Raw genomic sequence first — 134,252 nt, 5'->3', positions numbered from 1 at the left:
TTAAACACTGTTATAGTCCTGGCCTTCACAACCTCCTCAGGCAAGGAGTTCCACAAGTTGACTGTGCGCTGCGTGAAGAAGAACGTCCTTTTATTTGTTTTAAACCTGCTGCCTATTAATTTCATTTGATGACCCCTAGTTCTTGTTTTATGGGAATAAGTAAATAACTTTTCCTTATCCACTTTCTCCACATCACTCATGATTTTATATACCTCTATCATATCCCCCCTTAGTCTTCTCTTTTCCAAGCTGAAGAGTCCTAGCCTCTTTAATCTTTCCTCGTATGGGACCCTCTCCAAACCCCTAATCATTTTAGTTGCCCTTTTCTGAACCTTTTCTAGTGCCAGTATATCTTTTTTGAGGTGAGGAGACCACATCTGTACACAGGTTGCATAAGAACATAACATAAGAACTTAAAAACGGCCCTATTGGGTCAGACCAAAGGTCCATCCAGCCCAGTATCCTGTCTTCCGACAGTGGCCAATGCCAGGTGCCCCAGAGGGAATGAACAGAACAGGGAATGTCCCCATTCCCAGCTTCAAGGTCCAAGGTGAAGTGCTCGTTAACACCTCTGTAGTCATAGGACACAAAAGGGAGGTTAGTGGGTTGCAGATTGTTGCAATAAGCCACAAGTCCAGTGTTTTTATTAACTCCATGAATTTTAGTGTCTAGCAAAGTTATGAATTTAAGCTCCCTGGCTGAAATTCTTCTTTAGCATGTAGAGGCCTTTTAAGAATCTAACATAACAAAAAGAACACTCCCCCATGAGCAGACGCCATCTCCTATTGTTTTCTATTGTCTTTTCACCCCCTCCCCCCTCCCCATCTGTTTTCATTGTTTATCATGTTTTTTGCCTGACATCAATACAGATTTTTGGCAAGGATCTTGACTTCTATGTCTTTGAACCACTCTGCACTCCTACTGTTATATCGAAATAACAAAGACGGTGTCTTTTGCGCAAGCCACCTCTCCTTGTTAGATACCTCCTATCTTAAGGGGCCAGTCCAAAGCATTGCCAGGTGTATCAGATACAAGTTTATTCCACCTCCTCCAAGGAACGGATCTTTGTCAGTATCTTGGGTGATCCCTTAAGTAGGTTTCACAAAAATAAACTTTACAAATACCTTTCCTCCCTGGCAAGCTTTTTATTGGTCAGGTGGATTTGAATGAAACAATCTCCTGTATGATTTGGTCCTAGTGATCTAGCAACGATCACAAAATTGCACAATACACATGTGCCACCCAGTGGTGATTGGATTTAATGACAGAGGACAAGCTGTGAAATGACCATAGTGGTTAACATGGAAAAGGTCGGAACATGAACTTATATTGCCCTTCATGCCATCAGAACAAAATAAAAACAAAATTAGCCTGCGGTTCAGACACCCATCATTCTTTGCCAGGGTTGTTGCATGTGAAAATGCAGAAAAGTTGTAAATAAACCCTGAGTCGGACAGAAAAATATTCTGGGTTTTCTATGCTGTGAGCAAAGAATGTAAGTAGAAGTCAGCGGAGTAAGAATGCCCTGTATACAGCTGAATTAGCCTCTTCCCTCATCTTTACTAATGACAGCCCTTACTCCTAATAATGACGTCTTAGCCATCCAAAGTGTTACATGTGGGTCATATTTTTAAAATGAGAACATTATAGTGCAACCTGCATGACACAGCTGCAGTGATACAGCTAACATAAAATCATGTGAGCCTGGACGGAGCGGAAAGAGAAACGCCCAATGAAGGGCCTGGATTTCTCCTGATTTAGCACACTGTGAAATAACCTGCCTTTTTATTGTGCCCTATAATGAATAACAAACGATCCTTCGTCTCTGGTGTCCCTGATCCCATCCAGCTGTTTCGACAGTGTCCTAAATCCTTGCAAAACAAATGTAAGTGTTCCACGGCAGCTTGTACAACTGGACCCACACGGAGGGGCGGGGTGCTCCTCCCCAGAAGCAGTCACCGGAGGAATGCTGACTGACTCAGCTGTAGAGGCACCAGCAGCCATGATGGGCTGCACGGCAGAGAGGCAGATGTGATACCCTTTGAAGTGCAGTAGTGTGTATTCACCCAACTGGCCCTGGTTCACTGACCTGTGCAGAATTCGGGGGCGGGGGGTGGAGGGCGCTGCTATCCAGTCTGGGATATCCAGAGCTGTTGTCAGAGCTAGATAGCCCTGCTCCTTGCAGACTAGAAGCAAAAGAGTCAAGATCGTATCTGGCCTTTGGCAGCTCTGCAACCTACCCGAGGGATTCTTTGGTCCTTTGCACCGGGGCAAAACCAGAAACAATCTCACCCTTAAATATCAACAGTCCATCTGATGAAAATTCTCCCTCTTCTTTTCTGTAGCTCCTGTCAGATCCCCAATACCAGATCCCTCAAAAGAGGCAGAAGCATCTCTAGATAAAGGCAGGTGGCCATTCCAGCACAGCAAGGGGTAACATTTCCAAAGGCACTGACATGACTTAGAAGTATTCTGAAGCACCAAAATACCTTTGAGAATCTGGGCTTTAGGTCCCGAGAGGTATTTTCAAAGGTGTGTGATTTCAGTGGGGATTAGGTGCCTAACCAGCTTAGGCACTTCTGAAAATACTCTTCAGTGCCTATCTGCATCTTCAGGCACCCAAATAGCTTTGAAAATCTGTCCCTAAGTCACTTTTGAAAATGGGATGCAGGCTCCTTAGTCATTTTGCTGCTTTTAAAAATTTCACCCAAGGTGCTTTCAGCTCCTGAGAGATCTTGCTGTGAGCGACCTGCTGAGCGTGAAGAGCACAGAAGGGTTCATCTTTTAAATCTGTTGACTATTTGCTAATCCAGTGAGTTCTTCCAGAGCTCATCAGAGTTGACAGCAACAGGCCGCTGTGCTGTAACAGAGAAGCAATGTAGCCTATTTATCCAGGAGGTTCTGAGCTCTAACCTCGACTAAACTAAACACTGACTCTCAGAGGCAAGACACTTGCAACCAGACTTCCAAATGTCGCCTCTAATTTTGGATGTCTCACTGTTGGGTGCCCAGTTTGAGTCAGATTTTCACCCATGGTAGTGTGCTCTCCTGAAAATCTAGTCTCTTGCATCTCGAGTCGAGCACTCCAAAACTGAGGCCAGCCAAAATCGGTGGCCGCTTCTGAAAACGTCCACCAGAACTGCTCCATCCCTTAATTCCCCATCTGCAAATGATGGATAACAATGCTGCTGTTCAAAAGGCGTTTGTGAGGGCTAATTAGCTAAATTATGTAGCACAGTCTTGAAAAGGTAACGTTCTGTACACTGTAACTACACAGCGTAAACCATGGTGACTGCCCTGAAATTTGTAAGAAAGGAAGATTATTTCACTGTGCATTAAACACATCACATCTTTCAGTGGGTTGCAATGCAAGGGGGGACAGGTCACCCTAACAGGACTTGGTTGTCTGTATTCTTGAGCCCTCCCATAGGTGGGATTTCAAACTTTGTTATGCAAGACTGAATCTACCTGCTCTGACTCCTCTATCATATTCTCATTTTAACAGAACCACCAATCTACCATAAAATTACTGTTCTTCAGGGGTATCATTACCCCACGGGCGGGGTATAATTTGCACCTGTATAATTTTATCTTAAAAGACAGGTTAAAAATGAAGAATCATAAGTAATAACCCTTCCAAGGGCTTTACAAACACTAATTTCTTAAGCCTCAGAACACCCAGTTAACTCCGTATTATCTCAGACGGGAGCCAACTCCAGGACTCGCCCAGGTCACAAATCAAATTAATGACAGAGCTAGAAATGGAACTGCGGAGTCCTGGCTCCTAGACCCTACACTTCCTCTCAAAGCAAAGATCCTCGTTAAGACAATATTAAAGACAGCATGGCTAGCGAATGCCGAATTCTCACTGACTTCCAAAGGAGTTCAGGGGTGAGCAAAGACACAGATTTGGGCCCTATTCTAGTCTGGTCTAGTCTTGTTGTTCTAATGTAAAAAATTCAAAAGACTCAAAAAAAAAAATCACAGAAAAATCTGCCTTAAACTAGCAGCTGAAGATCAAGCAGAAATCACTCACCTTGCTGAGGTGTACTTTTTGTTAAATTAAAGATCAAACAAAATTAAACTGAAAGGAGCATATGGATGAAAGTTAAATTTGAAAAAATGATACTAAATGGACATTTTCTTACAAAATTTTATTTTTGTCAACATTTTTCAAGTTTTTTTTTTAAACAAAACAAAATGGGGGGGGAGGGGAATTGGTTTTCAACAACCAAAACAATTTTATTTTTGCGGTTCTTGTTTGGGTATTTTTTCTTTTTTCAACAAAAGCCTGAAAAGTTGTATGAAAAATACCAATACTTTCATTTCATTTGAACTTTTTGCCCAAAATACTAGCTCTAATAAGGACACATTAAAGTGGTTACTTAATACAAATGGTAGGTTGCTGGAGGTGGAATCTTTAGTGAAGATTTCCCTCTATTTTATTGCTTCCATAATAAGTTTTTAAAACTCTTCTCATGGATTTTGAAGTTCTTCTTAGCCCTAGATTCAATCATCCGTTCCCCAATATTAGAAAGGTATTTTCTGATGCTATTAATTTAATTCTACTTTTTTCCTCTCTACTAATGAAAATCTAACACAGGTAATGGTACCTGTTAATTGATATGTGGAACTGATTGATTTTATTTCTTCCCATTTTTAAATCTGTCACTTCTTATATAAGACAGACAAGGTAGGTGACAAGTTGGTCTTTTATAGGACCAACTTCTGCTGGTGAAAGAGACAAGCTTTTGAGCTACACAGGCTCATGCCCTTTGATCACTAGAACTGTATATAGAATCATAGAATATCAGGGTTGGAAGGGACCTCAGGAGGTCATCTAGTCCAACCCCCTGCTCAAAGCAGGACCAATCCCCAACTAAGGGTTTGATACCTTTAAAAGTACTTTGCACATGTTAAATTACAACCCCAAGCATTTACCAATTATGAATCTGGCCCGCGCAAAATCATAACATTGGCTTAAAAAATATCACAAGGTTGTTGTTTTTTTAATTTAAAAAAAATGTATTTTGGGTCTTTTTCTGTCTTCTGGCACTGGAGCCTTAAGAATTCATGCTTTCAAGCTTTTTCTCTGCAACCATCGGGGCTAGAAATTACCTTTTATTTTTCAGTGAAAGCTGAGATTCTCACATAATCACATGACTCCAGAAACTGGAGATTTAAGAAAAACATCATGTATCATGCAAATTGGCAACATTGCTAAACCTTCAGAACCCTTTGCTGCCACATCCTACTCCACAGAAGGTGGTTATATACCAAGGTGATGGGCATGCTATATATAGCTAGATATTGCAGATAGAGGAAGAGACATTAGGATCAAAATTGTTTGTTATGGTTACTAAAGCACCAGTCTTCAAACTCTGGGCCCAAAGAAATTAACGCAATCATACATCTGATCCCATTGTTGTAAACGTCAGCCAGAGTTTTAGAATCATTACTGGTTTTCCAAATACTTCAGTGATCCCCATACACCCAAATGCCTTGCACTATGTTACAGACTCAGAAGCAAAAGCAAAAGACAATCATCTTAAATTGATTGCAGCCAGACAACTTCTAAGAAGAGGGTGCTGCCACTAGTAAACAATTGAGAAAATATGGTGCTTGACTAGAAACAGGAATAAAGAAGGATGACACACAGGCCCTAAAGCCAGGCAAAAATTTTTGTCCAAAACTTTTTTTTGGCAAAAAATGTAGAATTGGCAACACTGAAATATTTTGCAAATTCTTGGCACTTTCAACATAGTGTTCTGGTAGGAAAAAAACAGCAGAACAAATCTGAATGTTTCAGGGATTTTATTCAAAACAACTTTTCCTTTCCAAATTTCTTTCAGGCTTTTGTTATTTAAACATTTCATTTCATTCAAACATTTAAACATTCATTTTGAACTGTTTTGTGCGACCCAGAACTATGGGTTGTTGTTTTTTTTTACTTTTCGGTTCACTAAAAATTTTCAAAAAAAAAAATTGTTTTTGGTTCAACCCCAAAAATTTTTTTTTCCAGAATGGCCAGTGAACTGAGAAATCTGCTATTCACCCAGTCTGAACTGGCCCTGTTTCTGATCTCATGTCTCCTGGATTCAGCCTGCTGTAACGTCGGTGACTTTGGTAGAGTTGCTCCTAGTTTGCACTAGGGTAAGGGAGAGAAGCCTCATTACATTACATGGGTTCGACACTTCTAAAAAATAAACTCAGGGCTGAAATTTCTCAGTTACACCCTTTGGGTTTCAATAGGACTGTTCAGGTGAGAGCTAGAGCAGGAAATGACCTTCTGAGTTCAAGTACTTGGGCCAACATCTCTACCGGCGTAAACTCGCACAGATCCATTGAGCCGTGTCAGTTTATACCGGCAGAGAATTTAGCCCAGAATGGCTAATGAATTAGGACCTCATTCTGCAAACACTTACTACCAGGAGTGGTACTTGCTGGTTTGTGTGCTCATCCCTTAGTATCGGAAGGCCAAATCCAACGTCCATTGACTCCAGCACCTCGTGCTAGGGGACTACACTTGGATATGTCTACACTGCAGTTGGAGGTTTGATTGCAGCACCTGCAGACCAACATGCGAGCGAGGGCACCAACAGCACTCAAGCCATGCCAGCACGAGTGTCAGCACGGGTGAGCTGCCAGAGTAAGTCCCCCGGGTCCTGAGCCCACGCTGAAACCCAAGCGACAGTGCTTCCCTGCTACCACACTAGCTAGATTAAAGCTAGCGTGGGGCCGTCACACCTCTGACTGCAGTGGCGCCAGCCCCATGTGAGTAAGCACCAATCTCTGCCGTTTTTGCAATATTGGGCCCACGCCGTAGACAAACAATTCTATTACAGTCCCAGTTCTGATCTCAATTAACTCCATCAACGTCAATCCTTATTTCAAACCCCCCCACCCTTGCAGAATTTCATCCTGTGTTAGGAACGGCTGCCTTTTCTGCCTCGGTAACATTATACAGAAAATCCCTTTGTTCCACCGATCCTCGCCTACCAAGTCTGGCTGCTTGAAATGCATTCTTCATTATTAAAAAATGTAAAATACAGCCCTCTTGTACAATGACCTTGCAATTCAGATTAGGTGGGACCCACCAGCACTAGAATTGTCACACAGCAGCTGCTATTTCTGGGCTAAAATGATAGGTGAAGGGGATTATGAGTCAAATAACCTATCTGAGGACATACAGGTGTAGCAGGGCTTGGCTAAAGATGAATCAATGCTCTCTACAGAGAAGGCACCTCCTTTCTCTAGCACAATTAGGAACCCTATAAAAGAACTCAGCTCCTCAGTGTTCTCCCAACGGCTTCACTGAACCTCAAGTGTTCCCGTTAGCGAGTTGGGTAAGTTGGGATTTACAATCTTCTCATTACTTGCACAGAGAACGAATGTTATGGGGATGGGATTATGTCTGGGGGATACTGTCGGTCTTGCGGGATAATTTGCAGCGTGTTGTCTGGGAGCCTTTAGCGGTAAGCTCTAGTGAAAGGCTGGTTGATTTGTTTGGCAGAGATTTGCAGATTTTTCGGGCACTGCAGAAAAGGCCCTGGGGTTTCTAATAGATCACAAATTGAACATGAGTCAACAACACAACGCTGTTGCAAAAAAGGTGAATGTCACAGACTCATAGAATCATAGGACTGAAAGGGACCTCAAGAGGTCATCTAGTCCAGTCTTGTGCACTCAGGTCTAAAGTATTATCTAGACCATCCATCAATTCTGGGATGTGTTAGCAGGAGTGTTGTAGGTAGACACAGGACACCATTGTCCCTCTCTACTCGGCACTGGTTGAGGTCTCAGCTGGAGTCTTGTGTCCATTATGGGCACCACTCTTTAAGAAAAATGTGGACAGATTGGAGAGACACCAGAGGAGAGCAGCAACGATGGTAAGAAGTTAAGAAAACATGACCTGCAAGGAGAGGTTGAAAGAACTGGGCATGTTTAATCCAGAGAAGAGAAGACTGAGGGGGAGACCTGATAAGAGTTTTCAAATACGTAAAATGTTAGTTCTAAAGAGGACGGGGATCATTTGTTCTCCATGTCCACTGAAGACAGGGCAAGAAGTAATGGGCTTAATCTGCAAGAGAGATCTATGTGAGATGTTAGGGGAAAGCTTTTGAACTATAAGGATAATTAAGCACTGGAACAAGTTCCTTGGGAGGTTGTGGAAGTTTTTAAGAACAAGTTAGACAAACTCCTGTCAGGGACGGTCTAGGTTTATTTGGCCCTGCCTCGGTGCAGGGAGCTGGACTAGTTGATCTCTTGAAGTCCTTTCTGATCTTACATTTCTGTGATTGCTAATCAACATGCAAGCTGCGATAACAGCAACATTTCGAAAATACTATCCTCTGAGGGAGGTGTACAGATTTCTGTGCATCTTTTCGGGGTAGCTTCTGCTCTCATTCACAACTAAGTGACTCCAGATTTATGCAGGTGTCACATAGAGCAGAATTTGGATGAGAGAGAGAGAGAGTGTGTCTCTAAGGTGACATTTCTAGTGATCAGCACGGAGCAGAGTATGAACCAGTGGTTGGACTTGGGACTCCTGCATTCTAGCTCCAGCTCTGCTATGGGCTCACTTCCCTTCTCTGTGCCTTTCCTTTCCCATCTGTAAAACGGGGATAATTGTATTGCTCCACCTCTGTAACATGCTTGCAGGTTCTCTGATGCAAAGGGCTGTCTAAGCACAGAATATCATTGTTCTTACTGGTTTCAGAGTGGGAGCCGTGTTAGTCTGTATCCGCAAAAAGAACAGGAGTCCTTGTGGCACCTTAGAGACTAACAAATTTGTTGTAGCATAAGCTTTCGTGGGCTACAGCCAATGAAGTGAGCATACAATAAATGTGTTAGTCTCTAAGGTGCCACAAGGGCTCCTGTTCTTATTGTTGTCACTGTGCAGTAAGGTCTGAACGGTGCGGTGGGAAAAGACCTTTCTGCCCCATAGAACCATCCAGACCCAGTCTGGCAGAGTAACCAAATCTCTGCCTCAACACGTATCAAAATGAGTTTGCCCAGAGACATGGTGTGTCGGCTCTTCCTGGGAAGAGCTGGATTTCTTGCCTTAGCTGAAGCTACTTCTGTCTTCACTCTGTTCCCCCCCATCCCCGTGGCTCTCACCTACGCAGTCAGGGTGCCCTTTAGCTGCGGTGCCAGGACGTATGTTTCTCTTTTTATTTTAAAAGTTGCATTCCCAGGGCCTGACCCAACACCCACTGAAGTCAGAGGAAGTCTGTTGATTTCAATGGGCTTTGGATCAGGCCCAAAGAATCAACAAAAAAAATTCTACAGTCTTGCTAGTTCAATAGCAACCTTGGCATTCTCCTCTCCAGACGTCCCTTTCCCATGCCCTCCTCCCATCCCCCCTCCAGCGTTCTCTGTCTCTCTCTCCACGTCAGAAAATTTAAAATAAACAGAGCAGCCAGTCAATTCCATGCAAAGAGCTCCAAGCAAAAGAGATGAAGATTTCAGTTAGATACCGAGGCCGACTAGGCACACGCTTCCCAGAAAGCTAGGCTTTGCCGCGAGGAAGTCCAAGCAGGCAGTTATATCCAGGAGCTGTACGCCAGGGCTCTTTGGTTCTATTCCCAGCTGTGCTATTGACTTGGTGTGAGTCCTTGGGCAAGTCTTCCCTGCTCGGTCCCTCAGTTTCCCCATCCTGACAATGGGGATACTCTTCAGAGCTGTGTTCGGCTTTAGCAGTGAATGGTTTGGAGCCAGGTTTTCTTACAAATCCAAGCCCGAGCCAAATTTGGGGGAAAACTAACCCGGCACAGTCATTTTGGGTGGCGTTTTCTGGACGGCTCAGAGCTGCAGCAGCAGCAGCAGAAACCCCACCAGGGTGGAGAAGTCTTCTGCCCCCAGCAGCCCTGCAAATGGAAAGCGCTGAGTCTCCCACCACCCTGATAATACTTTGCTTCCTCCTGGCGAAGTGCAGCGTGTTGGGATCCTCGGAGGAAGGGTGCTAGCAAAGCACAGTTCTCAAGCTCCTTGCTGTTCCTGTTCAGTAACTACAGGCATGTCTACACTGCAACGGAACACCTGCGGCTGGTCTGGGTCAGCTGTCCGGAGCTTACGGGACTGAAAAATTGCAGACTTTCAGGTTTGGGCTGGAGCCCCAGCTCTGGGATTCTTCCCCCTCATGAGGTCCCAGGGCTCGGCCCCAACCCAAGCCTGAATGCTATGGGGCTACCGCCCCACAGCCAGGCAGCTGCAGGTGTTTAATTGCAGTGACGACGTACCCTCAGGATCCTGTCCCATTTCACAGGAACCAACCCCCCGATAGGTTCATTTGCACTAGAAACATGCTCGTCACACATTACGGGAAGGGTCCATGTGCAGATAGAGTTTACAAAGGGATGAAACACAAGTGATTGGGTTCAACGCAGGAGCAACTGGATGAAAATCAGACCAGATGAGCTAATGGTTCCTTCTGGCCTTAAAATCTACGAATCGGTGACTACAGGATGACTAGATGTTTCCATAAATGGTCAATTGATTGCTGTAGACTATTATAAACTCCAACAGGTTAGTAGATTGACTACAACCATGGCTTATAAGCATTTCTAACACCCTGTAACGCCTACTGCTCAAGTCTTGTAATACTTAATCATTTATTAATGCTCTGTAAACTCTCCACAAATGCACCCTTACTGGGTTAAATTGTGACCAATATGTCAGCGATCAGAAGAGACTGACGCTTTCAGATGTCTCCTCCTGTCCCTGCTAGCAACTGTTGGTGTTTAAATGCCTGCGTTTTGTATTACAAACCAGGTGCCACTGAAGTCAAGGGGATCTGGTCATATCCCACAGGTTACGCTGGGAGAATAGTGCCCCTTAACTGCACTGATCTTTCCTTTCAGGCTTGCTTGAATCTACAGGAAGATGCCTCAGCTCCTGGACAGCATCTCCACCATCATCAGCGTCTTCTACAAACATGGGAAGAAAGACGAGGACTGCTCCACCATCAGCAAGAGAGAGGTGAAAAGGTTCATCCAGAGAGAGTTTGCTGCCATCACAGTGGTGAGTAGGGCCAGAAAGGGGAGCCTGGATGTGGGTTGAGTATAGAACTTGTTGCTTCAGAAACAGGGGTCGGCAGCTGCAGATGGTTCTTTCTGCTTCGGTACCGATCGTGGCAAGCGGCATGGCAGCAGAATGGGACGGCTCTTGTCCGGGGGGTAGTACGGGGGTTATGATGGAGGCTCAGCAATGCCAAGTACAATTAAATTCTCTGGGTCATCTTTTCAAAGGGGGGCAGCTCCCTTTTGCAGGGAAAAATGTCCATGTAAAAATATGCATCTGCATTTGTTTGCTCCTGCAACTGATTTGAGGGGGCAAATCTAGCAACTTGCACCCGTAATTACATAAAGGCAGGTACAAACAAGGGCCAAGAGGGGGAACAAGCACCGAGAGACCATTCGGCAGGTGCAAGTTGAACCCACAAAAGCTGTTTTGAAGATTGACCTTTTTCACTTCCCGCCTGCATCACACTTCGATCCTTGTGTGACCGGAAAACAAAATGTCAGTTTCTTGAAAAATGCTGATGTTTCAACATCTGTTTCCATTCCCGCGTGGAACAAAACCAAGACCTGTCCAAAAAGAAGGTGAAAGAATAAGTGAGAGAAACCATCTGCCATAACAGCCGTAGGACACTCAGGTTCCAATCCCTATTCTGCCAGACTCAGAACAGGGACTTGGCTCTTCGTGGTCCCAGGAATGAGCCCTAATGTTGGACTCCTTGGCTATTCCAGGGTGGGTCACTCTTTCAGGTTTTGAACAGAAATTCCACCCTGGGCCCAAGAAACCATCCAGTAAAAAAGTCACCAAAACTGGCGCGTTTCTGTGAACTGTTTCGGTTTTGACATATATACATTTGTCCAACCCCCCAAAAAATTGTTGAAAATTTACCCACCAGCTTTACTGCTAAGCTAAGTGGCATGACTGGCCTTGAACATAGACCATGCAGACCTTCCCCACGCAGCTTTGTAAGACAGGTAGTCATAGCAATTGGATTATCAATTCCAATCTCAAACGGCATATATGTCTGTGACCCTTCTGCCAGTCAGAGTTGGCAGCTACAAGAGCCGGGTTCAGAATCTAGGGGTTCCTTTTCAACAATACAACACAAAGCCGGCTCAAGCCCCCAGCCAGTGAAAAATGTATCCTGCAACTCTTAGTCCATGAGAGATTCAGCCTGGAAGGGAGAAATGAATCCACATGCTGCGGATTCATACAAAGGCTGAATAGGGGCTATCCAGGGCTGGATGAATACTGAACACAAATACTGAAGGAGGTCGGAGGCACAGGTGCCAACTCTCCAAAGTGCCTCCACCCTGCCCTGCCTCTTCCTACCCCCACTCCACCCCCGCCCCGCCTCCAGGGCCGGCTTTAGGATGTGCGGGGCCCCATTCGAAAGAGCTGCCGCCGAAATGCTGCCCAAGACAGCAGTCGCGTTGAGCTGCCGCCGAAGATAGCGGCAGCAATTCGGCGGCAGCTCAATCAGTTGCCGCTATTTCCGACGGCACTTCAGCGGAGGGTGCGGGGCCCCTCTTCCGGACGCTGCGGGGCCCTCTTAGGTGTGGGGTCCGATTCCTGGGAATCGGGGGAATCGCCCTAAAGCCAGTCCTGCCCGCCTCTTCCTGCCCCCTTCTGCCCCCTCCCCCGAGCACGCTGCACCCTCACTCCTCTCCCTCCCTGCACATCACGAAACAGCTGACTGCGGCGGGTGGGAGTCACTGCAGGGAGAGAGGTTCTGATGGGGGGCTGCTGGTGGGTGCTCAGCACCCATCATTTTTTCCCTGTGGGTGCTCCAGCCCCGGAGCACCCACAGAGTCAGTGTCTATGGCTGGGGGTTGGACTATGGGAAGGAGTGTTCCAGGGATGGGAAGGAGTGAAGGACACAAGCAGAGGAAAGAAGTGGGGTTGAGGTGGGATTCTTCACCAGGGACACGTGGAGGACAATATGCTCCAGGAGAGGATGTGGTGCCTCTCAAAGGGAAGGGAACCAGCCAGCTGATGAGCTGCCCTCCAGAGAACGACCAGCAGGATGGAGCACAGAGGACTGGCATAAGGGAGCTGCTGAACAGAAGGGAAAAGCCGCAGGGAGGTGGACACAAGGGAGACTGAACCACATCTGCCTTTGCACGTGTAACTGGGAAGGGCCAGTAAGATTAATACAGTTTCCCCTGGGTTTGGTTTTCCTACAGAACCCCTACGACGCGCACACCATAGAGGCAGTACTGCAACTTCTGGATCATGATGGCGATGGGTTTATAGATTTCAATGAATTCCTGCTTCTGATATTTAGAGTGGTGAAGGTTTGTTACTGGCACCTGCAACCAAAACGATGTCTCCCGCAAAGAACAGAGACGGGACTGAGTGGGGAGCGGCGCCAGGAGCCTGAAGCAGGAAGGGCTGAGGGGAGTCGCGATCAGCCTAAACCCCCAGGGACGGAGAAAGGATATTACGAAACACGGGAGCCTGAAACTAGAGAGACTGAACAAAGTCGCCGTCAGCCACGTGAGCCTGAACCACGTGCGGATCAGGGGGGTCGCTACGAAATACATGAGCCTAAACCTAGAGAGAGTGACAGACGCCACCATCAACTAGGCGAACCTGAACCACGAGGGGATGAAAGCAGGCGCTATGAAACACGTGAGCCTGAACCTCAGGAGGAAGAGAGACGCCGCCCTCAGCCACGTGAGCCTGAACCACGAGAGTATGAGAGGAGTCGCCGTGAGCCATTTGAGTATGGCCCTGAGCCATTTGAGCAGTCACGGGAAACTGAGCCACGAGGGGATGAGAGGGCCCACTATGAAACATATGAGCCTGAAAACAGAGAGGAAGAGAGACGACGCCGTCAGCCACATGGGCCTGAACCACGACGGGATGAGAGGAGTTGCTACGGAACACAAAGATCTGAACATAGAGAGAATGAGAGAAGCTGCCATCGGTTACATGAACCTGAACCACAAGGGGATGAGAGGAACCGCTATGAGAGACGTGACCTTGAAACAAGGGAAATAGACAGGAGCCAACATCTCCCGCATGAGCGTGAACAACGAGAGGATGAGAGGAGTTCCCATCAGCCATATGAGCCTGAGCCACAAAGTCGTGAGGGGAGATGCCTTGACCATGAATCACTACAGGATGAGAAAAGTCGCTATTGGCCCAGAAAATCTGAGAGGAGTCACTATGAAACATGTAAGCCAGAAGCCAGGGAGGAAGAGAGGAGCCATCGTCAGCCACGTGAGCCTGAACCACGAAGGGATGAGAGGAGCTGCTATCACCCACATGAATCTCAGACCGAAGGGGATGAGAGGAGCCACTATGAAATACATGACCCTGATTCAAGAGAGGAAGAGACGAGCCGACATCACTCACATGAGCCTGAACACGAGGAGGAAGAGAGGAGCCACCGGCAGCCATGTGAACCTGAACAACAAGAGGATGGGTGGAGTCGCCATCAGTCACGTCAGTCTGAACCTCGAGAGAATGCAAGGAGCTGCCGTCAGCCACATGAGCCTCAAGCTAGAGAAGAAGAGAGGAGCCGCCATGAGCCATATGAGCCTGAACTAAGAGAGGAAAAGAGAAGTCGCAAGCAGCCACGTGAGCCTCAACGTAGAGAGGAACAGAGGAGCCGCCATCAGCCACGTGAGCCTGAACCAAGAGAGGAAAAGAGGAGCCACCATCCACCACGTGAGCCTGAACCAAGAGAGGATGAGAGGAGCTGGCATCATGCACATGAGCCTGAACCTAGAGAGGATGGGTGGAGTCGCCATCAGTCACGTGAGACTGAACCTAGAGAGGCTGAAAGGAGCCGCCGTCAGCCACGTGAGCCTGAACCAAGAGACGGTGAGAGGAGCCACCATCAGCCACGTGAACCTGAACCTAGAGAGGATGAGAGGAGCCGCCATCAGACACGTAAGCCTGAACTAAGAGAGGATGGATGGAGTCGCCGACAGCCACGTGAGACTGAACCTGGAGAAGAAGAGAGGAGCCACCGGGAGCCATGTGAACCTGAACCAAGAGAGGAGCAGAGAAACCGCCATCAGTCACGTGAGCCTGAACCTAGAGAGGATGAGAGGAGCCGCCGACAGCCACGGGAGCCTGAACCTAGAGAGGATGAGAGGAGCCGCCGACAGACACGGGAGCCTGAACCTAGAGAGGATGAGAGGAGCCGCCGACAGCCACAGGAGCCTGAACCTAAAGAGGATGAGAGGAGCCTCCGACAGCCACTGGAGCCTGAACCTAGAGAGGATGAGAGGAGCCACCGACAGCCACGTGAGCCTGACAGAAGAAAGGAAGAGAGGAGCCGCCATCAGCCACTTGAGCCTGAACCTCGAGAGGAAGAGAGGAGTCGCCGTCAGCCACGTGAGCATGGACAAAGAGAGGATGGGTGGAGTCGCCGACAACCACGTGAGACTGAACCTGTAGAAGAGAGGAGCCGCCATGACCCATGTGAACCTGAACCAAGAGAGGAGCAGAGAAACCACCATCAGCCACGTGAGCCTGAACATAGAGAGGATGAGAGGAGCCGCCGTCAGACACGTAAGCCTGAACTAAGAGAGGATGATAGCAGCCACCATCAGTCACATGAGCCTGAAAGAAGAGAGGAAGAGAGGAGTCAACGTCAGCCACGTGAGCGTGGACCAAGAGAGGATGAGAGGAGTCGCCGTCAGCCACGTGAGCATGGACAAAGAGAGGATGGGTGGAGTCGCCGACAGCCACGTGAGACTGAACCTGGAGAAGAAGAGAGGAGCCGCCATGACCCATGTGAACCTGAACCAAGAGAGGAGCAGAGAAACCGCCATCAGTCACGTGAGCCTGAACATAGAGAGGATGAGAGGAGCCACCGACAGCCACGGGAGCCTGAACCTAGAGAGGATGAAAGGAGCCACCGACAGCCACAGGAGCCTGAACCTAGCGAGGATGAGAGGAGCCTCCGACAGCCACTGGAGCCTGAACCTAGAGAGGATGAGAGGAGCCACCGACAGCCACGTGAGCCTGACAGAAGAAAGGAAGAGAGGAGCTGCCATCAGCCACGTGAGCCTGAACCTCGAGAGGAAGAGAGGAGTCGCCGTCAGCCACGTGAGCGTGGACAAAGAGAGGATGGGTGGAGTCGCCGACAGCCACGTGAGACTGAACCTGGAGAAGAAGAGAGGAGCCGCCATGACCCATGTGAACCTGAACCAAGAGAGGAGCAGAGAAACCGCCATCAGTCACGTGAGCCTGAACATAGAGAGGATGAGAGGAGCCGCCGACAGCCACGGGAGCCTGAACCTAGAGAGGATGAAAGGAGCCGCCGACAGCCACAGGAGCCTGAACCTAGAGAGGATGAGAGGAGCCTCCGACAGCCACTGGAGCCTGAACCTAGAGAGGATGAGAGGAGCCACCGACAGCCACGTGAGCCTGACAGAAGAAAGGAAGAGAGGAGCCGCCATCAGCCACGTGAGCCTGAACCTCGAGAGGAAGAGAGGAGTCGCCGTCAGCCACGTGAGCGTGGACAAAGAGAGGATGGGTGGAGTCGCCGACAGCCACGTGAGACTGAACCTGTAGAAGAAGAGAGGAGCCGCCGTGAGCCATGTGAACCTGAACCAAGAGAGGAGCAGAGAAGCCGCCATCAGCCACGTGAGCCTGAACCTAGAGAGCATGAGAGGAGCCTCCGACAGCCGCAGGAGCCTGAACCTAGAGAGGATGAGAGGAGCCACCGACAGCCACGGGGGCCTGAACCTAGAGAGGATGAGAGGAGCCTCCGACAGCCACGGGAGCCTGAACCTAGAGAGGATGAGAGGAGCCTCCGACAGCCACGGGAGCCTGAACCTAGAGAGGATGAGAGGAGCCGCCGACAGCCACGGGAGACTGAACCTCGAGAGGATAACAGCAGGCAACATCAGTCACATGAGACTGAAAGAAGAGAGGAAAAGGGGAGTCAACATCAGCCACATGAGCGTGGACCAAGAGAGGAAGAGAGGAGTTACCGTCAGTCACGTGAGCCTGAAGTAAGTGAAGATGGGTGGAGTCGCCGACAGCCACGTAAGACTGAACCAAGAGAGGATGAGAGGAGTCGCCATCAGCCACGTGAGCCTGAACCTAGACAGGCTGAGAGGAGCCACCAACAGCCACATGAGCCTGAACCAAGAGATGATGAGAGGAGTCACCATCAGCCACGTAAGTCTGAACCTAGACAGGATGAGGGGAGCCGCCGACAGCCACATGAGCCTAAACCTCGAGAGGAAGAGAGAAGCCACCATCAGCCACGTGAGCGTGAACAAAGAGAGGATGAGAGGAGCCACCAACAGCCACGTGAGACTGAAAGAAGAAAGGAAGAGAGGAACTACCATCAGCCACGTGAGCCTGAACGAAGAGAGGAGCAGAGTAGCCGCCATCAGCCACGTGAGCCTGAACCTAGAGAAGATGAGAGGAGCCGCCGACAGCCACTTGAGCCTGAACCTCGAGAGGATGAGAGGAGGCGCCGACAGCCACATGAGCCTGAACTAAGAGAGGATGGGTGGAATCGCCGACAGCCACGTGAGACTGATTCTGGAGAAGAAAAGAGGAGCCGCCGTGAGCCATGTGCCTCTGAACCAAGAGAGAAGCAGAGAAGCCGCCATCAGCCACGTGAGCCTGAACATAGACAGGATGAGAGGAGCCACCAAAAGCCACGTGAGCATGGACAAAGAGAGGATGAGAGGAGCCACCGACAGCCACGTGAGCATGGACAAAGAGAGGAAGAGGGGAGCCACCGACAGCCACGTGAGCCTGAAAGAAGAGAGGAAGAGAGGAGTCGCCATCAGCCGTGTGAGCCTGAACCTAGAGAGGATGAGGGGAGCCGCCGTCAGCCACGTGAGCCTGAACTAAGAGAGGATGGGTGGAGTCGCCGACAGCCACGTGAGCCTGAAGCAAGAGAGGAGCAGAGAAGCCAGCCACGGGACTCTGAACCAAGAAAGGGTGAGAGGATCCGCCATCAGCCACATGAGCCTGAACCTAGAGAGGATGAGAGGAACCGCCGACATCCACGTGAGCCTGAACCAAGAGAGGATGAGAGGAGCCGCCGACAGCCACATGAGCCTGAACTACGAGAGGATGGGTGGAGTCGCCGACAGCCACGTGAGCCTGAACCAAGAGAGGGTGAGAGGAGCCACCATCAGCAACATGAGCCTGAACCTAGAGAGGATGATGGGAGCCGCCGTCAGCCACGTGAGCCTGAACCAAGAGAGGAGCAGAGAAGTCACCGTCAGCCACGTGAGCCTGAACCAAGAGAGGGTGAGAGGTTCCGCCATCAGCCACATGAGCCTGAACCTAGAGAGTATGAGGGGAGCCGCCACCAGCCACGTGAACCTGAATCAAGAGAGGATAGGATGAGCCGCCGACAGCCACGTGAGCCTGAACCAAGAGAGGAGCAGAGAAGCCACCGTCAGCCACGGGAGTCTGAACCAAGAGAGGGTGAGAGGTTCCGCCATCAGCCACATGAGCCTGAACCTAGAGAATATGAGGGGAGCCGCCACCAGCCACGTGAACCTGAATCAAGAGAGGATGAGATGAGCCGCCGACAGCCACGTGAGCCTGAACCAAGAGAGGATGGGTGGAGTCGCCAACAGCCACGTGAGACTGAATCTAGAGAAGAAGAGAGGAGCCGCCGTGAGCCATGTGACCCTGAAACAAGAGAGGAGCAGAGAAGCCACCGTCAAACAGGTGAGCCTGAACCTAGAGAGGATGAGAGGAGCCACCGACAGCCACGGGAGCCTGAACCAAGAAAGGATGAGAGGAGCCACCGTCAGCCACATGAGCCTGAACCACGAGAGGAAGAGAGAAGCTGCCGTCAGCCACATGAGTGTGGACAAAGAGAGGATGGGTGGAGTCGCCGACAGTCACATGAGACTGAACCTGGAGAAGAAAAGAGGAGCCGCCGTGAGCCACGTGAGCCTGAAGCTAGAGAGGATGGGGGGAGCTGCCGACAGCCACGGGAGCCTGAACCAAGAGAGAATGAGAGGAGCCGCCGACAGCCACGTGAGCCTGAACCAAGAGAGGATGATGGGAGCCGCCGACAGCCACATGAACCTGAAGCTAGAGAGGAAGAGAGGAACCACCGCCAGCCACATGAGCCTGAACTAAGAGAGGATGGGTGGAATCGCCAACAGCCACGTGAGACTGAATCTAGAGAAGAAGAGAGGAGCCGCTGTGGACCATGTGACCCTGAACCAAGAGAGGAGCAGAGAAGCCACCGTCAAACAGGTGAGCCTGAACCTAGAGAGGATGAGAGGAGCCACCGACAGCCACGGGAGCCTGAACCAAGAAAGGATGAGAGGAGCCACCGTCAGCCACATGAGCCTGAACCACGAGAGGAAGAGAGAAGCTGCCGTCAGCCACATGAGTGTGGACAAAGAGAGGATGGGTGGAGTCGCCGACAGTCACGTGAGACTGAACCTGGAGAAGAAAAGAGGAGCCGCCGTGAGCCACGTGAGCCTGAAGCTAGAGAGAATGAGAGGAGCCGCCGACAGCCACGTGAGCCTGAACCAAGAGAGGATGAGGGGAGCCGCCGACAGCCACATGAACCTGAAGCTAGAGAGGATGAGAGGAGCCACCGACAGCCATGTGAGCCTGAAAGAAGAGAGGAAGAGAGGAGTCGCCATCAGCCATGTGAGCCTGAACCTAGAGAGGATGAGGGGAGCCACCGACAGCCACGTGAGCCTGAACCAAGAGAGGGTGAGAGGAGCCACGATCAGCAACATGAGCCTGAACCTAGGGAGGATGAGGGGGGCCGCCGTGAGCCATGTGACCCTGAAACAAGAGAGAAGCAGAGGAGCCACCATCAGCCACGTGACCCTGAACCTAGAGAGGAGCAGAGAAGCCACCGTCAGCCACGTGAGCCTGAACCTAGAGAGGATGAGGGGAGCCGCCGTGAGCCATGTGACCCTGAAAGAAGAGAGGAGCAGAGGAGCCACCGACAGCCACGTGAGCCTGAACCTAGAGAGGATGAGAGGAGCCGCCGACAGCCACGGGAGCCTGAACCAAGAAAGGATGAGAGGAGCCACCGTCAGCCACATGAGCCTGAACCACGAGAGGAAGAGAGAAGCTGCCGTCAGCCACATGAGCGTGGACAAAGAGGGGATGGGTGGAGTCGCCGACAGCCACGTGAGACTGAACCTGGAGAAGAAAAGAGGAGCCGCCGTGAGCCACGTGAGCCTGAAGCTAGAGAGGATGGGGGGAGCTGCCGACAGCCACGGGAGCCTGGACCAAGAGAGAATGAGAGGAGCCGCCGACAGCCACGTGAGCCTGAAGCTAGAGAGGAAGAGAGGAGCCACCGCCAGCCACATGAGCCTGAACTAAGAGAGGATGGGTGGAATCGCCGACAGCCACGTGAGACTGAATCTAGAGAAGAAGAGAGGAGCCGCTGTGGGCCATGTGACCCTGAACCAAGAGAGGAGCAGAGAAGCTGCCGTCAGCCATGTGAGCCTGAAAGAAGAGAGGAAGAGAGGAACAGCTGTCAGCCACGTGAGCCTGAACCTAGAGAGGAAGAGAGGAGCCGCCATCAGCCACCTGATCCTGAACCTAGAGAAGGTGAGGAAAGTCACCATCAGTCACATGAGCCTGAACCTAGAAAGGAAGAGAGGAGCCACCGTCAGCCACCTGAGCCTGAACCTAGAGAAGGTGAGAGGTGCAACATCCAGCCACAGACACCTGAACCACCACATGAGGAGGGGAATTTGCCTCCGTCTACTGAGCCTGAAGGATGGGAGAATGTGGGGACCCTGTGTGAGCCGCATGACCCTGAATCAACAGATGATTATAGGAGATGCCCTGCAACACACGAGCCGCCACCCACCGGAGATGAGGGAAGCCAGCTTCAGCCCAGGGAGAGTGCAGCACCAGGGGATGAGGGCATCCCCCAGAAGACAAGTGAGCCTGAACCTAGGGAGGATGACGGTAGCCAGCCTCAGCTCTGTGAACCAGAACACAAGGAGGGCGATGGGGTCCTCAGGCAGACACCAGAACAGCCACGGGGCCCGGAACCACGAACAGAAGGGAGCCGCCATCAGCTGCCACAAGGGGGAGAAGCGAGCCCCCTCCAATCAGGCATTGAACCTCAACAGGGTGACGGGAGCCACCATCGGCCAAGGGAGCATCAAGAAGAGCATAAGAGGAGCAGCCATCAGGCCAGGGAGCCTCTGCCGTGGCTGGGAGAGGAACCCGAAGAAGGTGAATGGAGCCAGAGCCATCCTGAGCCTGCAAACGCAGAGGAGGAGCCGGGTGAGACAGATCCGGATGAAGTCAAGGCCTCGCTGCCTTGCTATCCACTCTATGTCTATCTGCTGGAGCAGACGGTGGAGAAGCAGCTTTACCTAGCACCACCGCACCAGGAACAGCCATAGTGTGGAAAATGAGGCAGTGCCCACTTTCTCCGGTGGAACGTGTGGGCTTCTCTCCATCAGCCTTTCCTGCGAAGCTTCCAACACCTCATCCCTACATCTTTCTTCTAGTCTTTCTGGGATTCCTTCTAGACTCAGGTGCATGTGAGCATGTTAGCAAGTACTGGCACAAATGTGTCCAACACACGGGTGTAGCGGGTGCTTTGCCCTTGGGTGAAATCCCCGCTTGGTTTCGCATAGGTTTTGGGCTTCACAGGCTGAGGAACAAAAGTGAGTGAGCTTGACGCCTCAATGGCTAGAATAAAGAGTAGTCCAGGTTCTGTCTTACTATTGTATCTAGCCACCTTTCTACTGTATCTACTCTAGCATATCTACCTAACTAGGTGTCCACCATATGTATCTCTCTCTACAAACACACCCACCATCTGTCTATCTATCCATACATTCGTCAATTGTGTCCATGTCATATCTACCTCCCTCTGTGGTCTAAGTATTTATTGGATCTATTGGGTCTTCATGTCTATCTGTCAGTGTGCTTATGCTGCACTCATCGCTGTGATCGTGTGTTTGACTAGCCTGTTTGTTAACTGCTGCCAAAAACCTGTATGTATCTTTCCATCTAACTTGCTGGGTCCTGTAGGAGATTGGAGACCATTTCAGTTGGGAAAATGCAAGTTGAAATGCAGGTCTTGGAAGATCACCATTCTGGGAGCATTTAGTGACAGCCCTGCCCAACCACTGGCTGAGCGAGACCTCAGCTTCACTCTCCCGCAAGCCTTGAGGCAGATGAGTAGCACTGGGGTATCTAGAGGGGTCTCTTTTTCACATGGTTGTATTGCATGAAAAGTCACAATAAATGACAACTCAGTTCACTGGTTTTGTCTTTGGACCTTGTTTCTTGTTGCCCCAAAGGACAGTGCACGGCGGAAGGTTTTGTCACCACATCGAAGCTCACACGTATCATTTAAGACCAGCCCCCCTTTAATTTTAAATGAGCTCTCCCAAAGAACAACCAATAATATAAGCCAGTGGACACCCACACACACACACACACGCATACCTCCCAATGAAGTCTACTCTTTTACTGAGACTTGGGGTAAAACTTTCAAAGGCACCTAAGGGCTAGATTTTCTAAGATGTGCAGGTACCGGAAGATGAAAGATACAGACAGGTGCCTAGGGTAAGTTTCAAAAGCTCCTAACTCCCGTTGAAACCAATGGGAGTTAGGCACCCAGATGCTTTTGAAAATCCCACTTGGTGCCCATCTGTCTCTTCAGGCAGCTACGTTCCTTTGAAAACCTGCCCCTAAGTGACTTAGGAACCTACGACCAATGAGAGAAACTGGGCCACGTTTGTCAGCACAATGACACTGCAGCAAGAGCGGAAAGAGGGCGTTGCAATTAGTGCATGGGGAGGAAGTTTGTAGGGGGAAGCAGGCAGCTCCTCCCCCCCAGGGTTTTGAGAGTGGGAGAACAAAGCAGCAGAGTGATGGGCCAGCCAGATACCCCATGGCGGGGTTCTCAAGCCCTTTACCATCATGCCCCCAGCCCTGCCCCTCCTCCCCTGTGCTTGAGCTGACATTCATAGGGATCAGCGGTTCGAGATCCATTCGAGTGTGAAATGGTGTATGGCTATATCAGCCGCACCTTGCAGTCAGACGGGGAAGCCGACTCCAGAGAACAAAGCTGAGCCAAATGGAGAGTGGGACTGACCTGTGAGTCCCGCTGGAGCCCCTTCGCCCCTGAGAACAGGGGCTCAAGGGAGAAAGGAAGCTCCAGGAGGGAAAGAGTTGGGGTGATGGGAGCTCAAGGGGAGGGGGAGACAGGCTGGGAGAACAAGACTCAAGGGGAAACAAGATGAGGGGCCGTCTGGGGGGCGGGGCTCAAGGAAGGACTGGCTGGGAGGACAAAGGATCAAAGAGAAGAAGGGTTGAGCAGTTCAGGGCATCAAGGGGGTGACCCCATTCCCCATCCTGCCCCTCCTTGAGCCCCTTCTCTTCCCACCCTGACACCTCCTTGAGCCCACACATCGCTGGTGTTGACGCCTTCGGGTTATAAACGAAGAGCAGGAGGCCACCTCGCACGTAGAGCTACGGGACTAGAACTACAGTCTCGGACGATGGCGATGGAAATGGCTAGGACTGTGCAGCCCCCAGCGTTGGCTGGAATCCAAATCCCTCTGGCTAACATCATTTAGGGCACAAACCAGGCGTTGTCTCTCCTGGGCTGCTCTTGGGGTGGCTCTCAGTTGTTAAGTCCCGTGAGTTTTCCCTCTCTAAGTACTGCTCCCCGGAGAGACGCCAGCTACCTTGTGTATCTGTAGCTTAACTTTCGTATGAGGATAGGTTACTGGCCTGTCACTCAATCCCCAACCTGGAGAGCCACTGGCCTGCTTGTCCTTTGGTCCCTGCCCTTTGACCTGTCCACCTTGGGTGGTCCTATGAGGAGTTAAAGCTCCCACCGGGATAGGTCTCAGGGTCCTCATTGGAACACACCAACCTCCCCACCCAAGCAAGGGTGCAGTCCCTAGGTGCCACCACAATAGTGTGTGTGCGTGTGTGTGTGTGTGTGTGTGTGTGTGAGAACTTACGATGGAAATGATCCGTTCAGCCAGCAGATGGGGCTGTGACTTAACAACGTGACGGAAGAGGCAAGGACGGATCACCATACCTTGCCTTTGTGAGTTTGTCTGAAACTTGATCTCGGTTTTCAAGTCAGAACCTGCTTTCCCCCTCCCGCCCCACCTCCGTGCATTCAGGAAAAATCACAGTAGGAACAATGGATCTGGAATGATCAAATCTCACACTTCAGGGTGTGACTTGGCTACCACACCTGGCATGCAGGACTCCTAGCTCGCCCATCCATGTATCGTATGGGCAACCAACCCATCAAGGGTGGGAGGGGGTGCAAGTGCTTTGGAGGATAGGATTAAGATTCAAAATGATCTGGACAAACTGGAGAAATGGTCTGAAGTAAATAGGATGAAATTCAATAGGGACAAGTGCAAAGTGCTCCTCTTAGGAATGAACAATCAGTTGCACACATACAAACTGGGCAATGACTGCCTAGGAAGGAGCACTGCGGAAAGGGATCTGGGGGTCAGAGTGGATCACAAGCTAAATATGAGTTGATGCTATTGCAAAAAAAGCAAACATCATTCTGGGCTGTATTAGCAGGAGTGTTGTAAGCAAGACACGAGAAGTGATTCTTCCACTCTATTCTGCATTGAATGGGCCCCAGCTGGAGTATTGTGTCCAGTTCTGGGCACCACATTTCAGGAAAGATGTGGACAAATTGGAGCAGGTCCAGAAAAGAGCAATAAAAATGATGAAAGGTCTAGAAAACATGACCTGTGAGGGAAGATTGAAAAAATTGGGTTTGTTTAGTTTGGAGAAGAGAAGACTGAGAGGGGCCATGATAACAGTTTTCAAGTACATAAAAGGTTGTTACAAGGAAGAGGGAGAAAAATTGTTCTTCTTAACCTCTGAGGATAGGACAAGAAGCAATGGGCTTAAATTGCAGCAAGGGAGGTTTGGGTTGGACATTAGGAAAAACTCCCTAACTGCCAGGGTGGTTAAACACCGGAATAAACTGCCCAGGGAGGTTGTGGAATCTCCATCATCAGGGATTTTTAAGAGCAGGTTAGACACACCCCTGTCAGGGATGGTCTAGATCATACTTAGTCCTGCCTTGAGCACAGGGGACTGGACTAGATACCTCGCGAGGTCCCTTCCAGTTCTATGATTCTATGATTCCTCTAAAGTAGCAGGGACTGGTCCTGCCAGAGGCAGGCTACGGGATGTGGTGGAGCAGTGTTCCGATGCAGCAGGACAAACCTGGGGTTATCAGGTTCTTGCCTGATACTGACATGCTGTGGGATGCACTAAGTGATGATGTTGTTACATATGACATGACAGTTGTGTATCTTGATGATAAACATATGTCCACACAGATGGCCTGTCCGGAAACGTCCTCATACACAGTACACTGACCAAACACAGAACCCTTTGTAAAGCATCCCCTTCAAAATCTGGTATTTCAGATAAGACTTGACCTAAATCTCTCCTGCCTTGGGATTTGGTCTTGTAGCAAAGAAAAAAGAAATGTCCAAACCAGCTAGCTTTGGTTTTGCCTTTAGGTGGGACACAAAAAGTGGAATTTTCAAAACTGTCTAAGTGAGTTGGGAGCCCAAGGGCGAGTGGTTTTGAAAACCTCCCCCGGAGAACATGGCTTTCCACTCAGTTTTCATACACACTGACATTTTTCAGATAATTTTTCAGGTTCCAGTTTTTTGGCAAAATTTGATGGGAAAAAAGAGATTCTGGGAGAGAAATTTCCCCCCAGACACTTTGGGAAAGGGAAAAATTCCCCAATATTTGATTAAAACAAATTCCCCCCTCCCCGCTAGGGTGACCAAATGTCCCGATTTTATAGGGACAGTCCCGATATTTGGGGCTTTTTTTCATATGGGCTCCTATTACCTCCCACCCCCATCCCGATTTTTCACACTTGATATCTGGTCACCCTACTCCCTGCCCATGGAAATTTCCATTTAGTTAAAAAGCTATTTTGCAGCACAAAAAAATTTCATGCAAAATTTTCATCCAGCTCTGCTTTGGGCCTAGTTTTAGGGCCAGATTTTCCAGAGAAATATGCAGCTAACAGCTCTCATTGAGAACAACGGCAGACTCCTCCCTTCCACCCACACACCCACCTTGTTCTCAGTGAGTGCCAAATACTTTTCAAAAGCTGGCTCCTTTGTTCTGCTGCCTAACTGGGAGCTGAGAAATCTGGAAAACCTGGCTCTGATTATCTAGACGCTGCGTTTAAAGAAATCAAAACCTCCACGTTGATTTCTGTGGTGGAGGAATGCAGACGTACAAGCTGCCGCACTGTGCAGAAGCTACCTGGATGCAAATAAAATGTGTTTCTTATAAAGATTCTTGCTCTGACATTTACCGATCACAGGCCGGGAAATTAGATTTAGCATCGCGGCATTTTAACCAGTGACTTGGATAACAGCGCTTACCATTTTCGGACAGACTTCCGCTCGGGCTAGAATTGCTTAGCTGTCCGCAGTGATCTGAGTTTCTCTTGTGGTTTGCTCAGTGAACCAGAAAACTAAACCCACACAGGCTGGGGTAGTTTTCACTGCAGCCAAGTCAACGGGCCAGATTCTCCTCTCATTTACACGAATGGAAACTCCACTGGGACAGATCCGCTGCTGATGTAACCCGGCATGGTTCCATTGAGCCAATTTACAGCAGCAGAGAAGTGTGTGGCCCCACTGACTTCAGGGGAATTACAGCTGATTGACGCTGGGATACAAGAGTGGAGAATCAGGCCCACTGTGTGTATCACGAGCAGAAATTCCCTGATCTGCCTGCTCTCAGCTTGGTTTGATACCAGCTGAGAAACATCCGGTGGGGCAGATTGTCTGATTGCTAGGAAGCTACAGAGACAGACTCAGCCGCGGGTGGCAGTAGTTTGGGCAATCCCTGAAAAGCGGTGGCACGGCCGGGGTACATTCTTGCAAGAACCCTTGAGCAAGTGATACAGGAAACCTGTTTAAAGCTTCTGCAGGGCTAGGAGAAGTGGATCTCGTTCGGGCAGCAATTCACCCTTGTGCAGAGAGACCAGATCTCTCCTACGCCCTGCTGTGAGGGCGATAAATGGTGTATGGGCCTCGTGCTGGGTCCCCTGCACAGGGGTGAATTAATTTTCCCCTGAGTGAGATAAACAGGGGAAAGAGAAGTTGGCAGGTGAGACGCTGCCATGTGGAGTCAGCGAGATGAGCCAGCAGCTCCGTGCCAAGGACAGGGAGCGGCTGGAGAGCTGGCACGGGCACAGGCAGTTTGCAGAGCAGGTATAAATCCCATAATCCAAGTCAGGGCAGCGAGGCCATTTCTGGAAGCCAGCGAGAGAGAAGACTGAGTGCCACAGCACCAGCACTGGTGACAACTCTGCCCACGCAGATTTAAAATAAACAACAGGAAATGCTTCTTCACACAACACGCAGTCGACCTGTGGAACTCATTGCAGGAGGATGTTGTGAAGGCTAAAAGTATAACTGGGTTCAAAAAAAAGAACTAGATAAGTTCCTGGTGGATAGATCCATCAATGGCTATTAGCCAAGATGGTCAGGGATGCAACCCCATGTCCCTAAGCCTCTGACTGCCAGGGGATGGATCACTTGATAATTGCCTGTTCTGTTCATTCCCTTTGAATCACCTGGCATTGGCCACTGTCACTACCTGAATCAGGGCTATATAGACCATTGGACTGACCCAGTATGGTTCTCATGCTCTTATGTTCAGCTCTGCACCCCACCCTGGCTAGAAATGGGGTCAGCAGGGCTCATACCATGGTGTAGCAGCTCAGGTAGTGGATTAGAATTCAGGAGAGCTGGGCTGTAATCCCCATTCTGCCACTGACCTGCTGTGTGACTTGGGGCCAAGTCGCTTCCAGCTGTGTGCCTCAGTTTCCCCTCCCACCCTATGTCTCTTTAGGCTGGAAGCTCTTTGTGGCCTGGGCTGTCTGTGCAGTGCCCAGCCCAACGGGGGGCTGTTTTCAGCCGTGGCTTGTGGGTGCTACAGTTATAATAAATCCTACAGGTCAGACCACGTCCTGACAGCAGTTACACCCAGGCCACCCCCCACTGAAGTTACAGGCGATGCATTTGTTTCTGCCGCGGTCCCAGGGTGTCTTCAGTCAGATACAGCTCTACTACAGGGAACAGCTCTGGCTGCACTAGAGAACTTCCTTCCCGTTCCCCTTGCAGAAGGCCAGGTAGGCTTCAGCAAAGATTATATTGCACTGAGTCATTATCTCTTCTGAGACTCAGGTAAGTAGTGTAATGAACTGGCCATTTGCAATCACTGCCTTCTGCTGCTCAAAGCAGCACTATTGCTTGTCTGTGTGTCAGAAGCCTTACACTGCCGACAGCTGAGGGGGAGTCCCTGGCAGCTAACATAGCAAAGGCCTGAGCTTTTGGAGCTGGAGGGTCTGGATTCTAGCCTGGCGGATGCCCTGAATGTCCAAGTGCCCTCGCCGTGCAGCACGGAGACTAACGCCCAGATCCACAGAGGTATTTAGGCTCCCAACTCCCATTGCAATTCATGGGAGTTAGGAGCCTAAATGCCATTGAGGATTCAAGTTCATGGGAGTTAGGAGCCTATATATCTTTGTGGATTGAAATTCATGGGAGTTAGGAGCCTAAATACCATTGAGGATTTAAGTTCATGGGAGTTAGGAGCCTACATAATTTTGTGGATTGAAATTCATGGGAGTTAGGAGCCCAAACACCTTTGAGGCTCTGGGCCCCAGGGGCTCTGGGCTTGTTAACAGTTGCCACAGGCGTGTGGGGAAAACAGAGGCTCCCACCCGTTCAGCAGCTTAGCAAAGGGTCGTCCCCCGCCGCGTCTCTGCAGCGGAGAAGGGAAAACTCGGAGGGAAAGAACTAAAGGAAAGGCGGCGGGCGGGGGTGGGGGGCAGAAGAAAGGTTCAGCCCGAGGCGCAGGCCGAGGCGGGGTGTTGGCTCTGCCGCACCAAGCAAACCCGGCAAGTCCGGATCCGCCGTTCGCCGGGCGGAGCCTTCGCCCACCCCGGCGGGAGGGGCCGGGCCGGGCTGCCAAGGGCGGTGGCCGGGGCCGGGCCAGGCTCAGAGCGCGCCCCAGAGTCTGATCCTCGCAGCGCTCCGCGGTCCGCGCCTCTGCTGCAGCCATGGTGAGTGGGGGGCTCCCCCCGGGGTGGGGGGCTCGGCTCGCCCCCCCCCCAGCACGGGGACTTGCTGGGGAAAACAACGGCGGAGTTTTCCGCCCAGGCGGGGCGGGGGGGAGCGAGCAGCCCCCGCCCGGCCGAGTTATAAACTCTGCCTGGGAAGAGGGGGGGGGGGCAGGGCCCGGCCCGGGGGAGCCCGGGGCAGAAGCGCCCCTGGAGTTTTTAGCATGTCAGATGCACACAGGACTGGCAATGGGGGGGCTGAGCTCAGACCCCCCCCAAAGGCCTGAAAGGGGAGAGGGGGGCAGGGTGCTGAGCTCAGATCCCCCAAGGCCTGGAAGGGGGGAGAGGGGGGTGGAGTGCTGAGCTGAGACCCCCCAAAGGCCTGGAAGGGGTGAAAGTGGAGAGGGGGGTGGGGTGCTGAGCTCACCCCCCCCCCAAAGGCCTGGAAGGGGTGAAACGGGAGGGGGGGCAGGGGGCTGGGACAATGTGTGTGTGTGTGGGGGGGGGGGGTGCTGGGAGCCATGGAACCAAACGGTAAAGCCTGTATGTGATGGAAACCACGTCAAGCCAGAGGGTGCAGCACCCCTCGTCCAGCACCTCTGGGTGGGGCCCCAGCTAACATGATGGATCAGGGCTCCAGCCTGCTCTGGGCAGGCCCGTTGGGAGGAGGAGCAGATCCGTGGCTATGATCTCACTCTCTTCCCCTGCTGCCTGCCTCTCTCCCAGTCTCCTCCGCTCCCCAGTCCACGCACAGGGTGTTTCAGCTGCTCCCGTCCCCACAGCACGTGGACCAGCCCCTGCCCTCCAGACCCAGCTCCCCGGGGCCTCTGGGCAGAGCTGGCTCCACACTGGAGGATATTGCGCAGCCGGGTTTGGGGTTAAGGAAGCGGAGGCGGGACTTGTTTCCTATCCCACACCACCAAAAAAGGCTAAATTCAGCAGCAGGGAGGATAGGGCGAGTGATTTCCCCAGGGGAAACGGGCAGGGGGGGCAGACACCCCCCTCCCCTTGGATCCTCCCACATAGCTCAGGCCCTGCTCAGCGCTTTCCTGGCCCTGAGTCACCCAGCTGCCTTTTCCTCTTCCCAGCCTCCCTGGCTCCCCCCTTCCCTCCCTCGCCTTAGCTCCCTGGTGGCGGCTTGCCGGGGGCTCCTGCTCACCAGCAGAGAGGGGCTGGCAGTGGGCAAGGCCGGAAGGGGGCAGGCAGCGCGGCTCCCCCCCTTTGCCCCAGTACAGGATCAGTGCTGGTGCAGCGCTGCCCCTTCCCGCGGATGCAGCCTCCTTCGAGGGGGGCCGGCCCTGCTCTGGAGGGCCCCCAGCCAGGCTCACGGCCCGGTCATTCCCTAGAGGCAAGAGCATCCTCTCCTCGGAGCCCCGGTCCCGTGTCCCACCACCGTCACCAAAGTCTGCCTGGAACTGGTGCCTTAGTGGAAAGAGGCCCCAGCTGCTGTTCTCTGATGCGCATGAGCCAGCCTGGCCCCCCCTGGCCTGGGGCTGGGGTGGTTGTGAGGCCCCCAGAGATGAACCCCCATATCCCATTCCCTAGCCCAGGCCCTGCTCTGGGGCCAGGCTGGAGCAGCATCTCTTACGGAGGAAGGGCTGCACGTGCCTTTCGCGGATCCCCTGCCTCAGCCGTCCTGCCCGCTGCCCTGGGACGAGGTAGGAAGCTTGAGGGGAGAGGCCCCATCACCCACTCACCCCCTTTCCCCCTCGAGCCAGCCAGTCCTGCCTTTCAGCCTCTCACGGTCCTGTCTCACAGGTACCCCCTGGCCGCACTGTGCGGAGCAAGGAGGAGATCACTGCAGGATCCTGCCCTAGCTCCATTTCTCTCTTCCCTCAGAATTTCTCCCATGACAAACAAGGGTTGGGGGGGCGGGGGAATGCATTTTTGTCTCCCTCACCTTCCCCTGTGATTGGTAGCCAAAGCCAGTTAGTATTAACGAGGGCAGTGAAAAAACCAGACACTGTCTATTCCAAAGAATCTCTCTTGCACAACCTCAGCGCAGACACACCCAGCTCTGCAAGGCAACACAGCAGCTCCCAGGGGGCAGCCGTACTGTAGCTTGCAGGGGGCTGGCTCGCTGGGCCTGTACCCAGAACCCACCCACAATTAGGGTGACCAGACAGCAAATGTGAAAAAACAGGACAGGGGGTGGGGGGTAATAGGAGCCTGTATAAGAAAAAGACCCAAAAATCGGGACTGTCCCTATAAAATCGGGACATCTGGTCACCCTACCCACGATTCACCCCCTTCCCTGCACTGGGCTCTTTCTGCCACTGCCGGGAGGGTCCTGCCCCCGGCAGGGAGACACTTGCAGCAGTTCGCTCGTGTCCAATGGGCAGTTAGTTGCCAGACTGGGCTGGCGGCTGCATCTCCTCTGTGGTCTCTCTTGCACCATCCGTGTCCGAGGGAGCAGGAAGTGCCTAGGAACCGACCGCCAGGGAAGGGATTGCACCAGACTGCCTGGGGAAATAACAATGCTGTAGCCAATAGAGCCTGAGCAGCAGCACTTAGTGCTAACCTCAGACCCCGCAATCCCTCGGGGCCCAGGGAATAGAAGCCAGGAGTCCAGATTGCCACTCCCCTGTTCTAACCCCTCGACCATAGTCCCCGCCCAGAGCGCGGGAAAGAAGCCAGGAGTCCTGACTCCCGGACTCCTGCTTTAACCACTAGACCACACTACCGGAAGTGGGATGAGAACTTGGGCATCCTGGCTCTGTCCTTGACTAACCGCTGGACTCCCCTCCCATTTCCGTGCTCTCTTTAAAGGCGGCATTCAAAGCAAGCGCCAGAGCCAGGAGGGGTTATGCAGGGTAGGGTGACTTGCCAGTAGCACCAGGCATTTGCCGCCGGGAGTGTGTGTGTGGGGGGGTCTCATCAGTGATGCGTTTTCGTCGCTGCAGTCGAAGAGCCCCGTGTCCCCGACAGAAACGGAGCGCTGCATTGAGTCTCTGCTCGCCGTCTTCCAGCGCTACGCCGGGCGTGAAGGCGACAACTGCACGCTCTCCAAGAGAGAGTTCCTCAGTTTCATGAACGCCGAGCTGGCTTCCTTCACAAAGGTGAGCTGCCCCCTCTCGTGGGACACCCAGCCTGGGGGGAGGGTTTCCAGCTACGGCCAGCTACAACCCAGCAGCTCTGCTGAGTCGCTGGCAGGGACACGGGTGGGCGGGAAAAGGAGTTCTTGCCTGCGGACGTGGCTTGGAAACCAGCTGTCCTTTGGTGCCTTCCCCAAGTGCAGCTTCCTTTCCCCATTACAGCACGTCTCCAGCTGTCACTCGCCCATGCACAGCCCGGGGGGGCGAGGGAGGGGGGAGCAGAGGAAAGAGCCATGGCCTTTAGAATTCACTGCCACCGGATCAAGATACAAAATGCATCTCTGTCTAGGCTCGGACTCCCTCTGGCAATTAACCTCCCTGGTACTGACCTGTGCAGGGGACCAGCATCACTGGCTGTAGGGGGCTGGGGAGTCCACCCCCTCTATTTTGTTGTAGGCTCTCAATCCACAATTCCACGAATGGTGCCCAGATATGACAATATGGGTCTCCTTGTAACTGCAAGCAGGGATACTGGTAAAAAACCTTCCTTGGCCTTCCACAGAACCAGAAGGACCCAGGAGTCCTGGACCGGATGATGAAGAAGCTCGACTTGAATTGCGACGGGCAGCTGGACTTCCAGGAGTTCCTGAACCTCATTGGGGGCATCGCGCAGGCTTGCCACGTTGCACTGTGCATGGAGGCCCACCCCGGTCACCCCCAGACCAAGAAACTGTGACCCCTCCCAACCCAGCCCTACAGCCCAGCAAACATTCCCGATGCACCCTGTGCAAGACCAACGGTCAGCTGCAGACCTGCCCCCAGCGTGTGCGTGTGGATGGGGGGGCTCCCATTGCTTTTGTATCAGTAAAAGAATGGTATAAAAATTCCTACTCAGTAGTTTTCTTTTATCTCAAAAAGTTGGAGGGATGTGGGGAAAGGGGGCAAGGGACCAGCATAGCTCCAGTAGTTTGAGCACCAAACTGGGAGCCAGGACTCCTGGGTCTCATCCCTGCTCTGCCACTGCTCTTTGGGATGTGATGTTGCCCCTCTCTGCCTCAGTTTCCCCACCTGTAAAGCAGGGGGATAATGCTAATTATCCACCTTTTGTCCAGTGCTGCGAGCTCTATAGATGAACGAGCACCATAAAAATCCAAATTCTGAGACTTCTTTTAGGGATTTTATGATCATTGCGTCGGACTTCTTTAAACAAAGGAATGGGGGGGGGCAAATGTGTAATGTTAAAGGGTAAGATAGATCAGTGCACAACGCAGGAGCTACAGGGTCAGGAAACTAACATTGAGGGTTGCAAAGGAGTTGGGGACATAACTCGCCTACTCATAAGGGATAGTTGCTAAACTCTTGAGATTGGATCAGTGAAGCTCCCCTGGTGGTGCTGTAAATCAGATCAGCAACACTGAGACTTGGGCTGGCTCCAGGCCTGAGCTGGGAGAACAGGGCTGTTAACAGAGCAGGGACCCTAAAAGGAGAAGCTGAAAAGTGAGGGTGAGGGTCTGAACAATACGGGGCCTTCTCAGGCAAGGGAAATGCCTGTGATTAGAGAAAGTCCCACCACAGCAAGGAGATCTCCCCATTCAGCTGCTAGCTGGAAGTCACAAACTCGGGGTCGGGTGTCCTCGAGCGCATGGAAATGGGCTAGGGCATCAGGTGGGATTGCCCTGGGTGAGACTCTCCCCCCCACTGGTAGAAGTGTCCCAGGCTTGACTCTTGAGCGACATTAGCAATTCAACCGGTCCTGAATAGAGGTTACAACAGCTCAGAATCTGGAAACTCAACCCGCTCCACATGCGTGGGCTGGCCCATTTCGCAGCTTGGTTTTGGGAACAAGGCCACGCTGACATCAGATATTGAGGCCGGAGGCGACCACTGTGATGGCCTAAGTGTGACCACAGGCCAGAGAACTTCCCCCAAAATAATTCCTAGGGCAGATCTTTTAGAAAACCATCCAACCCTGATTTTAAAATGGTCAGTAATAGTGACTCCGCATCCGAAGAAGTGGGTATTCACCCACGAAAGCTCATGCTGCAAAACGTCTGTTAGTCTATAAGGTGCCACAGGATTCTTTGCTGCTTCTACAGAACCAGACTAACACGGCTACCCCTCTGATAAGTGACTCCGCCATCACCCTTGGTAAATTGTTCCACTAGTTAATTACTCACACTTCATAATTTACGCCTTATTTCCAGTCTGAATTTGTCTAGCTTCCCCTTCCAGCCATTGGCTCATGTTAGACCTTTCTCTCTAGACTGAAGAGCCTGTTTATTAAATATTTGCTCCCCGAGGGTACTTCTAGATTGTGATCATGTCACTCCTTCACCTTCTCTTTGTTACACTAAGTCGATTGAGCTCCTTGAGTCTATAACTAGCACACACAGATTTAGAGCAGGTGAGGGAGGATATGCCATGCAGGGCTTTGCCCGTCCTCTCTCAAGGGCACCAGTGGCTGGGGTAGGCAGCAGCTGCTGTCTCTGAAGAGATGTAAGTATGGTTAGCAGCCTCTCAGGGCCGGTTGGGAAGAGGTCACAGATTATCATAACACTCCCTTTCTGGCCTTAAAGGGAGTTATTCCAAAATAGCTATTCCTGATACGTTCTGGAACAAGAGCACCCACACCTGGAGTTCATCAGGAATAACTGCTTTGAATTCACCCTCCTTTAGTCTGGATTAATTTTCACACCTAAAATCGATATTAAAAACAAAATGGGAAAGGCACCATTCTGACCATGGGAGCTCCTGCACAGCACAGAGAACCTCACCCAGTGGGTCAAGCCCAGAGCTTCTGGCTGACCTAGAAGCTCTCAAGTTTTCCATGCCTCATTCCCCACACGTTAAATAAACCCAGCTCGGCCCCGCTTTCCCCTCTTGACCTTCAAGCTGCAAGGCCGTCACTGAGCCGTATTCCCTACCCTGTCCCTCCAGGTCATTAGACCCTATTCAGGGCAAACACCAGAAGCAACTAGGTCTGGGGAAGGGGCCATTTCTTATGGGGAAATCTTCCGTATTTCCCAGTGAATCAGGAGTTCTGCTCTCTCGAAGCAAAGCCTTTATGAGCGTGACTGTCCCTTTAAAGCCCACAGGAGTAAAGAGAAGTGCAGCTCCACCTGCTTACATCACTCCACACAGTAAGCTGGAACAACCAGCCCATTGTAGGCTCTGTCAGAAGGGCTGAACCAGTGAAAGGGGAGTCCGGTCGGTTAATTCACTTTATTAACATGAAAAGGAGCCAACGTTGGGGAAAGCTGCTAAGGACACAAATCAACCCAAGTGCTGGGATTCCAAGCCACTTTCCTGCTCCTGTCAGGGAAGGGACACGAAGCCCGTGAGCCTCCTTGGATCAGGACTCGACTGCCCATAGGACAAACTCTCGATTCTACCCAGGGCCATGCTGAACTTGAACCAAGCTGCTTCTTCTGCTCCCCAAGCCAAGCTGGGTTCCCAGAGCCCCGGTTCTGCATCCCTGTCCGGGAGGGATGGAATCTGTGACTGGAGAAGGGGGGGGGGGGGTGTCTGTGCGTTTCCATATGGCGCGTCTGGCTCTGGTCACAACAAAGGCTCTTGGGCAGAGGGAACGTTCCAGTTAACGGGGTGAACGTCACATGAACTGCACCTTGTGACAGGATCCCATGTTATTACTTGTTGGGCTCAGGGGAGGGGGCGGGGGTTTCACCAGGGCTTGCCAACTGTGGCGTGGGAGGGAGGAGCAGCTCTCACCGACTGCACAGCAATGGTGCAAAAGATCCAGGGGCAGCGGTTCGTTTAGGAGCTGGAACGAGGGAAGGGAGAACCAGAAGCAAGATGCAGGTTTCAGGGTGGCAGGACTGAGGGTCTAGCCAGAGGGAAGCCGGAAGTTCCCGTCTCCCCAGCCTGGGGCAGGGCCTTAGCGGAACTGGAGTGGGCTGATTCGCAGCCCAATGACGTCTTTGCCGATCTCTGTCACCTGGAGAACAAAAGGGAGGTGGTTAATGGTTAACAGCAACACAAGCTTGGGGTTCCCGGCACAGATCGCTTCTACCAGTCCACGCTGCAGGGACTGACTGTGCTGGGGTGGACGGAGACAGTTTGAGAACCTCATCTCAACCACATGCAGCTTTGTGCCACCCAGCCTCCTCCTATAGCCCAGAATCCTAGTCCAAATGGCATCAACGGGACCAGGATCCAGCCCTAGGTGCATTACAAGCGCAGTTCTCCTGGCCTGCCCCGGACCATGGCTGCAACAGAAGAACCACCAGCGTTTTAAATGAAGTACTGAGCAGGAGGCTCAGTCCAGAGCGACCCGCAGGGCTCGAGGAAGGCCAGACCCAGTTGTGCTTTGATCTGTAGGACGTGCTGCTGCCGCTGCTATTCTGAAAGGTCTCTCAATGAAAAGAAAGATGAACTGCCCAGCTGGTAGCTGAGGCAGGCGCACGCACACCCTGGGCTGCTCAAGTCACTGCCCGCAGACAAACGGGCGCTCTCCCACCAGCAGCTCCAGGCACTTGTGTTCACACGCTCCTACGGTGCCCCTAGACCAAGCCCAGCCCATCCTGTGTCTGTCCCTGATCTGAAGGAGCCACAGACTGCGAGTGGCAGGGACACTGCAGGGCTTTGCCTCCTAATCAAGGGACACACCCACTCAGCTCAGGGTAACCCAGGCGGCCTGTTAGCGAGGGGATTTCACTGCAGCACCGGCCACCCTGCACAGTCCTCATCCCCAAGGAGCTGTCAGCGCTTCCCCAACTTTATACACACTGCACCACTCCAACAGGGAGGGGGCCGGCGGCATGGACTACAAGGGGGCCGGCGTGTTTGGGACAGACACCAGGGCAGACACCGGCTCTTCAAGTGCCAGACAGTCATTACAACCCTCGCAGAGCAAACGGGAGCTGGGTGATGAAGGTCTCACCAAGCCCCGACTCAGCTCAGATCCACCCGCCCTGGGAAGGATGAAGGGCTGAGTTGAACCTGCTAGGATAAGAACCTGGGGTTCCAGGGATTCTTGATATTTCAACCCCGAGGCCTGAACCACTGATGTTCCCTCCTGCCGAGACTCAAGGGAAACATTTACAGAGAGCGTTAGGCAGGGAGAATTCGTCAGGAGGAGCCAAGGACCAGAGGTGGGGGAGGAGGAGCTGCCACCACAAGCGGTGCCCTTACCGTGGTGACTCGGCAGATCTGTCCCCGGAACTCGGGGCAGTAGCAGGCGCCGCTGAGCGGGCACTTCTCCACCGGCTTGCCGCGGTAGATGGGCCGGTAGGAGGCGGCGCAGATGTCGAAGGGGTTGTGCATGTCGTAGTTGAGCTGGTAGGTGTCGGTGGGGTTCTTCTCGCAGGCGGACAGGATCTTGCGTGTCTAGGGAGGGAAAGGGAAGCATTAGTGGAGAATGGAGAGCCAGCAGCGGAGTACGCAGGGAACCAGCTTTGGAATACGGAACGGCTCCAACCTGACCACATCTCTCTGCTTTACACACCAGGAAATTAGGGCCGGGAAACATCCTTCCCTCCCAGCACAGCCTGCCTGCCTGAGACATACATCCCCACCGCCCCAGCTGAGACACCCGCCCCAAGCCCAGGCTCATTGCTTCCTACTGCACGGCCTCCCCTGCCCACCTTTGCCCTGCTCAGCCTGGTCCCACGAGGAGTGAAGGGACCCGAGCACACCAGGACCCAGTCCCCCCTCACTGTGCCCTGCACACTTACCTGCTGCGACACTTCGGGCTTGGGGCCCAGCTCCAGGAGCCGGCGAGCGAAGGTGGCGGCTGTCTTGAAGTTTTTGAGCTTAAAGAAGAGATTGAGGGCGGTGCGCAGCACCAGGATCATGTGGACGGGCTGCAGGTTGGAGTGGGTGAAGTAGGCTGCCATCTGCGTTGGGGGAAGCCGGGGAGAGAAAACACCATCACTAGGGGGCAGCGTTTGCCAATTACCTCTTGGAGCAAAGAGAGAGCTGCATCTTGGGAGGCGACCCCGCCCTAGCACAATGCAGTCTGGCTGCTAGAGGGAGCAGGACAAACCCAGTGGGGTGGAGCTGCAGAGGGACAAGGCAGCCTGAGGCCGACAGTCAGTGCTGCTGATGGTATGGGAGGCGGGTTAGTACAAGACCTGCTTCACAGATAGGGGAAACTGAGGCCCGGTGACTCACCCCAGGCCACCTGGGGAATCCGCAAGAGGAACTGGGCATTGAATTCAGGATTCCCAGTCTCCTATCACCACTAGCCCATTCCCTCCCAGAGCCAAGAACAGAGCCTAGGAGTCCTGGCCATGATAACCGGAGTGCAGTGCAGCGTCCGTACCTCGCAGGTGCGTTTCTGCTGCTCCAGGGTCTCTTTGGGGAGCTTCTTCCTCTCGATCTCCATTGACAGCCCCACGATGTACTCTCGGCAGATGGCGATCAGCTGCTGGGCCTGTGACAAGGAGAGAGAGAGAGTCAGGCACCATTCGCCCGCGGCTCCTGAGAGGGAGTGGAATGGGAGCCGGGAGAGATGTGCCCCTCACCTCGGCGATCTCCTGCTTGTTATCCACCACCAGCAGCGGCACGCTCAGCAGGATGGCGCGGAACTTCTCCACCGCCTCCTCGAACTTGCCAGCCGTGGTGAGCTGGTAGCAGACTTGCAGGCGCTGGATCAGGTCGTTGAGCTTCAGGCCGACGACCGGGAGGGCATTCTTCAACCCGGCGTCCTTCCTGGAGGTGCGGGAAGGGGCAGGAGCTTCAGTGAGAAACTGTGAACCGGGAGGCCAGCTGGACCCCCGGAGGGGATTGGGGGCGGCGGGGGGGCATTCTGCACTACAACCAGTCAGTGACACATTGGCCTGGCTGCACTAGGTCCACACTGCAGCTCCTTGGCCATCACAGCTGTGTGGCAACCACGGACGGGGTCTCCAAGCCTCCCCTGCTGCCTGACTGGTGCATGCTGGGAAAATCTGGGTCGCTATCCCATACTGCCTCAGCCACCTCTGCAGATACCCAAAGTTCCAGGCTAGCTCGGCCAGAAGAAACCAGCAGCAGGTGGCAAGGGAGCGCTAACCCCACCTGCCTAACCTTGTTTAAGCTCTAACAAGGAGAGCCGGGTGACAAAGTCCATCAGAAAATGGCCCCGGGATGGAATTCCCCCTAGAACTTGTGCTATCAACAGAGGGGCCGGTCCCAGATCCATTGATGAACACTGAGCCGTTTAAAAAACTATTCAAAATGTGCTTGTTTACGTCAAGGGAAAGGGCAGGTGACACCAGGCAGGGAGTGGGTGGGGCCTGTTTTGTGTTTGAACATGACTCGCACACAGGGAGCTAACCGGCAGGTAACTATAACCGCCAGCAGCAGCCAGGGAAGAGTCAGAGGAAATGGCAGAGAGGCCTGAAGGAGAGGCTGGATTCCGCCTCGCTGCTCACCAGTTCCGATGTGGATATCCATACATGGCGGGCAGGCAGGGAAGTGCTTGGTAGGTGGTGCGGCCCCGGGCATAGGTCTGCAGGAACAGCTGCTTGTAGGGGCCAAAATTAGTCACTCCCACCTGGTCGTGGAGGAGCTGGAGAGAAAGAGGGGAAGCACCACACTTATTGGCAGGTCACTGCGTAGGAGCAGCTCCAACCCCGCCCACAGCTTAGACGGGGATCTCATCCTGTGCAGACATTAGCCCCCCAGCCTATTAGAACTTCTCCTTTGTACCTGGGGAGCCTGAAGCACAGGGAGGAGAAGGGACTTATCCGAGCAGACACAGTGAGTCTGCGACAGAGACTGAAAGAGAACCCAGGCGTCCTGAGCTTTAGCCGAGAAACTCTCCTCTTCCTTAGGGAGGTTAATCCGGTATTGCCAGGCAGTCACAGGAAGGCAGCGGGTGCAGCTCCCAGAGCGCTGGGGAGGGATTTGGCCACATCTCCCCATTAACATCTCACCCCGAGAAGGGATCTCTAACTGTTCTTCAAACTGAACAGCATGGGGCATGAGACTACTGCATAATCTGCCTTGAGCACCCCATATCAGCTGACACCCCTCTGCCCGACTACCCCTTGCTGGAAGGGGTCACAAACAGGAGGGGGAGAGGGGATCTCTGGGATAACTTACCCGCATGGCTGTCTCGAAGGAACCACCCAGGATGTGATCAACAGGCAGCTGGGAATTGTTACACCAGACCTAGGGGAGAGGAAGAAATGCATTACAAGAGGGGCTGTGGCGGGGGGGGGGGGTGTCACGCCTGCCCAATGCTACCCAACACACTCACATCCCATTGAACACCAGCAGCAGGGCTCCAGCCACTTCTCCCAACAAGGCACCACCAGTTCCTGATGCTGATAATTAACCAGCGCAGGAAGGTGAGCAGGCGGGACCAGACCAGGAAAGGCAGGTGCCCGAGGGAGAAGGTTTCAGAGCAAGGCACGGCGGGTTTGTCCTGTTACCTGAGCTGGGCTGGTGCCCTTGGTGGGTGGCACAAAGAATCCATCCTCGGCTCCTCCTGCCGGGCCAGCAGGGACATCCTAGGGGAGCAAACGGGGCACTGATTAGCTAGTCAATGCCATGTTAGTGACTGACAGCTCTGCAGCCTGGCACCGCACACTGAACGCTCACCCCTGGGCTGCCCTGCTAATGTGCTTCAGCCGTAACCTCAAGAATCACTTCTAAACGGAGAGAGGGGAGGTTAGCCTCCGTGGCCCATTCAATCTTTGGCCTCGGCTGAAATTGCCAAGGGGACAGCTGGGGCACGGGCTAGTCTGACACCCCTCCATGCATTTCATAGGCCAAACAGCCATCAGGACGCAATCACCAGAGCCCAGTGCCATCGAATCTCGGCTTTCACCTCGAACAGATGGATTTCTAGGGGACGTCAGTGTGAACAAAGTGTGAAGCCATGTGGTGACCCTACAGGCAGCCTGATGCAGCAGCTCAAGAGTGTTAACTGCCCCCTACCTCACAATGGGGCACTGGGTTCCGGAGCCAATGACAACAACTTAACCCTTGACATTAACCCTTTCACTGCTGATCACTTCAACAGAAACATCCCACCCAGATTGGGTTCGTGTGGCCTCCAATTCTTCTCCTGGCTTTCCCAGCGCCCATCCCACTGCAGCCCTGCTCCTTACGGCTCCCGGTTCCTCCCAAGAGCACCCCCCGCCCCCCCCCAGCTCCCTACCAGTTCAGGGGGGAGGTCCAAATCCTCTTCAACTTCCCATCCGCCTCCTTCCTCCTGTCCCTTCCCAAGGGCTTCGTCTCCAAAGCCTTCCCCGGCGTCCACAAAGCCATCTGCGCGTGCAACAGAGCCAGAGTCAGACCTGGGCTGGAGAGGAGAGACACCCCCCCACACACACACACACACACTCCCCGGCGTCCACAAAGCCATCTGCGCGTGCAACAGAGCCAGAGTCAGACCTGGGCTGGAGAGGAGAGACACCCCCCCACACACACACACACTCCCCGGCATCCACAAAGCCATCTGCGCGTGCAACAGAGCCAGAGTCAGACCGGGGCTGGAGAGGAGAGACACCCCCCCCCCGACACACACACTCCCCGGCATGTGTTCTCACCCTCATCCAGCTGCAACTCAGCATCCTCTCCCCAGCCTTCCGTGCCAACCGTGTCGATGTCGATATCAGCAGCCAACGCCCCTCCTTTGCCTGGGGAAAGGGACAGCATCACTCATTCACCCCACTCCAACAGACTCAGATATTAGGCTGGCCCACCACAGCCCAGCTCCTATTGTCACAGAGCTGTGCTGCATTAGAGGCCAAAGACATTTGAAGCCTAGGTGAATTGCATCCAGGGGATTTCCTGGGAATGGTTTAAATGTCATCTTCAAACGGGCTACCAGCCTGCACCAGAGGCCCGGGAGAAGCCAGAGGTTTACCAGCTGGGCTGCTGGAGTCACGAGAGGGAATTAAAGCTTGCCTAGCCCAGCGCAATTAGAGTTGGTTCTGCTGCGATTAACTGGGCCTGCAAGTTTACCCCGATGATGAAAGTGAGTGAAAATTCGTAAGACGTCAGAATAACCTATCACGGCAAATGTTGATGGGAAACGGTGCGACAGACAGACTGAAGCAGGCCAAACTAAAAAGGCCCCTGATATAATTCCTGGACTGTGTGAAGATCCCGCCTGGTAAACAAGAACAGCGAGAGACCGGTAATCAATGAACCAAAGTGGTGCATCGGAAACAAGGCCTAAAGGGTGGACAAAATATGAAGGGATGGGCTATTCCACTCCTGCTCCCTTTTGGGGGCCTGACCAAAAAAGACTTTGGGAGGAACGCTGCTACCACAGTGCTGGCTGGCTGAAAGATGAGAGAAGGGGAAGGAGGGACCCAGACCTTCTCTGTGCTAATCCTGAGACGCCCTGACCAGGCCAGGCCAGAGAGAGAGAGAGCCCGATGACACTGCCACCCTCTAAAGCCCAAAGACCACCTGGGATGGGAAGCTCTCTCTTCCCCTCCACAAATACATCCTTTCCCTACCCTTCCCTACCTTATTTCTTCTCTTTCCCATCTCTCTCCGATAAGAATCTGGCTTAGCTGGCCAAGACTGCATATTTTGCAGCACTGCTGTAAGCTTGTGAAAGAGAGAGGCAGCTAAAAGCAATGCCTACACAGCCCCATGCTGACACAAGTTTGCTAGATCTCAGAGTGACACAAGACCATGTGCTGGTTCCTGTGTTTTTCCAGCAGTGAGGTTGCAAGTCCAAGTCAATACTAGAGACAAATGCTGCATTTTCTATCTTTGCTGTTCTCTTCTCTCCCCTCGTGCATTTTTGTCTTGTCTTTTAGGTACCAGGATCGGACTTCAACAGCCGCCATAACGACAACTCCAGCCCAGCTCAACTAACTTCTCTCTTCCCCAAAAGGACCGTTATTACCACCTTTAACACCATCTCAGAGACTGTCAAATGGGGTTTCTTTCTAAAACCTCTCTCCAGCTAAGGGGAAAGGGAACAAGGAATGTTCAGACGAAAGCCTCACTTAATTCTGTTCATTTCCAAGGCTTTAACTCTTTTCCGAATCTTTAATACGAAGTTGCAAGAATTTTTAATAACGTGTCTGCCATAGCACTAAGCAGGCTGAGGTCCATATAACAAACCCCAGACCTTGTTTAACCCCATTTAATATTGGACAGTGTGTCCTGTTCACGCCTTTGACTATTTGGGCCCATTCCATCTATATTAATACAACAGTGCCCAAGTCCGCAATGCTACCTTTGCTAGCAATTGTTCCTTCAAAGAATCCCTTGGAGACAGTGAGCAATGGCCAGTTAGTGTCCAGAGGCATGATGGCAGCAGGGGGCTGGAGCAGCTTTGCATTGGGGTCAATGTCTGGAATCTGAAAAGAGAGAGATCCAGAACTACAGAGCATGGAAAGAAAACCCTCGGCTTAGCCTCCCCTCCATGTAATGCCAGGTGCTGGTCTCAGCCCTGGCTGGAGAGGGGGCTCCTTCCTTCCTTCAGGGAGGTGTCAACTAAAACCTCGACCTCGTCGGCCCCAGTGCTAACTCCCACTGCTATCCTCTCCTCTTCCGGGTGGAGCCTGGCACCAGGCAGGAAGCAACAGCTGATCCACTAACCGTTTCCTTTTCTGGATCAAACGTCTCCTTCAGACTCTCGGCTTCTTCATCCAAGCCATGGGTTGCGGCTGTGAGATAGGCCAAGGACTCTGAAAAGGCACATAACACATATGGCAGATGGATACATCATCTGTAGGGCCCTGTGTAAATCTTTTTTTTTTTTTTTTTTTTTTAAGAAATGTCATGACAGCGTAAATGTAAAGTATTGAACTTCAGGGAGTTTGCACAGAATGAATTTTACAAGCAAGTTTAGTCAATTTCAAGTAAAACATCTTTAAAAGATGACGGTTTGGGGGCATATGAATCATGAGTCACACAAGATACTTACAATGTGTCCGACACCCCATATACCATACACATGAACTTTCGGAAGGACAGGGGATTTCCTATACCAGGTCTCTAGGCCTTGCGAGATGAAAGTAAGATTGGCAGGATATACAGGGGCCCATCAGCTCCCACAGGCATCACAGGAGGGGGTTGTGGGTCACGGAAGAAAGATGGACTGTTTTCTAGTGGTCAAAGCAGGTGATCAGGAGTCCCAGACTATTGGCAGCTCTGTCACTAATTGTTGTGACTTTAGATAATGCACATCCCGTCTCTGTGCCTCACTCAGTTTGTGTCTGAAAAGTGAGGGCGATAATGCTGAGCTGCCTCCAGGGGGCACTGCGAGGGTTAACGTTTGGAAAACGCTTTGAGACACTTGGCTGAGGAGAAGCAGATGGGGAAAGTGTTGGGATCCTCGGCTCCCAAACGAAGAGCCATACAGTGGGGTCACACCCAGCCGCGATGCGGCAGCTAAAGCTCTTCCTGGCCCCCCTTTAGCTGTGGTTCTGGACACTTAAGCGGGAGGCAAAGCAAAGATGCAGGAACTGACGTTTACTGGATCTTTCCCGCTGTCCCCCAACCCACAGGGCAGCGGCACAAGATGCTGGTGCTGCGATACTCACTCTGCCCGCAGTTCTTCAGGATCCTCACCCTCTCTGCTACATCCCCGAGGTACAGGGCATTCTGATAGTGGCCACTCATGTCTTTACGGATCTCAGCTAAACCAGAGGACGAGATAGAAACAGTCACCACCCCTCTGCAGTTCTCAGCCTCCTCTATGAGCTGTTCCTTCTTCCCCCTCTCAGGGTGTCACTTGGCTCCAGGGGCGGCTCAAGGATTTTGGCCGCCCCAAGCAGGGCGGCACGCCGCAGGGGGGCGCTGCCAGTCGCCGGTCCCGTGGCTCCGGGGGACCTCTTGCAGACGTGCCTGCGGGAGGTCCGCTGGTCCCGGGGCTCCGGTGGACCTCCCGCAGGCATGACTGCGGAAGGTCCGCCGGAGCCGCCTGCCGCCCTGCCGGCAAAATGCCGCCCCATGCGCGCGCTTGGGTCTGGAGCCGGCCCTGCTTGGCTCCATTATTAATTGTTATTATTATTCTTTATTTGTATTGCAACAACATCTAGGAACCCCCCAGTCACGGACAGGATCCCACTGTGCTGTAGGCTGTACGAACACAAAGAGACTGCCACTGGCTCAAGGGCTGACGTTCTAACCCCTGCCCCGGGACTCACCTATCTTCATCATCTTGCGGAGCTTCTCCAGGTTGCCTGTGATGAGGTACAGGAAGGAGAGCCTGTCGAAGTTCTTGGTGCGCTGGTAGCACATCTCCACGATCTGATGGTTTCCCTGCAGCAAGGCCACCTCCCCCAGCTTCTCCCAGCAATTCTTGTCGTCCAGAGCCTTGGCTGCCTCCAGGGCGATCTAACAGAATGCGGCAGACATGGGCACAGATGTGAGAGCAGGGATGGAAGGATGGTCCAGCTAGGATGTGAGCTGGCCTGGGACTCTGGAGACCTGGGCTCAGCTCTCTGCTCCACCTAAGATGTTCCGTGTAACCTTGGGCAAGTCTCTCTGTGCCTCAGTTCCCATCTGTACAATGGGGATAACAGCCTCACAAGGGTGTTATGAGGATACATTAAAGATAGGCTCTGTGAGACTCTCAGATACCTGTGACAGACAGTTGCTCTCTACAGCTCTGATCCAGCTGCATAATAAGGAAATAAAGCAGACATCCCTGCCCTGGCCCACTCCACACATGTGGACTTTACCATCACTTTCAACCACAGCTCCAAACAAGCTGCAATCTGATTTTGGTCCCTCTTCAGGATCGCCATATGGTCTGTGCCTCCAATCACACCCTGGTCTAGCTAAATTCACTGCGGATCCACAGGCCCACCCAACCTTGTGCCCAAGAGCAGGGACCTCCAGTTAGTTCACATTAAATGGATTTTTAACATTCCTGTTTAGTACAGAGGTGCAGCCTGGGGAAACGACAGGCCCCATCATGCACTGCTCCAAGCAAGCTTCTGTTCAGATTAAGATGGGCCATCGCTCGCAGGGAGCTGTAGACCCTGGGGGTGAAATCCAAATCTTAATGATGAGGGCCAGCAGAGGCCTCACTGCAGAATTTCAGAGGCTGTGCCTGGACCAGCACACGTTATCCAGAATGCAGACGAGCCTTTCCCCGAGACCACACCATACAGTCTGCCACCTGCACAGGCAGCAATTCAGAGAGTAGTACCCGTGCAGATAGCCCCTTCCCTGCCCCAGCGCAGGCTGGCCTCTCACCTCGATATTGCCACACTCCAGTGCCAGGCTGAACCGGGTCTTCTCATCCTTTACGAAATGCAGCGCCACCTCGGGGTAGCCCTTCTTCTGCAGGTAGGCGATGATGGACTGGCCCACCAGCTTGGCGTTCCTCACCATGTGCAACACCTAGGAGGGAGGCAGCCAGGCAGAGGAAATGAGAATGCCACGTGGCAGGCATTATCCTATGGCACCAGGTCGTGGAAAGATGCCATGCCCTGGCCCCTCACCTCATCATATTTCCTGTTGATCAGCGCCAGCTTGAACTTGAACTCCGTGGGGTCGATGGTGAGGACCCTGGGTCGGCATTCCCTGTCTAGACAGTACACGTTGTTCCCCTTCACGCGGGTGACATAAATAGGCAGGTCCAGAGTACGGATGATTCCGTGATCCCTAAACCAGGAGACGACATATGTATGTTACATAGCGTGACCCATTCTAACGTCATGCGCCTCTCCGGCCAGGTCCATTAGCTTGGGAGAAGCTACAGACCCACATACCCCTGTATATGGCCTCGCCACTAGCGTGGGTTATAACAGCAACCCCAGTCTAGGGAACAGGCCGCCACAAGGCCGGTGTCAACAAGAAAGAAATGAAAAGGTACAGCTGCACCCAAAGGCTAGGCTGCAGGACTGCCTCACTCTACGGATCACAGAACTGACTTTGAATCCAGTGTTGGGAAGAGAAAATACAGAGCAAATTCCTGTTCAGCCTGAAAAGCTATTTCGGCTCCCCTAAGCTAGCAGTGAGCTAGCCTTTATTTGATAGTTCCACCCGCTAGGATGTGAGCTGATATGATCAAGGCAACCTAATTTTACACAGTGGCTTCAATAAACTCCACCCCCACGAAAACACAAGAGGGGAGAGTGAGGAGAGGCTTTTAGCCGTGGTTTTGAGAGAGGGAGCTGCACCCACCCTGGGGAGCTGCAGGGAAGAAGAGAGGAGGCTGTTGCTACAGAGGGAGGGTCCCCAGGGCGTTGTTCCTGACAGCAGGAGGTGCAGAGGAGAAGGCTCACATACCCAAACCCAGCAGCTGAGGCGCAGCCCAATATCCAACCAAGCCCAGCCACATTTGGCGAGGGGAGGACAGGTCCTTCAGAGAGACACCCCCTTGACTCCTGAGCCCTGCAAGCGGCAGACTCACCCTGTGGTGACGGCGTATTTGATGTGGTTGCTGGTGGTGTAGATGAAGACACCGCTCTCATCCCAGGCGCCGCTCTTGACGCGGATATTCTCATGGATGTTACACAGGGACTCCAGCTTCCTGTTGCAGATCATGATGGCTGGAGAGGAGGAGGAAGTCCAGAAAACCGTAAGGGTTACAGAGGGCTTGTCTACACAGCAAATTACTGCGCGGCAAAGCAGGGTGTGAATCTACAGCGCACCAGCTGGCCACGCCATAACCTCCCACATGGGCACTGCTACGGCGCACTAGGTCCGAAGTGCGGCTTGGTGTTCTAAACAGCCCCCAGCTGAGAGCAGGCAGAGCTGCTGAAAACCCTAAAAGGTCCTTACCGTGCTTAGCCAGCAGAGCCACATGGGACATGTCAGCTGACCAGATGACATACTTCACCTTGGAGATCTTCACGGAAGCCTGGGTTCTGCAGGGGGAGACAGGATTACCATGAGGGCCTCTTTCAGGGAGACTGTCACAATATTCCTCACCAACTAAAAGAGCTTTGTTATCTCTAGGGACTCCCACTCCCAAGAACTCTGGGGCTTGATTCTCAGATCCCCTAAGGCCGCCTTACACCATTCTGGCACTGTAAAGTGGCATTAAAGTGAGCTCAATGAAATGTACACGGCCACACTAGTGTGAAGGGGCCACAGCATATCGGGGAATTGGCTCCTCTGGAGTCTATCCTAGCCAGGAGAAGTCCCCCGAAAGCAACCCAGGTTGAGATATGTAAAGTGACAATTTACGTTAAGCCCAAAATTCAGGTTTTATTTTCAGAGACAGATTTTACAGAACACAGGAAAGAGTTTCCCATGCAACTTTTGTTTCAATACAACTTGATGCAAGCCTTCTCGCGGTGCTAGAAATCCAAGGGCACCGGTCTTGGGATAGTGCACGAGAACCAGGAAGTGAAACGAACCAGGCTAGTTTCAAGGCACAACACTGAGTGAAATGCAAAGTAAATCTATTTGTAAATGCTTCAGTATTATTAATCTGGGATTCTAAAGTCCCCGGTAGCATACAAGGCTGTTTAAAAGGCATAGTTTGTATGTCAGCAGGGCCCTTTAAAAGCTGAACTAGACGCAGAAGCACTGACATATATACTATAGTGATCAATCCTGCACTGAATTAGGGATTTGGCCAGATGCATGATCAGTGCAAAGTGCTATCACATTCTGAGGTGGCAGCATTTCACACTCACGTTGAACTTGTGTAAATGATGTCACAAGGTACAAGGCAACAGAGAGTCGGGTCCCTGACCTAAACCAATGAGTCTTTTCCTTTGCCAGTCTCTAGTGTTCTGTAGTTGTAGAGATGGACATGGGGGACCGTGCCCATTTTCCCCTGCGAAAGGTGACAATGCCTGCAGAACGTTTACACTTCGCTAGTAGCTGGGATTTGGATCCATTTGACACAGCTCGCAGCTGACGCTAGGTTTTGGAGCGTATGAATAGCCATGGCCTGTCCCCAAAAGGCACACGTTGGCAGGATTACAACATGAAATCTCTCCCAGCAGGTGGGACCTTACCGCTTCTGTTGCACATCAAAGAGGGTGATCGAGTCTGCATCCCTGAGTAAAAGGTTCCCAGTGCCAGCGTAGAAAATCTCATCACAGTTCGGGACCTGCACTTTCTTGGTAATCTCATTCTTCAGGTTCTTGATTAGGATCTGTCGTGCGGGGAGGGGGAAATCAAGAGAGAGAGTTAGATAGGAAGAACCAAAAGATTTCCCTTCCACGATGAAAATCAAGTCTAAACACCAAATTGCTCTCTTCACTGTGTTAAAAGAGAATCCTTGGGGCAGAGTTGTCGAGCACTTACAGCAGAAGTCTGGAAGAGGGCCGGGGGAGATTTCTCTTCCCCTAGTAGAAGCCACGAGGGTCTGGAGTGGGAGCAGGGGGGAAAAAGGGAGATCCTTCTTCCTTACAACAGCAAAGGGGTTTGTTTGTTGAATGGGGAAAGGAGGTGTTCAAATGCATCAACACTTAGTAGCTAGAGGCCCAATGAAAAATGGAGCCCACAAAGCATGATCAATGGTCCATGTGCTGGTAGGGATCCTACCCAACCTCCGCTCTGACGGGGTGGAGAGGAGCTGTTTTTTCTGTTCTGACTGAAAGGAGGGAGAAAATATCACATCCTCCATATCTCTTTGGCTAATGAAGTTCAACCTTCTGGTAAGATTTCCAAGCACTGTGCGTGAGCAGGTGTATGGGTGGAGAAGATACAGTGGAGAAAAAGCAGAGAGCTCAGCATAGGGAAACAAACAGAAATAAAGGGTTGGAGGAAGAGAGGAAGCAGTAGACACTGAAGAGGCCAATCCAAGGAAAGGAATCAGAGAACGAAGCCAGGAAGGAAGGAAGAACAAAACTAAGATGTAGCAAGCATTCAATGTCTGCTCACCAAAAATAGCCTGACGATGATACAACTAAATACAACACAAACTAAATAGTATACAACTATTTTATTTAAACTGCAAGAGGTGTGCATGGCAGCATAAGTATTTTTCACCGTGGCTAGTTGGTGTTGGTGAACATTAGAAAAAAGAAAGGACAAAAACTGTTTTCATTAGTTTAAATTTCATTTTTACATTAAGCTTCCTTTTTACCTAACTTCAGAGCCAGATCTTCCCGACAGCACCCCACCAATACACTTGAACCGACAACAATCTGATTAGCCGTTTGTGTCTCCCCCTCCGTGCGTACAGACTTTCAAATGACAAAACACAGTTAAAGAGACGACCCTGATGAGTGTGGCCCTTACCGAATGCATGCGATCCAGGACTGCAAAGCGGTTGCGAGCTACCCACACAGCTGTCAGCCCAGAGGAACGCTTCCCTTCCGGGGCTGGGAAGAGCAAAACACAGGCAGCGAATAAAACCTCTGGCAGGCTCATATGGCAACACATTAGTCAGTCTTGTTTGATTCCATCTTGCCTGCGTTGGATCAGCTGCTTCCTACTAACTCAAATTTAACCTGAGGCTATTCACGAGATTCATTTCCTCCCCCACCACCCTTTCAGATCTCAGCATGACCAGCGCCAGCCCTTCTCTCTAGCCAAGGCACAAGACACGTGGCTGCCGGCACAGCCAACGCCACTGTCTGGCGGAGAAGCAGGCCATCCTGGGTGACAGCGCATTCGATCAAACTAACGAGCAGAGCCTCACTGGCCAAACGAACTGAGAGCAGCAAGGGTCCCGGCTTCAATGCAAGCCCCCCTGCCGGGGCTACCCAGCGTAACCAGCTGGAGGAGAATGAATGCACTTTCCCTAGCGTGCAGCTGCTCCCTCGGTTTTAAAATGCTAATATGAACACAGTGCTGCGTGTCACACGGGCATGGAGAGAACCGTACTGCAGGACCCACTGCAGATGTGGCGAAGGCTTCGGCATCAGTAATACAGGTGATGTGTGCTAAGCGGTGGGGGAATAGATAAGCCCGGGAGAGACCTGCTGCAGTTACAGTAAAATGAAGTGATTGTCCCACTCTTTAGCCCCCAGACTCTTTCCTCGTTACCACCACCACTACTCATGACAGTTGTGTGTTAAGGGAGATGCGCTAAGGATATCGGAGATCCAGACAGTCACCGGTGTCAATGAGACCTTACTGATCATGCTTGTGACAGGCCAGTGCCCCAATGAGGGGAAAAGGGAATCAAGTCTCATGTATTCCACACTGTAAGTTCTTGTAGTTAAGCACACAAGGCTGGAGACCTGGATTCTACAGACAGGGTCTTTCCTGTGTAAACGATGGTCATATGGCTTTCTCTGAGTTTACGCATCTTTAAAGCCAGATTATTACTGGCCTCTCTGATTGGCTCACACCTGAGGAACTTTCCTCATTAATGTTCATCGTATATAGATGCTCAGATAGAAGGTGCTTGAAACATTCCTATTACCCTACATATTTTCTTTACAACAGAAGGTTGTATAATGATCTCCTCTGTGACTATTCTTTTTTTTTCCTTGGCCCAAAAGCCCAGATTTATTGACTTGGCCTTTCTCCGGGGATTTCCCAGGGGAGCAAGCTGAGGGTGCTAAGATCAATACTGATGGTGCAGTGCGGAAGTATAGCTGGGCAGAGGTTCCAGGAGACAAAAGCAGTACGTTATGAAGGATATTTACCCCAGGATGGAATGTTACATTGTGTATAAGTGCTTTGGGTTTTTTTTAAAGTCAAAGGCCAAGCTTTTCAAAAGTGACGAGGGAGATTTTGGGTGCCCAATTGGAGACACCTTTAAAAGGGCTTTGTTTTCAGAAAGCACTGAGCATTTGCCCTCTGAAAAATCAAGCTCTTTAAAGAGGTCTCAACGTCACATGCCCAAACCCACTAGTCACTTTTGAAACTTTCAACCGAAATATGTGAAGTACCATCTGTACTGTTCAATATAGTTAATATATATTAAGGGACTAAAAAAGGCCCCTCTTTGCTTCCCATCTCTGAGATATACCAGCTGACTTTTGTGCCAGAGACTGTTCTCTCCATTAGACCTGCATAAACCAGTAAAGTTACTAATGAGTGAGCTGGATCTAGTCTGCCTCATACATCACCCCCAACACTGCCAGCTATGTACACATCCTAGAATCTTTACTGCCGTGACGACAGAGGCAGGAAGAATCCAGCTGGAGTTTCAGATCCCAAGAGGAAGAAAAAAAATGAATAATGTTTTGACTTGTAAATTGAGAAAATCTGATCTGGAATTTGCAGAGAGAGAATATGAATACTGGGCCCCAGCAGTGTCACTTTTACAGCCGCTTTTCAGAGTATAAACCCACTTTGAATACAACGTATCTGGGTGAAATCCATCTCCACTGACAAGGGAGGGAAGCTGCCTGCTGTGTCGAAAGGGAAAATGGAAAGATCCTAATAATTGAATTATAAAATATATATTTGCAGCTGTAAAGTTTGGGATGAACATGAATTTTTCAAGTCAATGTACCACGTGATCTAGTAAGCAGGAAGGCCTGCCAAATGATGCACACTGCATGGGCTACAGGAAACGCAGGGAGAGAGTGCAACAAAGACTTGGAGAACAGAGGCTTTTTTTTACAATGGGATAGAGGAGATGGGGGCAGGACTGAAGAAAGGGAGACTAACAAAGAAAAATGCAAGACAATAAATGCCTACCATCGGGGTTCTGGGAGTCTGCGTCCTTGGGGATGGTGTACAGGTCATAGGTGCTGTTCTCCAGGTTACTAGCTCTCTACGGAGGGGAAAATACACACACATATATATGCACATATACACACACGCGTGCCATCTGTTCACTCTTCCCTCTACAGAGAGAATTTAGTTGCAAAGAATAGTGGGAAGAAGTCATCTCCCTTGAATGCTGTACAGGACACCTGGATACCAAGGGGATGGGCACCCTTCTGTGTTTATGGGAGATGGTGAGGAGATCCTTGGCTGGAAAACTCCACACAAACCAGTCTCCAGTCTGGCAGCACACCCAGCCCATGTTCCCAGTGATGAGACTGTTCTGTAAGATGGAGGCTAACCAGCGTTCGAACCAAACCCTGAAGACATCATTCCCAGCCCCGGCTTGCCCAGAGATGCTTCTCTAACACAGCGCAGAGCAATGTGGGGCAGGTCCCCTTTCGGGGCTGGCTTACCGTGCAGAGCAGGACAGCATTCTCAGCTGGGTTGTACGACATGTTGAACACTGGGAACTTGGAACCACTGAAGAAGAGACACAAAGAGAAGAGAAAGTGAACAACGGCTCATGCCCCTGGGGGATGGTGCTTGGTTTGCTGCTGATGTCCCAGAATGCATCTTCCTGGGATAGCACAGATGCCTGAAGGGCCCAAGACAAGTCACTTCCTGCCCATTTCCCAGCCCCCCCAAACATGGCACAGTTCTCAGTCCTTGGCCTCTGCAGACAACAGGGACAATCAGCATTAATGGTGACAGTGATTTACGTGAAGGACACCTCGCCCCACAAGGAACTGGACCGAGACCCATCACTCTCGTCACAGAGGTCACCAAACGGCCACTACCATTTTGGAACAGCCTAGAAGTCCGAGGCTCTATAGCCCGTTATCTACTCCCCAAGCTCTGTATCAAAGGTCACGTTTGCATTTGACTGAACAGTCAGTTTGAAATCAACCTGAGGGGAAGGAGGAAGACAGTGCAGCTTGCGTATCTGCAATGGATTAACTGGGAGCTCAGGGCAGCGGCGTTTATCCGAGTGCCAGGACTATCCCGGCACACGGGCCCCTCACCTTCTCAGCTGCATGACAGCAACGTCTTTGGAGCTGTTGAAATCGAGCTGGCGCAGGAAACGGTCCTTCACATAATACAGCATGTTCCCGTGCACCGCATAGGCAGGCCGCTCACGCTCCAGCTTGAACACGATCATGCCGCCGTCGTGGCCTGGGAAAAGAAAGACAGGAATCATCGCCGGCTGTCACGATCCAATCCAGATGGGGCAGGGGCAAGCTGCCTTTCCCTTCTGTCTCCATAACAGAGGGGATCCTCTGGATAGGGAAGAGTATTCCCCCGGGAATTCAGAGGGGCTGAACGCACACACTGCACAGTCAGTGACAGCCAGCATTCAGCAGTCACTCACCTTGACCGAAAGGGTGAATTCCTTTTCCTACCCCATTAGCAGCTCCCCTATTTGAAGAGAGGGTCAGCCCCCTCTTCCTTCCTTTCCATTAACCAGTCAAGCCAGGCCCCTAACCCCCTCCCTGTGGACTATTCAGCACAGGGCATGCCTCCAACACAGGATCCCAACAGAGGGGTTTAGGGGACTCCATCTCCTGTGGCTATAAGGGTCGGGGCGTGGTAAGACTGGTGGATTTTATTTGTATTACAGTTGTCCCTAGAGGGCTCAGGAAGGGATCAGGGCCCCATTCCTCTAAGGGCTAACCACACTCAGAGCAAGAGACAAGCTCCACCCTGAGGAGCTCGTAACTTGGCTTCTGACTAGAATCGTATCCCCGCTTACATCCATTCAGAATGTCGCTGCACAGATCATTTCCCCAGTCCCCTGCTTTGACCCCGTCACCCCTCTCTCCACAGCTCTCTGCTGGCTCCCCCTTCTCTACTGCGAACACAAGCTACATCTCCGCTCTGGAGGCCCTTCATGGCCTCTCCCCAATCCGACCATCTCTCCTTGAAATGCTGACTCCGGCCTCCAATCAGGGGGTTGGACTAGATACCTCCTGAGGTCCCTTCCAGCCCTGAGATTCTAGGATTCTATGATCAGCTCATGCTGCCAGCCTCCATCACCCACTTGTTAAGTTTTCAAACAAGCACCTTCGTGCTCTCTCTCTCTCTCTCGTGTCCGCCCTCACGCTTGAGAGGAGCTCACTGTGAACACCTGCACGACTCCCTCATTACACACCTTCAAACCCCCGCTTCAAACTCTCCTTTGCCGGACACCTGTTAAAAACGGTGGTTAGTCCGCTGGTTTCTGAGACCACTGCCTGTCAGGCCGACCAATACTATTCCCATGTACTCCCCCATCTGTCTGCACCCACTTGTCGTCTCCTGTCTTACACTGGAAGCTCTTTGGGGCAGGGCCTGTCTTTGCTCTGTGCACAGCACCTAGCACCCTGGGGTCTTGCTCCATGACTGGGGTACCTAGACACTATGGCAGTGGTTCTCACGGTGGGCCGCATAGGCAGCTCTCTCTGCGTTGTGTGAGCTGCATTCACACAATAGATACACTACCTGTATGGCCCTGAGGATGTCACATGGTCTGCAGCTGTGTGCTGATTGGGCCACAGGCTGAGAACCACTGCACTATGGGAATATCAATCAGAAGCATTTTAGCCCCTCCTGTTCTCTCTAGGGTAAACCAGACCATAGAAAAGAGCATCTAGCCCACGAAGAGGGCTCTGACATGTGCCAACGGACCCCATAACCCCTTCCCCTCATCACCACCTGCCAGAACCTGGCAGGATTCCTTTTACCTGCAGCAAAGAGGTTGAGGTTGGGGTGAGCAGCCAACACCCAAAAGCGATCGTGATCTCGGCGGAAGGTCTGGACGCCCGTGCTGGGTGGGGGAAACGAGAAACAAGATGAAGCAGAAGCCTTGGAGTAAACACCAGGTTGTAAAATGAAGACTTGGAGCCTAAACGTCCAGAATGTACGTGACACTCCCTGGGGAAGCGTGACCCTAGGCACCCCTGTATTCACACCCTACACACTACAGCAGTAATATCTGTACAAACAATGCCTTGGGAGGTAGCATCTGAAACTTAATAATACGCTAGTCATTAATATCATTGCAAAATGCATGTGTTAACGGTCCATGGGAAGTACTCTGGATGATGTTACTAGAACATGTTTAAGACCAAGAGGCTAGCCTCGGGAAAAGTGGTAAACAGGTCTGTCCTAGATAAAGCAATGTGGGTTTACCTCGCTTTACATATTAGCAATAAACAAAGCCATCGAGCTAAACCAACAGGGGTGACCCTGATCCTGAACTTGAGAGACAGAGAATTAACATTGCTCCTGAATCCCAGAGACACAGGGGACAATCCCCAGGACGCCTTCCTGACTTGCAAGGCAAAGACATCCCTTGGGGGTAAAGGAACAGAAAAAAATCCTCCATCTTTATCCTTCACCCTAAGAGACAAACAAACCAAGCGACTGGATCTCTGATGAGTTCTGGTCAGGTCAGCCAGTAAAAAGCTGAAAAGACAACTGGAGATGAGAGAAACCATCTTATACAAAGACTGTATCTTGCTACGTTAAAGTTTTAGTCTTTTAGATTAATGTTTTCACTTTTACTTGGTTGTAAGCATCTCTGCCTTTATCCCTTTCACTTGGCATCACTTAATCCATGTTCTTCTGTTAACGAACTTGTTTTACTTTCACTACAAGCCAACTCAGTGCAGTGTTTGAAGGAAAAGGTGTATTTCATTCAGTTCAGTTAAGCTGTAATGTACTCACTCTTTAACAGAGCAGCAAACTTAATCTTTTCTGGGATTATTCAGTGATAGGTGCTGTGAATTGCAAAGAAACATCTCTGAAGAGCTCGGACGCTGGAATTCACTGATTGTTATCTGCTAGGCAAGGTTTGGGCAGGGAGAGCCTTGAGTTTGCTGGTGAGGAAGACAGACTGGTGTGGCAGGGACCTGACGCAGTCTAATCTCTAGCAAAGCTACCTGTCTGCCTCAGCAGGAGGGAACAATGGCGCTCAGCTCTGGGTGTTCCCAGCAGTGTTACAGGGAGGCAGTAGTGTCCAATAGTTAGAGCAGGGGACTGAGTGTTGGGAATTCTGAGTTCTACGCCTCGCTCAGGAAGGGAGGATGTTCTAGGGATTATACCAGGGAGTGGAGAACCAGGACTCGCAGGTTCCATTCTCAGCTCTACCACTGACTCACTGAGACACAGCAAACATGGGGCCTGATTCTCATTTACATTAAAGCCCCTTTAGGCTGTCAGAGCGTCAAGGTTTCAGGGTAAACGAGCCGAGTCAAGGACTGACTTTTGTCCAAGTAATTATCGAGATTCACTGACCACAGCTGGAGCACCCCAAGAAGTCCACTCCGGTTTTAGAGGTACTTCTGCTTCCAAAAGCATTCCTTATTTTAAACCCAGGGAATACCGCTTCCTTGGTAACAGCTCTAAAACCAGAATTAACTTTTTAAGTGTGCCCATTGTACATATAAACCGCAGCTTTGGCCCACTCAGTCTCTCTCTCAAGAGAGTGACACTCATCCAAACATGAAACCAATAAATATATTGCATACATTCAAATCATTTCCATCAGAGAGGTCGCTAAACTAGCTGGCTCCTCTCACAATTGTTTCCAAACAGTTACAACCCTAGTTTTCCTCCTTATATTTAATAGTGGTCTCACAGGGAAAAGTTCTTCGTAAACCCAGCAACTGATGTTTGAAGACTGCATTTGATTTTGGGGGGGTTTTACTATAAAATGAGGACATTTAACAGAAATAACAGGCCCATCAGAAGCCTAGCCAGTGGAAGAACACTCACCGTTTAGACATATCCCAGACACGGATGCTCTTATCCTCTGAATTGCTGAGGATCAGCTCCTGCCGTGGGTGAAAGACAGCACAGGAGACATTGTTGTAGTGTCCACGGCAGGTGTCCACCTCCCAGGCCTTTGATTCTAACCAGGAGTGGAAGAAAATGAGATAGGGTCAGATTTAAAAGCTTTTGCTGTTACTGAGTTATGAGCAGCGATATCAAATGGACACCAGGCTGCTGAGTTCCAAATCCTTCTCTGACTTATGCCTTTTCTCCAGTCCAATCTCTCTACCGTAGCTTCTGACTCATACTGCAACTGAAGCAGCACAACTGACTGATACACAAATTAAAACACATGAAAGTTGCTAAACTTTAGTTACATCTGAACCTCTCAGATAGGAAAGATCAGCTGAGGCAACGCTGCTGACATTCCCTAGATGTGGACATGCGAGTGCTTCCTTCTTGAAGAAGGACCTTGGGCAATGGAATGAGATTCTTTTGTTGGTCTCTCAGCCTGAGTTTGACAGACCTCAGGGCACAAAGCTAGGCTCATCTCTGAGCTACAAGGGGAGCCTTGGAAGGGTTGGCTGGAGAGCTGGGCTTTCCCCAGGTTGTTCCTCCAGTGCAGAGGCCAGTGCTCAGTTTAAGCCTGGGGGCAGCATTGGATTTATACCTTAATGTTGCCTGTTTCAAGCACGTTCCAAGCACACACATTCACACTCAGGTTCACGTCACAGGCACATTTATAAATAAACCCAGCTCCCACCCCACTCTCCCCAGCCTGTTCCCTCTCTCCTCTCCCAAAGAGGTTCCTTTTGGGGCTGCGTCTTACCATTCATCCTCCAGATCTTCACCTGCCGATCATCAGCCCCAGACACGATGAGAGGCATGGTGGGGTGGAAGGCAGCCCAGTTCACCCCACGATCGTGTCCCTGTGGGATGGGAGAAAGGGGTCTCACACCAAGCCCAGGGCTCCAAGGGTCAGCACACAGAGACGGAGCAGCCAGAAAAACTGCTCCAGCAAATAGGATACAAGCTGCAGACTTCAGAATGACTCGTGAGGGTCTGCAGCTAGCTCCAGTGTGTAATCTATCCTTGAGGGGTAGTTAGATAACACAGAGGAAGAGAGAGACAAGCTCCAAGCACACCACCACTCCTCCTATCACTTCCCTCAGTGGGGCTGCAAAGGTGATCAGTTATGGCAACATCTGCTAGGACAGATGTGGCCCAGTAGCAACAATGGAATCTCATTATCCCATCTTCACGCAACTCGACTGGCTTCCTATTCCATTCAGAATTGCTCTCCTTGGTAAAAACCCGGAATGAATCTGATAACATCATTGCCTTTTGTACCGTAGAGGAGTCAAGGGTCCTCAGTCACGGAGGACCATTGACTCTATCTGTTAGATTTTAAGCTCTTTAGAATACGGCATTCCTTATCCCCAAAGGAACACATGAATTCATAGAGCCATCTCTAGTCCCTAGGCTTCCTTCTCCCTCTGTTTCTCAAACCTGTTATAGGATCATTTGTACAACAGGGGCTATCTTAAATAGGGCTGAATGAGCTATGCTGCACGCGCACACACACACAGTACCTCAAGAACATGTTTCACCACCGCATCTGTCGTCCCGAACAAATCCACCCCAGTAATTCCCCTGACATCCGACTCCACAGCTCCAGGAGACAGATTCTTCTTCCTTAGGCCTTCGAGAGGGAAGCAGCAGGAGTGGAGGAAGCAAACACGAGGTTACCAGACAGTGTACTAACTCAGAGACATGTAAGTCAGCGCCCTCCTGTGCCGTTCACAGGTGGAGGAGGAGGAATTTTGAAAAAAGAGGAAAAGTGAGAGAAATATCAAGGATTCCCTTCCTCTTTCCCCAAAAGCACAAGCTCAGACCAGGTGCACAAAGATCAAACTTGGCAATAAAATGCTCCCAACTAGCAGCCATTTCTCAGCTCCCTGGGACTGATAAGCAGAGCTGCTGCATTGGAGGGACACTGTCACACTGATTGCTTTCTCTCTTAATACAGTATTTAATTCCCAGTTTGAGCTTGCACCTTTAGGGGGCTTTCATCTATGCCAGTTTGATAGGTGCTCTCACTGTCAGCTTTTGCTTGTGGACTTGGGCCATTTGTGTGGACACCTGAGGCAGTTTCAACTGATATATGGAAACTATGGCCTCTTGAGTAGTCTTTAAGGTGACATGGGGATCTGCAAATTCTCCAAGGCACCAGGGATTGGGGAGAAATACAGCTCACCTGGAGGACACAGGTAAAGAGGGATAGCTTGATTTTTTTAGGAAGTGGTGACAACCCACAACTCTAACAAGTCTTCAGTGGAAGTTCAGTATCTCCAAATGTCAGGCCAGAATGCTTTGGCAACTTCTCCGAGGGCTGTTACTAAACATACTCCACTAAATTCAGTCCCAATATTCGATCAACCCCACCTTAAAATGGTTACATGAGGGAATATCCCCTAGATTCTAGATAGCTTTAAAACCAAACAGACATGGCCCCAGCAGTACACTCTAGGAAACAGAGTGGAATTTAGACTGATTCTTGTAATTGGCCTTAATCTGAGGGTTGGGAATGGGGTGTATAACTTTCCTCCAGTTCCTTAAGGGAATCAGTATTTCTAAATCTTTGCAGTGACAATTATAGGGACTGGCGCCTTAGAAACAACCACCTGTATATCTAAAACTCACAGTACTTTGTGTTGTGCAGTGGCATCACCATCACAGGGGACATTACCACTTTCCATTTATACAGTATGCCAAATAAAACAGAACCACATTAGCTGCTCCTTCACCAGAAATTGAAATACCCGCCCCAGGGAGAAATTGGAATGTGCATTGCCAAATGAAAGCCTAAGCTTAGGAGAAAAAAGGCTTGAGACTTTTAAACAAAGGAGTTACAAACAAAACTTTATAACAGCCTTTTAAACAAAAAATACTTGACTGTGGGAGACGGGACTTGAAACTGACTAGGAACAAAGTGAAACTGACCGAGTTGGCAGCATCATTGGCCAAGGTGGGTGAAGTGCAAGAGAGGATCAGACAACATTGGGTTTGACACTTTTTTTTTTTTTAAATTCTCACTTTTGATCTTCTCAGGTGTTAGTAACACAGGGAAGATTTAAGGTAAGGGGATCTTACCAGTGCCCCTTTGACAAGATCTGTAAGGTTTGTCTAACAAGAGTGACATGTTAAACAGTGAATCACAAGCAGGTATGAATGTTACACACATTGAATCTCAGATCATCCAAATGACAACGGGGAGCCAGACCCAGAGAAAGGGGGTGATAGATGCATAATTCAGAGAAACTGTGGAAAGTGGAAACAGAGGAATCTTAGAAGAACAGATACTTGAGCCTTCGACAGGCCAGTGGAATGGACTGAAACAACAGGTGAAAAATTTCTGGGCTGACTGCACAAATCCAGAGGGAAGGCAGGACACTTGCAGAATGTACCAGCTTCCTGTGCTGCTCCGGGGAGGTGGAAAAGGAGAGAAGAGAGGCTGGGAGCAGCGTGATAGATATTAGACATTCCGAGGATAGCTGTTACGACAGAGCGCGGGAAAGGAGTCTGTGCTCAGCATGCCCCAAAGCATTCAAATAAAAGAGCAGATGTTAAGAGGGGTCACTGACAGCTCAGGAAAGAGGTCTAGTGAAAAGGACCAGATCCTGACTACAACCTGACAGCTTGTGGGAGAAGGAAGAGGAAGTTCCGGCAGCATCAGGAGGTTTCTAGGATCCCCTTTCCAGAACGCAATGGCCAGAGCCACACAGACACTGTAGCCAACTGGAAGCTCAAACTATGGACCGTGTTAGCTGCAAGGACCCGGGGCATCTAGGCTACGATCTCCTCCAGTCTCCCAATCAAAGCTGCACATCAAGGGGCTGCCACCTACCCAAGGGAGAAACCAAGGAAGGGTTCTGGGGTTTGACCAACCTCTTCATTCTGGTCTCATGAGCCTTCCTCCCCTTATAATCCATCAGCACTCACAGCAGTAGCCCTGTGGTTGAGATAGTGCAGTACTGGGGGTGATGGGACGGTGTCTGTCAGCTGTCGCTACACTCACACTAGGGGCCCTTGCAGTAACGTAGTCTGCCCCACAGCGCCCCCTTCTGGGACTCTTAGCATCACCTCTGATGTTCCCAGCCCCTAACAACCTGTATTCCAGGTCTCCTCAATAGCAGGATGCTGGATTACCAGCCAAACCCCTCAAGCTGACTTTTTCTGCTCGGAAACGAATCACCCAGCTCTAGTGCACAAAGCCCTGAAAGCACAAGAAGATTCCAGGGAAGTGACAGACATTAGCTCTTGAGATGGGAAAGACAGGTTAAAGGGAAGCTGTTTTATTTTACAGGACAAAAAAAAGCATCCTCCAGTGCAAGCTAATGAGAAGAATCTTCCATCAGGGTTAATGGTAACAGAGAGGGCTGGTAACAAGGAGGCATAACAGACAGGAGGTTATTTTGTAAACTCTGGGGTCAACATTAGTGTCACAAGCAAGAGACATCACCCCACAGCACATGGCAATTGCGTTGTTATGTCACAGCTTTTCATGCTTTTTGATACAGCAACTAGAAGCCAGCTCACGCTGGCTACATTGACACTCGCTCTCAGGAGATCAGCAGAACAAGGAGCCTTCAGTTTTTAACTCGTGAATCTGTGTTGGAGAAAGATGCTAAATTGACAGCCCTGGAGACAGAAGGCCTCTATCCACACAATAAATACATCACGGGCAACAAGAAGCAATGCTTCCCCCAGTCTCCATGGCCTCTCTCCTGAGACTGCTAAGAAGGGTGAAAACTGTGCGGTGATTAGGTCTCTGGACAATTTGCCACTAGGAGAGGAAACAAGACCAAGGCAACTCATTTCACTTAAATCATCAAACAACGAACATCCCTAATCCCTAGAGGTGCTGAGAATCCGTAACTCCCAAAATCAACTGGGGTTGCAGGTACTCAGCACCACTCAGGATTGGTTTTTAAGTCATCATCAACCCAGGCTGGACCCTTAATTTGTAAGATGCATGTGCATCTCCACAGCTGACAGCAGCCTGAATGCAACAAAGGCTGTTCCCAATAGACCTTTTGTGCTAGAGCCAAGCTACCAAGGACAGAACTCAGATTAGGGGCGATCTTGCAAAAATCCCACCCACCCTCAGTTGTTCTCCCACTAGCATTTTAGCCCAGTGATGTTTAAATGTAGTGGCAACTGAATCAATAATTCAGCATCTATAACAGAGTCTCTAAAACCCCCTCATCACAGATCAGCTGGAAAAAACTGTACCCTCTCCAAATCCATTTGGCTATAGGAACTCTGCTGAGAGCGCGTGTGGGTTGAATGCAGCAGTGAGGTTACAGGCAGAATGGATGTTAAGCTCCCCGTGCTGGCTATAGAGAGGAGGGGCAGGTTTTAAATATTCTAAGAGCCTGTCCCCAGCTCCTATTGTTGACACAGCTGGTCATGTCTGAGCGTGTACTACAAACAGAGCAACTCACCCAGTCAAAACTGCAATGGTGAAAGTGGCAGGTGGGGTAAAGGGCCACAACTCAAGTTCTCGAACGTCCTACAACGCAGTAACACTGCTGGTGCTGTTCCTGGACCAGACCCTCCCCTCCCTCCTTTCCTCACTTATCTGCATCTCTAGCATTCGCTTCAACTTCTGTATAGAGTGTAGCCTTCCCTTAGGGGACCTTAAAGTGTTTTACCAACTGTCATCAATTAACCCTCTCAATACCCCCTGCAGGAGAGGTAGAACTGTAGGTGCAGACCATGGTGAGTCAGCAGCAGAGCCCTGGATAGCAACCAGGAGTCTTGATTTCCAGTTCCCTACTCTTGCCTCTAGACCACACTCCATCTTTGTGAAAGGGACATCGGTGGACTAGCAGTCACTGTCCTTAATGATCTCTTCTTCCATTTGCTGTTTAACAACAGCAGGGGCATCAAAAATTCAGCTCTGCTCCTTAGTCAGCACAGAAGCCATTTCAGGGATGTCTGATTCATCACTTTATCTCCGGGACATTGCTGACTCTGGGAACAATGTTTCCCAAGGGATGAAGGTGTCCCATAGAACCCTGTAACTGAGCCTGCAGATTCTTTCCTGATGACAAAGGCAAAGTCGATCTAGTGACAGTGCTGTGTCCCTTCCTCAGTAGCGGAACTCATCTCCTGCACGGCCTAAAGAATCCGACTGGGACATCCAAGGAGACTGAGGGATATAAACCACCATCAGTGGAGACAACTGTCATGCTCTGATGGCTTTTCTTTGTGGGTGGCTCAGACTCAACAGCTGCCTTTTTTCCTCCCTGGATCTGAACTGGCTAGTTCTTTCCCCACTTTGCTTTCAACGACTGCAGTTTTGAACTGGGCTTTGTTGCTGGATACCCCCTCGACTTGGGCAGCTCACCAGAAATATCCCAAACGCGCACAGTCTGATCCAAGCTGGCCGACACCACCAGGTCCTCAGAGGGATGGAACTGGGAGCACATCACATAGTGGTTGTGTCCTGTCAGCACGCTGCAAGAAAGAGGACAGAAGACACCATTTAAATCAACAAGGCAGCAACGCACAGTCTGATCTGTACCAACATTTCAAAGTTGAATCTAGTAAGGAAGTTGGGGAGGTTGGTAGGGAGCAAAGCCATGAGAGGAGCATACTGGGGAGTATGGAGAAGGAAGACAACTCAGCAGGGCAGAGAGGGAGGAATAAATAAGAAACATTACTTCATAGGGGGGAATACAAGGGTTAATATATATTGACGTGACTAGCTATCCACATGAATAACTATCAACACAGATACACAGTTACTAAAAAACCGGGGAAATTCCCACACAAAAATCTTTTGAAGGTGGTTTAGTTTGCCAGATTGCACAGCCCACCAAAGTGAACCAACAAAAGGAAGAAAATGAGCAGAGAAGCCATTTAAAAAACCCTCCAAAACCCTCCTCAAATTCTTCTTGTCAAACTCATCCCTTCCCCTACACACAGCCCACATACCTCCGACACAAAACCAGGTACAGTGCAATTGATGAAAGCCACACCAACCCTACATTAATTCTTGCAACACATAAGCAGTAAACACAACCAAAGTTCAAAGGTGCCTGTTGGTTGTTCGAGACGAGGGTAGTGAAAAGGAGGCATCTCGTAAGAGAAACTCTTGAGTGGAGTTTTCATGGGATACTGAAGGACTTAACGGTTTATCTGAGATTTTGCATGTGTGGCTCCACAATCTAGCACTTTTAACTCTAAACTAACTTTTGTTTACATGGGAATGCTCCTTAAAAATAGCCCAGCTCCTGAAATGAGGGAAATAAAGAGGGAACAGAGAAACCTAAGCTTTTTTTAAAAGGCACTTTAAACACCATTTGCTAGAGATTACCTAGAGATCTCTCTAAGGAAGGAATGGAGGAAAACTCTATTGCCAGGGTTATTTCACAATTGACAACTACAGTGGAGGACATAACTCTGCACTGGCAAGAAGAATGAACTAGATGGGACTTCAGAAGTTACTCCTACCTCATTTCTAGAGCCAGTTTAATAAAAAAGAATATTTTTTTTTCTAAAATTGTTGGGGAAAAGATTTTTAAATTTTTTCTTTGAAATTTCAACAAAATGTTTTATTGAAAGACACAGAGTTCAGAATATTTTGACCCTCTGCTCATTTCTAAGGTTCAAGAAGACTCGTGTCTCCCCAGTTATTATTTCTATAGCACTAGTTGTTTTACCAAACACAGGTTCTGGACTGCCAGTTCCAAACCCGGATCGTCTGATCATCAGAAGCACTCAGGATCCAGGGATATTCCTTAAAAAAAAAATTAATAATTAATATCTGAAACAACAGTCTCCACCCTTACGTTTCCCTCCAAATGGTTTGCCACACAGCTGAGATAACCATAGGATTTCTAGTTCATTGGGTCAGCTGTCCCAGGCAAGAATTACAGCTCTACTGTAGAATCATTTCCCACATAAGAAAAAGGAGAGTAGAGAAAGTGATGGTATAATTGATCCTATATAGAGCACTCGATACAGCACTGATTACTTCTACAAGTGTCCTGCAGGGCTCTGCCACACCTTGCTTTGCACACATACAGAGCTTCAGCATAGTTAGGCAACAGAGAGGATTACTAGGGACAAGATTGTAACCCATCACTCTCAGAGGAAAAAATTGATGGACTAAACTGCCTTCAAAGCCTGTTTTCTTGAGGGTGTCAAGATGCATACTAGCATCTGCCTCACCAGAGGACTGATGTGTGTTTGTGCAGGCTGCTGCTGCTCTTCCACTGAAAAACTTATTGTAATTGTTCTGGGTAAGTATCATTTATACGATTTCAGACAGCAAGAGCGAGAAGTTAGCCAACACAAAGAACAAGGCACATATCCCCATCTGTGCTCCAAATGCCAATGGAGGGACAGAAGCTTCCAGTGAGCTCTGCAGTTGGAGGTACCAACTGTCCCCATGAATGATTTCATATTGTAAGATCTTTGGGGCAGAAATCAGGCGTTCCTATGTTTGTACAGCACCCAGCCCATTTTGTGCACTGTACGTCTGCAGGAAAGAGCCCTACTCAGGGAAGCCACAGAGATTCCTATAAAGTAATGCAGTGAGGTGCATGTCAATGAAGTTACACAGTAGGGAGACTCACATGGTGGAAGAAGGTGGTGCGAATGTAATCCAGGTGCCCGAGCAGCGTGAAGAGACAGCGGCGCAGCTTGTAATTCCAAACCTGCGTGAGACAGAAGGCCAGTGAGAGGGACCTGCCAAACTCTGCCCAGCTCTCTTCTGGCATCTCATTTAACACATGAGGTTTTTACTCATCCCCAAACTGGTCTCTCCCATTTTACATTACAGTTCTGGGTGAAGCCAGCAACAGATCTCATCAGAAATTGTCAGGCTGCATTTATTTACTCCTACCGCCCTCAGAAAGAGCAAAATCCTGAATTCTACACTTCCCTTTTTCATCTATATCCACTCACCGTTTCTTTACACTCCACAGAAAACTAAATTAACACACATTCCTTACACAACTTTGTCAAATTCCCTATCTTCCTTTGCCCACCAACACTTTTTGGTGGGGGTGGAAGGAAGAGTTGATCTACCTTTATTTTGTAGTCATCACCTCCAGAGACAAAGAGTGGCTGCTGTTTGTGGAAATCAATACCTCGGACTGGTCCTGCAGGGGGAAAAGGCAGGTGACACACAGGGAGACATCTAATAGCTGTATATGAAGCCAAACTGACAGCCAGAGCAGGCCGTTCTATTAGAGCAGAACAATTCTATCACGTCATACTCCATTTTAATCTGATAAATTGTCTCAAACTGACACTCCGAGGTCAAATACAACTTTCTGAGACAACATTCCCCCCCCCCCAGACCAATGCAAAAGAAGTTCTCTTCTGTGTGATTATAGAGCTACAGCACCGTAACATCTGACACCTCTTACACAATAATGAAGTTATCGTCATAGCGCTGTGAAGTCTTTTCCCTATTTTACAGCTAGAAAAGCATGTTCAAGAAGTAAGCAGTTTGCTTATCATGACACTTAGGATCTGAAGCCAGACCTCCTGCGGCTCAATCCAGTGCTTCAACCAAAAGTCCATCCCTTCCTCCTCTCAAGGACATGCCATTTTCTGCAACAAACCCTCTGCATTCAACTCTTTCAGACTCCAAACTTACTTACCATCATGCTCATCAAATTTGTCAATAAGGGTGCACATCCGGTAATCCCACAGCTGGATCACTCCATTGTGCAAACTCGTTAGGATCCAGGGCCGCTTCGGGTGAAAGCTGAGCCCTAAGGACAGAGACGCAGAGAAGCAAAGTGGTCAAGTTTTCAGTTAAATTCAATCTCTGACTACACGGAGGAAGTGAACGGGATCAGCATTTTCCAAAAAGAATACCTTTTTAAGGTGCCGCAAGTTGGATACCCAAAACTACTAGGAGTTGTCCGGTGGCACCTTAAAGACTAACAGATTTATTTAGGCACAAGCTTTCATGGGTAAAAAGCCCACTTCTTCAGTTGCATCTGAAGTCTTTAAGGTGCCAGCAGACTCCTCGTTGTTTTTGTGGATACAGACTAACACAGCGACCCCCTGATACTTGGCACCATGCAAGGCCCAAAACTACTAGCCAGTTTCAAAAACCTGAGCCAAAGTCCCCAAGGGCAGTGCACGCTGCTTTACACTCAGACACAATTAACGGCTTTAAAAACAAATATTTGATAGTGTCTAAACATGGGTTAATAAACTGACAACAGCATGACAACTTTTTTTATTTGACGGTCTGCTGCGAGGGTGGGGTGGGGGTGGGTGAATATAACTAACACTTGATGGCAACAGCCACAAACCCAGGGACTGCAATAGGCGCAGCTCTAGCAAACACGAGGAATAACTAGGCCGGCGTTTAAAGGAGGGCTCTTCCCAGCGCAAAGCGGGCGCGGGGGGGGGGGATTTATTTACTTGGGGGCCCAGTGTCTACAGCCCCGTAGCCCCGGTTTAGACACTGGGTCGGGGGAGGTGTCTGGGGCATGGGGCGGGAGGGCAGTTGAGGGGTTTAGGGGGACAAAGGCTGCGCCTGGGGCAGGAATGGAGGTGGGGGGCTGGGGGAGGGGGTCAAGCCTGGACCGGGTGGGGGCGATGGGGGAGGGGCGGTGAAGGCGGATCTGGGGGCGGCGGTGGGGGGGTCAAGCCTGGACGTGGGGAGGCCGATGGGGGGGGGTCACGGTACCTTTCACCCGGGCCGACTTGGTCTCGAACTTAGTCAGCATCGCGGCCCCCGGCTCCGACCCGCCGCCCGGACTCGCCCCTCAGCCCCGAGCCTCCACGTCGGTCCCGGAACCGCCACGCACCCACTTCCGCTTCCGCCCGGGACCATAGAGCGGGAGGCGGCCTCAGGCCAGAGGGGCGCTTCCGGCTGCGCGCGCGCACGCGCAGAGGGAGCGGGGCCCGAGGAGGAAGCGGAAGCCGCGGAGAAGATGGCGGCCGGGGCCGGCTGGAGAATGGGAGCCGGGGAGCGAGGGGGCCGCGGGAGCCGGGGAGCGGAGACCCTGTTCCGTGCGCTCCTCTTCTGCGTGCTGGGCTGCGGTGAGACTCGCTCCCCCGTGAGGGCAGGAGGCGGGGCGGAGGGGCCCCTCCCCCTGGGGCTGCCGGGTCGCCCCTCTCCCGGGGCTGCCGGGTCCCTCCCCCCGGGGCTATGGGGGCCCCTCTCCCGGGGCTGCCGGGTCCCTCCTCCCGGGGCTATGGGGGCCCCTCCCCCCGGGGCTGCCGGGTCCCTCCCCCCGGGGCTATGGGGGGCGGTAGGGGCCCCTCCCCCTGGGGCTGGGCGGCAGGCGGGCCCCTCCCCCGGGGCTGCGGGGCCCCTCCCCCTGTGTCTGTGAAGGGGTGGCAGACTGGTCCCTGCCCCCTGGGCTTTCGGGGGCGACGGCAGGTCGGATGGGGGGGAACCCCCTTTCTTTCGGGACTATGGGGGGCGGTGGCAGGCGGGCCCCTCCCCTGGGGCTGCGGGGGGGGGCGGCACGTTGGTCCCTGCCCCCTGGGGTTTGGGGGGCGGCAGCGGCAGGTTGGATGGGCGGGACCCCCTTTACCCGGGGGACTGTGGGGGGGTAGCTGGTCCCTGCCCCCTGGGCTTTGGGGGGCAGCGGCGGGTCGGATGGTGGGCGGGGCTGGGGGGGCGGGCAGAGGAGTGGAGGGTTGATACAGCCTTTGTTGGAGCTGGGTCTGTCTAGGGGTGGCAGGGCTTGGCCTATGGGGGGAAGTTGCAGACAGCGTCTGTAGAAGGACTCCGGATAAACAAGTTTCTCTCTTGATGGGGGAAGGTAAAGTCAGCAGCAGGCTGGTGATGCTCCTGTCCTAGGCTCCTGGCAGGCTGGGAATTCGTTGCTGCACAGCTTAGTTGTGCTGGGATTTCTTCCCACTTGCTGAGAGCTCCCCAAGGCATGGTGCTAAAAGATGTGGGGTAGGCACCCAGTGTGCAGTGACGGGCATTACTGAGCTATTTGCTGGGACTATGATGCTGAACCCACACTAGTGTTTTGTGGCTGACTTTTCGTTTGGGTAAAACAAACAGCAACTGTGGGAGCTTCTATCAGATATCATCCTTTGTTCCACACGCTGCCTTCTGCCTCACTGCATTCGCGTAGTGTGCACGCTAAAGTCGATCGATTTTTATTTTGAGATGCTAGATTCCAGTGTTGTGGAAATAATCCTAATTTGCATACTGTTTAATTGGGGGCTACATTGTTGTTTTTTATAGCATGTTACATGTTAAATTTCATTCTGAAATACTGCAGTAAATAGAAAATAATGAAATAGGGTATCTTGAACTTGTGTGGTATTATTACTAAATCTATAATGTTTGTGCAATTTGCAAAGACAATACACCATTTATGTATCCATTAAAAGAGATGCTGATCATCAGTTCTGTCACTTACCCAGAATTAGGAATACCCAGGTAAAAGATTGAGTAACTAGCAAAGCCACAGAGATGTGTTGAAATGCTTTATGACCTTACTGGACTGGGACTCAGGAGACCGGATTCTATTTCCAGGTCTGTCCTTGCCTATGGGTGGCCTGGAGCAGGTCACTCAGCCCCTCTCACCTCAGTTTCCCTATCAGGAAAATGGGGATAACGATACTGACCTTTGAAAAGTGCTATATAAGAGCTAAGGATTGTTGTTGCTCTAATAAAAATCACAGTCCCTACTTAGCACTTAGTATCTTCGAAAATGTTATGCAAACGTTGATCCTCCCAGCACCCCTGTCAGAAAGGTTACTATTACACGTGTTTTTCAGATAGGGAGACCGAGGCACACAGAAGTGATGTGGCCTTGCACGGGGTCTCTTATTGAGTGTGTGTCAGAGCTGGGATTAGAACCCTCACATTCCTGGCTCCAGATCCTGTGTATGGATCACTAAAATCAATCCACTGTCATTTTAACTGTTGGTTCGGGGATGTGGGTATTCTGGTGTGCCTTTGTAATGATTGTCAGACAACAGAACTGAGAATTGACATATTTATTCTGCTGCATTTCTAAATTGGTTCATGTTGCATATAGCATCTTTCATCCAGACTTCACAGAGCTCCACCCATGGCTGAAAAGCAGCCTCTTCAGGTTAGGTATGTGATAGCTTTTAAACAGCACATATCAACAATATACAGCAGTGGGAGTGATAGGAAGTGAAGAATACTTCAGTTAAAACTGCAAGGGAATTTATGGGGAAGTGAATTATTCAGTTGGTGTTTAGCAGAGAGTATAGGAATTACTTGAGTCAGGTGCTTTTAATTTTCACCCAGAAGGCAACAAGACCTAAATGAAATTGAATTCGTTCTTGTTACAGAACCAAGTGGGTGTGACCTCTTATTTATCCTGAATTTTGTTTCTTTCTTTTCAGGTTTCTGTTGGGGCAATTCTGTAGAGAGGAAAATCTATATCCCCTTAAACAAGACTGCCCCGTGTGTTCGTCTTTTGAATGCTACTCATCAAATAGGCTGTCAGTGTAAGTGTTGTGAATGGTTATTTTACTTTAAGTGGAAGGAGGCAATCACCTCTCTTTCACTTACTGAGAGAACACTCATCATTTTTGTAGCTTCTTCCTGAACTACTTTTAGTTTGTCAATGTCTTTCTGGTAATGTAGTGCCAAAAAATGAAAGCTGTATGCTCCAGGTGTGATCGCACTAGTGCCATATGAGAGGTGCTGTCACTTTACTGCTTCCCGGTATTCCCAACCCAAGGCACTTCAGACATCCTGAGATTGGTTTAAAATCATGAAATCCAGGTTTACAATAAAATGGTGAGAGTTGGCAACACTCTCTTGGTGCCAAGTCCTATCACATTCATATGTAATTAGCTTAATATCCATGAGATGATAGTAGGAGATTTCCTCTTATTTAAATAGTTAGATTTCACCAGGGCTCAAAAGTTTCCTTAATATCCTCCCAAAACCCAGGAGCCGTGTGCACTGACCTGTCCCTCTATAACACAGGCCTCTCATTGTGAAATTTCTTTGTATTGTTTTCTGTAATGTAGTTTTGTGTCAGTTTCCTTGTCTTTTGTACAGTTACTGATAAACCGCAGCATGTGTAGTTACTTCGGTAAGGCGACATGCCTAACATGCTGCTGGTCAGTCACGTGTCTTTTGTTCTTGTCGAGTTGGTTCCAGGGTGTGTGTAATCAGTTGGGCATCCTCCCCTTCACGTGCTTTCCTCTGTCTAGAGTATTATTTTAAAACTCTCCCTGGGCTGTGTTTTTAGTTTGTTTTTAATTGTGTGGGTTTGTTGTCCTGCTGAGGTTTGTGGGTTGCTGGGATGACAGAGAAGGAGCACTGATCTGATAGAGTTCCTCCGCTGCTACTGGTGCTGTGCAGAAAGGGTTTCCTGTGACTCAGCATTCTGTTAATTTGTGGTTGAGTCTCATCATGTGTCCTCAGAGTGAACCACTCTCCAGCATGGACCATGTCAGCAGCAGTTAACGGGCAGGACAACTAACTGCACGTGGCCATCTCCCCTAGCTGGTGCTGCAGCTGTCTCATATAGTGGTGGGAGCCACCTCTTAATACAGATTGTTTTACGGGCACCTCCTTTCCCAATCCCATAATACTCCCATGACAACTACAGCAATTACGGACCGGGAAATGTGATCCCATCTGTGTATCTTTAGCTGTCTCTGATGCAGTAAGTGCTTTTGGAAAACGTTAAGCACCCTGTTTTCTTTTGATTGTGATTTGAGTCCTGTACATGGCTTCTCTGCTGCTAGGACACCTCCTGTCTCACTGCACGTGCTTCCCCAGATGTACTCTCAGCTGATACGTTCCCTTCTTTTCTGGACATTCCCCACTTGCTGGTGGCTGTTTCCTCTTTGCACTTCCCGTCTCTGTGCCTCATTTCCCCTGTATAAAGTAAGGTTCATACTCAACATCCTCCCTCTTCCCCCAAGAGGCAGGTGATGTTTAATTCATTGATGTACTTCAAAATCTTTAGATAAAATCTGCTTTAAAAGGGCAGATGATTAGTATGATTATCTCTTAAACAACTCTTTCAGCCTGATTCATCTAAAGGATGGTTGTGGGGTTTTTTTTGTAAAAGCAGCAAAGAGTCCTTGTGGCACCTTATAGACTAACAGACATATTGGAGCATGAGGTTTCGTGGGTGAATACCCACTTGCTGCTTTTACAGTTCCAGACTAACACGGCTACCCCGCTGTGGTTTTTTTTGTTGTTGGTCATCTCTTAATTGAACCGTGCAAGTCAGTCACTTCTTCCCTCTAATCCCATATGTTGATCTTCCTTTCACTGAAGTGCCCAGGAAGTGTACAGCTTTGAGGGAAATGGATTTTGGTGAACCATGGAGCATTCTGTCTTTCTCTCTGCAGCCTCCATGAATGGAGACACAGGAGTAATCCATGTGGTGGAGAAGGACCAGGACCTGAAATGGGTGCTTACTGATGGACCTCATCCCCCATACATGGTACTGCTAGAGGGGGAGCTTTTCACCAGGTAAGGAGCTATGGTAAATTTTAACAATTCTTAATCGCCTCTTCTCTGCCAAGGCAGCCTGAGCCCAAATTGCAAACACAAGGGCCCTAAATCCAATGGCCACATTTGCCAATTGGGCCCTCGGGACAAGCACCTGTGTGTGTTTGAGCAGCCAAATCTGGAATTCTGAATTCACTTGAGATGGGTGCTTGGGAATTGGTCCCCAAAGCCCTGGTTTTTGGCAGTGCTGTGCCTCTGAAGCACCCTTTGTAGGCTGTGCATGCTGAACACCCCTGAAAACCAGACCCTTGTGCCTACTTTTAGAAAAGTAAATTGGAAAACTAGAAGGAGTGTTCTTCCTGTACACTGGTACCTGGACCGGCCAGTGTCTCAATAGACGGCTCAGTAGTTGGATCAGGATTCCTGGGTTCTCTCCTGGCTCTGCTAATGACTCTATCTGTTTCCCCAGCTGTAAAATGCAAATACTTATCTCACAAGGGTGTGGTAAGGCTTATGGAATAGTTTTTGGCTTGTGATACTTTTACTGCTGCTTGGCCTAAATCAGTGGTTCTCAAACTGTGGGTTGGGACCCCAAAGTGGGTCATGATGCCATTTTAATGGGGTCACCGGGGTTGGCATTAGACTTGCTGGGACCTGGGCTTGAAGCCAAAACCCGAGCCCCACTGCCTGGGGCCGAAGCTGAAGTCTGAGGGTGTCAGCTCTGGGTGCTGGGACTCAGGTTACAGGCCCCTCACCTGGGGCTGAAGCCCTTGGGGTGCTGGGGCTTGGGCAGGCTCAGGCTTCGGTCCCCCGTCCTGGGATCATGTAGTAATTTTTTTTGTCAGAAGAGGGTCACAGTGCAATAAAGTTTGAGAACCCCTGGCCTAAATCTGTCCTTGTGGTAAGCTTGCCAGGGAATCTGGGGGGCTGTTTCATCCACATTCTCGCTTTGTTCCAGGGAGCTGATGCTGCAGCTGAAGGGATCCTCCCGAATTTCTGGGCTGGCTGTGGCCATCTCCAAACCCAGCCCCGCACAAGGATTCTCCCCTGGCTTAAAATGCCCAAATGATGGGTTTGGTAAGGAAACATTAAATTCTTAGTTTGGCTCAGGAGTGGGTGATCAGAGTAGGAGGAAGTGTTTTGCAAAAAACTGAAAACCTGTGGCTTTACACTTGCTGTGGGATTGTGTGTGAATTATTGCTTTATAATTTAGGCTTGTTAACATTCTGTAGGTGTAACCAGTTTGTGCTGGTATCTTGTCAGATTTCGCAAGGGTTGGGTTGAGGTCAGTATGCAAATAGGAGACCTTCCAAGGAACATCTGAGGTGCTCTAGAAAGTTATGCTAGTGATTCACTAAGGGGTTTCTTCCTTATGTCACGCAGACTGACCTGGTCTCTCTGCGGTTCCTCTTTCAATGAGGAATGAAACTCATTCTGACCACCTATGGGCATTAAAAGGTCTTGTGGCTCTCTTTGTAGTACTGCACTTTTAATCCCAGTGTCCTGGCCAAATTCCAGCCCTCTGAATTCCATTCTACCTCCCTATGTTCCCCCTGCAGGCTCATTTGGGTATTCACTTCAATGGTTATTCACTGTCTGCCCTAACCCATTGCTGTGGGCTGCTAACCCACTGCTGTGTTCCACCTCAGAGGTGGCTGCAGGTTGGTGGTGAGTGAAGTGATTGCTATACTATGTATAGATTGTACAGCGCTTTGGGATGCTTTGCAATGAAAGGTGCTGTAGAAACACACAAGGTGAGTTTGGTATGTTGGCATTTGTCATCCCATCACCTTCATGCTGTTCACACAGCACGTAGGTGTTACAGTGACTGGCACTTTGTAAATGCTTTGAGGTGCTTCCAGCACATGATGGATCTCAGAAAATGGTGTGTGTCTCTCTCTTTCACAGTACAATGTTTCTCTGTATGCATCTTCCACTCTCTCAGCATGTGATAAATGCTCATTACGTGCTGCTGCCAACCTCTTGGCACATAATGGCTTTGCATGTGCCTATCTCTCATTCTCTTCACGTGGCAGTGCTCTGTCTCCTGTTTTCCCCACATGCGGCAACTGAATCCATCTCTGTTCGTTTCACGGCTGGTTTCTTAGCCTGTGGTGGTGGTCTCTCTGTTCCTGCTGCAATTTGCGCAGCAGGCCCTGCCTTTCCAACGGTCTGCGCTGTTCCCTCAATGATTTGACCTGCCCGTTTCTCCATGCCCGCAGGTGTCTATTCCAATGATTACGGCCCTCAGTATGCTCACTGCAACTGGACTGTGTGGAATCCTCTCGGGAATGGGCTTGCTTACGAGGATTTCAATTTCCCCATCTTTCTACTTGAAGATGCCAACGAGACTCAAGTTATTAAGCAGGTACTGTACCTTAACACAGGGGTGGGCAAACTTTTTGGCCCGAGGGCCACATCTGGGTTTGGAAATTGTATGGCGGGGCCATGAATGCTCACCAAATTGGGGATTGGGGTGCGGGAGGGGGTGAAGGCTCTTGGGTGGGGCTGGGGATGAGGGGTTGGGGGTGCAGGAGGGTACTCTGGGCTGGACCGAGGGCAGGAGGGGGATCGGGGCTAGGGGAGGGGATCAAGGGTGCAGACTCCAGGCGGCAATTACCTCAAGCAGCTCCTGAAAGCAACGGCATGTCCCCACTCCAGCTCCTGTGCGGCCAGGCAGCTCTATGCGCTGTCCTGTCCGCAGGCGCCACTCCTACAGCTCCCATTGGCTGGGCTGTGGGGACGGTGCTTGGGGCAGGGGCTGTGTAGGAGCCAGAAGGGGGACACGCTGCTGTTTCGGGGAGCCACGCGGAGTGGGGCAAGCCCTGGACCCTGCTCCTCGTCGGGAGCTCAAGGGCAGGATTAAAACGTCTGAAGGGCCAGATGTGACCCCCTGGGCCATAGTTTGCCCACCCCTGCCTTAACACCTACAGAGGGAAGTCTAGCTGTGCCACTTCGGTAGGGAGATCATTTCTTCCACATCACTTTTGCTCATCTGAGTTGCCAACTTCCTAAATCAGTAAAATTTTGCAGGTGGGTTGGGGGAAACAGGCCGTTTGTATGTAATGTTAAAATTTGGAACCAGTTAAGAGTCTTCATCAGATAGGGGAGTCTTGGTTTAATATCTATTCTGTGCTTGTGTGCCCATCTGTAAAGGGGAGAGTAGGGGTCTGATACTTAGCCACCTGTGTAAAGTGCTTTGAGATCTTCAAGTAAAAGATGCTGTGTAAGGGGAAAGACTTCTTTCTCTGCTTGTATTATTTATGTTGTGGCAGTGCACCCTACCTGAGACCAGCGCCCCACTGCGCTAGGCATCGTACATACAGTCCATGCCCCCAGGAGCTTACACTCTAAATAGACAAGATAGACAAAGGGTGGGAGGGGAAGTGAAATGACTTGCCCAAGCTCTCACAGCTAGTCAGTTACAGAACTGGGAGTAAAACCCAGGTCTCCTGAATCCCAGTCCTGTGTCCTATCGGCTAGACCACTCTGCTGTATCAGAGCGAGGTATTGATTTATATTTCTGTCTCAGTGCTACCAAGACCATAACCTCCCGCAGAATGGCTCTGTCCCAGAGTACCCTTTGTGTGCCATGCAGCTTTTCGCCCACATGCATGCTGTCACCAACACGGTTACCTGCATGAGACGGAGCTCCCTCCAGACCGCCTTCAGCCTCAACCCAGGTGAGTGCACTCCTAGCAGGGTGGGGTGGGGACTGGTGGTGGGAATTCAAGTGGGACCATGGTGTGTGCATTAGAAAGAGGAAACACAACCCATAGCTTTATACAATACAGCCTGGCACCACTCTGACCTTTAACATGTTGGAGTGGTCTGTGGTCACAGCAGGTTCTGTAATGAAGGCAGCATTCAAGCGAAAGTAAAGCCTTCTGGGACCTGTAGTCACCACAGACCACGCCTCTGTGCTAAAGGTGACTGTTGCTGCAGTCTGTCTTTATTTACAGGACATGTGGTCCTAGCAACAGCCCGTTTGGCCCTTGGTTGGGGAAAGTGGTTCTGTTGAATTCCTTCTTGGCTATGGGTTTGGAGTGATGGCACCGGCCTCCATCCCAGTGCACAGCCCAAGAACCTGCCAGACTACTGAGACTTAAATATGCAAAACACAAGAACAATGTGCAATTAATTTCCTTAATCAGATACTTTTGTGACACCAGTTTCCTCACTGTAACCTGAGCTGGCTTTTGTAGGTGACAAATCTGAGGAACTGTCACAGATTGAAGTGTCACTAGAGGAGGTTTTGGAATTAATTGATAAACTCAACATTAACAAGTCACGGGGACCAGATGGCATTCACCCAAGAGTTCTGAAAGAACTCAAATGTGAAGTTGCGGAACTATTAACTAAGGTTTGTAACCTGTCCTTTAAATCGGCTTCGGTACCCAATGACTGGAAGTTAGCTAATGTAACGCCAATATTTAAAAAGGGCTCTAGGGGTGATCCCGGCAATTACAGACCGGTAAGTCTAACGTCGGTACCGGGCAAATTAGTTGAAACAATAGTAAAGAATAAAATTGTCAGACACATAGATAAACATAAACTCTTGAGCAATAGTCAACATGGTTTCTGTAAAGGGAAATCGTGTCTTACTAGTCTATTAGAATTCTTTGAAGGGGTCAACAAACATGTGGACAAGGGAGATCCGGTGGACATAGTGTACTTGGATTTCCAGAAAGCCTTTGACAAGGTCCCTCACCAAAGGCTCTTACGTAAATTAAGCTGTCATGGGATAAAAGGGAAGGTCCTTTCATGGATTGAGAACTGGTTAAAGGACAGGGAACAAAGGGTAGGAATTAATGGTAAATTCTCAGAATGGAGAGGTGTAACTAGTGGTGTTCCCCAAGGGTCAGTCCTCGGACCAATCCTATTCAATTTATTCATAAATGATCTGGAGAAAGGGGTAAACAGTGAGGTGGCCAAGTTTGCAGATGATACTAAACTTCTCAAGATAGTTAAGACCAAAGCAGATTGTGAAGAACTTCAAAAAGATCTCACAAAACTAAGTGTTTGGGCAACAAAATGGCAAATGAAATTTAATGTGGATAAATGTAAAGTAATGCACATTGGAAAAAATAACCCCAACTATACATACAACGTGATGGGGGCTAACTTAGCTACAACGAGTCAGGAAAAAGATCTTGGCGTCATCGTGGATAGTTCTCTGAAGATGTCCACGCAGTGTGCAGAGGCGGTCAAAAAAGCAAATAGGACGTTAGGAATCATTAAAAAGGGGATAGAGAATAAGACTGAGAATATATTATTGCACTTATATAAATCCATGGTACGCCCATATCTCGAATACTGTGTACAGATGTGGTCTCCTCACCTCAAAAAAGATATTCTAGCACTAGAAAAGGTTCAGAAAAGGGCAACTAAAATGATTAGGGGTTTAGAGAGGGTCCCATACGAGGAAAGATTAAAGAGGCTAGGACTCTTCAGCTTGGAAAAGAGAAGACTAAGGGGGGACATGATAGAGGTATATAAAATCATGAGTGATGTTGAGAAAGTGGATAAGGAAAAGTTATTTACTTATTCCCATAATACAAGAACTAGGGGTCACCAAATGAAATTAATAGGCAGCAGGTTTAAAACAAATAAAAGGAAGTTCTTCTTCACGCAGCGCACAGTCAACTTGTGGAACTCCTTACCTGAGGAAGTTGTGAAGGCTAGGACTATAACAATGTTTAAAAGGGGACTGGATAAATTCATGGTGGCTAAGTCCATAAATGGCTATTAGCCAGAATGGGTAAGAATGGTGTCCCTAGCCTCTGTTCGTCAGAGGATGGAGATGGATGGCAGGAGAGAGATCACTTGATCATTGCCTGTTAGATTCACTCCCTCTGGGGCACCTGGCATTGGCCACTGTCGGTAGACAGATACTGGGCTAGGTGGACCTTTGGTCTGACCCGGTACGGCCTTTCTTATGTTCTTATGTAATGTAAATAGCTTACAGTTAAAGCAGTGAGACACCCTGGGGTCCAGAGGTCAATAGTCTACAGCACAGGACATCCCATCCCGAGAAAGGGAGATAAGGGGTGAGAAGGGACCTAATGCCTGCTAAGTATATTACTTGGATTGACTTATTTTGGGGATAATGGGGTGAATAGACAAAATGGTAGAGGAGCAGTGAATGCACAGGGTGACATTGGGGTCAAAATGAAACCCATGGGAATTTTGTCATTGATTTCAGTGGGGTCAGGATTTCACCCCTGATCACTAGAAGGGGGCCTGGTGCTGTTGGTCAGTTGGTGAGCTCTGAACCTCCCAAACTGGCCAAAGAATAGCTTCAGTTCCTTGTTCTTTATTACTGCCAGAGTTCCTGCTCTTGAACCATATTATTTCTGCTTCCTAGAAGAAGTCTGCGACGCTCTGTCCGATTATAATGTGTGGAGCACGCTGAAACCCATCAATACCTCCAGCAAAATAGGCCCTATGGATGAAGTCATCATTGTTGCTACTCGAGTAGGTGGTGATGCCTAATTTTTCTGGGCTGGGGAGTCCAAGCGGCTTTTTTGTTTTTCCCCCCCCCTCCCTTGGCAGTTTGGCCGGGAGTCTGAGTTTTTTTGCTTTGACAGTTCAGCCGGGAGGAGGGGGGTGCGGGCTCAAAAATTTTTTACTGATTGGGTGCGCAATCAAAAAAGTTTGGAGACCACTGGTCTAGCCTATAGTGACCATCGGTTGCACCATTAATAGCACATCACAGTTGGAGTGTACTGCTTACAAGAGACCCAGGCCTGGAATACAAGTATGTGCTGCAGGCTAGGACTGAGATGCATTGGCACAGCTACGCGTGAGGCTCCAGGACTGGTATAGCTATGGGAGCAGTATGTTAAGATTCATTGGCAGAGCAAGTTGCTTTTGTGCTTCAAGGATGGATTCAGTTTGGGGGTGAAGGTCCCGACTGTGTCTTATCCAGTCGGGTTTGCCCGTTCTTCAGTTCACCAGTGACCCTGTATTAGTTTCTCTCCATGTGTGCATAAGTTGTTCACTCCTCCCGCTTGTGCTCACAGATTGACAGCCATTCATTCTTCTGGAACGTAGCCCCAGGGGCAGAGAGCGCCGTCGCCTCCTTCGTGACCCACTTGGCGGCTGCTGAAGCCCTTCATAAAGTGGCAGATGTTCAGATGCTACCAAGGAACATCATGTTCACCTTCTTCCAAGGGGTAAGTTCTTCATCCCCTCCTAGCTTGTCTTGGGCTAGCAATCAGCTCCCCATCCACTCTGCCCTTTCGACTGCATCTTCCACAGATGCTGATAAACCTCTGTGCATGTGCACCTGCCTTGTGCCAAGCCAAGAGATCCCTCTTCCAACACCAAGCCCTGTCCCACAAAGAGCACAGAGCCTATGGAGTTCCTGTTGAAGGAACTGCACAAAAGCCACTAACAAGGGGGGCTTTTACTTTCTAGGGGCATCACCTCTAAACTGCTGCAATTAGTTGAGGGAGCAAAAGAGTCTCTCTCTCTCTCTCTCTTCATCCTGGTGCAAAATAGTTTCTTTGGAAACCTAGAGCCTGGGTGCCTGAGTTCTTCGTATTCCTATTCCCTTAAGCTGATGCAACCTCTCCCCAAGGCACTTGTAGCCTATCCTGACGTGGTGATGGACCCAATGAATGAACGGGTCTCTTGCATCACTAATGTCTCACCCGCACCTTCCAGGCTTCTTTAGACCTGTACCCTGCCATCAGGGTAAGTCACAGCTTTGCCAGTGTAAATCTTCAAATGAAACCAGGTGAGACAAGATTAAAAATCTGTGCTGTCTGCAGCGTAGCTAATTTCCTAGAGCGCAGCGGTGGCAGCTGTGTTAAGCCCGGGTAAGCTCTTGTGGGGAGGGAAGGAAAGTGATGGTTAGCAGCTGATGTTCCCCTCCAGGCATCTTTGTGTAGCTCTGCAAAGCTAGCGCCCACGGTCCTGTGGAGGGGCCACGTGACACTCCCAGCTTGGGGATCTGTAGTCAGTCCTTCCCGAAGAGTTGCGTTTGGAGCGGTGGCTTGGGCAGTCCGTGTGTGCCATGTAGAGGAGGTGGGGAGAGTTGTCAGGTTCCAGTGTACAGGAGCTTTGGGAAAGGGTCGTCTAGTGGCGGCCTGACTTCTGCCTGCCATTCCCTGGGGAGATGGTAGGAGACACCCCCAGGACACCTCCTGCCTCTGACAGTGGGTGCTCACCTCTGTCTTGCACACTCCCCTTATTAGATGGCAGGATACCCTGCTTTCCCGCTACAGCCCCCTCCCCATCCCAGAGGGGGGGAAGAAGTTGGAATCCCCTAACCTGATTTCTGCCCGTGCTCTTGTATTCAGAGTCTCACGGGAGATGGTACGATCTAGTAACTGGGGTTAATAACTAGTGTTAACACTGGGATTCAGAAGAGCAAAACAGTGGAAAATAAGGACCTCTAACTCATTGGTTTGTCCCTAGCCATTGCAGGCCTGTCGGCTCCATGTGGGAGGTGGCATTCAGATCCTACAGTGATGTGCAGAGGCCGTCGGGGCTTTGCGCCCATGTCTCTCCCATTAACTGTAATGGAGCATGAGGCACATGGGGCCGTGCTTTTGGCGTAAGAGCGCCCGCACGGGGAGTGAATCCGGGCTAGTCCATCAGCAGTAACCCCGTGGGTGGAGAAGCCTTTTCAAAGGCTTTTAGGCACCAAAAGGTGCAGAAAGGAGACTGGTGGAATTTGCGTAAGTGGCTAAGCCAGTTCGGCAGCCAGCTCCCATGGCTCTCTGGGCTCAAGACACCTACCTGCATCTTGAGGTGCCTAAATACCCGTGTCACTCTGGGCCCATAGAGCCTGTTCACACACGGTACAGAGGCGGAGTTTGTGCTGCTTTCTGCCGCTGCTGGATCACCGTGTCCTGCAGTCCTCACCTAGAAACAGGGATGGGGATGGAGATTTCCTCGGGTTTGGTGGAATTCATTAGCCAATCTCTGGAGATTGCTATAGGCCCATCCCTGCCATCAGGGCCTGTATCCCTGACTCATAAAGAGACAGCAAAGAGCCTTTTTATTTGGAGGAGGGAGGTTTAGAATGCCGCCAAATGGCAGAATTTTCAGAAAGACATGAGGGGAGGAGTTAATTCCAGATTCTCTCTTCTTCTTCACGTCCCCCTCTCAAACGCTGTTTAGGATTGAGCTCATTAACTATCCAAATGCCTGTGGTTCATGCATGAACTTGTTCCGTCACAGGAGACCTTTGATTACATTGGCAGCTCGCGAATGGTATATGACATGAAAATGGACAAGTTTCCCATCCGGCTGGACAACATTCATTCCTTCCTGGAGCTGAGTCAGGTGGGGGACAAGTTTTGTGCCTGTCTTTTGGTGACAGTTGGGCTTTCCCCAGCCAGCCCTCGTTTCTCCCCTTTGATCTCTTTGTGCCCACCCATGTGGTGGTCACTCTAGCTCCCACGGTCTGTCCTGTCTCTCTCGAGGGAGTTTTTGGCGATTTCCCTCTGCACCAAGCATTTTAAAATCCAGATGGGTCAGCAGCGTGTTGACAAGCGGCTTGTTCTCTCGCAGGTGGCTTTACGGAACTCCTCTGTTCTATGGGTGCACACAGACCCTGTCTCTCGGAGGAATGAATCTATTCAACCACAGGTAATGAAACTCCCTTCTGCACAGAGGACAATCTGAGTCCCTGGGCCTGCTCTGTGTTTCCAGCTGCATGGAGATGCCTAGATGTGGTGTACAAGCAAGGGAAAGGGAAAGCCGCTTACACCCTGCAGGGGAAAATCCCAGAGCACAGCTCCATCAGCACAGAGAGGCTTCTCTGCAGTTGCATCTATCCACTGACAGCGGGCCCCATTGCTGGGCACAGGGCCAGATCCTCGACCCACTGTGGTTTGAGGAGGGCATGGCACTGGCATAGGCATGTCTGACTCCTTCCATTGATTTTGCTGACCACCTAATGACCTGTTGCTAGTGTCAGAGGTGGGGGGAGGGTGGAGGGGGTCTCTTAGTTCTGAGTCACTCTCCATAGCCTCTTTAATGTCCTAGATGTTTAACAGCAGCTTTCATCCCAGAGGAACCCACCTGGCCTTGCTAACTTTTCTGACCCCAATATGCAACCATCTCGGGTGGAATGAGCAGCACAACAAAGCTACACAGTAGCTCATGGCATAGTGAAAAATTCTGTGTCCAGCTGATACCATGAGGGAATTTAAGGAAACAATGAAATTTCACAATGTGGTCAAATCATAGGGCCACTGCCTTGACTAGCAGAAAGTGCCATGAGAGCTTTAACAATCCCAAGAGGTCAGGACCTCGCGCCATCTCTCTACTTAGACTCATCCTCGTGTAGCTCTGTGCTCCCCAGCATCACTGACTCAGCAAGAAGAACCCTCTGCTGAAGTACTGCTGGTGCATGATGGTCTCCCCTCCAAGTACTACCCTGCCCTGACCCTGCTTAGCATGAGATCTGACATGATCCCAGCCCAAAGCGGTTCAGCTCCAGGCCATTCGTGTGACCAAACGCTGAGCGTGATGGAAGCAGTAGAGCATTCCTAACTCCTCTCTCTCCCTTTTCAGGTTAAAACCCTGGTGGAAGCTCTGATCAACAGCAGCATGGGTGCGAATGTGACTCTACAGGAGGTCGATCAGTCTCAGCCTCTCCCGCCTTCTTCCTTCCAGCGCTTTCTGAGGGCCAAGAGCATCCCTGGGGTGGTCCTGGCTGACCATCGCACTTCCTTCCAGAACAGGTATGGGGAGCAATGCGATCTCCACTGTGTCTGTAAGGGGGTGTGTGGAGAGCAGGTGGTTTCACCTGGAATGTGACTGTCTTCCTGTCTGGTGTTTAAACTCTAGTAGGAAAATAAAATCTCTGTGTTGCTTAACAGCCGGGCGGGCTGCTAGCCCCAGCAGCTACCCCCACATCACAGCACTCATGTGCCAAAACCTGGACCAGGTACAAGGGGAAACCTCAGGCCGGTTTGCTCTTTAGCTTCTGTGCTGAAACTGACCAGAAGGGGGTCGCTGTGATGAGGACACCTGTTTGCTAGGAACTGGACTTGGTCTCTCCCTCCCTCAGTTCAAAGTGGCCCCAAACAGCTGGGACTTTGGATCCCAAGACAGTGCTGAACCTGACATAGTGAGCTAGAGGAGAGGCAGTTTGAGACACAGATTAGGGCAGAAATTCTCCAGTGTCTAGAAACCAGAGAATTGTAGACAACGTGGTTTGACTTTCAGAATCCTTGGGCCCCAGGTCTTATGATGGTAGCCAAAGTGACTTACCCAGAATGGCAGAGCCGGGATTCCTAGCCCAGTCCAGTGGATGCAGCCTGGCACACTCCTTTGTAACGTAAGGATTCCCAGGATGCATTGCATTTTCTAATAGAAACCCAAGCACCTGACACCCTCTGCAGTCCATGGTAAAGAACCCAGGTGTGTGCACTCTCACCTCAGCCAGCATCTGGCCCCATGTGGCTGGAGCCTCTGTCTCCAGTGTGTGGGGTTGTGGGCGCTATCAAAGCTTAGCAAACGCCTGCAAAACTGTTTCCAGGAGGTGCCCAGCTCGGAAGGGGACATAAACTCCATTTCCAGTGGTAGCCAGCAGAGGGCAGCTCAGCCTCCCAGAACATCCCACCTTGGGGGTGCGCTGCCTATCATCCAAGCAGTGTGGTGGACGGAGGACAGAGGGGAGCGGGGGGAGCAGCCATGTGCCATGTAATTGAACAGGCGCAACATAATTATCCTGACAAGCGAAAAAAATCCAGTTTTGTACAGAAAACGTTCCCCGCAGCTGGCTGGAAGCCAGAGGTGAGCAAATGGCAGCTGAGCATGCCTGAGCCTCATCTGCTCTTCCAGAAGCTGCTGTTTTTTTAATATATCTTTCTATTTGCGGTGGCAGGGGCCCCAGGCAGTGGAAGAGGCTCTTCCATTTACCCCACCTGACCCCCTCGTGGCATGTTCCATGAGCATCCTCTCCCAGGGGCATTGGAGAATGGAGGGATGGCAGTGGGGAGGGAATTGCTTGTGGCTCTTGTCCATCCCGTAACTCCAGGTTGCCTCTCTCCCCTCATACCCACCCCCGTCTCTGATCTGTCACGCCGTCTCTGCAGACAGCCAGGGAGAGCAGCCGCCTTCCAAACGCCGCAGCAGCACAGCTCTGGGAGCGCTGCAGAATTTTGGAGAGGAGGGTAGTGCTTCTCGTCCTTCCAACTCTTCTTCACTCTTGGGAAATTGCTTTCAGTGTTCCCATCCAACCTGGAAGCACAGACCATTGTGCTGGGCTTTTCGCCCAGTCCTCGATTCAACTGTGCGCTGCTGCTGCAGATGTCTTGATGCGACACTGTCACAAAGTTAACTTGGAATCTCTTGGACCTTTTAGTGCCGGAGAGTCAATAGGGCCGGTTGGAGAATGGAACTAGGAATCGATACTTCTAGGTTCTGTTCCCACCTTCACCGCTGACTTGTGGCCTCATGTATTATTTCCCTGCTCTGTGCCTCAGTTTCTCCATCCACGTAACGGCTGGGGTAACGCCTACCCAACTAAGGTTTAATCACTGCTCGTCAGTTGTGTTGAGATCCTCAGATGGGAGAAGTGGTGCAAGGCCCAGAGATAATTATAAAGCCTCATTAAATGGTTTAAGGAGTGTTGTGGGAGGCCAGCGCTCTGGCAAAGCTGCGACTTCACTCCCTGGGGACCACTCCCAATGTCTGCTTCAGGCATGGACTGAATTGAATTCCATGCCCTGTGATTTCTTTCCGCCCCCTTCCCCAATCCTGTTTCTCTTCCTCTTTCAGATATTACCAGAGCATGTATGACACAGCAGAGAACATCCTGATGAAATATCCTGAGGGGCTTAGCCCCGAGGAGACCCTGGACTATGTCACTGACACAGCTAAGGTTTCTGCAAAACATTGTCTCTGTCCATTGCTTGCGGGGGGGGAGAATCTGGGTGATGGGGTCTCTTCCCATTACTGGGGTGCTTTCGACTGGGCTGGTGGCATTAGGCGCTTAGATATGAATGTGCTATAAATGCTTTGATGGATGTGTGGGGACTGGCTGGCTCTCCTTCCCTGTTGTACTGGGCCTGCCTGTCTTGATTAACACAGAGCCCTCTTTCCTTGCAGTCCCTGGCAGAAGTAGCCACAGTGGTCGCCCGTGCTCTCTACCAGCTTGCAGGGGGAACCGGCAACACCTCTGCTATTCAAGCGGATCCAAGAACGGTACGAGCAGATGGGATCCAGTCCCTGGCATCCATGCTGAGCTCTCACGTATTTCCCTTCTGTCTCTGTTTATGTGTGTTTACACAGCATGCTGGCCTGTCTGTCTCCCTGGGTGCCTGCCTCCCTCTCCCTTTCTCCACCATAGCTGAATGACTAACACTTTACCCTTCTCTCGTGCCTCCCATCAGATCCCAGTGTCTTAGATATTAAGCTACACAAGCCCCCAACAAAACAGAGCAATATTTATTCTTGTTTTGTAGCATTGGGGGTGGGTGGAATGGGGGGGAACTGATGCACAGATGGGTCATGCAAGCAGGAGGTGGCAAAACTGGGGACGGAACCCCGGACTCTCAACTCCCAACCCTTCACTTCAGGTACTAGATCATCTGCCCTCCCAGAACTGCAAATGGAACCCAAGTATCCTGACTCCCAGCCTTGTGCTTCAGCCATTAGATCCCCCTCAGTCCCCCCTCAGTTTTCTCTTCTCCAAACTAAACAAACCGTGTTTTCAGCCTTCCTTCATAGGTGATGTTTTCTAGACCTTTTATCATTTTTGTTGTTTTCCTCTGGACTTCCTCTAATTTGTCCACATCTTTTCCAAAGTGTGGTGCCCAGAATGGGGGACAGTACTCCAGCTGGAGCCTTAGGCAGATGTACTTCCTGGTTCGTCTTGTAAAGTTGAATGTGGATGAACCCATTTCCATCTCACTTTCAGGTCTCCAGAATGCTCTACGGGTTTCTGATTAAAACTAACAACTCCTGGTTCCAGTCCATCATTAAACAGGACCTGAAAGGACTCTTGGGTAAGCATGGTCTGGGGAAGAATTCAGAGCTACCTTGATATGTCACCTGGGAACTTTCTAAAGTTCTGTGGTAGCCTCTTTGGCATCTGGCTTTCTCCCTGCCAATCCTGTTTTCTCTGACTCTCCCAGGTGATGAACTTCCCCAGCACTACATTGCGGTTACCACACTGGTGAACACCACCCAGCTAGTGCAATACGTTCTGGCCAATCTCACAGGCACGGTTGTCAATTTCACCAAGGAGGAGTGCCTGAACCCTGAAAAAACACCCAACCCCGAGAAGGAAGTAAGTTGCCATCTGAGTAGAATGAGGGTGGGGGATAGGAAAGAAACGCTGGGCTAGTGAACTCCACTGAAGTCCCTGCAATGAATTGGTCTCACTTTCGCCTCTGAGAAGAAAGCTGGATGGAAAAATTTCCTTCTGTCTTGAACAAGACATGGGAGAGATGAGGAAAGTCCTCCTCCATCATAGAGGCATCCCAGCTGCATCCTAGTGCCCGAGGCAGGAGACGCTTCAGAAGGGAGTGCTCTTTTAAAGTGAGTACAGCTGGGATGGCAACTTGGTTCACAGATGCATCAGTCTGAGGGCGCTTTGAGTGTCCAATGTCCTGCCCGTGAATGATGCCATTCTGACATACCCTGGAATTGAGTCCGATCCCAACACCGGCAGCACATACAGCACAGGCATTGGCAGTGCAAGCATCCACCACCAATGGGCCTCTACCCAGTCCTGGTGTCAGGGTCCTTCATTCTTTGGCCAGTTAATCTCTCTAGCTTCTACAGAGACTCATAAAAATGAGCCTTGGCCACTCCTGGGTATCAAAGATCCCATGATGCCTTTGGTAAGAGATGAGGCGTTAGCCCTGAGATCCTGGATAAACTCCAGCTTGTGAATTACGTTCTGCTGACATAAATTCCCCTGCAGTTTCAGCTGGACACAGGACTGTCACTCGCAGTCCTCAGCTGTTGTACACTGTTATGTGTAATTAAACAGAACACACGCTCCACCTCAGAGAGAGATGCTTTTCAGCAATGGGTGAAGCGAACCTCATACAGTCTGTACAATCAGTAAAGCCTATTATGATCCCGGAGAGCAAGTGAGGTTCCAGGAATAAAGGTTCTGATGGTTCTTTGCTAGTGCCCTGTTGGGTCTCACTCCCCAGCATTCTCTTTGCAGATGTACGTTTATACGTGGGCGCAGGGTTCCAGGGACCCAAACTCAACATCGCGAGTTCCCTTCTGCGTCCAGTCAACTGTCCATCTAACCAAGGCTGCCTCTCCTGCCTTCGAGCTGAAGCAGTGGGGCTCCACAGAATACTCCACGTGGACAGAGAGCCGCTGGAAGGATATCCGCGCCCGCATATTTCTCGTAGCCAGCAAGGAGCTAGAGGTGAGTTGGTGTGTTTCTAAACACTCGAAGAAGATGTTGAGAACAGATTTTAATGTCTCCCAGCAAGCTTTGAAACACATGCTGTGACCAGGTTTTATGACACCTTGTGCTATCCTATCAGATCTCACCAGCTAAACAGGATTGGGCTTGGTGAACTCTTAGGAGACCCTCTACAGAAATCCTGGGTGTTGCAGAAAGTGGCATCAGTGATGCAATAGATGCTTTTCCCCCCAAGTCATTTCTGAACCAATAGCCTAATATGGTGAGAGGGGTTTTGACCATTTTTGGTGACTAAAGAACTTGGGACGCTTTGCAAGATTGAAGGCTTTAACTGTAGTCTTCTGCGAAATTCCAACAAGGATAATTCCATTCAGTTCCCCAAAGTTACCCTTAGTAGTTTAGCTAGGCACTGTGTTAGCCTTCAGTTTCTCCCCTAAACAGCTGCATAATGATGCTTCATGCTCTTAAAGTGCTCTGAGCTCCCTCCCAACTCAAACTGAAGGTGTGTCCTATATTCTGTGTGTTGGATTATGCATGTAAAATGCTTTGGGATCCTCTGGGCTGACAGGGCCCTGTATAAATTTAAGAATATTCTGTACATTAACCATTGTCTTGCCAAAACGTGTATAATCAGGGCTCTGATTGCTCAGAGGTTTTGCCCTTGTGGAATTGTGCTGCATGAGCACGTCTTCCTTTTAGAAACAAACGTTCTAGCCCTTATGGTGAAGGAAAAAGCCTTCCAAACATGAAGCAAGTGTGAATGAAGTGCCCTCGCTTGGATCTGTAGCTAGCCTTGGGGGACTGGCCGGGGGGAGCTGAGACATCCTAGTGGGATGTTAACTTTGAATCCTAATAGTAACAATTTAAATGTCACCATTAACTCCACCTTAATTACATGTGATCATATAAGTAAAGGTTGTATCATGCGTGAGCAAAAAGAAGGAAGCGCCAGAATTCAGCCTGTCTTTCAATTGCTTGATTTTGCAACCTTAATGTGTTTGGTGGATTTCTGAAATGGAAGATATTTTGATTTTGCGCAGTACGATAGCCAGCCATGGCTCAGGTGCCTTTATAAGAAAATCCAGGGATCAAATACAAATCAATACATTATCAGATGGTTCATTTAAAAGCAGAGAAGCACAACTTGTCTGTTTCTTTTACAGGATTGATCCAGGTTTTTAGTAAGGTCAACAAAATTCTTTCAGCACCCTTCCAATGGCTACATTGATGTTTAGCTACCAGCCAAATAAGGGTTAATTTTGAGGGGGCTTTTGAACTGTGGGCCTGCTTTGGAGCTCTCTGGTTGGCTGTTAGTGATGTCATACCCCTGTCTCTAAACCCTGTGAATGTACATGACTCTCATTGTCATGTGTGTCACCCAGGGGCTGGGCATGCATGTCAGGGCAGTTGCTGGGCTGCTTGGGTTGTTACTCACTCAGCGGGTGGTTACTCGGTCTGTGTTGTGCCTCTTAACTCCACCCCAGGCAAGTGTAACTCCCTGCCTGCCCTGTCTCAGCCCTTAAATATCCAGCACAAGCCATGCAGAGCTAGTGCGTCGCTAGCGAGCTGGATTCTCAGTTACACGAAGGCTCTTTTATGACCCTGTGACAGTATAAAGGTGCCTCGGTTTAAAGGAGAATCAGGCGCAGTGACTCTGGCTTTGCCACTGGTAGGTGTTTGTATAGGAAGAGCAGCCCATTATGGGACCTTAGGAATGGATAAGGAGCTCTGCAAGGGCAAAGGATTCATGCTCAGTTGTGTGTATTTAGCCATTTAAATAAAGAACTAATAAACTGAGCAGTTAATTTCTCTGCTTTCTTAAAAAGGCATCAAATAAGAAAGGAGATGAAAAAAGTGTATAAATAACAAATAGTAAAGATAAGATGGACAGGGAGCTTCTGCTTTTCCTGTCTGATGGTACAAGAATAAAGGGACATTCAATAAAATGAAAATACATCAGATTCAGAATCAGTAAATGATTTTTTTCCCCACACAACACTTAACCTGTGGAACTCTCTGCCACTGGATGTAGTTGAGGCCAAGATTCAAAGGGGGATTGGATGTGTCTGAGGATAAAATAGTTAATGCAAATACACATTGTGGAAGAGCTATTAAAACCTCATGCTTGGAGCTTAAACCAATCTCTAGCTTTTCTTCTAATTCCTAATAGTTAATGTGGGGAGCAGTTTATCCTCCATCTACCTAATGCAAGGTCTGTTCTTCCTTTCGCTGAAGCATAATGCTGGCCACTGTCAGAGTCAGGGTAGAAAAAGCTGGATGGAACATGGATCTGGTCCAGTCTCGCAATTCCTTTGGTTCTCTGGTTTTAGACACTAAGCTCCTTGGGTGGAGACCCAGTCTTTACCACCTAGCACAGTGGAGTCCGGATCCTTGATTGAGGCCCCTAGGAGTCACCACAATACAATACTGAGTCTCTGCTGAGATGCTTCAGCATCCAGGAGCCTTTACAAAGTGAGTCCGTCATTCTGTCTTTGTAACCGCACCGTTACATGTTTCCTTTCTTGTAGATAATCACACTGGTCGTGGGCATCGCCATTCTGATCCTCTCTCTCCTCGCAACCTACTTCATCAATGCCAAAGCGCATGTGCTTTTCAGCAGCTCCGGGGACGGTGGGGCCGTGGCTTATTGAGTGCTTCCCGCGGGTTCAGGTACCCAGCACTTGGATTACAACTGTTCTGACTAAAACTGCGTGGCTGACACTGGAATGTCTCTGCCTTGATAGGGACACAGGTGGATCACGCCATGATTTCCAAGGGTGAGCCCAAGAAACTGAACCCAGAAACAGAAGAAACTCCCCCAAAAAGCTGTGTTGACCAAGTCCTAAAGAGATCATGTTGCTTTAAAGTTTCCAAGGGTCTTGAATCTTTGTCCTCCCTTTTGGACAACTCTGAAGAGGGTCAGTACTGGATGCTACCAGCACCCAACTACCATGGATGTGTTTCCAGACTGGGGGTGGGTGTGAAGCACATGAAGGAGAGGCCTCTCTGGGACATACATGGATGGCAGATTTCTTTGCTCTCCCTAGTTGTACCTCTTTTATCTGGATTAGCTGAAGAATTGTCTGACAGCTGCTGTGAATCTATGTAAATTACAGTGCGGACAAGGGAAGGTGTGTTGAACAAATAATTAGATGTCAGATCTCCTCCTTTTTTAAATAGTGCAATATTTGGGAGGCAGCCAGGTTGTACATATATAAATAGCTTGGCTTAATTAAAAAAAAAAATCACTACTTAAAAACTAATCCTTTGCTCCCACTGCCTTTCTCCGGCGCTGCTTCTTATAGGACCAAGGAACTCTGGGGAATGTAGTCCACTGGATGTTGCCATGTCTGTTGCTCTTGGGAGAAATGGAACTTGTCAGATATTTACTTTCCTCACAACAAAGCTTTTCTCTCCTTTTATAATAGGCCGAAGGAGGAGAGAGCTATGTCCGGAGATTGGGCTGGGAGTTGTTACCCTTGTCTCTATAGAATGTCAGCCTTTCGGGGGCTGGGATTGTCTGCTACTCTGTTTATACGGCACCTAACACAATGGGCCCCATCTTGATTAGCCCCTAGGGACTATCACAAAATAAAACATGATTAATAACTAGCACTGACCTCAGCACTTTGCAGGATTGATTGCAACGTTTATTGATAGCAACTAAGGCTGATTGGGTAGGAGAAGCAGCCTCTCCAATGGCCCTGGATTAACTTTTTGCATCAGAAATTCCTCCCATCCTTCAGTATCCTTGATTTAAGGATGTTGATATCCCAAGTGAACAGCTCAGATTTGTGTAAAGGAACAAATCAAAGAAAGTGGAGCTGGTCAGTTCCAACCCAAACATCATCATCAGCCTCCTGAAGGGTTAGTTATTCCATCTGTTCTCCAGTTGAGTCTTGGATTTCCACTGCTTCCCTTGGGGAAACTGCTCCACTCACTAATACGTCTTGCTATCAGGACACCGTTCCTGAGACTCCAAGATGGACTGTTCCTTTGCTCACTTTCTTCTCGTTGCTCCTAGTCATGATGGAGAAAAGCTTCACGTCTCAGTTTAGGCTGAAAAACTACCCTTGCATGGTAACTGATTTTGACACCCTCCACCTACCTAACTTCTAACCCACCCCAACTCTGTCAGAACTAAAGCAATCTGCCTGGAATTGCCATCGATAGAGTATTTCTGCAAGTGAAGCTGTTGGGTGATAGGGGAACTCAAAGATATGCGCTCACAAACAGTTTCCTAAAAGAGGGGATTACATTGTTCAGTATATGATGCTTGCTCTCCTCTATAAAATGCTGTAAGGTTTATGGATGAATGGTTCTACTTAAGGCCAGGATAGAATTATTGTTACATTCAATCAAAAATCATGTTGCTATCATCAGGGCTTCAGCCATATTTTTAAATGGTTGGGTTTTTTCTTCTACATGCAGATTTAATGCTCATGCTGTTTTCAGAAGGCTGCTTGACTGATTTTTTTTCCTCTCCCTCCCCCCCTCAGTATTTATTCCTCTATGAAGAGAGAAATAAACCTTCTCCCTGTTCTCCACTCCAAGCTTTTTGTTCTGAAGCCGATCGCTGGCGAGGCTAACAAACAGCTGCCTCTGTTGTCTGTGCCTACGCCACTCCATAGACGGCCAATAGGTCTCCCTGTGGACAGTGCAATAAGCAACCCTCCTATCACGGGCTGACAAAGGGAAAGGAGAAGCAAGGGGCCAGGCTGGAAAGCAGAGCAGCGAAGACAAATTTTCCACGCTGCTGCCAGTGCTGGAAAACACCAAAAGTCACTTGACTGACAGCCCAAAATTTGCTCTGGGTTTGGGATTTTTTTAGTCTCTCAAAAACCCTGGTTGCCAGCAGCCTCGCCTAATCAAAAGGGTGAAAGCAAGGAAGTAGTCCTCTGAATGTTTCCCTGTCCTGCTGTAGGCAGCGAATCACTCGGTTCACCCTTGTGCCTCTCTTCTTTTTAAGAGAAACAGGATTGAGGAGTCAGGACTTCTGGGAGGGGAGTGAGATCTAATGCGTGATAGGACATGAGGCAGCAGCCCCAAGTTTCTGTTCCCTGGGTGAATCACTTCCCCTGTGCCTCAGTTTCCTGATCTGCAAGCAGGAAGGATGTTGTCCTGTTGCATAGGAGCATAGTGAGGCTTGATTCATTTCCATTTATAAACTGCTTTGAGATCCTGGCAGGAACTGTACGAAAGAAGGCAACGTATTTGTGATTAAAATGTAGCTAGCACTGGTGAAAGGTGCTGGTTTGCCAGTTGTGACCAATGCAATCCTATTTTTACCCATGACCAACACGGAGCAAACCCTCGCCACTCACAGTCGTGGTGTGGAAAGGGGGATGAAGTTTCCATGGCTTATCCAGTCCTTTGGCCTCACCCCTGACATGCAAACCCAGGGCTTCATGCCAGTTGAGGGTTTTGGGATACAAATACTCATCTTACTGGGAGCAGACGGAACTGCTATCATGCAGCTACCCAATGGCTTTCAGCTGTTATGTGCTCAGTGTGGATTCATAGCCGTGACCTAGCAATGGAAAAGCTCATTCTCCTATTCCCAAGCCATCCCCTCCCTGCATTCATTTAGATTTCAGATGTCTCTAGAGGAGGCCGAGTCCTCACTTTGAAACTGCCCAGCTCAGTCCCCCTTCGTTCCCCTGGCTGATGTGCTAGCTGCTTTTATCAATCACAGTAGCTGCTCTGTTGTCAGGCCTGCAGCTTGGTCGGGGCTCTGGCTTCTGTCACCAGCTTCCACTGCCCATCCTGCTTTAGCTGCAGCAGTCCTCAGCTGCAGGGATGGAAAAGTTTATAACTCCCCTGATACACTTTCTCCATCATTCTGGCGATTATACACATTAATTAGAGCGTTCCTAATGCTAATAAGCAGTGGTGAATAAATGCCTTCCCGGTACCTGACCGCCATGCTTATTCTGTACATGGATGTAGAAAATAATTTGATTTTTTTTTTGCCATCGACTTTGATTTCCTCTTAGCCTTTGCAGTAAACGTAAAAGCATTGACGTTAGAGGTGATTCATTTGTAGTCAGAGGTAAAAATCTTCTTGTGCCTCATGCTGGAGAAAATAATGCAGAAATCCCAAAGAAAAACGAGTCAGCACTTCTGTTTCTCATGCACTTCTACAGAGTCTTTCATTTAGAGATGTCCCAGTGCCTAGATGATACCTACTTAGCAGCAGTAGACTTCAAAGCTCTTTACAAAGGAAATAAGCATCAGGGGTGCAAAGGATGGTTCAGATGGTTCTGCTACTGACTGGGTCTGACCCCGGGGAAAGAAGTTGGCAGGATAAAGTCCATTAATGAATGAGATTATTGGAGTTTACAATAATGAGGGCCATATGGGTAGCTAGAAATATGAATGACTATGGATTGTTTAATATGTGTAGTGTGGTAGCACAGTCCTTGATGTGCCGGATGTTGTGGGTGTATGCGCACAACACAAAGGCAGTCCCTCCCCCCAGAGAGTTTACAATCCAAATGCATCAGGTGGGTGCAGCACACCGCCAAATTTCCAGTTGGGTAAACTGAGGCACAGAGCGGCAAAAAGACTTGCCCAGGTGCACCAGTGGCAGAGATGGCCCTGGAACCCAGGAGTCCTGAATACCAGGCCTCTGCTTTAACTGTGGGACCACACCACTTCCTACTGTTCCCTGCCCCTGTTTTGTGTTGATCTTTTCAGGACCTGGTCCAGCTTCTATTTCTGCTTGATCTTATGCTACAGCCGGCTGCGTTCACATTAGCTGGCACCACGGATTCAGCCTTGCTTTCTCTGCAGGAAGATGAGGCGTGCTGGAGAATTCCCTTGTTCCAAGCCAGTTTGCTTTGATAATTAGGAAAGGTGGCAAGGGAAATTATGCAAAGCACATGGAAAGTAAATAACTTCTCTGCAGCGGGCTCCGTGGCAATGCCTTGCCTCATCTGAAGCGGCTGAGTGTTCTGTCTGGTCACAGTTTAGTTCCCCAGCTGTGACTGCCTAGCTGAGTGAGGCACAAAGTGGAGCTTTGACTATGTTGTCTGCATGGGGGTTTGGGCCAGGAATGCTCAGCTGTCCCTAAGAACATCTCCCAATCTAGTACTTACACAGATCCCATCACTGGAGTGTCTGTGCATTTCACAATCTTTAATGTATTTATGCTCACAACCTCCTGGGAGGCAGGGCAGGGCTTTTATCCCCATTGTACAGCTGGGGAAATCGAGGCACAGAGAGATCAAGTGACTTGCCCAAGGTCGCACAGAGTCTGTGGCAGAGAGGGAATTGAAGTGAGGTCTCCTGAACCCCAAGCTTTCACCCTAACCACTGGCTGATGCTTGCTCTCAAGAACAGGAGCAGAGGAAGTGCCAGACTGGTTCAGACCAGTGGGTCCACTTAGTCCATGACCCTGTTTCAGATAGTGGCCAGTGCCAGCTGCTTCAGAAGAAGGTGCAAGAACCCCGCAGTGATGAGATAACCTGTTCCCAGGCAATGATTTGTCCTGACCCCATTACTGCCCATTAGTTAGAAGTTGGTTCATGCCCAGAAGCTTGAGGGTTTCTCTCCTTCCCACAGCTCTTAGCAAAACAAAGCCTGCTTTAACTCTGCGTGTTCTTGCAATCAATACTAAGGTCCAATCCTCTTTTGAAGTCTACCTAAGCTCTAGGTGTTGTGTCACTAGGTGTCACAGGCTAACTTTCCGCTGCATGCAAAAGTATTTCTGTTGATCATTTTAAAACATACAGCTTTCAAAGTGGGTTTTGTAAAACCTTTGGAATTTTACATCACTCTCCAGTGCAAATATGCCTATATGATGTGCAAAGGTGGCAAAAAGAAGGGAGCAGAGGAATGCCAGGCTCTGGATTTGATTTCGAACCTCCCTTACTGCCCTTTGCCGGGGGCAATAGAAATGATGCAACTTACGGCAAGTGTTGCTGAGATGCTGTTTAAAATAAACAGGCTACTGGCGCCTGAGGGCTTTGGGCAGCTGCTCCCAGGGGTGGGAGGTTGTGTCTGCACAGGGCTGCTGTTTGCTGAGCAATGTGCCTCTTCTGGGGAGGCCCTGCTGCTTCATGCCCAGTTCTTTAGATGCTGGCCTGGGAGAGGGGATAGGCAGGGCTGGGGGAGGGCAGGCTCCCAGCCTCTGCCCTGCCCCGGAGGAAAGGGAGGGCCGTTCAAGCTGCAATGCCTCTGCTGAGAACTTGGTTGAAGGGGTCGGGTGCGAGGTGCGTTCCCCTCCCTGCCCTCTACTAGTAGCTCGATTGTTCCTTCCATGCGTGCCCCCCATGTGTCCATTCCCCCCGCCCTATGGTGAGTGGGTGGGTCTCAGTGTAGTTGTAGGCGAGTCAGTCCCAGGATACTAGAGAGAGGACGTGGGGGAAGTCGTATCTTTTATTGGACCAACTTGTGGTGGGGAGACACAAGCTTTTGAGCCATGCACGACTCTTCTACAGGGCTGGCAAAGGTACTCCCAGCGTCACCGCTGAATGCAAGGTGTTTAGCATAAATAGTTGGCACACATGGTAAGGGACTGTCAGCGTAGCGTGGCCCGTTACCACCTCTGCAATCATTGGACAAGAAGTGGGGTTAGTGGGTTACAGATTGTTGTAATAAGCCATAAATCCAGTGTCTCTGTTCAGTCCATGATTTTTAATGTCTACCAGAGTTATGAATTTAAGCTCCCTGGCTTGTCCAGGTTTCCGATGAGGATGAGGACTGAGAGGTCAGACTCAGAGTGATCGTTTGTGAAGCGTGTGTTTGTCTTGTATCATTTTTCCTGTGTGAGTTCATTGGAGAGCAGGGTGATTGTCTGTCTGATGTCAGCCCCATAGTGGCTATCGGGGCATTTAGTGCACTGGCTGAGGTACTCCACCTGTTCTGATAGGCATGTGTCGGACCGTGGATCTTGAAAGGTGTGTGGATCATTGCAGCAGTGGAGATATGCCTGCAGGTTTTGCATCTGTTCTAGCAGGGGCTGGGGCTGCGTTGGGTTGGTGTGTCCTGGTCTGTGTTGAGTTTGCTTCTGATGATGAGCTTGGTGAGGTTGGGGGGCTTGAAGGCCAGAAGAGGGGCTGATTTCAGGATGGGGCTCCCCATTGAGTATGGGTTGTGGTTGTTTGATGATACCCCAAATGGCAGGGGTTCTCAAACTGGGGGTCAGAACCCCTCGGGGTCGCAAGGTTATTACATGGAGGGTCATGAGCATCAGCCTCCCCCCTGCCCAAATCCCACTTTGCCTCCTGCATGTATAATGGTGTTAAATACATTTAAAAGTGTTTTTGATTTATGATGGGGGTCGCACTCAGAGGCTTGCTGTGGGAAAGGGGTCACCAGTACAAAGGTTTGAGAACCGCTGTCCCCTCTGGGACAAGCACAGCGTAGACTGTGGACCGAGCTCTCCTCGTGCCCAGAGAGGGCAGTAATTCAGTGGCTGCCCCCTCCAGGTACCGTACATCCCTCTCACCGGCTATAAAGCACCATCTCCCTCCCTTGGCCAAGTTCACCACTGGCCATGCTGGGGGTAGAACCCAGGCGTCCTGAGTCCCCAATCCCCACCCTCTGTGCTTTAGCTGCTTGCTCACGCCTCGTCCTGCTGCCCCGGGGCAAGTCCCCCCCCCGCTCCTAGTGTGCCCGTCTGCCCCTGCCTTCTCCTCACGCCTCCGCCACAGGGGCCAGAGGGAGTTCAGGTTGCATCGCCTCTGGCAAGAGCTGGGTTAAAGGCCCAAAGGCTGCCCTAGGACCTCTCAGAAGCCCCACCTCACCTCCCTCCCCTGCCTGCCCTCCCTCCTCCGAGGGTGCCCTCTGCTTGGGCGACCCCCCCTGCAAAGGGGGGGTGGCGCTCCAGAGGCCACTCCTCCCCCTCCCCCCAAAGCCAGGCAGGCAGTCCCGGTTTGTGAGCATTGGGCTGGGGGGCCGGGAGAAAGACAGCTCAGGGGACAGCTGGCGTTTGCAGGCCCAACCGTGGAGCATTGTCGGCCTCTAGCCGTGTGCGACGCCCCAGGAGGAACCCCTGGTTCTGCCCGGCTCCCCCACCCTTCCCCCCCGTACGTGTTCATTTCCTTTTCCCTTCTGACTCTGCGAGGGGCTTCGGCACAAAACGATGCCACTGACTGTCTCGACCTCTGACCTCAGCTACATCCCTGGAGGCAGAGGGGTGGGGCTGAGCCCGGAGAGGAGGGTTTGCAGCTGCCCTGGTGCCCGGAGGCGGAGGTGGGGGGAAGAGAGACAAGAGAAGAGAGGAATAAAATGGGAAATGTGCATCTTCCCAGCCGCCCCGGCCTCCCAGCCCCTGGAACTTGTGGCTCCGGGAATATGAAGAGGCGGGGAAGTTAACGAATGCCCAGAACAAAGCCAGGCCTGTTTTGGCTGCTCGGATAAGGAAGCACTTTAGGCAGATTTGGGGGGGGAATCAAAATTGGTGCCTCTAAGTCATTAGCTTATTAAATTTTAAAACCAGCTAAAATGAAGACGAGGCCGAGCTGTGGAATTTGGAGCTGGATTTGCAATGAGATGAGCAATGCCAGGGACCGGGGCAGGGGTTTAATGCTACTCAGATGTTAGGAGAAAGGCTCGAGGATATATCAGTGCAAGGCTGTTGCCTGCATCTCTCTAAGGAACGGCTCTGTCCCCTGTTACCCATAGCACCCCAAGCTTGAATGGAGTTAGCATCCCAGCAAGGCAGGGCACTGCTACCAGCCCTGCTTTACAGGTGGGGAAACTGAGGCGCAGAAACTAGTTACCCACCTTTCAGGAGGTGAGGAGTGTATGTGATTTGCCCAGAGTCCCCCAGGAAGTCTGTGGGAGAGCAAGGAATTAAACCCAGCTCCCAGGCAGGCGCTCTAACCGCCAACCCATCCTTCCTGGACCAGACAAGAACTAACCCACTGCCATCTCTGAAGGCCTCTAGGTCTTTTCCCACCTTTGGGAGGGGGACACAGTTGGTGTAAGCTTCATTGAAACCAGCTGAGGATCTGTCCCCTCTGATTTTTGTAAAGACAGCAGCAATCTTTCCAAGTCCCCAGCTTTGTTCAGAGCATCTTCCCTGGTTAGCGCAGCCTCCTCTGGGGTGGAACGCTGCAGCTGTTCAGCGCCATGGCTTTGTTATGGAGCGATTGTACCCTAGCAGCAGGGCCGAACACAGCCCATGCTGCCTGTGTGTATTTGATTCCCCCAGCCCAGCCCATGAGCTTAGCAAGTGATGACAAGAACATCACGCATTTACAAGTACCTCACAGGCATGACATGACTTCACTGGCTGGCCGTCCCACTAATGATTCTCACACCCCCTTGACAGAGGACTGGGAAATTTGCTAGCATGAGAAATGGGTGACATATTTTACCAGCTACCAGGGTATTAGTCAAGCCAGGGCTGGAGCCTGGTGCGTGTTAGACCATTGCCTCATGACAGGATTTGGCAACGTTCCCCTCCCAGGTGTTCCCATTTCTCCTGCTCGGTGTCCCTCATGCACCCTGCCAACAGCATGGATTGCGCCCAAGCTTCCTCCCTGTCGTATTGATCTGCAGGGACACTGCTGCCCCGTAGTTCTAATGCTGGAATCCAGTGTCTGCCATTTGGCAGGTAGCCTGCGTTTGATTTCCCACAGATGGACTTGGGACTGTCACGCATCCCTAGGCTTCCTTCTGATGAGGAAGTCTGGTCTGGTGGCTAAAGCACTGGCCTGGGGATTGGGGGTTCAACTCTGAGCTCTGCTACTGACTTCCTGTGTGACCCTGGCAAGTCACTTAAACATCTAAATACCTTTGAGAATCTGGGCCTTTAGTCTCCCTAAGTCTTGATTCCCTCTCTGTACAAGGGGATAATCATCCTGCCTGTGTCTCTGTAGATGGTAAGGTCTGTGGGGCAGGGATTGTCCTCCATTGTATACGTGCAGCCATGCTCTGGAAAATAAGTGTTAGTGACGGGTAGAGACCTGCTCAGATACAGGAAATAAACCTGGGACAGGGAGATGCGCAGAAATCAAGAGAAAAGAAACAGCTAGAAAAAAATACAAACCTGACCCGGTTTGCTCTTTACTTTAACTGTATTGATCCGAAGTTTGCACATCCCGTGTGCCTTTCGGGTGAGGTGCTCAAAGCGCTTCGCAGACGGACCGACTGCATTTCACAGCCACCTGCCCTGCCCCAGCCCCCCTGTGATGCTCAGATACTGAGAGAGGTAGGTAAGTGGTATCATCCCCTTTTTACAGCTGAGGGAAACCGAGGCACAGAGAGAGAGAGACTAACTGGCCATCATAGGGCGGGGGCAATGAGTCCCTGGGAGAGCTGGACACAGAACCCAGGAGTCCTGACTCCTAGGTCCCCTGTTCTAACCACTAGACCCCATTCATTCCTGGCGCACTCGGGCCACATTTTAAAGGTATTTCCGTCGCTGAGCTCAGTGTCACAACATCTAGCTGAGCTCATTTTCAAAACAGATCTAGCCATTTAGGAGTCTAATCCCATCAGCTGCCAATAGGATTTGAACTACGAAGTGCCTAAATCCCTTTTGAAAATGAAATTTAGGCTCCTAAATTAGTTAGGCGTTGCGACGCTGAGCACAGCGTTACCTAAATATCTTTAGAAATCTGGGCCCCACTCCCATGCTCTGATCCTCTGTGCTCTCCGTCAAGTAGCTAGTGCGATCGAACGGAGCGAGGTGACGCAGTGGAGCTAAAGGGTGAATATCGCAGGATTCAAAGTACATTGGCTGGCACCCAGCCTGCATCTAACTCCCACCATGTGTTTGAAATCCGGCTCTGAACGTTACAAATAGGAACCTAGGCACTGCCAGACCGGATCAGGTCCCTGCTCCGTCTAGCCCAGCAGCCTGTTTCTAACAGTGGCCAGCACCAGCTGCTTCACAGGAAGGTGTCAGAACCCCACAAATTGTCCCAACATCCAAACCAAACCCTAGCTCTGACCTGCCTCTCCCCCTCCCTTCCCCCCGAACCTTGGAGTGTCTGAAAACGAAGGGCCCAGTTTTCCAGCGCCCCCACGCCTTGTGTCATCGGCCACAGCTATGCAAAGTGGGTGGAAAATGCAACAAAATCCAGCTCATGATGGTGTGTCACTTTGCACTCTCTCTGTCCCCATACACAGCTCTCTGTCCTCATACACCCCCTTTTATCTATCGCCCTACAACCCTTTCTGTCTGTTTATCCCCAGACACTCCTCTCTGTCTAGTCCGATGCTCACCCTTCTATCTAGCTAAACATAGTATCAGGGCTCTAAAACAATGGAGTATTTTCCCCATCTGGGTTTAGGAAGAAGGGAGACATTGATACTTCTGGACATTTCAAATTGGATCCCTCCCACCCCACCTCCAGGGCCGTACCCCCTGCCAGCCCGATTTTCCATTGACCCCGGCCTCGTGCCGTCATTCACACCCGCACAAAGTGGGTACAAGACACTGCCCGATCCCAGCGGTGGCATTTCACCCCCACTGCGCACTGCTGTTAATGAGGAGGTGAGGTGCAGGGCAGCAGAGGGACGTAGGCCGTGCAGCCCCGAGGAAGGATGCTGCTTACAGCACAGGGCTCTGTGCCATGCAGGTGATCTCTCCCCGTCCCTGCCAGCGCAGCTTTAAACAGCAAGGTTGCTGGGGCTAATCAAGATAGACTTGCAAACAAAACAGCAGTGCCACATCCAGAGCCGGCAGAAAGTGAGAAGCAGATGGGCACAGCGAAGCAGGGAGCTGCTGCTAAATGGATTGATGGAGAGGCCTCTAAGAGAGATGGATTGGAGAGGGACCCGCTGGAGGAAGGGGCCGGGGCAGCCACGCTGCGCCGGGGGCGGGGGCGCGAGGACACGGTGGGGAGGGAGAAAGGCCTGCAGATAACAGATGCATGGACACAAAGACTGGAATGGGAGAGAGGGACAGATGGACGGGCAATAGCGAGAGTCAGGAGAAGAGAGGGATCTGAACGTAATTAGATTGGATCCGATTATGACAGACTCGATTAGAGCGATATTATGATCAGGAGCTTCTGTCGCTATTTGGCTTTTCGAAGCGGGGGGGGAACAAAGCCAGGGAGCACATGGGGAAGGGGACAAGTGGGGACAAGGCGAGCCGGGGCGGATGAAAGGAGACTTCTTCTTGGGAAAGCTGTCAGCGGCGGCAGTGACAGATTGTCTGGTTATCAAGTACCGGGGCCGTCTGTCACCGGCCGCTCACAAAACCTGCACTCCATAAAAGCCAGGGAGACAAAGGCGAGGAGGGGAGAGGGGTGACAGGAGCCGAGACCTTCTGTCACCAGCCAGCCGAGCGTGCCCAGGGCATGGAGAGAGCCGTGCAGAGCAGAGACCTTCTGTCAGGAGCTGGGCACACACGCGGGTAAACGCCCCTGAACCTGCGCACATACACACCCTAAACCTGTGTGCACGCACACACCCCTACACACTGCCCCCCACAAATATTAGTGTCATACGTGTACATACACACACACGCATGCAATTGCGCAACTCCCAAAACCACCAGTGCACAAACACATGCATCTGCAAACACCTGGAGAGACACACACACACAGACTCTCATAAGCACACACCGAGGTTAACACACACGCAGCTCTGCGGGATCTAGGGCCAGGCAAAGAGAAAGAGGTTCTCACCCTAGGCCCTTGGGCTTTTACCACCCAGTCACGCCCCGCAGACTAGCTTTGAGGTGAAAGGGGGAAGGAGAAAGCATCAATTCAGCACCAGGCTGGGTTCTGCTCAGCGGTGCCGGTGTAAACCCCCCGAGGGCAGGTCACTCCGAGAGAGAATCAGGGAGAGGCAGCTGGTAGGATGAAGAAAGTGATGGGGGAGAGGAGCTGGGAAGGGGCAGAGCAAACCCACCCCTGCTGTAACTGCATGGATCTCGGAGCAGCGTCATGGACGTGAATCCAGCCCCAAGGCTGTGAATTCACAGGCAGGCCTGTTGCTTTTCCGTTGCCTGGAGCTTGGGTGGTTGTGTGCTTCAGGGCCTGATTCTCTCTCCCCCTAGGAGCTAAGGTTGGGCCTAGCAGCCCTCGTGTCCAAGGCGCAGGCAGGTCACCGCAGCATTGCTAGTAAGGTCTGTACAGCCCCTTGCACCAGCCATAGCAGCCGTCCCAGTTGCACTAAGCACTATGGGATAGGTGCTCCAGGAAAACCACAATGCACCGGTGCCTGGAAGGCACCTGAGAAGGGGTGTGTGTCAGAGTCACCAGGCAGGAGAGGCCTCGCCTGGCGTAAGGAAACGTGAGAGCCAAGCACTGCATTCCTGCCGTGCGGTCCTCTCTGGGCTAACCAGGTACCATCGCCCCCTTGTCATCCAGTACCCATGGTGCTACAAGACAAGGGGTCCTCACCCCTACATGGGCCGGCACATAAACACCTGCAAACAAAAGCAAAGGCCCCCAGAGAGGAAGGGTGGGATAGCGTTTAAAGCACCAGAGCAGGACTTGGGAGCTGTGCCACTGGGGAAACTTGGGCAAGTGTCTGCATCGCTCTGTGCCTCAGTTTCCCCTTGTGTAAAATGGGGATCATAATCCTGCCTATCCCCCACCGTCTGTCTGTCTTTCTTGCTTGTATAGTGTGTGAGCCCTTTGTGGCAGGGACTGTCTCTTACTCTGTCTCTGTGCGGCGCCCGGCCCAACGGGGGCCCTGATCTCTGTTGAGGCCTCTAGGCAATGATTTAGGTTTCCAGCGGCTCAGCGTAAAAAGCTCCGAAAGTCAGGCTTGCATCCACTCCAGCACCTGAAGGGTTAAAGCCGTCTGCTCTCCCTGACAAGCACGAGCCAGTTTGGGTCCCCAGTGGGCTTGTACAATATGTCGCCTCATCTCCTGCCAAATGCTGCCTCCTCTAGTCTCTTTCCTGCCTCCCGGTGCCCCCCTCCCACACACAGCCCCAGGGGTGGCCAGGGTAGCACGCTCAGCTTGTGGTCCCAGAGTCGACCTCAGCAGCTCCTTCTTTGCAGCTGATCCCCGGCCCCCACGGCCGCCAGTCGAGGTGGGCAGATCTCCGAGGGTCCCGGAGGGTTTCGCCCTCTTGGAAACGTTGCCAGTGAAGCAAAGTCGGCGTTAGGAGCAGGGGGCCCAGTAGATCTTCAGCTGCCCGGGGCCCAAGCCCAGCCTCATCTGAGTTTCGATAGAGGGTTGGGGGCCTTCTCTTTCCCTTCCCGGTTGTTCTTCGTTTTGAAGCCGGCGTGAGCACCCGCGCATGGGGCAGCCTAAACCGTTCCTCAGGAGCTGGGCACTGTCCCAGCAATGTCAGGCAGGTCATCCCCCTAAGGCAGGCCCGAGGCCAGAGTCTGTCCTGCCTGTTCTTAAAAACCTCCGGGGCCGGGGACCCCACGGCCTCCCTTGGAGCTGACTCCAGTCCTTACGCATCCTAGAAACAAGCCCCAGCCTTCTCCTTCAGGCACCTAACACCTTCGCTGTGCCCCCGTAGCGACCCCGTCTCATTCCCCCGTCACAGCTGGGGCCTGACCGTGGGGAAGCCCCTGCCTCGCAGGCTGGTGGGCAGCCCTGACACTCTAAGCCGAGTTCCTCTTGAACCAAGGACTTTTTCTAGAGGGTATCTTAAGCTTGGAAAACGATTGCTCATTGTATTATAGTAGCGCTTACCGGCCCTACCCCCATTGTGCCAGGCGCGGCACAGCAGGAGAAACGGTCTGAAGCGCTTACAATCTATAGGCAAGGCAAACATAGGAAGGGTTCTTATCCCCGTTCCTCCGATGGGGAAACTGAGGCACAGGAGGAGGACGTGGCTTGCTCAGCGTCACACAGGGAGTCAATCTGGGGCAGAGCTAAGGACTGAACACAGCTCTCTGGCATCCCGGACCACTGCTTAAACCCCGTCCAGCTCCAAAATACAAGGAGCTTTATTTTCTTAAAGAAGCAAGTCGACAAACAGCAGCACAGTTTTTCAACCCAGTCCTAACTTTTTGCTTTCAGCTCCAGACCTCTGAAGGGCTTCTGGCCGCTTCCCAGTTCTGACCAGCTCTCTGGGCTATGCTCCTGGGCACCTGGCCGCTTGCTCCAGGAGAACCCACCACTGGGGCTTCCCACCCCACACCCACCAGGAACAGCCTGTCCCAATCAGTTCCCCCTCCCTGGCCACTAGCAGCCCTTTAACTGGCTGCATTGGATTCACCGGTTCTGCTCCAGACGGGATGGGCCCAGTTCTACTCACAGGGGCCTGCTGCCCTGTGACAAACCCCAGCACCAAACTCACCCAGCTCCCTGGTACCAGGACCATGGCACTGAATGAGCCGGCAGCCCCTGGGAGCGGTGATCTGGCCCGGCCCTGGGGCAGAGTGGCATATGAGCAGGTGTGGAAGGCTCCGATTTTGATCGGAGAACGTCAGTGAACGTCGATTTCGCTGCGTGCCCGAACCGACGGGAAAATATTTCCCTCGATAATGGTCGAGATTTACAGTGAGGCAAAGTAAGAAAAACGCTGCCTGAGAACTTAGGAGGGTCTCCTCTGAGGCGGCTGCCTTTGTATCTTTTGAGATGTGATGTTGATAATTTGTCTTTTAACAGTTATAGATCTCAGCAGCCACTGCCATTAAATAATTATCGGCTGACACTCCCCCCACCCCATTATCTGACACCCTCCCCTGGGATTTCCAGCCCTGGGTGGAAGTTCGGAGAGAAGCAAAGGGCTGCATGGCTGACAGCGCAGTGCAGTGTGGCTAGGTAGCCCAGGGACCTTGCTCTGGGGGGTGAGATTTCGGCGGGCACTGGGTCTTGGCTACACCGGACGTTTGTCTAAGGCCTGGAGGAAGCAGTCACCGAAGAGAACACAAAGCAGAGAGACCCAGGCACTGAGCTGGGGCTATCAGGAAGCCGAGAACAGAGCAGGCATGAGATCCCGGGCTAGCTGCCTGCGTCCTCTCCTCCCAGGGCCCGGGCAAGATGCCCAGAGACCATCCCACCATCAGCTGCAGAGATAGGTAGGGCCCGGCTGGCATCCTGGCAGGGGGAGAGGCGCTGGCCCCTGGGAGTGGAAGAGAGACACAAACAGGAGGGGCAGGGATTGTGCAGAGAGAGAAATAAATAAATATGTATGTGGCCCATCAGTCACCCCATGGGGAGAGGGGATTGCGGGCGGCAGCAGGCAGAGAGTGTGGGTGGGTGTGATGGACCTGCGGGGGTGATGGCAGTGCTTAATTTGTAATGAAAGAGGTGCCGGGCTCAAGCCATTTTTTTACATTCATAACAGATGCAGCAAACCCAGCGGTGCCGGGGCTCTGAACCGCCAAGCCTAGAGGTGCAGGGGATCAGCCCTGGCAAGCCCTGGCCCAGCTTAAGCACTGGGTGTGTTGTGGGTGTAGTGTGGGGTGGTGTTGAGCATCTGTGGTGTTTGTGTGTCTGTGATGTTTATGTGTGTGATGTTTGTGTGTGTGTGTGATGGTTACAGGGGGATGATGCGTTTGTGTAAGTGCATGTGTGTGAGAGAGAGCGCTGGGCATGGGGGGATTGTGTGAGATGTGCACACGTATCTATGTGTGGGTTAATTTCAGGGTGGATGCTGCTATTGCCACGAGCTCATTAGGCAGATATTGTTTTTTAATCAGTGCCATAGCAATGGTGATGCAAGCTCCTCGCCGCCACCTGATCCCTCCCCCGCCCTCCCCTCCTCTCCCTGCAAACTCCGAGACCATCTGCTAAGACGGGGCCCCAGGCTGGAGCTTGCCCAGGTGTGTGTGCCCATCACCTGGGCACCTCCTGCCGCTGCGGCAAGGAGAAACCAGCTCCTGGCTGCACTGAGTGGGGACTGGAAAGGGGGACGGGATAAGGGAAAGGAAACCCCAGACACTAACGGGGGAGAAGGGGAAATAAGAAATGGGATGGGGAAAGGAGGGATGTTCCCAGTCAGCAAACCGGGAGTAGATAGATAGATAGATAGAGGAGGTGTATGGGGATAGATTAGATTAGATTAGATGATGTGTGTGTATGGGGATAGATAGATATTAGATTCATAGATATTAGATTAAATGGATGATATGGGACTAGCTAGGTAGATAGGGAAGGGAGTTTGTGGAGAGATTATTAGTATTGGGAGCAAAGTAGGAAGGATTTAAAATGAGATTTTAAGGGAGGGATTTGAAAGAGGAGGGGATGGGCCGCCTGGCAGGGAGGACCCAGCTTAATCTAACCACCAAAAATATTCGAGTGTGTTGTTAAAGTGCTTGTGGACACGTCGTATGGATATTTGGATGTTAGGGCCGGCTGGCTGGCTTGCTTTCTTATCCCATCAAACTTTTAAAATCTATACAGGCACTTTCAAATCAATCCGTAGACGGGAAGGTTCCACTGATGCTCCTGGGAGCCTTCCTGGGTCCCTTGAGTTGTGTGTGAGGCACAGCACCATCCTGTGCTTGCCTGCCTCTCTCACACACACACGCACACACAAGCATGCACACCCACGCACAAAAACCACAACCATGTACAAACTCATGCGCGCACACCCAAACTCAGGCGCACACACACAAGCATGTGCACAAACACACATGCACACAAAGGCCTGCGCTGTGCTTTGCACCAGCGGTCAGAGTGAATCCTCAGCCCGGGTTCTGCAGGGTGGCCGGTCTCTGTGAACACAGCGTTCTCCAGTCAGTTTCTGATCCAAGCACTGTCCCCTCTGTCCCACCCCCACGCAGAGGAGAGGTCTCTGTTTGTTTCTCCTCCCCCCACTCCCCAGTCTCTCTATTTCTCTTTTATGAAATATGCATGGTGAACAGATGTCTCCTTCTCCCTCCCACCCCACTACCTCCTTCCCCCCTGCAGGACCACATCCAACCCCACCTCCCCTTCCCTCCCCTCCCAGGGGGGCTTTAACTTCCCTCCCAGCCAATGGGATCCCCTCTGCTGCTTTTAATATTTATGAGGGGAGCACTGGAGTGGCCAATAGGAAGCCTGGGGTGGGAGGCAGCATGCTAGCTTGGGTGCGTGTATATATAGTGTATGGGCCGCATGCTTCAAGGTGTGTCCATATAAATGTGTAGCAGCCCGTTTGCACCTCCGCATGCCTGGGTCCCAATGACAGGATCGCTCCCCTCCCCAGACCCGTCCATCAGTGCAGGAGTCTGAGCGCACAGGGGGAAACTTTCTTCCCCATCAATGAACGAACGAGCCAACCGGATCCTCAGGGCTGGGATTATTCGGGCTTCGTCCTGCAAGCAGAGTAAAGCCAGAGGAACTTCAGAAATTGAGGATGTCGTCCGGTTAGAGGTAAGGCAATTGCTTGGGACGGGGTGAGGTGGGCATTATAGATGCACTGATAGATTGCAATCAGACCCATTGCTGCGGTACCATGTGGTGACATACTACGGTGATAGATAGATAGATTAGATGTGGTGTATGGGGATAGATAGATAGATAGATTAGATTAGATGTGGTGTATGTAGATAGATAGATAGATAGATATGGTGTATGGCGATAGATAGATCCATATACATTTAGAAGTAGAACAATATTCAAGACAGAGAATTTCACCAACCCACCCTCTGTTAGCCTTTTGATATAACTTTTGGGATATGCACACTCACTTAACTTTGGAGAAGTCAAGTTGAGAGGGTTTTTTGGGGTGTTGTGATGGCTCTGAAAAAGAAACCTCAGATCCAAACACCCCGTACCCCTGGGCTGGGGGTGGAGGAGTGCCCTGAGTCCAGATACGCGGCTTTGGCTGTCCAGGGTCGAGGTGCCTCTCACCAGCAGTCACGTGCTGCATTTGGTGACACCGCACTTGGAGGCAGGGAAACGGCCACAGAGGGAGATTTTGGAAAGGGGAAAAAGGGCCTTTGGCTCAGAATTTTGTTTTAGATTTTAGTGGCCGTTGAATGTGACTGCTGGATCCTGCCCAGCTTCGCAGTGCGAGGGGCTCTCAACCCAGGCTTCTGCCACAGCCAAATTGACGGAACACTCAGTTTGCATTTATTGCAGGGGGGAGAAGTGAAAATCTCCCAAGAGGGACAGTCATCAGGGACTTGCAGGATGGAGTAGCTCAGACAAGCAGGCAGCTGGGAAAGGAAGCTGCTTAGACCCAATTCTGCAACCTGTACTCATGCGAGCGAGCCTGGGAGTCCCGTGAGTCAGGCCTTGATTAAGGCTCCTGCGTTGAGCCCCACGGGTATAAATCATCATCCCTGCCTGGCGTTCACACCCAGAGGCCTGTCTTGCTAGTTATCGCCCTGTAATAACAAAGGGCCAGACCTTTGGCTGGTGTAATTGGGCATAATTCCACTGACTTGGATTGCGCTAGGGCAATTTACAGCCGCTCAGAACCTGGCCCGGCCATCCAGCGTGTTCCATGCAAACGGCTGGCAAGTGAGGGCACGGCCAGTTCTCTTGCAAATGTCGCTGGCGATTGTTCTGGGGTGGGGGCAGGGAGGTGGCGTACCCTGCCCCCACCCCAGATTCTATTGGCCACTCCTTTTTCATTAATCACCTCCCAGGGGGTTGGGGCTGGGTGTTTAGAGCGATTGTGCCTGCGTCAGGGACATCGTCACAAAAATAAAATTGTGGAAGGGGAGGGAGTTGTGTCAGCGTATGGAACGTTGTATGTGGTTATATTATATCCTGCAAAGTCGGGGGGCGGGGACAGCAGAGCATCTAGACCTATGGAAAGTCTGGGGAGGGGGCAAAAGCCCCACTTGCCCCAGAGCAAGTGAACCTCCTTGTCCATATTTGTGACCTCACCCATCCACCCCTGTGTAGGAGCAAGAGAGCCAGGCTTGGTTGCAGCCTCCCTCCAGTTTGACACCGGTGTCACTTCATCCTCACTGTGCACCTTGCACAGTCACTCGCACCAGCACTGAGTGAGCGCTGGGCTTTGCACATGGTGCCAGGCACAGGGCAACAGAGAATCCCGCCCGTTGTCTTCAGCACAGTGATGCTGGTGACAAACTGGCCTAAGCGAGCGGTGGGGCAGTCCCGGGGGCGGGCATCAAAGTCCACGGTCCCGGGGAGTGTGGGGCATGGTTAGAAAGGGCCTTAGGTTTGACAGACATGTGTTATGGGTGCAAATCCAGCGTGAGTCCACCAAAGCCAGGCAGCCCCTCCCAGGGGCTGCAGAGACCTGGCTGCAGGGAACCTGCCTGAGGCAGAAGAGTGAAGAGCCAGCACGGTACCGCTGTCCAGGGATGTAAGCCCTACCTGCTGCCACGGCTTGGTGATGCTGCAGCATGAAGCAGCTCTCCGTGGACAGTCATTGGGAGCCAGGATTGTGAACTCTTTGGGGCAGGGACCGTGTCTCGCTCCATGTGTGCCCAAGCACTCGGGAAAGAAAAGCAGCTCCCGGCTGCCCCCGCTGCAGGCAGACCTTCCCTCACTATTGTTCACTCTCCCAGCACGCTGCTCCCAAGGCCAAGCGGGGAGGGCGGGGGCCTGGTCTCCCCTCTCAGGCTTAGAAGTGGGAGATCGGGGATCCTGGTTCGGTGGGATCATCCTTGAGAAAACAGGAATGAGAGGGCAGCGGAGAGAGAGAGAGACGAGGCGGGGTAGGGAAATGGAAGAGAAAACGTTCCATTAGACAGACACAGCGCACACTGGTGGCAGGGGACGGGGACACTTAGAGAATTTAAACACATGCCTAAACACTCGGCTGGATCGGGGCCTTCTTGATCGACACCTGAACTGGTGTCTCTGGACCTTGCCACAAGGAGGGTGAGTTACTAATGGGTCGCACACTTTGTAGCTCATTGCACAGCCCCGGGACTCACTGGTTCCCTCCCACCCGACCCCACAAGCTCTCTGGGTGTCCTCCTCCCGTCCCCCTCTATTCTAGGGAGTCCCAGCAACTCTCCCCAATCCCCCGCCATTGCAGGGGTTCTGTGTTCTCCCTATTTCCCCTTCTCCCCAGTCCAAGGCCCCCCAATTTCTCCCCCATCACAGACACCGCTTCAGGGTGCAAAGCTCAGATCTTTGAGGGAGAAGGGGGCATTGGATCCAGCTACAAGCAGTGCCCGAAAAGCAGTTCCACCTTTGCTCCCCGAACCCTCGACCTTCGCTAGAATAACTTTTCATTTGTTTTTAATTAAAATGTGCCATATGAGCGAAATAATTTGCTTTCTGGATTTTTATTTTATTTGGTACAAGATTTCTAGGGGATGTTTTTGACAGGTGTTTCCCCATATTGCAATGTGAGTGGTTGTGTCTCTGTGTGCGTCTGTGTGTACATTTGTGTGAGTTTGGCTGTGTGTATTTATTTCTGTGTGTGTGCACGTGTGTGAGTCAATTACTGTGTGTGTATATGTGTGTGGTTTTGTGTGTATGAATTTGTGTGTGTGTTGTTCGCATACTGTGTCTGTTTTTCATGTGCGTGACTCTGTGTGTATGTGAGCATGTGGGTGAATTACTGTGTATGTGTGTGTGGGTTTTATGTGTGTTAACTTCTCTGTGTGTGAATTTTGGAGTGTATTTTTGTGTGTACAAATTTCAGTCTATATGCCTGTGAGTTTCCCTCTCTGAGTCTGCACGTCCTTCTCTGGGTGCATTTCTACACAGTCATGAGGCTGTGTCTGTACATGTCAGTCTTTTAAAAAGTCCGACTCCGAATATTTCTTTCATTTCATTGCCTCTGTTTATCCATTCTGTTTATTCAGCCATTCTGCTTGTTTCTTATAATCATATGGCTTGTTAGAATTCAAAAGCATCTCGCCACGTGCAAAAGATGTTATACAAGAATAATATTTTATACACATCTACCGTATCTAGCTAGCTAGCTAGCCCCAACCACCCCTTGTAGCTCGCTAGCTGTCTATCGACCCAGTTTACAGGCTCTGCTAGCAGTAACAGCTCTCTCTAGTGCTGAGATCTTTTTTTCTAACCCATCTTCGTTCTACTCACTCCAAACTTTGTTGCTCTTTCCTCTCTGGCTCTGCCCCTTGCCCGGTCCTGTCCCAGCCTGGTTGGGAGGGGTGGCTCAGGCCCGGCCTGCCCTTTCCCCAGACCCACAGTCCCTGCTTTGGAAGCATCTGTGTGCGAGCCGGGCTCTGCAGAGCGGGGCTGTGAGGGCAGGGGAGGGAGGGCAGGCGGAGAGCCAGTGTTCCTGGCCTGCATGCGGAGTCCCGGGGGGAGCAGGGAGCCAACTTCCATTTGGAGACGTCAAGCCAAGCAGCTGTGTTGGGTTCCATATGTCTGGGGTGCCAGAATCCATGACATACGGGCTCATTTAATATACAATAAGCCCCCCCCCCACCCCCGCAGTCTGTCTTTCCCCCCTCGCTCCAATCCACCACCTGTCATCTCTCCAGAGAGCCAGGAGAAATGACTTCCATCTAGTCCCCCAGCCTCCCCACAGGCTCCCCGCTCTGGGCCTTTCCCTGCAGCCACGGGCTGCTGCAACCCCTAAGGCCCTGCCCGCTGCCCATGTTGCTGGCAGCCAGGCATGGGTCGAGCTGCGTCCGTTCTCTGCACGAGGCCGGGGGCTTTGCTGGCTTGTAACTGGAACTGTTTGCTTGTCCTAAAGGGACAGATGAAATAAACTTTCTTTCTTTCTTTCTGTTTCAGTGGGAGCAGAAAGTTAGTGAGAACTCCTTTGTTTCTGTTTTCTAGAGCACTTTGGAGGCAATTGCAGAGACTGACATCTGAAGAAGGCAAACCACGCCGCACAGCGTGCCGAAGGCCGACCCTGCAATCTACATGTGCACAGAGAGGAGAGATTTATTTATTTAATTTATATATTTATTGGAAATTTATTTAAATTATTTATTTGGAAGATTGTTGAATGTGTGACTAATTCCCTGGAGAAAGGAATTTTCCTTGGAAGGATTTTTTTTTTAAAATGGTGATGATATGAACCAGAGAACAAAATATTAGAAGCAGAGCAATTTTATTTTGGAATTAATTCTATCTATCTATCTATCTATCTATCCATCCCCTTACACACCCTCTATCTATCTATCTATCTATCTATCTATCTATCTATCTATCTATCTATCCATCCTGATACACACCCATCAGTCTATCTATCCATCCATCCTTTGAAAAGATGATGCTCAATTCAGACCAGACGGAAATCGACATGCCCCCGTCTCACTCAGAGACAGAGTCAGTTTTTAGCGACTGTGGTGGGGGCGGTGGCCGTGGGGCCGGAGTGGAGGAGGCCGGCAGCATCGGCTTGTGTGCCCAGTCCCGGCTAGCTGAGCCGGGTGAGGCTCTGAAAAAGGACCTGCAGCACTTGAGCCGAGAGGAGCGTCGGCGTCGGCGGCGTGCCACGGCTAAGTACCGGACAGCCCACGCCACGCGGGAGCGCATCCGCGTCGAGGCTTTCAACATGGCCTTCGCCGAGCTGCGAAAACTGCTGCCCACCCTGCCCCCTGACAAGAAGCTCTCCAAGATCGAGATCCTCAGGTTGGCCATCTGCTACATCTCCTACCTGAACCACGTGCTGGACGTCTGAGCCACCGAGCTCACGTCCATCTGTCCGTCTGTCTGCTACATCTCCTACCTGAACCACGTGCTGGACGTCTGAGCCACCGAGCTCACGTCCATCTGTCTGTCTGTCTGCTACATCTCCTACCTGAACCACGTGCTGGACATCTGAGCCACCGAGCCCACATCCGTCTGTCTGTCTGTCTGCTACATCTCCTACCTGAACCTTGTGCTGGACATCTGAGCCACCGAGCCCACGTCCATCTGTCCGTCTGTCTACTACATCTCCTACCTGAACCACGTGCTGGACGTCTGAGCCACCGAGCTCACGTCCATCTGTCTGTCTGTCTGCTACATCTCCTACCTGAACCACGTGCTGGACGTCTGAGCCACTGAGCACACGTCCATCTGTCCGTCTGTCTGCTACATCTCCTACCTGAACCACGTGCTGGACGTCTGAGCCACCGAGCTCACGTCCATCTGTCTGTCTGTCTGCTACATCTCCTACCTGAACCACGTGCTGGACGTCTGAGCCACTGAGCACACGTCCATCTGTCCGTCTGTCTGCTACATCTCCTACCTGAACCACGTGCTGGACGTCTGAGCCACCGAGCCCACGTCCGTCTGTCTGTCTGTCTGCTACATCTCCTACCTGAACCTTGTGCTGGACATCTGAGCCACCGAGCCCACGTCCATCTGTCCGTCTGTCTACTACATCTCCTACCTGAACCACGTGCTGGACGTCTGAGCCACCGAGCCCACGTCCGTCTGTCTGCTACATCTCCTACCTGAACCACGTGCTGGACGTCTGAGCCACCGAGCCCACGTCCGTCTGTCTGTCTGTCTGCTACATCTCCTACCTGAACCACGTGCTGGACGTCTGAGCCACCGAGCCCACATCCATCTGTCCATCAGTCTGCTACATCTCCTACCTGAACCACGTGCTGGACATCTGAGCCACCGAGCCCACATCCATCTGTCTGTCTGCTACATCTCCTACCTGAACTACATGCTGGACATCTGAGCCACCGAGCCCATGTCCGTCTGTCCATCTGTCTGCTACATCTCCTACCTGAACCACGTGCTGGACGTCTGAGCCACCAAGCCCATGTCCATCTGTCTGTCTGTCTGTCTGCTACATCTCCTACCTGAACCACGTGCTGGACGTCTGAGCCACCGAGCCCATGTCGGCCCATCTGTCTGCTGCATCTCCTACCTGGATGTCTGAGCCAACGATTGTCCATCTGTCTGTCCGTATTTCTCTACAGATCCTGCCAGACATGTGAGCCACCAAGCCCATCTCTGTCTGTCTGTCCATGCGTTTACCATATATCCTACCTGACTACTTCCTGGAGTCTGAGCCACCGAGCCTATGTCCGTCTGTCCGTGTTTCTGCTACATCTCCCACTGGGCATCTGAGCCACCAAGCCTACATCCATCTGTCTGTCTAGCTGCTACCTGAACCACATGCGGGACATCTGGAGCCTCCGAGCCCACGTCTGTCCACCCCTCCATCCGTCTGTCTGCTCCATCTCTTACTGGAACCCCAAGCTGGACCTCCGAGCCGCAGCAGCGCCAGCAGTCCTGGGATCTAGCCCATGTGTCTCTCTGCTCTGTCTTCTACCTGAGCCATGGCCTGGATTGCAGAAGTGCCAACAGCAGGAACATTTCAGGCCTTTTGTCTGTCGGCTGCATCTCTCCCTGCTAGCACCATACACGGGGCTCCCAAAAGGCCCTGTCTCGAGGGGCCATCTGAGCCTGATGCCCCCGGCAACCCCCAGATCTAGGCAGACAAGGAAGGGAGCTTGACCCCCTGTGAGCTCCAGCATTCCTTGCACAGCCGCAGGGCTCCTGGCTTTTCCTGCCCTGAAAAGAAATACCAAACATGCTGCAAAAATGGAAGACCTGGGGCAGCCCCCAGCCCTGGCCCTACAAAGATGAGAAAGCAGCAGCTTTCCTGCAGGGTCCAGAACCTAATGAAAGGTGGAAGGTGCCCATAGATGGATGGGAAAGAGGGCGTTTCCTTGCTCAGATCCACTCCAGAAGGTATAAACCTTGTCCTCTGTCATGACCCCATCCCTTTTCCAATAAGCGCAAGGGAAAACTGGCTCTGAGTCTGTCCCTGGGGGGAATTTCAGTGCCCCACTGGGTGAGAACTGCCACCAAGACTGGATCTCGGTCTCCCGACCAGTTCCCAGTTCAGCATCCCAAAGGTCAGAGTTTGCTCCCGTTGCAGTTAATAGGCGCCAATCTCCATTGTCCTGCTCTTGTTTATAGTGGTGCAAAGTGAGTGTGAATGGTGCCCGTCCTGACTCAGGAGTGTTTTGCACCTGCTTTGCACCGGTATAAGTGACTGGACAAGGTGGACAACAGGCAGTCAAGCCCAGTGTGTGTTTGATGGCAGCAGGCTCTGGTCCCTAAGGCTGTTTCATGTCTCCTAGTAAGAGGGGTCAGACTGGGAGAAATGTGGTGACTTTCTACTTAAGCTCCAGATACAATCCCAAACTACACCGACAATCTCAGATGGCTGGCTTTGCCTGCTGTAATGATCAGTGCACAGTGAATAAGTAAGGCTGACCTCTACCTTGCCATCATTAGCCTCCAGAGTGAACATCCTGTTGCAATGAATGGGAATAGTTAATTCACACCTTTCTTAGGGCTTCAGGCCTCGACTCTCCTTTGCCATGCACCTTGTGTTGTCGTTAACCTCCATGCGAAGCAGGTGTCAGGCCTTGCCTCCACTGGGATTCCAGTCACCGGTTTTAACCCCTTAGTGGGACACAATTTACCCCAACAGAGCACAGTTTTCACCAGTGCAGGTTATCCGGTGCCTCCCTGCTGTAAACTATGATCTGCGATGGGTTTGCACTGGGGCAGCTGCACTTAGAGGGATCTGTGCACCCAGTTTGCACTGGTGCAAATGACGGCCATGGGGCTAAATGAATGGGAACTGGGTGAGCAACCCCCCCAGGCCGTTGACCTATGGGGCTGCGTGTCTTCTCATGCTCCCTGGCGTAAATCAGGCGCAGAGAAGCAGGCGCTGTAGCCCCAAGTGAAGGCATCCGCAGACAGTGCGGGATTCCACCCCCCAGCGAATCTGTTGCACAGAGCAGGAGCAGGATCTCTCTCTGGTCCCCTTCTGGGAGTCCTGGCCCCAGCCCTGGGGGTCAGGCGTTGCCCAGCTCAGCAAATCCGTCCCCCCTTTCCAATGGCAAAGCCAAGCCCTGCTTACTGTCGGAGAAAGAGAATCTGATTGGTAGACATTAGAACCAAAGATAAACGGTGTTTGGCCAATCCGATCGCCGCATGAGCGAACTGTAAACAAAACACAGGGCCTGCGGCCAATCGAAAAAGAGCTGGCGCAGATAAGTAAACAAGCATGAACTTTATGGGTCTGAGCCTGCATAAATCCACCTATTGGCTTCAATGAGATCGTTCCTGTGGCTAAGGGTCTACAGGGTCAGAACATCTATTTATCATTTATCCCCATACACATCTCTCCATCTTCATACACCCCCATCTATCTATCTGTCTATCTAGCTATCTAGCTATCCCCACACACCCCATCTATCTATCTATCTATCTATCCCCACACACCCCATCTATCTATCTATCTAGCTATCCCCACACACCCCCTCTATCTATCTATCTGTCTATCTATCTATCTAGCTATCCCCAGACACCCCATCTATCTATCTATCTATCTATCCCCACACACCCCATCTATCTATCTATCTAGCTATCCCCACACACCCCATCTATCTATCTATCTATCTATCTAGCCCCATACTCCTCCATCTAATCTGTCTGTCTGTCTGTCCTCATACATATCTGTGTATCTATCCCCATACACACCCATCTATATCGATCTATCACAATACATATCCTTTTAGCTACATATCCACTCTCCCTCCCTGTGTCTATCTGTCTATGATCTTCTGTCTGTCTGTCTCTCTAGGCATTTCACCGCAGCCACCACAGCTGAATCTTTCCAGTTCCATTTGGGGGTTCAGATGAAATTCAGTGGACAAAACTGATGAAAAGAGGTTTTTTTCCCAACGCGCTGTTCTCATCAGGCCTTTTGGGCTCTGTTCCCAGCTCCGCCGCTGATTCACTGGGGTGCGCCACTTCCCTCCTCTCTGCCTCAGTTTCCCCCTCTGTGTAAACAGGGAGAATGCTACCTACCTCGGCCTCATGCAAGCTCATCAGTGAACGTCCACCACGTGCTTTGAGATCCCTGGACATGAACAGTGAAGACAGGGATGGATTTCCCAACCTCACGCAGTTCAGGAAGGGAAGCCGATGGACAGAGGGAGTGGGGCCCACCCCCCGCCTCCTTCACTCATCAGTCCCGTCTCTGTGCCACAAGGCTATTTATTGAATTAATTTATTGATAAATGTTGCTATTTATTTGTGGGGTTGTGCACTTTTTAAAAAGAAATGAAAAGCAACTGTGGAGGGAAAAACTATCCCTTGTAAATAACATGCCCTTGTGTGTGTGTGTGTGTATCCTGGCTGTTTAGAATGTATGAGGATTTATTATTTATTATTGCATAAGAAAGTCAGGGAGGTGGGGAACGGAATTAAACTGCCACAGAAAAAGAGAGGTCTCGGCTTTGGAAAAAAGACGCTTCCCTCTTTCTTTCTTTTTTCTTTCTTTCTTTCTTTCTTTCTTGTTGCAGCTGGGTCATTTTGCGAGCGGTAATGGCCGGTTGCGGCTACGCCTGTTAAGACTGGCGGGTAATCGAATCTCATGCTCCGACGCATGAAATGATCACAGCAGGGGGCATGGATTTTCCTCCTGCCACACACAACTGGCAGAGGGTGCTGATCCAACGTGGCAAGGCGCCAGCTCAGACAGGGCCCAGGTGCATCATGAGTCGAGATGGGCCCGCACCTTGAACCTGGATCTGAACTGGAGGGCTCACAGCGGGTTTCTGGGGTTCTGTTGCAGGCCTATTTCTACCGTCATTGTGGGGCTTTTGCCTCCCTCTGAAGCATCATCTGTTTATGGTACTTCTCTGCCCGTCTCCCATCACTGTAGCATCTGGGCATTGTACAGATGGGGAAACTGAGGCACAGAGAAGAAAGCTAAGTGATTGGCCCAAGCTCACACAGGGAGTGTGCAGCAGAGCTGGGAACTGGCGCCAGGTCTCCGAAGCCTAAGGCTAGCATCCTAACCACGGGACGGGACCAGCCTTCCTCTCTCCTGCGTTGAGTTCTGCAATTGGTGGGTGAGCTGCTGGACCGATGGTCTGATTGGGTGCAGCAAACCTATGTTCCTATATGACAAAATCACTTCCCTCAAAGTGGGAGACAAAGGAGAGGGGAGGCGTGTCAGCGCCAGGCCCTGAAGCACTGGTGGGGGCGAGGTAGACAGGTCATGGGGCCAGCCCATTCTCACCCTCTGCCCCACATGCTGTCCCTTGCCCTCGGTTCGCAAGGCTGGGACGGCTCAGCAGGGATCAGGGAGACTCTGAACTCAGAGCGGGGAGTGCAGGGCAGGGACAGACACGCAAAAACCCAGCACCCCCGTCTCCCTCCACGTCTGCCCCCCACCCTGTCTGGCACTGCAGCCGCTCTAGAATCTCCCCGGGGCCTTTCAACCCGGACAACCCCAGTGAGCTCGAACCTTTAAACGAACGTGTTGAAACAGACACACGAGAAAGATCCAACCAGTGGGAGAGGGAAGGGGGAACCCGCCCCTCCAGCGGAGTGAGATGAGGCATGTAGTGGGCCCCCCCATGACTCTTTATATCCCCCACCCGCCCCCAACCCCGGGGCTTCCCCTTGGAGGCTCCACGTTGCACCCTCAGAGCAGGGACCAGCTACTTTGGGAAGCAGGAGGCAGAAGAGGAAGGACATGTAGAGCAAAGAGACCGAGAGCCCTGTGGATCAGCCCCTCCGCACCCCACTCCTGGCTCAGACCTGCTCAGCAGCAATGAAAGTTCCCCTCCCAGTTTGGGTCACCGTGACAGCGGCAGGAATGGAAGCACCGGGGGAGGGAGGATCTGAGCCAAAGTGATCCCCCAAATCACATGCGACTGCCCCATGAAACCCTCCAGACTAGGGGATGCAACTTTCCCCGGCTCCGAGGGTGCTGTCTCCTCTGTCCCCTAAGTGATTGTCATGAAAATGCCTTTTTGATCCCCTTGTATTACCCAGAGTCCATTGTCTCTGCCTCAAGAGCCAGGAAATCTTCCTGCAGTGCAGATTCTGTCCCCCCGGTTGTGAGTGTCTTCACTTGTTAGCTTGATGGCTTTGTTTACCTTATATATAAATGTACTTTCATTGTCCTCTGCCTGTAATCAAGCCGGTCAGGCAGGTAAATACATGTTCCTTTGTCTAGGGCAGGCTGGGTTTATGCACTGCTTCAAATACACCCTTAAGAACACATTTCCAGCGGACATCTTTATCTCTTGGTCCACAACCCACACACACATCATGCAATGGTTTTCGGGACCAGCACGTTGCCCGTTTACATATGACACCTTACATGACACTTTGTAGGTACCTGTTATGGCAGCAGTGTATTGGGGGTGATGAGCGTGTCAGGCCTGAGAGGCGTTACAATGGCCTCTGCCAGCTAGCACCGAGGGGCTCCAGATTCGCAAACGCCCACCTCCGTCCCTCCCGGCCCCTCTGGCCGAAGCAGGGAAGAGAGCGTGCTGCTCCTCGCCCTTCGTCCCTGTCCTCTGACGGACGGGGCCCCGCGGGACAAGTTGCAGCTGTTCGTTGACTTGCTCCAAATTTCTTTACGTAATCGATTGGCCTCGGCTCCGCGGGACACATTAAAGGGGAAATGAAAAGCATGGTGGGGGGAGGGGGAACACGGAGAGACGGTGACGGCTCTGTCCTTGCAAGAGCTCCCCTAGACATCCATAAGCCTGCGAGTGCCCAAGGGTTACAGCGAGGGCCCCAAGGGCAGAGATGTGACGCAGGCCAAGCTTGGCCACCCATTAATGAAGGGAAAGAAAAAGGCAGCTAACGGATCTGGGCTCTGTGCTGACGCCCAGCTCGGGGGCAGGGGGCAGCCTTGGGTTAGCGGGGCTTGTGGCAGCACGCTAAAAATAACCCTGGGGCTGCGGCGGCACAGGGAGGCAGGGGGTAAGGTGGGCTTGAACTCAGCGAGTAGCCCAAGCCTCTGGCAGTACCGCAGTGTCCACAGAGCTCTTCTGAGTGCGCTCACGCAAGCCCTGCTGCCACCAGGCTGTGAGCCCGGGCTCGGAGACTCACTGCCCGCTGCAGCGTAGACGTACCCTCGGGGCAAGCGCTGCCGCATCCCTCATCCGTGTCACCACCAGCCCACACGGGGGTCTGTGATTAGAGCAGGGGGCATGGCGTCAGGACTCCCGGGTTCCCTTCCTGGTTGGGGGGGAGTGGTGCCTAATGGTTAGAGCAGGGGGCTTGGCGTCAGACTCCTGGGTTTCATTCCTGGTTGGGGGGAGTGGGGTCTAATGGTTAGAGCAGGGGACATGGCGTCAGGACTCCCAGGTTCCCTTCCTGGTTTGGGGGAGGAGTGGGGCCTAATGGTTAGAGCAGGGGGCTTGGCATCAGGATTCAGGACTCCTGGGTTCCCTTCCTGGTTGGGGGGGGGAGTGGGGCCTAATAGTTAGAGCAGGGAGCTTGGCATCAGGACTCCTGGGTTCCCTTCCTGGTTTGGGGGTGGATGGTGCCTAATGGTTAGAGCAGGGGGCTTGGCGTCAGGGCTCCTGGGCTCTGTCATCAGGTCTGGGAGGGGAGTGGGGTCTAATGAGAGTTTTATTCCTAGCTCTGACTCCACGGGACCTGGGGTGCGTCACTTCCCCTTTCTGGGCCTGTGTTCCAGCGCAGGCTCTGACTCCAGCCCTCCCTCACCTGGTGCCTCCCTGTGCCTGGTGCTCGGTCTGGCACAGCCTCAAGGTAGGTTCTCCGATCTGCCTCCAGCCTTTCCCGGGGAGCCGGCTGCCCCGAACTTAAACTCTGTCTCTCCGTCCCAGGGGCTCTCAATTCACTGGGGCGCAGTGTGGCGGATGCTGTCTCGTTCCCAAGGCCGAGAGGGAGCAGGCCCTTTCCAGGGGCAGCCCGAAGTGAGAACAGATTAATCACGTTACCAAAGTGTGAACATTCTGTCGCTATTTCCCAGCCGGCTGTGGTGCCCATTGTTACCCGCCCTGCCAGCCAAGTCCCCGACATATGGTCCGTATTGTGCAGCGCACAATGGAAACACTTCATGCTAATTCAGACACTGGCTGTGGCCGTGATGTCTCCTCCCACAGACTGGAGCAATGGCCCTCACCTAAGTGTCCTTTTGTTTTGCTTCTTGTTCACTTTTCAGTGTGTTTTCCTTAGAAAGTTTTGCACTGGCCTCAGATCAGTTTTTCTTGCTCGACTATCGTACGGGGATCTGCCCACCTATCTGTCACCTCAAGAGGATTGTCTGTCTGTCTGTCTAATATCAGAAGGGGATTCTCTCTCTCTCCCCATCCACCCCCTTCTATCTATCTATCTATCTATCTATCTATCTATCTATCTATCTATCTATCCCCATACACCCTGTCTATCTATCTATCTATCTATCTATCTATCTATCTATCTATCTAACATCATGAGGGGGCTGTCCATCTGTCTACTCTTTAAAATGGTTATCTAAGTATGTATCCATCTGACCTGTAAGGTTATTATCTATCTGTTATAACCTCTCTGGTTTTTATCTCTGTGACCATCCACAGGCTCTCTCCCGCTTCCCCTCTGTAGTATGTCAGTCTATCACAGGGGTAGTCAATGACTTTTTGTCAAGGTCCATATTTCTTGGTCAAAGTACAGTCAATGCCCAGACTCCAGAGAAAATAATAACAACAGTAATAATTAATAAGTAAATTAAAAGATTTGGAGATCCAGCCATTCAGAAGCAGGGTCCATCGATTGACTATCTCTGGGTAGTATCTCTCCTCCCACCAACAGTCTCTGTGTGTGTGTAATCATAGATTGTCTCCAGGGCCTGTCACTGTGGTACCTAAGAACTGACTGATGCCAGCTCATTTCATAGCATATAAAGCACCCCGGACAAATTCAACTCCTTCCAAAAGTCATCTCCCTTCTTGGTTTTCCATCATCCAAAAGGCAGGTCAGTTCTGGGCGCTCCACTGTTCATACATGTGATGAAAAGCTGCTGGTAATTCTGTCCATAAACCAGGATTGCCTTGTGCTATTATTATCCAAATTACATTAGCACCCCAAGACCTCCGCCGAGCTCAGGTCCCCATCGTGCTAGGTGCTGTACGTACACATAGCAAGAGACAGCCCCTGCCCCAAAGAGACAAGGCGAACCAGAGCTGGGAGGGGGAAATGACATGCAAAAATCACCCTGCAGGTCACTGGCAAAACCCAGGACTGACGCCGAATCCCCTGCCCTACCCATTAGCTCACGCTGCTTGCACACCGCAGGGCAGAATAGTTAACAGGGGTCCCCCAGGCTGTATCCTACGATGCTAGAGAGGGGAGATGTTGTCGCCTTTTGAGATCACACACAGGATTTTCTCCGCAGTCCACACACTCTTGCCCTGTGGCCCGTAGGTCTGGACTTGCATGTACGTGCTTCTGGGCGTGTGGATGTCTGGGGGTGGGTGTGTACGGATGCATATTTCCGTGTCTACTTGAGGACTGGCTGGAAACCCAGAATTCCGCTTCCTGCCAAACGTTGCGAGTTTGATGTTTGTTTTCACGTTGGTGCAGAACAGAGCAGAGAGCAGAGACCTCTTGGCATTTTCTGGGGGAAAACATGAAAACAGGAGCACCCCAGGGTAGCTGGCAGTGCTGTGAGTAGTGCAGTCGGCTGGGATGTCGAAACCCAGGCTCAAGTCTCTGCTCCAAGCCAGGCTCAAACCTGGGTCTCCCCCACGCCTGCTTGAATCGCCAGGCTACGGAGTCTGGCATTCGTTCGCTGACCCCTGAATAGTTCATTGTTTGCACGAAGGGGAACAGGGGGACTCGCCTTCTAGGGAGCGATGGGCCCGGCCCCACCTGTGAGGCACTCAGCTCCCCTCCCCAGGTGGAGACAATGAGCAAAGTCCCAGGGCAGGCTGGACACGTGGCCTCTGGGGTGACGATAACGCAGGGGCCTGTGGAGAGCAGAGGAAGGTGTGTTGGGAGTTGCTGCTGGACACAGAGCGGGCAGAGGCTCAATGGAGCTGGAAGGGTGCACGAGAGAGACTCCCCCAGGCGCAGGGCTGGGGGTGCAGCTGTCAGCTGGGGGGAAGTTCTGGGGTTTCCTCGTGAGCTTGGTTAATAAACCCAGCGTCCAAGCAGGGCTGCAACAACCAGTGAAAGCCTACGGCCAAGTTACTGGCAAGCCCAAGAAAGGGAAACCGAGGCAACAGCAGCTAGTTTGCAGCCAGACCAGGTAGGTGGCGGTAGGACGACCTCCAACAGGCGAGTCCCGGTAGCCAAAGCAGGGACTTGAGCCTGCTGGTAGCCCAGGACCATGCCCTGACCACTAGCCTCTTGACTAGCCTACGCTGAGCAGCAGTGGGGGAGGGGCAAGGGCTCTCTCATCCTCATTTTGACCAGAAATTCCATCCTGGACCTAAGGAAGCGAGAGACCAAACTGACCCTTCTCTGGGAACAGTCTCGGGTTTGGCAAAGCGGCATTCTTTGCTGGCAATTTGCGGGGAAAATTCCTGCCCAGCTCTAGTCCATATGCATGCTGTAGTGTGTGTGTGTGTGTGTGTGTGTGTGTGTGTGTGTGTGTGTGTGTGTGTGTGTGTGTGTGTGTGTGTGTGTGTGTGTGTGTGTGTGCGCGCACACACGCATGCACTTGTACACTCTTGCACGATGGTCTGCATATACACCACTGTGCATCCGTGTGTGTTTGCCACAGCGGGTGCATCTGAGCTGCGTGCCGGCTTGCTGGTTGGCACGTCTCAGTCTGAGACGAGGGGACAGCCTTGTGGTTTCTCCCCCTCTGAGTCCCTCTGCTGCATCTATAAGAGGCCTTTGCCCCCCGTGCGGGGGCTCAGCACCCAGGTGTGTCAATGTGCAGCCTGCCCAGGAGAAGCCGGTGCATTCACAGGGTTGTTTGCACACTTCATCCTCCCAGCCAGAGCCCCAGTGCCATCGGCATCTGGGCCCCCCCAGGCCCCAGCCAAGGATGAAAGGTGCATGTTGACCAGATTCCCACCCAGCACAGACAGGCCCGGGGAGAGGGGATGGGAGCTCAGAGAGGAACCCCCATCTCCTCCATCCTCCCGCACTGGGCTCTGGGTGCAGTGGGCTGTGCCCTGAGGATGGAGGTTTGACATTTTGTGTGCTGCTTCCAAGAACATCCGTTATATGATCTCCCCAGCACTTATCGCCTGGCCTGGGCTGTGGGCTGCTGCATGGCAACAGTGGGAGGGTGTCTTACTAAACATCCAGGACATGCTCTTCACCCTAAAGCCCTGCCTCAGTTTCCCTGCAACCAGGGACTCTGTCCAGGATCTGGGGCCAGCAAGGAGCAGATTTGTCTTTGTGCTGAATCAGGAGAGCCAGAGTGGGCAGCAAAAGTGCCTCTTCCCATCTTGGTGGTGGGAGGGAAGCACGATCAGTGACTTCCTTGGTATATTCCCCTCTCCCACTGCCACACCCCACCCAGGCCCAGGAGGAGCTGAGCTGAGATCGGGCTCCCTTGTGACAAGGAAGGCAGCTGGGTAACGAGGGAGGGCCGAGCCGGGCCCCTCCTGTCTAGCGCCGGCTGAGAGTTTTGTAGTGAAAGGGAGTTTTATGCAAAATGACTTTTTCTCCCCAAAGAAAAGTTCTGCAGAAAAATGCAATTTGCCCAAGTTTGCAGAGGGGTTTTGGGGTGGTTTTCTTTTTACTACAAACGAGAAAACGAGAACATTTGCGTACCTTATTTTTTTATTTTCAGAAACAGAACGTTTTTGCCACAAGCCTTTTTTTTTTTTACTAAAAACAGGGGTTTTTTTTAATTTAAAAAATACTTTTTAAAAGAAAATATATTTTATGGGGAAATTCTGGTGAAAACCAAATGCCTTCATTATTTGTTGAATTCCCTGTGAAAAGCAAGCGGCATTGTCTGCACATCTCCCTGCCTCCGTCACCACTGGGGACCGGGGGGGGGAGGATTAGCTGGAGATGGCAACTGACACACACACCCAGGTCTGATCTCCATGGAGTTACACACACACACTGATCCTGTGCTGCACACACCCCTGCACACCCCATTGAGGCCAGTGGGGTGTCAATTCTGGCAGGATCTGACCTTACCTCGTCTACTTGTTTTTTGGGGGAGGAAGGGGACCCCTCCTCCAGTCTAGCCCAGAGATGTTTCCCCATCTCCCCTGTTTCTGACAGCCCTGGCTTGAGTCTCAGCAGCCACTTAGGCTGCATCCCTATAGCCCTCTGCTATGGCGCTCCAGTGTCCTTGGGTAGCAGGTGTGGCTAGTATTCCCTGGGGTGGGCGACTCTCTGCTCTGAGTCTGCAGTGCCCTCTGCTGGGCTCTCAGCCGAGACACCTTCTCTCTAGTTCTCTGTTCCGTGCCAGGCCTTTTGGTGACTATAATAACACTGGTTTCAGAGCGGGAGCCGTGTTAGTCTGCAGCAGCAAAAACAACCAGGAGTCCTTGTGGCACCTTAGAGACTAACCAATTTATTTGGGCATAAGGCAACTCCCATCTTTCCATATGCTGTGTATTTATACCTCTCGACTGTATTTTTCACTCCATGCATCTGATGAAGTGGGTTTTAGCCCACGAAAGCTTATGCCCAAATAAATGTGTTAGTCTCTAAGGTGCCACAAGGACTCCTCGTTGTTTTTATAACAACACTGTTCACCATCTCTCTCTATCGTAGATCTCAAAGCATTTTCCCAGGGGCGGGCAGCCTACCGTCATTTTTACAGCTGCAGAGAGACTTGCCCAGGGCGGCGACAGAGCCAGGAAAAGAACCCAGGAGTCCTGAGCCCCCTGGCCTTGCCCCACTGATGACTTCTGTAGCACTGCGCCAGGTGCTGTACAAATATAGAGATGGGCTCTGCCTCAAGGAACTTACAAGAAGATTACAGCCAACATGGGGAGCACAAGGAAGAAAGGCCCCCGAGACGTACTGCTTCAGGGAGGGTAATTAACCATTGGATCAGCTCCCCAAGGGACGCGATAGAGACTCTAAATTGAGCCGAAATGTCTTTCCAAAGGGTCAGGGGGTTGCTATCATGACCCCATCCCATCTAAGCACAGGAGCTTAGCCCCAGCATGTCTTTTCAAGGCACCTCTTCTGTTATGGCGTCCACCATGCGTGTGAGGTCATGGGGGCAGAGAGCACGGTTTGCAAAATAACCCCCCAGTCCTTCTTTCTTTACAAACTCAGCACTGCTACGCGGGGTGATCAGGACCCCTGGAAACCTGCCCCCTGCCCCTAGTGGAGACCCCTTGGTCTAAATAGTAATACATTAGTTCAGTCACTAGCTCCTGGGCTCCAGAGTGTCACGAACACAGTAGGGAAGAATTAATCCTCCATGGCAGGAATCATCGGGGTCAGACTAGATCCATAGCTTGGAGATCGAAGCACATGGGACTTAGCTCATCTCTGCTAGAGGTGCCAGATTCCCTGGGCTGGGCAGAAAACAGTTTCCCAGCCCATGAAAAGGGTTTGAGATTTCAGAATTTTTCCCCATCCCAAATTGGGACAAAAAAAGTCAAAATCTCAGATTTCCGCAAACCGATAAACCAAAAATTGTTCCCGTCTGGACAATTGAAACGTCTCATTTCAAAACATCTTGTTTCAGTGATCATCCTTTTTTTTAAGTCTAAATTTACTAAAATTTCAAAACAAAAAGTCAGTTTGGCTCAAAAAAACAAAGCTTTTTGTTCCCAAAACGACAAACCGGGACCTTTCAACACCTTCTAAACTTTTCCCCCCAAAACACTTCCAGGCAGGAGATTCATCAGAACAGACCCTGTTTTGCAAACAGTTTGGTGTTGCTGAATCGACATTCTGGGGAGCCAAAAAACAGTTTGTCAAAAAATTCTGTTCCTGATCCTGTTGAATTTCAGCGCTGCGGGAGGGGGGTGGTGGTTTCCTAGTTCAATTCCTGGCTCAGACCCTCTGTTCTGATTCCAGGCAGAGCCCTGACCCATCATTTTAAATTCTGATTATTTATAGCACGGCAGTGCCCAGACCCTCAGTACCGATCAGGGCCCTGTTGTCTGGGTGCTGCACAGACACAGTCCCTGCCCCAGAGAGCTTTCTCGATACACAGACAGGGGGTACCGTGATCCCAGGGCTGGGAAGAGAAGCAAAGGGACGTTAAATGATTCCCAGGGGGAGTCTGTCGCAGAGCTAGGAACTGAATCCGTTTCTCCTGCCTCCTGCCTCCTGGGAAACGGAGCAGCAATGCTAATGGGCCGCTCCCACCTAGACAGGCTGAAGTGACAGATTCTGGCCAGCCTGGATAAACCCTCCCATGGTGCTCCCACACCTGCCCTAGTAGCAATTCTCCTTCTCGGCCACAAGAGGGAACCGGTCGCCAGCACTATGGGTCCTCCACTGCCTGGTCTGCAACCTGGGCAGGGCTCGGCCCTTTGCTGCTGTTTCTAAGCTGAGCTGTGACCATGGGCCTGAGCTCGCTCTTCCCAGAGGGATTCCCAGCACGGCCCCGCTGTCCCCCACTGATCCCTGCTGCCCTGCTGGGGAGCAGGGGGGATATTTCCATGACGCCGGGGGAGGATGGGCCAGGCTGGAAGCAGGAATCCGGTCTCCATCCGCAAAACCAGGGCAGCACAGGCCTCTGGCCGTGCTCCCACCTTGCCCTGGAGAGACACCCCCTTGTAACTCAGACCCTCAAAGTTCCTCAGGCCCCTAATTTCCATGGGCCTAAATACCTGGGAGGATCCGGGCCTCAGTCTCTGGGCCTCAGTCAAGACTTGCCCCTTCTCTGCTGAGACGCAGGAGCTGGGCTGGGAGCCACCAGCCGTTTCACGTGGCAAAGGCCACCACATCGTTTCTGGGAAGCCGTGTGGCCTAGTGGATAGACCAAGGGCTCAGGCGATCTAGGTTCTAGTCCCAGCCTGCTGAATCGCCTGGGACAAGCCATGTCACTACTTTGTGCCTCAGTTTCCCTATCTGCAAAATGGGGATAATGACACTCCATCTCCCCGGCAAAGCGCTCTGAGATGTACGGACGGACAGAACTACCGAAGAGCCAGGGTGTAACCACCTGGGCTGAATCCGAGGTGGCGATGTAAGATGACAACTCGATGGAGCTGCTAGAAACTGATTGAAGGAAGCAGCTGTAGAACCTCAGAGTTACGAACTGACCGAGCCACACACCTCGTCTGGAACCGGAAGGACGCAAGCAGGCAGCAGCAGAGACAAAAAGAGAAGCAGCAACTACTGTATGGCGCTGTGTTAAACTACTAGAAAAATAAAGGGAAAGAAAAAAGACTTGACAAGGGAAGGAAACTGTTTCTGTGCTTGTTTCATTTAAATTAAGATGGTTAAAAGCAGCATTTTTCTTCTGCCGAGTAAAGTTTCAAAGCTCTATTCAGTCAATGTTCGGCTGTAAACTTAAAGCCACCACAACGTTTTGTTCAGAGTTAGGAACAACCTCTGTTCTAAGCTGCGCGTAACTCTGAGGTTCTACTGCCTCATTATCAGTACAACATCTTTTTTTAAAAGGGCCTTTGCTCAAAATCAAACATTTTCTCCCCCCAAACTGTCAATTTTTGGATGTCATTTCTCCATAGTGTTTTTCAATATCTGTCCCTGAGACCTTTGTAAGTTTCACCTTTTCCTCCTTCTTCCCCAAACCATCTTTGAAGATCATTGGGTTTGTTATGACTGATTGGAGAAGAGAGAGAAGCTGTGAACGGAGAAAAGATTTGCAGCTCTGTGAGGGGCGTGGGGTTGGAACAGGGAGTGGGTGGATTCCTGGGGTCTGCTCCCAGCTCTGGGAAGTTGTGGGGTCTAGTGGTTTAGAGCTGGATTCATGGGCTCCGACCTTGTGTGTGAGAGGGAGGGGTTAGGCCAGGGGACCGTGAGCAGGATCCTGGGTTCTCTCCCCTGCTCTGCAGCAGGTTCCCTGAGTGACCTCCCGGCCCTGCTCCGTGCCTCAGTTTCCCTGGATGTATAGAGGAGATGAAGCTGCAGGGGGAAGGGAAGGAGGAAAGCCGGAGATGTCAGGGTCAAAACACCCGTTTGAGGGGAAACGCGCGCGGTGGCCCTGACAGCGCCCAGGCGGAGGGGCCCAGGAACACGCGGAGGCAGGAGCTCGTCCTTGGCGCTCTGTCCCTGGGAGATGGAGGAACAGGACCTAGAGGCCTCCCCGTGTCCCTGCCCAGCTGCCTGCTCCTTACCCCTGCTCAGGAGAAGGGGCTCAGCTCATGCCCTGGGGATGGAGTTGGGCTCAGCTGCCTGCAGGAGCCCTCCCCGACCCTGAGGGGGGCCGTGCCGCTGGGAGAGGTGGGGGGAGCCGTGTAAAATCACGGGGCGGAACAACGAGCCCCTCCCCAGATGGCGGAGCTGCTGCTGAGGATCCCAGCTGGCTGGGAGTTCTCCTGACAGGCCCATTAATCACCTCGGCCTCCCCAGCGAGTGGATGAGACGGGGCAGCTGGATTGTGGGAAGCCACGTCCGGCTCCCCAGACAATCTCCAAAGGGCTGTTGGGGAGCAAGGGCCCGATCCCCCAAGGCGCTATGCCCACTCAGCGCACTGAGCTTTCTTGTGACTCTGCTCCCCGCTCGCGGTCTCTCGGTGCCTCAGTTTCCCCTTGGCTGGGGATAGTGATCCTGCCTCGTCTGTTACACCGCGCGCCCTTTGTCTCCAGGGCTGTCTGATACAAATGACGCAGAGCAACGGATATGGACGGGGTTGGACAGGAGGCAGCTGGGGTGGGGTGGGGGGGGAGCCTGTGACATCTCCTCATTTGCCCTGCGAGCCCAGCCCCATCGGCCCAGACTCTGTGCCCAGGCTGAGAACCCCCCCCCCACGCTCCATTTATAAGGGGGGCTGGGACGCTGACACAATCCGCCTTTTCCACCCACTCCCCCCATCTGTCTGCCTCGCTCTCCCCTGCCCCCACCCTTCCTGAGCTCCCCCCATCTTTTCTCCCCCTCTCTCACGCCTTCCTCTTCCCCATCCCTCCCCTCCACAGCTCCTCCTCCTCCCCTTTAAGAGAAACCAACCCATTTAAATCCCACCAATGGCGTGGGGCCGAGCCAGGCTCGCTTGGGGATTGGTCGGTGGGGGTGGGGGAAGACGAGCTCCGCCCCCCCTCGGGCCTGTCCCATTGAATAAAAGTGGCCGGGAAGGCGGAGGTTGTCGCTTGTGAGTGAGGCTGACGGATGGATGGGGTGAGGGGCTGGACAGGGGCTTTGTGCTGCCTGGTCTCCCCACTGATCCTCCAAGCGGGGCCAAGGGGTTCTTCTAGGCAGCCCCCTCCCCGGGCCCCAGTGCTGCTGGTCCCCTGCTCCGAACAGCCAGCCACCTCCGGGCCCTGTGTGCAGGACTGAAAGGGGGGGACAATTGTACCCAGGCGCCGAGCTCAGGGCCCCCCCAAACATCTGTAACGTCTGTGTAACCAAAGTGAAATGGGAGGGATGAGGCTCCACGAACGCGATGGCTGAGTGTGGCTTGGTGCCGGTGGGCAACTGGTCTGCTGGGGACGGGGAAGCTGGCCCCACGGCCTGGGCTGCAGGGGTGGCTGGTACGGGGCGGGGACACGTGGCCAGAGCAGGATGATTGACTGGGCTTTTCCCACGGCTGATTCCTGCGATCTGCCCCGCCCCCACCTCCTTTAATACCCAGCTGGGGAGAGAGAGATGGGAGGAGTAGGGGGACCTCTGTAGGGTACATGTGAGGACACCCAGGCACAGTGTGTATCCACCTATCCAGAGCCTGGCACGCCGCTGCGTCGGTCGGCCTATCAGTCACCTAAACACCCCATCTACCCCGCTAACCCATACCCCCACCCTCCCTAGGACTCTCCGCTGCCTAGCTAGGGCCTGTCATTTTGCCAGCTTTCTCCCTATGCCTATAGACATATAGACATGTGCATCGTATATCACATGTATCTTCTGTCCATCCAGGTGCTGGCATTATCTATCTATCTATCTATCTATCTATCTATCTATCTATCTATCCCCAGACACCCCCTCTATCTTACACACCCCTCTGTTCATCTCTGTTACCTACACATCTATCTGTCTCAGTCCTGCCATGCTGGCCTCCATCTATTAACTCCATGTCTAACGTGCATTTAGCAGGGCCCGTCACGGCAGCAGGTGCCCTCAGCTTTTCCATCTTTGCTCAACACCCGGCCAGGAGAGGCTGGAACTGGAGTATCTGGGAGTTCCCCCCACAGCCCGCACTACTGCCCTGCTTCCCACAGCACCCCCTGCTGGGAGAAGCAGGTAGCTGGGAATCCCCCCCCACCCCATCCAAAGTTCTTGTCCTGCTCCCTATAGCACCCCCTGCTGGGAGAGGCTGGAACTGGAGTGTCTGGGAGCCCTCCCCACACACAGCTCAAGCGCCTGCCTCGCTCCCACAGCGCCCCCTGCTGGAAGAGACCAGGACTGGTGTTGCTCCCCTCCATAGCCAATGCTCACATCCTGCACACTACAGCGCCCCCTGCAGGGAGATGGTAGGGTCTGGGTCTGGCGTAATTATCAGCTCCCCTCAAGCAATGTACTGATGTCCTGCGTCCTAGTGGGGGTAGGCTGGTGCCTAGGTTCAGCCCAGAGAATTTATTCCAAACTTCCCTTGCACTCTTGCCATGTTTTTTTCTAAAATAAAAGTTTCCTTGAGATGCAACCTAATTCCCCCAGCTGTCCTCTCAAGCAAATAACTGCAAGGGACAGCCACCACCTAAGATTTGGTTATGAGTTTATAGACAGCAAACGTGTCTTCCCCCCCCCCCCCCCGTTCTAGATCTCCCGTGCCACCTGCTTGGAGCACTCATTTCTCCAACCTTTCGTCATTTCTGCTAATCTCCTTAGGACTCGCTGCAATTTGTCAGTTCAGGTGCCCGCGGGGAGCGGGGAGGGAGGAGAGCGTATGCACGGTTCAGGGGATAAGTAACCAGGACTTGGAGCTTCTAGCAAGGGCTTTACATTCAGCCTAGCACGGCTCACAATCGCTTGTCACCCGACGGCCCACGTGGTATGAGTTAGTGGGGTCTCAGCCCAAGCACATGCGTGAAGTGTGTGTGTGTGTGGGGGGGAATCTTCCGCATGTAACAACCCCACACATCACCTTTTGGCTTGAACACGGGAGCCTCGGTAGCAACAACAACAAACGCATAAAGAAGTGATGGGGCCTAGTGGTTAGGGCACAGCCCAGGAGAGCTGGGTTTCTTTCCTGGCATTGACATTGGCTGACTGGAGACCTTGGGCAAGTCACTTCACCTCCCCCAGTGCCTCAGTTTCCCCACTTGTAAAGTGGAGACAACGCTACGGCCCTGCTTTGTACAGTGCTGTGAGATCTACCGATGATACGTGCTAACTGTTATCAACGGCCTCCGCTGCTGGAGCTTTGGCACAGTCATTTATATTGGTGCGAAGTGGCTGTGGAAGGCGGCCCCTCTAACGCTGGGGTGTTTTGTGCCCACTTGGCACTCGCTGCAGGCAGTGCAGCCTGTGCAAGAGCAGCCATGAGGAAGGCGTGAGAAAGAGAACAAGTGTAATCCCTCCTGCTTTCCTGTGCCCTTACCCAACGGAGAATGTGGGGAGTAAGCTGGTGTAGCATAACTGATTGATTTATTATTGCAGTAAGTAGCACAGTGGCACCAAGAGACCGCCACCAAGCCTGGGGGGCCTGGCACGCCAGATGCCATCGGTCAAAGATTCAGGTTTTCGGTTAAGAAATTGGTTTGTTTTAGAGAACAGTAAAATGTTCAGCTTTCAGGTTTACATTACCCCCCCCCCCCAAAAAAAGAAACCAATCAGCCACACCTTTCTGTGTGCAGTTCCTATGAAAATGGGGAGGGGGGAACCTAAAAATCCCCCACATTGAGAACAATGGCAATTGCCCCCATTGAGTACTATGGAGACTCCCCTCCATTGATATCAGTTGGCACTGCCCCTCATTGAGAACTATGAAGAATCCCCCATTGAGAACAATGTCCCCCGCTGCCCCATTGACAACTATGGAGAATCCCCCATTGAGAACAATGGCCATTGCCCCCCATTGACAACTATGGAGAATCCCCCCATTGAGAACAATGTCCCCCGCCCCCCATTGACAACTATGGAGAATCCCCCATTGAGAACAATGTCCCCTGCCCCCATTGAGAACTAGGCGAGTTGCAGGGTGCTAAGCACCATGAGTAAATCTGGCCCTTCATCAGCAAGGGATTCACAGCTACCCTGGTTTTCTGCCCAGTCATTTACACCAGTGCACATGCAACCTCTGATCTGGGGGCGTCTACGCCCACTTTGGTCCTCACTCCCTGCTGCAAAGAATGACCCAAAGTTCAGGGCAAGGGATGGGTGCACCAGAGCCCAGACTAATGGGAACTAGGTGCTTGGGCCAAGGCTGCTCCCTGGGGGAAGGACTTGCAGGATTGGGCTTGACCCTGCAAAACAGAAATGAATGGAACAGCTGAAGCCCCTGGTTGAATCCAGTGGGCCCCGAACCTGCAAAGTCGCCCAGTCTCCCAATGGGGTCAGTCTCCATGGCTCCATTTGCAGGACAGAAGCCATGTAGGGTGA

At 51.4% G+C, this 134,252-nt stretch overlaps 4 protein-coding genes across 6 annotated transcripts; 3 read left to right on the top strand and 1 right to left on the bottom strand.

Annotated features, from left to right (window-relative positions):
* Nucleotides 1-28,935: 28,935 nt before the first annotated feature.
* Nucleotides 28,936-33,014, top strand: S100A11 (S100 calcium binding protein A11). Its single transcript, XM_044991708.1, has 3 exons — nucleotides 28,936-29,092; nucleotides 31,993-32,148; nucleotides 32,687-33,014. Exons 1-3 carry the CDS (start codon nucleotides 29,090-29,092, stop codon nucleotides 32,858-32,860), a joined length of 333 nt encoding a protein of 110 aa, XP_044847643.1. The 5' UTR covers nucleotides 28,936-29,089; the 3' UTR covers nucleotides 32,861-33,014.
* A 2,317-nt stretch (nucleotides 33,015-35,331) lies between these two features.
* On the bottom strand, nucleotides 35,332-68,281 carry COPA (COPI coat complex subunit alpha). Its single transcript, XM_044991704.1, has 33 exons — nucleotides 68,129-68,281; nucleotides 67,083-67,196; nucleotides 66,502-66,575; nucleotides 66,048-66,128; nucleotides 65,130-65,206; nucleotides 63,812-63,921; nucleotides 58,989-59,098; nucleotides 58,226-58,325; nucleotides 57,400-57,535; nucleotides 55,365-55,447; nucleotides 53,667-53,817; nucleotides 53,058-53,124; nucleotides 52,573-52,648; nucleotides 50,212-50,294; nucleotides 48,981-49,120; nucleotides 47,791-47,876; nucleotides 47,420-47,558; nucleotides 46,506-46,668; nucleotides 46,258-46,404; nucleotides 45,201-45,390; nucleotides 44,595-44,690; nucleotides 43,648-43,736; nucleotides 43,283-43,406; nucleotides 41,628-41,717; nucleotides 41,237-41,346; nucleotides 40,506-40,583; nucleotides 40,174-40,242; nucleotides 39,501-39,637; nucleotides 38,610-38,796; nucleotides 38,408-38,518; nucleotides 37,818-37,979; nucleotides 37,276-37,470; nucleotides 35,332-36,079 (listed from the first exon to the last, which is right to left on the bottom strand). The coding sequence occupies exons 1-33, from the start codon at nucleotides 68,166-68,168 to the stop codon at nucleotides 36,020-36,022; spliced, it is 3,675 nt and encodes a 1,224-aa protein (XP_044847639.1). The 5' UTR covers nucleotides 68,169-68,281; the 3' UTR covers nucleotides 35,332-36,019.
* Nucleotides 68,282-68,344: 63 nt separating this feature from the next.
* NCSTN (nicastrin) lies at nucleotides 68,345-112,857 on the top strand. Of its 3 annotated transcripts, none has more exons than XM_044991707.1 (17): nucleotides 68,345-68,484; nucleotides 70,792-70,896; nucleotides 72,769-72,892; nucleotides 73,830-73,948; nucleotides 75,094-75,239; nucleotides 76,404-76,554; nucleotides 79,239-79,348; nucleotides 79,897-80,049; nucleotides 82,067-82,171; nucleotides 82,400-82,477; nucleotides 83,408-83,577; nucleotides 85,622-85,724; nucleotides 85,952-86,047; nucleotides 86,763-86,850; nucleotides 86,980-87,134; nucleotides 88,026-88,238; nucleotides 112,752-112,857. In XM_044991707.1, the coding sequence occupies exons 1-17, from the start codon at nucleotides 68,376-68,378 to the stop codon at nucleotides 112,785-112,787; spliced, it is 2,061 nt and encodes a 686-aa protein (XP_044847642.1). In that variant the 5' UTR covers nucleotides 68,345-68,375; the 3' UTR covers nucleotides 112,788-112,857. The 3 variants fall into 3 exon arrangements, with proteins under 3 accessions (XP_044847642.1, XP_044847641.1, XP_044847640.1); XM_044991706.1 differs by lacking the exon at nucleotides 112,752-112,857 and adding an exon at nucleotides 90,767-94,152 and having other exon boundaries at nucleotides 79,242-79,348; XM_044991705.1 differs by lacking the exon at nucleotides 112,752-112,857 and adding an exon at nucleotides 90,767-94,152.
* Nucleotides 112,858-113,187: 330 nt separating this feature from the next.
* Nucleotides 113,188-113,889, top strand: NHLH1 (nescient helix-loop-helix 1). Its single transcript, XM_044991997.1, has one exon. The coding sequence runs from the start codon at nucleotides 113,188-113,190 to the stop codon at nucleotides 113,596-113,598; it is 411 nt and encodes a 136-aa protein (XP_044847932.1). The 3' UTR covers nucleotides 113,599-113,889.
* The last annotated feature ends 20,363 nt before the right edge of the window (nucleotides 113,890-134,252 follow it).

This window comes from Mauremys mutica, chromosome 17 (genome assembly GCF_020497125.1).
Source record: "Mauremys mutica isolate MM-2020 ecotype Southern chromosome 17, ASM2049712v1, whole genome shotgun sequence".
Taxonomy (NCBI): Eukaryota; Metazoa; Chordata; order Testudines; family Geoemydidae; genus Mauremys; species Mauremys mutica.
This window is presented reverse-complemented; position numbering and strand designations above follow the sequence as displayed.

Coding starts and splice junctions, on each gene's coding strand:
- S100A11 (XM_044991708.1), top strand. Junction 32,149..32,686: donor AGCTGGCTTCCTTCACAAAG/GTGAGCTGCCCC, acceptor GGCCTTCCACAG/AACCAGAAGGACCCAGGAGT.
- COPA (XM_044991704.1), bottom strand. CDS start 68,168: ATGCTGACTAAGTTCGAGACCAAGTCGGCCCGGGTGAAAG. Junction 40,243..40,505: donor AGGGCACCAGCCCAGCTCAG/GTAACAGGACAA, acceptor CCTCTCCCCTAG/GTCTGGTGTAACAATTCCCA. Junction 37,980..38,407: donor AGCAGAAACGCACCTGCGAG/GTACGGACGCTG, acceptor CCCCCAACGCAG/ATGGCAGCCTACTTCACCCA.
- NCSTN (XM_044991705.1), top strand. CDS start 68,376: ATGGCGGCCGGGGCCGGCTGGAGAATGGGAGCCGGGGAGCGAGGGGGC. Junction 82,172..82,399: donor CCTTCCTGGAGCTGAGTCAG/GTGGGGGACAAG, acceptor GTTCTCTCGCAG/GTGGCTTTACGGAACTCCTC. Junction 87,135..88,025: donor CACCCAACCCCGAGAAGGAA/GTAAGTTGCCAT, acceptor TTCTCTTTGCAG/ATGTACGTTTATACGTGGGC.
- NHLH1 (XM_044991997.1), top strand. CDS start 113,188: ATGATGCTCAATTCAGACCAGACGGAAATCGACATGCCCCCGTCTCAC.